Below are 137,020 nucleotides of genomic sequence, written 5' to 3' on the forward strand. Positions count from 1 at the left end.
GAGAACCACTGCATTAAACCTTTGACAGTCGAGTGGTCATCACATCAATGTCCACTACGACTGGTCCAGATTCGATTCGATATTTATCTAATTATCTCCTTATCTTTAAATCCATGTCTTGGTTCTACTGGTGTAAACGTTTATATCAGGGGCGTAGCCACAAATTTCGTTCGGGGGGGGGGGACCAAAGTGATTGAACAATAGATTTGGCCGTCTTTTTTCCCTTTTTTCGGTCATTTTCTCACATTTCGGGGGGGGGGGGGGACCAGACCCCCAAGTCGCCCCCTCGCTATGCCCTTGCGTTGATTTGATCATTTTTGCCACAATTGAACTCTCGTATTGCTGTAGAAAGATAGGTAAATATCTTGTCAATTATACAGGGTGCACCAAAATGAACTGACGGTTACAAGAAGCAAACAGTTGTGATGATTAGAGCTATTTTAGAGCTAATTTTTTGTTAGTACGCTTCCTTTTTGTCATTATGTCTCTGACAGATGGCGCTGCAACACCGTGGCACTGTATGCGTGGCAAGGGTATGGAATTTGGCTTCCTTTTCGGCTCCGTTGCAGAAAATATATTCTAATTTCGTATTTCTCCTAGGCATATGATTGGAGGGATGGTGGGCATTTCTATAATTGCAGTATGATTTCTCAAGTTTTCAAACGATTGAAACGCTTCAGAAGCCGAAACACCGCCTGTTGGTGGCATTTGGTAATTACGCTAGGAAGCGTACTAACAAAAATTCATGATATCACTCATTAATTTATTTTGCTGGAATAACTTATATATATATATATCTATCGCCGTTTGCTTGTAACTCAATCTTAAAAATCATCAGCCATTTGTGAAACACCCTGTAGTTAGTGTAGAGATATGTTCTAGCCCTGTTTTCGCAATCTCAAAACTTTCACAATAATACACCGCCAACAACGGACAAGAACCTTAGATGAGGAATAAAGGAAATCTATGTACCTCCTCTAAGGTCTGAGTGGCCTAATAAGTTCCAAGATTGATCATGGGCAAGTAGTGTGGCCGCTCCAACATTGACAATGATCGTGAAATGATGGAGGCTGGAAAGTATTAGAAGGTTGGTAGAAGATAACGACCAGGACCTTCCAGCCCCAAACCCAAGTCAAAGAATCCGCCTTAGTTCCCGACCTTCTAATCCATCTAGCCACACCAAAGCCGCATTCAGAGTTAAACTTTCAAGCTGCTTTGGCCATATATTGATCGAAGAACGTTAACAGAGTCACAACACGCATTGGCGTATTAAATTGTTCTGAAAATATTCGCCAAGAACATTGGGCTAACATGAAATGAGCCAGTGTGTCGCCGGCTTATGTTGCTGCTGCTTTTTGCATCGGGGGAAGGAAATATTATAAACAAATATTTGCGAATGACTATTGGGCCAGGCTTGACACGAGTGTGGCCCTGGCTAGAGAAAAACCAAGCAAAGTGATCGTAAATATAGAGCAGTGGTTCTCTTATTGTCCTGGAGCTGCCGCGGAGTCCCGTGGAAAAGCACACGGAGCACCTGTTGAGAACCCCTGACCTAGAGAGTTTGCAAGCATGAGAGCGACAAAAAATTTGTGCAAGCATGAGGATAATTAAAAGAGTGACCCAGAGAGCGAGAGACCAGTTCGATGAGTGGCCAAAAGATTGACGTTACTAAGATAGTGTGCAAATATGTGGCAGATTAAAAAGAGTGACCAAGAAAGTGTGCAAGACGGAAAACGAAAAAAATGTCACTGACGGAAAACGCGTGCAAGCATGTGACTGAAAAAACGTGTGCAAGCAAGTGACTGACCAAAAAAGTGTGCAAGCATGTGACTGACCAAGAAAGTGTGCAAGCATGTGACTGACTAAGAAAGTGTGCAAGCATGTGACTGACCAAGAAAGTGTGCAAGCATGTGACTGACCAAGAAAGTGTGCAAGCATGTGACTGACCAAGAAAGTGTGCAATCATGTGACTGACCAAGAAAGTGTGCAAGCACGTGACTGATCAAAAACGTCAAAAACGTGTGCAAGCATGTGACTGACCGAGAAAGTGTGTAAGCATGTGACTGACCAAAAGAGGAATCTATAAAATATGTGAGCATGGGAGTGACCTAAAGAGCAAAGGAGTGGTTTATCGAGAGGCCAAAGGAGTGACCAAGAAACCGTGCAAGCATATAAGTAACCAAAACCACAGCGGTTCTCAACGTTTATTGACTCGCGGAGCCCTTTTTAGCATATAAATTTCTATGGAGGAGCCCCGTAGGCCTATTTTAAAAAAATCAAACTTGCTGACTCATTTTATTTTCTTTGAGCGGCCACGTAGCCTCTGGGAATAGCACACGGAGCACCGGTTGATATAGAGGTTTAAAAACCAGTTTTGTGTTAGAAGTTCAAAGCCTCAAGTTATTTCTGTGCGATACCATCTGTCTTCCCCGAAAGTAAGTAGAAGTGCTGCAGCAACAAAAAGGGAAACATATTTTTCTTTGCTTAAATCTTAGAATATTTATGCAGTCTAACCCCTTCGCTTACAAGCAACTGGCAACAAATTCGGATAATCTCTATTTGAAGAATCAGCGATAAATATGGTAACCTTGTCCTAACCTAACTGCACGTTAGAAAAAAAGTAGAAGAAAGGGTAAGAAAAAAAAACAAACGATAGCGAAACAGTATAATATAAAAAAAGATAATAGAGTATAGACACAAAGTACATTTCTCTTTTCACCTTCACCCTACCTGTTCTCTTTCACTCTTATATGTATATAATAGAAAGGGTAGGGGCAGGAACCTAGGGGCTGAGGCAATTTGAGCCACCCCCAATAAATTTTGTAAGAGAGCTGAGCCCCCCCCCCCCCACAATAATTTCTGAAAAAAAATGCATTGAACCCTCCCTCTCCTGCGTAAGCGCTTGAGTCCTGTATATACGGGATGGCCAGCTACTTTCAGCCCACTCCAATGTTTTCTTCATGTTGGCACCTCTGGTAGAAAGATACATCATATGTGGAAATAAAATCAGTATCAAGGTATAGAAAAACGAAGAGGGGGCGAAAATATAGGGTTGCAATAAAGCTTCGCGATGATAAGGAGAGAGGGAAAAAAATCAAGAGAACTTGTTTGAATTTATTCCACTGGCATTTGGATGCAATATTACGTCCTTGACCGTAAAGTGGTTAAGCACTAAAGCCGAATCAAAACGGTCCCTTCCCACTTACCCCTCGCGGTGTGGGGAAAAAAAAACCAACTTCCTGAAAAAGACTGAGCAGGCTTCGAGCTCAAACCTATAAATTTCTTACGATCTATTGAATCGCATCTTCAACCTGTTTCTCGCTTCCTTGAAGCACCCAGAGTGCTAGCTGCTCGTGTTCGATTTCGTGCTCGTGAGCATTTGATAAGCGTTCCAATTGGAAACCTTATACTAATTGCATTCAAGGACCGAAATCATCCTGATTTCATGCATTCGTATGTCAAACTTACCACTTCTTTTGATTTTGGTTACGGGCAGTGCTCGCGACTGGAAAAATGTTGAAGATCTCTGTATCAGATGAACGTCCTATCAACCTGGGGTACCGTACCGTGTGGAATTTTAATGGAATCGGTTTCATTATGATCGATTTTTAGAGTATTTCGAGTTAGAAATGGATATCCGGTCACTATAAAATAGTATTTCTCGAAAAATACTTCTTAAAAGTCTTAGAAAATGTTTCCCGATTTTCTTTTTATTTCCTTTCTAGGCTTTCAAAAGCCTAGCTAGCTTTCACATACTTAGGTTTTTCTCTCGGTTATGTGTGTCCATATCTTTATTTTATTTTATTTCATCCGGTTCCAGTTGAAGAGCCTCACATTTCAGTGAAGAGCAATGGCAGTTTCTTTATATTGAAACGCCCTTCTTAAAAATCTTAAAGATTTCCACCAATGAAAGAAGAAGAAAGTGAACAGGAGGGAATTCGTTCGAAAATGGTTCGGAAATTTCTAGAGCAATTCCACACGATTTTGGGGAGAGAGACTGAATCCGCATTCTGTTGATCATCGTTTCCTGCAACTACTGGGTGAGCATAAAATAAGTTGTGCATTCTGTAGTTGCAACCAATAACCGGATCGATACCAAAATTGGTGCACGTACTACAATCGAGCCCGTTTGTAACGAAATCGGATATTACGAAGTATTTGTTATAACAATTTTTTTCCCGTCCTAGTGAATCTGAAATACCAGATAGTGCTAAAAATATCGCTTATAACGAATTGCCATATTTATGAATATCGGATTTTACGAAGTTTTTTTGCAAGAATGGAAATGAATGAGATCAAGTCCCATAAAATCAGAATTTCTCTTTAACATACAAAATGAGATTATGAAGTACTACCGCATTATTCCGAGAAAGGCACTAGGGAGGCTGTGTTCTTTCTCTGAGTGTATCTGGGTACAGATAGCGCTTGTTCCGTTAAGTCCCAGAACCACCCGAATTAAGAGAGATCGGCATAACCACAGTTTTGTTTATGTCAACGTTTCTGATTTTGTGTAAACATTAGGATCATTAAAATGTCTAACAGTTCGATGGATCCTTTACAGCAGTAGTTCTTTAACATTCTGTCACCCACGGCTCCCTTGCTTTGGTTAACTTTTGTGGCGGCTCCCCTGAATGGTCTAATAGTCTCACACAACTCCAATGGTTGGAAATTGTCGTATGACGACATGACCGGCGTTGGTGTGTGGTGAAGTAGTAGAATTTTTTCTAATGAGAATACAAATATATATACAAGGCCACAACAGGCAAAATGCCCAACGATATTGCTGAGAAAAAGATGCCCATAACAAATATGGATGTCATATATTTCTAAAATACAGCATCCCAATTAAAAATTCAATCACAAAAACTAGAAATAATATATATACATGATAAAATAGATTATACAATGCCCATAAAATATATTTATGGTTGTCTTATTCTAAGTATGGATAGCTTCTTGATTTACGCCCAAATGTATCGTATTTCTTTGTAAACGTGAGTAGTATACGCGGCGGTATACCGCGCTTTTTTTGGCACGCTCCATCTCCGGGGACCCTCCGTCTCTAGGTATTTACTGAGATATAGTATGATATGGACTCCGAGGACCCTCCGTCTCGGTGTTTATCCCCACTTTCGGTATCACGAACGAAATCTCTCTCTTATCTCGAGTTTTTGTCTATTCATAGTTATTTTATTATTTATGTTTCAACTATTACTTTTTATTTAATCCACTTGAATTTTTTATATATTTCTATTAAAAGTTTTTAAAAGTTTAAAAAAGTTTTAAAAATATGTTTTAACGTACTTAATTTTTTACACATTTATTTTTGTTATATTAGATTCAAAATTATTTTATCGACTTTTTTTTTTATGTTTTTTATTTGAAATTTTACACTTTAATACATTTTTTCAATTTTCTATACAAAGTTTTTATGTTAATACTTTCTCTATTTATTTTATTTTCCTTGACATTTTTTATATTTCATTTTTCAAGTTATAAATTTATTTCTACATTTACGTTTTTCTACCCCTAGTTTTTCTCTTCAAATTAATTTTACTTTTTCGCTTTTTTTCAATTTATTTCATTAAATTGAATTTTCCTGAAGTTTTTCATGCATTTATTCAATATTTGCTTCATTAACATGAAATTTTTTTTCTATTTGAAGTAATTTTATTTTTTACTTCATTACTTTTTTTTTTCATTTCAATAATTCAAAATTTCTTTACTTTTTCAACTTCTTTTATTGTTTTAAAAACTTTTTTTCTATTCAAAGTTTTCCACTTTAATACATTTTCCAATTCCTATACAAAGTTTTACAATTCAACTCTTTAAACAAATACTTTTAAACTGATTCTTTTTCTATATATTTATAATATATTAATTCAATATTGTTATTTACTTAATGTTTTCTTCATTTCTTTAATACTTCTTATATTCCATTTATGAAATTATATGATACATATAAAAAATAAGAGAATGCATACAAAAAACCCCACAAGACAGGAAACAAATCTATAGCAAAAATAATTTATTCATGAAATAGGGGCGTATATACACATGGGAGATAGGGGATTTTCCCCTATTGTGGAAACATTATCAATATCCGTAGGGTAACGTGGAGAAGTCATCATTCAATATTCTTTTGTCGTAGACAAGGCCATACTTCTTCTCTTCAACTCTAGTGAGAATTCGTCTTCTTTTAACCTCTCTGGTTATCTTATATTCGTCTCGAATGACGACTTTTGCGGTGAAGTCCAGGGATTGAACCAGGGCATTCATCGTGTCGTAATTGAGGATTTTTGAATTCCTATAGTTCAGTGTGAAACCGCGAATCTTACAAAACACTCGTCCATCCGACCTTCTATATGCATAGTTTTTTGCCCCACCTATAAAATTGACGAAAATATAATAAAAACGTTGACAAATATCAGTTTTTCCCTATGGAAAAAAATATTAATGACACTTCATTCAAATGAGAACCTTTTCTTATGGATTAAATATTAAATTTTTTTTAAAAGTGCATTACCTGATACAAAATCAGTAATCGTATGTCCATCAAGTTCATCTGTAAACTGTCCAAGAAAATCACCAAGTGGCGGGTCGTTGGCCCCGTTACTGGCATAGATTATTCTGAAATTTAAAAAATAAAAATCAATAAGTAAATGATTGCTAATAAAATTAAACAGTTTCATCAAAATTTTTATAAAAACTTACGAGTCTGTATCAAAATACAACAAGGCATCTCCTAGCTTCTCCATCTCCGAGTATAACTTTAGCCGAGCCCACGCTGTTGTGAATGTAGCGAGAAAAATATTTGTCCTATCTGTTTGGGGTGTGCAATCAGTCTTGTACTGCCAATGAACAGCTGCTATGTTTTCGGTTGGTAGATACAAGTCCTTAACCTGCAAAAGTTTTTGGTTTAATGAATGAGTATTTGAATTTTTTAACTAGTTAAAATTATAACTCTGAATGTTTTATAAAACTATGAAGAATAATCTAAAAACATATTTACCTCTATCGCAGTATCATTCATCATCTTATAAAAATCGGATGTTTTGGTTACATACGTCAATTGGGTCTTGTTTTCTTGCATTCCCCAGCGACCCCAGAAGCTAAGAAAAAAAACCGTTAGTTTACCAGTGATTCTATATGATCATGAAAAAAAGAGAAAAACATCATGATTTTTATCAAACTATGCATGATAAAGTTAAAAGTTACCTATTTAGACATAACTTTGCCACCTGGCGTCGACCTGGATTAACCTGGATGTTTTTGGGATCTAGTTATATGTCCTCGACTTGCTTATACTGGTTAATGTATGCGGTTTTCTCCTCGTTTGTCACACAGTTAGTCGGCCAACCAGAGGATTCCTGTTTGATCTTGAGGAAAGCATTGATGTAGGGGGCGAATAGACCCTCCTGCGATTGCTCAAAATGGTAAACCTGGAAAAAACAATTTACGGATTGAAAACAATATCAAATTATATGGATTAACGTTAAAAACTACAAAAAAAGTGATGAATAAAACAATTACCTCGTATATCTTCTTCACAATGTAGCCTTTTTCAATGGCCTTCTTGAGCTCTTCAGAAACCCATGTACCTGTGAGACTCCTCTCTTCATCATTGTGCTGACATTCTTTAGATAATGTTTCAGCACACGAACGACATAGGGGAAAAGTCAGTTTTCCATTAGACCTAGAAAAAAACATTTTTTAATAAATGAGTAAATAAATATTTAGAAAAAACACTCAAATAATAATTTAGAGGGGAAAAAAACACGCTCTATTTACCTGTATGGGAGAACGGGTAGGTATAAACCTCTGGGTGCTAAAACCTTGCACTTTACTATACCGAAATATGATGATAGGTCATCGAAATCTTCTGTGACAATCCGGGGATGTCCGACCGGATATCTGGAATGGAAAAAAAACCATCGATAATCTTTTTTTTTAATCAATACATTAAAATTTATTTATAAAAAATAATAATAATTAAAGTACTCACTTGCAGTATTTATTGACCCACGGGTACAAAGACGTGAAGTCAATATATTTTGCAGTGCCTTGATAGAAGAGCTTGGTAGCATTGGTCCTTCCACCATAGAATGCGTCTCTGGGTTCTAACCTACCAACAAAGTTGAAGTCCACCAGGAAGCATTTGAGAGCTTGATCCGTTTTCTTCAGGGCGTTAAAGTCATGCTCCCATATAATTTCAAGATTGAAACCCCCTTGACGGATTTTCTGCTCTTGTTCTAAGGTCTTTTTGTGGAGTTCCCACATATAATTTTGTGTGGTAGGATTCATCATGTCTTTCTCGAAACATTGAGGACACCCATGCCAATAGCAACCTTAAAAGATATAAAAAACAATAATTAGTGAAAATAGTTCAGAAAATAAACTAAGAAATGCAGTAAAACAAAAAGTAACTTAAATATCGCTTACCATGAAACAAAAATACGGTGTTTGTGTCCTCACAAAACCCGTCCACGCTGAGTCCGAGAATTCGTTTTTCTCCTGTTCCGTTTCTTGAATGATTTATTTTCATGCCATTTTTGTGATTGAGATATGATAACCATTCAACGCCTAGTCTGCTGCTGTTCGTTTGGTTGACATAGCCTGATACAGGCACCATTCCAATTGACCCCTCATCGATGTATTTAGACCTATAGGTCGCCATACAGGCCGAGGCAATGGTCAGATATTGGAAGGGGTCAACACCCGTTAATTCCAAGAACTCATCTCGAAACTTCAAACAACATCGTCGAAGAATATCAACGTCCGACCTAAAAGAAATTAGAAAAATAAAAATATTCATTATAGCGTTGGAAAACGATAAAGAAATAAATCATATACAGCAAAAAAAGAAAAAAAACTTACTTGCAGTATTCGTACATTTCGTCTCGGAAGACGAATTTTTCACATTTTCTCTTTTCATACCAGATGTCAAATTTTGCTTTGATGTCGACAGCGAAACCTTCAGGATTATAGAACCTTTTGTCTGGAAGCGCTTCATCATAATCCTGATTTTCTGGTCGGTTGAAGAGATGGGGGAAGAACCCTTTCTTCAACTCTTCAAAACCAAAAGTCTTTGGAAATTTGGATAAGGCCATGGGGAGAAAGTTGAGACTGTCTATAATTCGAATATTTAGACTGTCCAGACGCAAAGCCATGATCTTGGAGCCGCAAGGTACAACAGATGGCTTGACTCCTTGCTCCAAGAGATATCTATAAAAAAAAGCATGTAAAGAAAATGTTACATTAAAAAACCACATAAAATGCATGCATGTATATAAACATTGAATTAAATATACACACATATATATATATATATGTGTGTGTGTGTGTATATATATATATATATGAGAATGATATATCTAAAAATTAGAGGTTTGACGAAAAAACTTACTTGAGCAAAAATTGACCATCGAACCCCTTCATGTTGTGTGCGATGGCTGTAAATCCCTTATGTTCCTTGCAAAAGAGCCAGATGCAGAAATCAACGATGGCGTTGTAGCCACGAAAAACGAACTCCGTTCCATCTGAATATTGTGCCATAGCAAAGTTGATAATATGTTCGCCGGAAGATTGGTCTGTTTCAAAATCGAAGAAGATGAGTTTTTTCGATGGAGACTTTGGATTCTTCTGCTTCAGTGAGCACAGATGACTTTCATCAAGGTGGAAAACTTGACAATTATTGCAATATTTTTCCCCACAGACGTGCTCACCACGGGGTCGCTCTTTTTCTACGAGAAATTTTTTGCAAGATTGACATTCATAAAATTGCTGACAGTAACTGGCATTCTTACCCCCAAGGTTCTTATGCCTAGCAAAACAACCATCTGATCTACAAATTCTATGGCAGTCTTTGCAGTGTTGAGCGTGAGTGGTGATGCAAGACTCGTCGAAGCAGGTGTTACATCTCGTAGCACACTTATGAAACTGCACGTGATCGTAAGCTTTGTCACAATCTGAACAGTAGTAACTCGAGCCGTGGAAACCCTTGGGAGATGTAATCAGATCATAATGTCCATTGTGAAGCAACAAAAATATTTTTTTGTCCTTCCTGGATGTCTTGAATACAACCTGTAAAAAATATATAATATTATCGATATATTAGCTTTACTTAGTTTTGGCTTAAACATAAGTAAAAAAATTATAGTCATTTGATAGTTAAAACCAATACCTTATGAAATTCCTCCAAGGACTTGACAATTATCTGAACGTCTAGAACTGTGGCAAACTTTTTGATTGCATCAAACCCACAGGGACCTATAGGAACGTCGGCTTTTTGATACAGGTCCAGGGCCATCTTTTTCTGTATGTTTCTTCTTGCGTCTTTTATGCTAGAAAGTTTAGGATGTTTCTCAACTATGGCGTTTCCTACGATGATCGCGCGTGCGCAGCACAACCCATCTTCAGGAATACATATAACTGATTTCTTTGCTAATCTATCTGTTGTGATGTTAGTGATCTTTCTTCTTGGAATTCCACCTCCTCGCGGTAACCGCACAGTGATGACGTCAAATCTCAGGGAAGGATCATTTAGTGGGATGGAATTCTTGCTTTGCAACACTTTCATTATAACTGCCAGAAATGATTCTATCGTGAGCGAGGCCTTAGGAACAAGACCTGTTGATATAGGCTTTTCAAAATTATCGGAAAGCATTATAATTCTGGAAAAAAATATATTCAAATCAAAAATAATAAATTTTTCATAAATAAAATCAACTATTGAAATAAAAAATAATTCATCAAATTATTCTGAATACTTTAATAAATATTTACCGAATTCTGTCATCTGAATGTAGTCCACGTGTTGTTTCGTCTATCAGCTGCGATAATAAGGCTCGCAAAAAATCCACTGCTACTATTATCAGGGTTGATGGATCTGTCAAATGTTCGGTCTTTATTCGAGCAGTAAACGTAACCTGGTCCGCGTTGAACCGAAGATTTGTCTTACGGGACTGTTCATGCAATTCGTATGGTTTTTTGACCTACAGAACAAAGCGAAAATATGATATCAAAGCAACAAATAGAATAAAATCACAACACACAAGAAAATGCAATAATTCAAAAAAAAAAATCTTATGTAATCATCTTTGAATGTCCCTTCTAATCCAATCTGATTTATAGCTTCCTATAACACAGACACAAATATTAAATAAATGACTTTTTTTTTAAACAATTCGTTTTTCTTCATTCGGAGTAACAACATCTTTTGAAATCTTTAGACTCTGACTACGATGGAAGATCAATATGCAAGTTCATATCTATGTTTTTAGCTAGTCTGTCGATGAAAAGGTTTTTTTTAAAAAAAAATGCCTTAAGGGGGACATCCATTTTAAATTTGTATTTTTCTTCCTACAGGACAATTTTGATATTGAATCTGTGATTGATCCATTTCCTGATGATATCGATATGGAGCATGTAGAAAAGGTATTGCAGTACAATATTATTTTTAAAAATTCAATGCTGTTGTTTTCGATAATATTGTTTAAAAAAAAAGTCATTTATTTAATATTTGTGTCTGTGTTATAGGAAGCTATAAATCAGATTGGATTAGAAGGGACATTCAAAGATGATTACATAAGATTTTTTTTTTTGAATTATTGCATTTTCTTGTGTGTTGTGATTTTATTCTATTTGTTGCTTTGATATCATATTTTCGCTTTGTTCTGTAGGTCAAAAAACCATACGAATTGCATGAACAGTCCCGTAAGACAAATCTTCGGTTCAACGCGGACCAGGTTACGTTTACTGCTCGAATAAAGACCGAACATTTGACAGATCCATCAACCCTGATAATAGTAGCAGTGGATTTTTTGCGAGCCTTATTATCGCAGCTGATAGACGAAACAACACGTGGACTACATTCAGATGACAGAATTCGGTAAATATTTATTAAAGTATTCAGAATAATTTGATGAATTATTTTTTATTTCAATAGTTGATTTTATTTATGAAAAATTTATTATTTTTGATTTGAATATATTTTTTTCCAGAATTATAATGCTTTCCGATAATTTTGAAAAGCCTATATCAACAGGTCTTGTTCCTAAGGCCTCGCTCACGATAGAATCATTTCTGGCAGTTATAATGAAAGTGTTGCAAAGCAAGAATTCCATCCCACTAAATGATCCTTCCCTGAGATTTGACGTCATCACTGTGCGGTTACCGCGAGGAGGTGGAATTCCAAGAAGAAAGATCACTAACATCACAACAGATAGATTAGCAAAGAAATCAGTTATATGTATTCCTGAAGATGGGTTGTGCTGCGCACGCGCGATCATCGTAGGAAACGCCATAGTTGAGAAACATCCTAAACTTTCTAGCATAAAAGACGCAAGAAGAAACATACAGAAAAAGATGGCCCTGGACCTGTATCAAAAAGCCGACGTTCCTATAGGTCCCTGTGGGTTTGATGCAATCAAAAAGTTTGCCACAGTTCTAGACGTTCAGATAATTGTCAAGTCCTTGGAGGAATTTTATAAGGTATTGGTTTTAACTATCAAATGACTATAATTTTTTTACTTATGTTTAAGCCAAAACTAAGTAAAGCTAATATATCGATAATATTATATATTTTTTACAGGTTGTATTCAAGACATCCAGGAAGGACAAAAAAATATTTTTGTTGCTTCACAATGGACATTATGATCTGATTACATCTCCCAAGGGTTTCCACGGCTCGAGTTACTACTGTTCAGATTGTGACAAAGCTTACGATCACGTGCAGTTTCATAAGTGTGCTACGAGATGTAACACCTGCTTCGACGAGTCTTGCATCACCACTCACGCTCAACACTGCAAAGACTGCCATAGAATTTGTAGATCAGATGGTTGTTTTGCTAGGCATAAGAACCTTGGGGGTAAGAATGCCAGTTACTGTCAGCAATTTTATGAATGTCAATCTTGCAAAAAATTTCTCGTAGAAAAAGAGCGACCCCGTGGTGAGCACGTCTGTGGGGAAAAATATTGCAATAATTGTCAAGTTTTCCACCTTGATGAAAGTCATCTGTGCTCACTGAAGCAGAAGAATCCAAAGTCTCCATCGAAAAAACTCATCTTCTTCGATTTTGAAACAGACCAATCTTCCGGCGAACATATTATCAACTTTGCTATGGCACAATATTCAGATGGAACGGAGTTCGTTTTTCGTGGCTACAACGCCATCGTTGATTTCTGCATCTGGCTCTTTTGCAAGGAACATAAGGGATTTACAGCCATCGCACACAACATGAAGGGGTTCGATGGTCAATTTTTGCTCAAGTAAGTTTTTTCGTCAAACCTCTAATTTTTAGATATATCATTCTCATATATATATATATATACACACACACACACATATATATATATATATGTGTGTATATTTAATTCAATGTTTATATACATGCATGCATTTTATGTGGTTTTTTAATGTAACATTTTCTTTACATGCTTTTTTTTATAGATATCTCTTGGAGCAAGGAGTCAAGCCATCTGTTGTACCTTGCGGCTCCAAGATCATGGCTTTGCGTCTGGACAGTCTAAATATTCGAATTATAGACAGTCTCAACTTTCTCCCCATGGCCTTATCCAAATTTCCAAAGACTTTTGGTTTTGAAGAGTTGAAGAAAGGGTTCTTCCCCCATCTCTTCAACCGACCAGAAAATCAGGATTATGATGAAGCGCTTCCAGACAAAAGGTTCTATAATCCTGAAGGTTTCGCTGTCGACATCAAAGCAAAATTTGACATCTGGTATGAAAAGAGAAAATGTGAAAAATTCGTCTTCCGAGACGAAATGTACGAATACTGCAAGTAAGTTTTTTTTCTTTTTTTGCTGTATATGATTTATTTCTTTATCGTTTTCCAACGCTATAATGAATATTTTTATTTTTCTAATTTCTTTTAGGTCGGACGTTGATATTCTTCGACGATGTTGTTTGAAGTTTCGAGATGAGTTCTTGGAATTAACGGGTGTTGACCCCTTCCAATATCTGACCATTGCCTCGGCCTGTATGGCGACCTATAGGTCTAAATACATCGATGAGGGGTCAATTGGAATGGTGCCTGTATCAGGCTATGTCAACCAAACGAACAGCAGCAGACTAGGCGTTGAATGGTTATCATATCTCAATCACAAAAATGGCATGAAAATAAATCATTCAAGAAACGGAACAGGAGAAAAACGAATTCTCGGACTCAGCGTGGACGGGTTTTGTGAGGACACAAACACCGTATTTTTGTTTCATGGTAAGCGATATTTAAGTTACTTTTTGTTTTACTGCATTTCTTAGTTTATTTTCTGAACTATTTTCACTAATTATTGTTTTTTATATCTTTTAAGGTTGCTATTGGCATGGGTGTCCTCAATGTTTCGAGAAAGACATGATGAATCCTACCACACAAAATTATATGTGGGAACTCCACAAAAAGACCTTAGAACAAGAGCAGAAAATCCGTCAAGGGGGTTTCAATCTTGAAATTATATGGGAGCATGACTTTAACGCCCTGAAGAAAACGGATCAAGCTCTCAAATGCTTCCTGGTGGACTTCAACTTTGTTGGTAGGTTAGAACCCAGAGACGCATTCTATGGTGGAAGGACCAATGCTACCAAGCTCTTCTATCAAGGCACTGCAAAATATATTGACTTCACGTCTTTGTACCCGTGGGTCAATAAATACTGCAAGTGAGTACTTTAATTATTATTATTTTTTATAAATAAATTTTAATGTATTGATTAAAAAAAAAGATTATCGATGGTTTTTTTTCCATTCCAGATATCCGGTCGGACATCCCCGGATTGTCACAGAAGATTTCGATGACCTATCATCATATTTCGGTATAGTAAAGTGCAAGGTTTTAGCACCCAGAGGTTTATACCTACCCGTTCTCCCATACAGGTAAATAGAGCGTGTTTTTTTCCCCTCTAAATTATTATTTGAGTGTTTTTTCTAAATATTTATTTACTCATTTATTAAAAAATGTTTTTTTCTAGGTCTAATGGAAAACTGACTTTTCCCCTATGTCGTTCGTGTGCTGAAACATTATCTAAAGAATGTCAGCACAATGATGAAGAGAGGAGTCTCACAGGTACATGGGTTTCTGAAGAGCTCAAGAAGGCCATTGAAAAAGGCTACATTGTGAAGAAGATATACGAGGTAATTGTTTTATTCATCACTTTTTTGTAGTTTTTAACGTTAATCCATATAATTTGATATTGTTTTCAATCCGTAAATTGTTTTTTCCAGGTTTACCATTTTGAGCAATCGCAGGAGGGTCTATTCGCCCCCTACATCAATGCTTTCCTCAAGATCAAACAGGAATCCTCTGGTTGGCCGACTAACTGTGTGACAAACGAGGAGAAAACCGCATACATTAACCAGTATAAGCAAGTCGAGGACATAGAACTAGATCCCAAAAACATCCAGGTTAATCCAGGTCGACGCCAGGTGGCAAAGTTATGTCTAAATAGGTAACTTTTAACTTTATCATACATAGTTTGATAAAAATCATGATGTTTTTCTCTTTTTTTTCATGATCATATAGAATCACTGGTAAACTAACGGTTTTTTTTCTTAGCTTCTGGGGTCGCTGGGGAATGCAAGAAAACAAGACCCAATTGACGTATGTAACCAAAACATCCGATTTTTATAAGATGATGAATGATACTGCGATAGAGGTAAATATGTTTTTAGATTATTCTTCATAGTTTTATAAAACATTCAGAGTTATCATTTTAACTAGTTAAAAAATTCAAATACTCATTCATTAAACCAAAAACTTTTGCAGGTTAAGGACTTGTATCTACCAACCGAAAACATAGCAGCTGTTCATTGGCAGTACAAGACTGATTGCACACCCCAAACAGATAGGACAAATATTTTTCTCGCTACATTCACAACAGCGTGGGCTCGGCTAAAGTTATACTCGGAGATGGAGAAGCTAGGAGATGCCTTGTTGTATTTTGATACAGACTCGTAAGTTTTTATAAAAATTTTGATGAAACTGTTTAATTTTATTAGCAATCATTTACTTATTGATTTTTATTTTTTAAATTTCAGAATAATCTATGCCAGTAACGGGGCCAACGACCCGCCACTTGGTGATTTTCTTGGACAGTTTACAGATGAACTTGATGGACATACGATTACTGATTTTGTATCAGGTAATGCACTTTTAAAAAAAATTTAATATTTAATCCATAAGAAAAGGTTCTCATTTGAATGAAGTGTCATTAATATTTTTTTCCATAGGGAAAAACTGATATTTGTCAACGTTTTTATTATATTTTCGTCAATTTTATAGGTGGGGCAAAAAACTATGCATATAGAAGGTCGGATGGACGAGTGTTTTGTAAGATTCGCGGTTTCACACTGAACTATAGGAATTCAAAAATCCTCAATTACGACACGATGAATGCCCTGGTTCAATCCCTGGACTTCACCGCAAAAGTCGTCATTCGAGACGAATATAAGATAACCAGAGAGGTTAAAAGAAGACGAATTCTCACTAGAGTTGAAGAGAAGAAGTATGGCCTTGTCTACGACAAAAGAATATTGAATGATGACTTCTCCACGTTACCCTACGGATATTGATAATGTTTCCACAATAGGGGAAAATCCCCTATCTCCCATGTGTATATACGCCCCTATTTCATGAATAAATTATTTTTGCTATAGATTTGTTTCCTGTCTTGTGGGGTTTTTTGTATGCATTCTCTTATTTTTTATATGTATCATATAATTTCATAAATGGAATATAAGAAGTATTAAAGAAATGAAGAAAACATTAAGTAAATAACAATATTGAATTAATATATTATAAATATATAGAAAAAGAATCAGTTTAAAAGTATTTGTTTAAAGAGTTGAATTGTAAAACTTTGTATAGGAATTGGAAAATGTATTAAAGTGGAAAACTTTGAATAGAAAAAAAGTTTTTAAAACAATAAAAGAAGTTGAAAAAGTAAAGAAATTTTGAATTATTGAAATGAAAAAAAAAAGTAATGAAGTAAAAAATAAAATTACTTCAAATAGAAAAAAAATTTCATGTTAATGAAACAAATATTGAATAAATGCATGAAAAACTTCAGGAAAATTCAATTTAATGAAATAAATTGAAAAAAAGCGAAAAAGTAAAATTAATTTGAAGAGAAAAACTAGGGGTAGAAAAACGTAAATGTAGAAATAAATTTATAACTTGAAAAATGAAATATAAAAAATGTCAAGGAAAATAAAATAAATAGAGAAAGTATTAACATAAAAACTTTGTATAGAAAATTGAAAAAATGTATTAAAGTGTAAAATTTCAAATAAAAAACATAAAAAAAAAAGTCGATAAAATAATTTTGAATCTAATATAACAAAAATAAATGTGTAAAAAATTAAATACGTTAAAACATATTTTTAAAACTTTTTTAAACTTTTAAAAACTTTTAATAGAAATATATAAAAATTTCAAGTGGATTAAATAAAAAGTAATAGTTGAAACATAAATAATAAAATAACTATGAATAGACAAAAACTCGAGATAAGAGAGAGATTTCGTTCGTGATACCGAAAGTGGGGATAAACACCGAGACGGAGGGTCCTCGGAGTCCATATCATACTATATCTCAGTAAATACCTAGAGACGGAGGGTCCCCGGAGATGGAGCGTGCCAAAAAAAGCGCGGTATACCGCCGCGTATACTACTAACGTGTCAATTGTGTTAGCATTTACTACCCCCGGGGATAAGCTATTCCTTTTATTAACAATAATCCTATTAGAGGGAAATTCTTTGCGACACCACGACCTAGAACTGTTTCTGTCAAATCGATATTGGTGTCCCATTGTAAAAGCAGTTGATTCACGGAGTATTCATAATTCATAGTCATCCTATCTATCCCGTTGAAAATTTTGAACACTTCGACACCGGCACATTCATCTAATATGTAAACATATTCAAAAAATAAAGTCTCTTCATAACTCAAGCAGCGTGTGCCAACGAGGACACGCAGCTCTTCTCTGCATCCCTTCAATGAGTCTATGTCCCTTCCTAGGTATGGTCTCCAAAACCTTACAGCATATTCCTGGTTAGGACGAAGTAATCCTCAGAAAAGCAGAAGAATGACTTTAGGAGAACACGAAGACACCTTTTTGAAAATGAAACCGAGCATGCTATTTGTTTTTTGACTACCGCTGAACAATGTTCGGAAAACCTAATCCGCTCGTCAATGCGAATTCCCAAATCGGTGACCCTAGTGGCATCCGGGATAGTGGCACCATTCAACTCGCAAGAGAACCGTGAGTTGTTGGAACAAAAATGAGCGACCATGCACTTTTCAACGCTAAACGTCATGCTCCATTCATTTGCTCATGCTCCAATGCTGTTTAAGCTGGTCTGGGGCAACTCCCTATCACTTTGATTCCTGACTAACCCCATTAGCTTCATGTCATCTGCGAATTTGCTAGAAATCTCAACGGTACCCTGATCGAGTTTATCGATAAAAAGTTAAAAAAGTATGAGGGCCAAGGACACTTCCTTGAGGAACTCCACTTGTGAAACCTGTCCGATCTGATAAAAGCTTCCTCCAGCAAGAAAACAAAAAATTGACTCCGCCCATCGCTTTTACTTCCCTCACTATGATACAAAGACAGCTGCGGTGAAGTATGTGGGTTTCTAGGAAGACAAATGATTTAGAAAAAAAATCGTTTTGTATTATTTATATATGTTATTGTCAAAGCCCGAAGTTGGCCGCTGACCTGGTTAATGACCGAAATTCGGGCTTTTACCGAGATTTAACCGGCTCCTATACATCGATCCCTATGATTCGGAGTCATCGCCACGTTGGCGTATTTTTTGTGATAATTATGGTCATTTATAATTATATAGCCATAGGTAACCATAATAATTATGGTTAGCTATGGCAAACCGAATGATCAAAGGAATCTGAATATTGATATCTTAGTGATCTATCGTTATCTCGATGACTTCGATCTTTTTTTTATCCATTATCTTCCCTATATATAACTTCTATATATAAAAGGATCGACATATAAGGGCCGGCCAAAGCCTGGCGAAAGCCTGAATTTCGGACATTGGCCGGGTTAAACTACTTCGGAAGTGCCCGACTTCGGGCTTTGGCAGTAACATATATACTGAGCGTATATTTCTTTGTTGTGCTGAAAGAAAACGGGGGAGGGGGGTCAGTCTCTCGCGCACTTTCTCTCTCCTTCTGTTATATAACTTTGAGAAAAAGCCGACTCCTCCCACTGGCAGTTGTTCGATTGGAGGAAGAGGAGATGGAAAACATGACTGTAAACACAACTTTAATGCTTATTTGGGCTCGTCGATGCCGAAATAAAAGCGTTTTAAGAACCCGAGATATTTCAGGGTGACCGAAATAAAGCAGATCAAGTTTCACGAGATATCTCGGATTGCCATTGTAAGGGTTTTAAAAGAAATAAAACAGGTATACACACACGCCCTTCACAACTAATTTTTCCTGCGAAGGGGGTAAACTTTAGCAAATTTCCCACTATGGCGATAGACAGGTGTTGCGCTAAGTTTAGAAGATGAACCAGATAGTAGACATCATCCATTTGTGATGAAAATCCCTCAAACAACATCCACGATTTTTTATTTTTTCATCAAAAATTCCATCGCTAACAGTTTCAGTTCGATAAAACAGGTGAAAATGGAGTTCAGCAACACTTTTCGCCGCCAATATTGGAACAAATAGTTAACACCGTTTAGTTTCTTTCTTCGATCCACTAACGTAGTATTGCACAAAGAGAAAAATCTTCCTTTCGAACCGGAAAGTCCTAAAAATAGTGAAGTAATGGAACGTGTAACCCTTTCTCTTTCGACCATTTAAAGTATCCGATTACATTGAAAAAAAACGTCAGTTTGGAAGAAAATACCGTTTTTTTTTGTCGTTTTAATTTTTTATGAAAGCCTTATTTTTTGTAACTCCAAAATAGGCCTTGTTTTGTTATAGTATAATGCTTAGAACCGAAGTTAAGTCACTCTAGTGTGTTGCGTTTTTACATACAAGTAATCTGTGAATAAAAACTTTAAACGTGTTTTGCGAAGAATGTTATTTTTTGACGTTTTACTTGAGTTTGAAACATAATTTCGAAAAATCTATTGATCATATTTTACCGTATATTTTTAAAGTTATGAACCTTTATGTCTCTCTCTCTCTCTTAGTTCTATCAAATGTATTCGTCTAATTAGTGTTTTAAACACGATATGTAGAATGAAATTTCAAAAAATTCACACGCACATCAACAGATTTGGGTGTAACTTATGAGCATATCATTCACTCCTTTAAATTTTAATCCATAACCTGCATCATTATTAGATAAATGTACTGTGAAAATAGCAAAACATTTCTTTCATGGGATGTTTTGCAATCGTGTTTCGAATATTACACGAATTTTGCTTAAAATCTGACAAAAAAAAGACTTTTTCATAGAAAATGACATAAGTAGTCCAGAATTTATTGTTGTTTCCACCATTTTGAGACACTTCCTAACAAAAAAATGTTATTAAACTCTACTTCAGTACCATTTTATAGGAAAAGTGTCAAGAAAGGTAGTCGGGTACCTCAACGCAAAAAGATAGAACATTTTTAATTAAATATCGCTCTAGGTAGTATCAATTATTTAATGATTTCTTGAGGAAACCAAATCTAATAACTCTTATAATAGGATCAAAATTCCACATTAACTTTTTGTAATTGGAATACGGTATGCTAAATTAAAAGATTCTTTGAAATAATTTAAGATATTACGAAGAGAAAAGTAATATCTGGAAAATAACAGATTAACACGTGAGAGAATCATTTCTTGGTAATTGAGGTTCAAAATAACAAACAAAATGTCGTGGACAAAGATTCTCAAATTCTTTGGTGAACTATTTAAAATGGCTTTGGGATTTCTCCTTTGTCAAGTTAATCATTCGGGATCGATCCTTAGATTATTTTGCCATTGAAATCATGGAGATTGCTTCTAAGAAAATCCAAACTCGGCCTTTGAAATGAGAAACTCGATAGGAAAATGAAAATGATAATCGGTAACATGTTGTCCTTTTCTTGTTGTAGTAACAAAAAGTATATAACAATTTTGTCGTCGGCGATGATTGTGAGAGATTGTCGTCTTTTCTCTCCACCGCAATCGGCCAGATATTGCTCAAGGGAAATAACGATTACTTTAATGAAAAAGTGTCGATTTTGAGAAATTGTCTCTCTCTCTGTAATAGGAGCACTGTGTTGTAAGTTTTGAAGATGTTTAAGCTGTTATATATAAATTAATAGAGATGTCTTCTTTCGAACTGGAAAACTAAAATACGGGACGATCCTGTATGCATGGGACCAGTTTTGGCCATAATCACGACAGACAGACAGACATAACCGCTTACCGCCCGAGTGACCATCTTGGGATGGTTTGCGCTCTTTCCCAAAGGGATTGACGGTTTCGGAGAGCCATAATCATGACAGTCGAAATTCTGACAAGCTCAAATTTCAGAACAAATTCAATTAAAAACTTAAGTAATTGACTCATTGATTTTTTTTATTTTTTCGATCTAATTCATATATTTATTCTTAATTTTTTTATACATTTTACTTTCATTTACTTATTTCATTTTTAAGCTGGTTCCGCACCCACAACGCTACTCCGCTTCGAATCACGGAAATACCAGTTTTTGACGGCAAAGTCAGTTAAAATCACCTCAGCTACACCTCAAAAACCGGTTTTTGAGTGGTTCGAAGCTGTTTAGCGCTGTGGGTGTAGATCCGGCTTTACATATTCATTTTATATTTGTACAAGGTGTCCTGTAAGTGCTAATACGGTTTTTATCTCCTCAACCATCCGTCGTAAAGGTACAGTTTCAATTTAAAAAATGCTCAAAAATTCGTTCAAAAATTACCCTCTAACAGTTTTGAGGGGCGCGGTAGCCCAGGTCGATAAGATGCTCGCCTAAAGTACCAAAGGGTGTTTAGAGGTGTCACGAGTTCGATATCCGGTCCGTCCTTGTCAGAAACTTTCCTGACGCAGGGTACAACAGAAACGCCGACATGACCACAAAAAAGATTGTTACCGCAGGGAGTCCCACACTGAGGGGTAGGCGCACCAACCTCTCGGTGAGTGTAAAAAAAACTGCCGTTCGGAATTGGCAATAAATTATATGTCCCGGTCTAATTAGCCCTCATGTGCAGAAATTGACCGTGATGTGGAAAAATAATCAATGATCAACAGTTTTGAGCGTGAAAATACAGTGTGTCACGAAATAAAAAATCTAAAATTTTATACGGTCCTATTGCCCTCTAACTTTCAATCAAAAAGTTGTTGCCCTGTATCTTCCTGAGGCCAACAGAAAAAAATTCCATGTTTTTAAGTCCAATATTTGCTAAGATATTGAATTCAAAAATTAGAGGAAAATTATGAAAGAACAGAAAAAACTAACGGAAAACGCTCCTTTTTCCTCATTTATGCTGTCTTCCTCAAGTTTTCTCCAATTTTTGAATTGGAATATCTCAGCGAATATTGCACTCAGGAGAAACAGGGAAACAACTCTCTAATTGGAAGTTGGAAAACAGGAGGACCACATAAAAATTTAGGTTCTTCATTTTGTTTGTTGCACACTGTACTGTCACTCTCAAAACTGTTAAAGGACAATTTCGAACTCCTTTTGAGCATTTTTTAACTTGAAACTATACCTCTACGACGGATGTGGTTGATGAGATAAAGGCCGCATTAGCACTTAAAGGTCACCCTGTATATTTATTTTACTTTTTACATTTATATTTTATTCATTTGTATTTTATTTATTTATAATTTATTTTTTACAAATTTAATTTCCTACAGATAAGCTATACTTTTCGCGAAATCTTAAAAGGTACCCGACTACCTTTCTTGTCATTTTTCCTATAAAATGATACTGGAGTAGAGTTTAATAACATATTTTGGTAGAAAGTGTCCCAAAATAGTGAAAACAATAAGAAATTTTGACTATCTATGCCATTTTCTATGGAAAACGTTATTTTTATGTCAAATTTCAAGCAAAAATTGTTATATTCGAAACACGATTGCCAAAAATTCTACGAACGAAATACAATAAAACCTCTCTTTTGCGGTCACCATTGGGGCAAAAAAAAAAAAAAAATTCGTCCGTAAAAGAGGGAGTGACAGTTAATCAGGGGTTTTAAATGCATATTTTTATTATACAACGGGAAATAATTATTTGTCCGTAAAAGAAGGGCCACATTATTTTTCGTGGCTTTTACTCCGTAATCGGGTCGTTCCCCAACCACTAACGTGGCGAGACGTAGGACGCGATCGCAGGAAGCGGCCACACCTCTTCCTATAGTGATTATCCTGTGAGGTTCGTGTCAGAAAAAGATTATTACCTTTCCCTAACCCCCGTGACGCCACAATCCCCTGGTCACAAGAGAGTATACGAAGGTTTTAACAACTGGCTGTTGCGAAGATATACTTCGGAAAGAGTAAAAATTCAACTTTCCCTGCGGGGAATCGAACCCACGTCCTTTCACTTTCCGGGTGAACGCACTAGACTACAGAGGCACAGAATCTCTCAATCCTTCCTTGGAGCTCGTGTACACTGAAAGGGACCGTACATGGACGGCCGGACCAGACTCAGGCAAAGCTCACAACTTCTGACGCTGCCACCAGATGGCGACTTGCGTTCACCCGGAAAGTGAAAGGACGTGGGTTCGATTCCCCGCAGGGGCAGTTGAATTTTCTCTCTTTCCGAAACATATCTTCGCAACAGAACAGCCAGTTGTTAAATCCTTCGTATGGTAGCGGAGAGTGACATCATCCTTGTATAAGTCGCCATCTGGTGGCAGAGTCAGCAGTTGTGAGCTTGGCCTGAGTCTGGTCCGGCCGTCCATGTACGGTCCCTTTCAGTGTACACGAGCTCCAAGGAAAGATTGAGAGATTCTGTGCCTCTGTAGTCTAGGGCGTTCACCCGGAAGGACGTGGGTTCGATTCCCCGCAGGGGCAGTTGAATTTTCTCTCTTTCCGAAACATATCTTCGCAACAGAACAGCCAGTTGTTAAATCCTTCGTATGGTAGCCGAGAGTGACGTCATCCTTGTACAAGAGAGTATATCGCGAACGCAAGTTTTGTGACGTCACAGTGCCAGCTTCTGATTGGCTGCGCTGTCATAACGCAGAATACATCCAAAGCGCTTTTCACTTTTTTTTCTGTTTTCTTACTCTTTACTCCTGTAGTAGAGTTGCACCACTGTGTAGTTGACTGTTTTTAGGAAATATGTAATATAAATATCATTTCAATGGATGGAAAAGCAGTTGTAGCATGCGTAGGAAAGATTTTAAGAGATCACTTTAATGATTACTTTTACTCTTCTCTGTGCCTTGGCAAAACCATTGTATCAACGACAACAACCGAATAAAGTCATGCCATTTGATATTTGTTTATTAAGCTATTTTGGTGCCTGTGTAATCAAAAATTTCACTTTTCTTTGCGTGTAACATTCTTTTGTGTAGACGTTTTTTTATCATACAACAATTACAGTCTCGATAAAACGTTCCTACCCCCTCTGATCGAGAAGCTATCCATACTTAGAATAAGACAACCATAAGTATTCTTTATGGGCATTGTATAATTTTTATCACGTGTATATATTGTTTATAATTTTTATTAATTGCATTTTTAATTGGGTTGCTGTATTTTTGAAATATATGACATCCATATTTTTATGGGCATCTTTTTCTCAGCCACCTCGTTGGGCATTTTGCCTGTTGTGGCATTGTATTTGTATTTGATTTAGAGCCAACCCCGATTATCGCCAGAAATTTTTAGTGAGCAAATCTGCCTCACATGGGCAGATTGTGAGCGGAATACAGCGGGTTCAATTATGATTCCATATGACGCCACACTCGTTATAATTCTACGGGGCGGATGGTGTCTTGGGGTTTAAGGGGTCAATCAGATCAAGAGAGTCAAGTTTAAGAGGAGGGGGAAGCTAAAACAATAAGGGGTCAACAAGATCAATCTTATGGTTTTCAATGTTTTCTTACTCTTTACTCCTGTAGTAGAGTTGCACCACTGTGTAGTTGACTGTTTTTAGGAAATTAAATTAAAAATTTCTAAATTCAATTTTAATTAATTAAAATTAAATTTGAGGTGAATCTAGTCATGCCAAACTTAGATGTTTCACTTCTATCGCGCGAGATTTTCACGTAGATTTTTTTTGTTTTTAAAATAAAAAATAGCAAAATTACGTGGATATGCAGACGACCGAACAGCTGATGTGCCACGATAGGAAAACACAAACGCGCAGCGTGATAAAGTTACACGTTGCTGCCGACGCAAAGGGGCCTATTTTCCTTACGCTGTCCAGAAAAACCTGCTCCTAGGAAAACCCGTCTTTAGAGACCGTGAATTTACTCAGAAATCAATCTAAAAATGTGCGTTCAAAGCATTTTTTTCTCTTTTTTTTTTGGCACGAGGCCTAAAAGTTTCTAGAGGTCCCTTTGAAATTCTATCAGAAAAACGTCTTTCGGATGTTAAACACTGCACCAAAGTGAGGATATCAAAATTAAATGAAATATTGAATTGAGGAAAATAATTCAAAATCAATAACATTTTCCAATAATTTAGGTGCTCCGGACCCGGGCTCCATTTGGTCACCCATTAAGACACCCCTGCGTTGTTTTTGAGCTGCTCGGATCAGTGGGGTTCTCATGTATAAATAATGTGGTACCTTCTCGGCACTCGAGAGTTTATCTCGAATAAATACCTGTTCATTCTTATAAGGTTTGATGGTAGAATTATAGCTAGGGTTGCGCCATTCTCATTGATAAATTGAGGTGCTTATGAAAAGTGTCCATAGCCATCTTATTCGTATGTGACACATTCCTTTTTTAACCTAAGATTATGGTATGAAGAGATGATGGGGCTATTCAGCTTGAATGATGACAATTTCTGTAGCTGATCAATTCAACGCTTCCTAGTCATTTTTATTTTTATATAAAGCTGGAAAAATACTTTCAATTTTTATTACTGGATCATTTCTCATTTTTTATATCTTTTTGACTGTTTTATTTGCCGTTTTTATTGGCTTTTTTTTTCCTCCCTCGCCGTTTCCGCCATTCCGTAAGTCGATTCTGAACTGTTTACCGCCTACAGGAATGACACCTAATTCTTTCCGGATGACTCGATATGAGCAGAATTTGTGTAAGGTCTAGAAAAGAAGTCAATATACTATTATTGTCGAAGATGATGGAGTATTTGTCCACATTGTGGACGTTACTTTTAGCGAACGGAAAATTGTAACCTACGACCAATTCGTAACGCCTATGAACTATTGAAGCAGATTATTATATCGGGGCTCTACCATCTAGGGATGTTTAGTGGTTTCGAGTACTAGGCTTTATCGATTCGTAGGACACACCTCCTCCTCCTAATCAGATCATGGTCCACCTAACGTGAAATCTGTTTCTGTGTAATGCTTGTTATGTGTAGTGCTGCCATCTGCCGTCAATTTTTCTAAATATGAGTGAAGTGTAATCGTTGAATAATTGTATCGTTGTAGGCCTTTTTCTCTCTGTGGCGCGAAACTTTTCAACGGGGAGATCGGCTCGCATTCGCGTCTCGAAGTTGGAAACCACGGAAAACCAACTTCAGCCGACCACGACCGTGTCGTCGGTGGGGTTCGAGCCGGGTCCTCGCGATGCATTATGACCACTCGACCATCAAAGCGGTAGATCTTTGACTTCAAATATCCCCGCAGCGAAAAGTCACAGGTTGTCAGGTCGGGAGATCTGGGCGACCATGAATGCGGGAAGGATCGACTGAGCACGATCTTTCCCAAATGTTCAGCGTAGTAGTCATTTCACAAGCGTAGCAATATGCGTGGTGCTCCATCTTGCGTAAAGGTTACTGTATGCAGCGCTTGTAAACATGGAGTAATGTTGTTTCTCGTAACGTTGCTTCATATCTCTCACCATTGAAGGAAACTGTTTTTACAACAGCGTCCCGTTGACTTCTTCGAACATGGGCCGATTAAAAATTAAACAGCGCCATCTGTAAGTCAAAACACGAACTAATGTCGCATTATTTTTTTCACTTTTTGACAATAAATCCGGCTTCATAGCCGCTATTTTTGTGCAAACAGGATCTCATTGGATCGCGTATTATTGAATTTTAAAGTTTCTCCTCACTTTTGGATCACCCGGTACTTATCTAGTTGTCTGATTGGTGGTTTTGAAGAGGTAGGGAAGATAAGCCGGACGGGTAATGGTATTATGCGGGGGAAGAAGAAATTGTTTTCCCCCCTTTCATTCCGGGTTTCTTTAGGATCTTTTTCTCATTTTTAGTGCCAGTAGCTTAAATTGTATGTTAACATGCGATAAAAAAATTTCATTTGCGACCCTAGGTTCCATAGAAATTTTTTTTGCCTTGACCCGAACTACATTCCTCTCACCCTGGGATTTTCTGGGACAGTTCTGGAACACCCTGTGTATCATGCTTACCCATCTTATTATATCTTTATTCAACTATTATAAACATGGGATACCTCCATAACCTCATTCGGTTCGACAATGTGGGTAAGAAGATCGTTCCGAGGGATTTTTTGGTAGGCCTACTCTCTTTGTAGATGAATCCTGGGGAATCAAACACCTCCCCAGAGAAACCAACCAGTCGTTAAGCATTTTTAGTCCTTATAAAAGGAGAAAAAAATTTTAAATTTACTTCCAAATCGGACTAAATGCTCTGTAAGGATGAAAAAGTGGTACACACCTTATTTAGAAGAACCGGCGCAAGAAAATATGGAGCCTATAGCCCCGTTCACATGTGCAAATATTGCAGTAGCATTGGGAGTTCTAGTACCCGCTTGACGACTTTTTCCCTTCGTAAGGGAAAGAAATGGAGGGCAGTCATTGGTGAAAATTCTTGAAGCGGGTTTTAAACCCGCTTTTCCTATTTCCCACGTGAACGGGGCTTATGGCTCCTTTCCGGCCACCGTGCGATCGATAATAAAAAAAAGAACTCGGTAAAGAAAAATAATACATATGTTCCGCCAACATTAACTCTAGAATTAAAGGTCTACACATCGAATGATGTTCATCGTTGCAGTATCTTTCCATGCATAAATATTCCATTTCAACGAATCAGGAAAAATAATTATTAAATTATAATTATTCCTTTTTTTTTCCCTTGAATTGCTAAATAAACCATTCAGCGAATATTTTTGCAAATTAAAAAACTGTCGGCGGTAATGATTTCGAATTAAAGTGGGGGAATCCGTTTCAACTAACTTTTAAACTATCCGTTATTGCTGCAAAAAAAACATCTCTCAATTAGCTTTATGTATTCAAAAAAAAAAAAAAAAAGACGTTCATTTTTTTAATAATGAAATTTAAGAGGAAAAACACATTCATCGATTTATTCTGCTTGAGTTATACGATATTAAGAATCGATAGAAACATTTTTGAAGTTTGGTGGAATGCAAATTGAATGGTTTCAGGGTACTGAAGACAGGCGTGGATCCGGGATGATGTGTCGGAGGAGCGATTGTGTAAGTTCTTTAGGTCATCCGAATTTTTTTACAAGACAGCAAATTTTCCAATACTATTTAGCTCTTGTGTGGGCGAAAGAAACGATCACTGCACCCTCCCCCCACCCCAGATCCGTTCCTGAGCGAAGGCAGACATCCATTGCGGATGGAGCAGAGGCAGGGCTGCGAATGAAGTCGAGGCAAGCATCTTGAGTTGTGAATGGAGTGGGGGCCGACATCTTCAGCTGCGAATGGAGTGTACGCAGGCATCTTCAGTTGCGAATGGAGTGTATGCAGGCATCTTCAGCTGCGAATGGAGTGTACGCAGGCATCTTCAGCTGCGAATGGAGTGTACGCAGGCATCTTCAGCTGTGAATGGCGTGTGGGCAAACGGATACAGGGCGATGTATCCGAGAAGCGACTTATTGTGTAGATGCATTGGATCATCCCATATTTACGGGACAAATTTCTCTCATATTATTCTGCTCTTGGGAAAGGTGATCCCCCCCCCATCGCCCCCCTCTGGATCCGCGCTTTACTGAAAAATGTCTGCGTGCTGCATCGATATTGCCACCAGATATTGCTTATCAATATCTGGTTTTACTACACTCATGTCCATAAATTAAGGTTAATGCCAGCTCCGGCAAATAAAGGTTCAGAAACAAAACAAACGTTACTTATTCATAAAGCCCATTTATTAAACAAAAGATAAAGAACAAAAACGATGGTGTATGTATGATACCATTCATAAAAACTACGATTTTTGCTCCCTGGAGCAATTGTAAAAAATATCTCCTTTACAAAAACTTACTATTACATGGTTGGTATGATGGTTAATACATTGTATGTCTCCCATGCGATGAAATACAGTCCGTACAACGCCTAGGCATGCTGAGTATCAAATTATCGATCTGATCTTGGGGAAGATCACTCCACTCAGCAAGCAATGCTCTCCGAAGTTCCGGTACACATGTAGGAGGTGGTTGACGGCCTGCAACTCGTCGGCCAAGCATGTCCCACACATGATCTATCGGATTCAAGTCAGGTGAGAATGCTGGCCATTCCATACGGGTTATATCCTCAGATTCAAGGCATTCGTTTACGATGTTTGCTCGGTGAGGACGGGCGTTGTCATTCATAAACACAAATTCTGCGCCCATGGCACCCCTAAACAAACGTACATGTTGTTCCAGAATGATGTCCCGATAAATTTGGGCTTTCATGGTTCCGGTTTGAACATGCAGATCTGTTCTGGAACCCAGTATAATTCCACCCCAAACGAGCAATGCTGCACCACCATAACAGTGTCGTCCATGATGTTGTCTTGGTGGTAACTGGTACCTGGCGTTCTCCATATGAAAGTCCGACGTGCATCAGACTGTGACGATGTCCACATTGCATGTTTTCTACTCCAGGCTAATCGCTGCCGACAGTGAGTTGCCGTGAGCGGAACACATCTGACAAGCCTGCGAGCATATAGACCAATATCTCCCAAACGTCTGTGCACGGTTTGCCTTGAAACTGTGGTACCCGTGGCTGCAGATAGCTGACGAGACAGGTCGGATGCTGTGCTCCGTCTGCTTCTTTTGGCAGTTACTGCCAAATGCCGGTCTTCATTCGGCGTTGTAACTCGGGGGCTACCTGTACTGTAACGTCTATTGACATTTCCGTTATCTTGGAATCGTTGCCAAAGCCTAGAGATGACACTTTGGGCAATTCCAAGTTCCTCTGATACTTCCATCTGAGTACGCCCACATTCCAGGCGGCCGATAATTCTACCACGTAAAAAATCATCCACATGCGTCCTCTGTGTCATAACTATTCGCTTATGGCACTGAGCGCCTTACAGAAAGAACTCTTGTGAACAATTTCACTTCTTTGCCACCATTCCTTATATAACCCCCTCTTACACTCTCGTCATTGTGACGTACTATCGGCATCATCTGGTGGCTTCCTGAAATTTGCATATCATTCTTGCAGATGTGTGTGATAATTCTACAGGTTAAATTTTTACTTTAGATTTCGATTTCCGTGTGATTCTGAATTATCCTTAATTTATGGACAGGAGTGTAGTTCGGATTTCGGAAACTTTTTTGTAAGCCCTAACTGCAATAGTCTCCAAACTGTGGTCACGGTCTGTCCATGCCATCTCGTGCTATGTTCGTTGGTGAAACGAACTGACACTCGACCACACTACTCGCCCATGACCAACTTTTGAAAGTATTGAGCCAGTCTGGACACGAGTGTGGCCCTAGCTTGAAAGAAGGGTCCATAGCTTGCATGTTTGCGGGTGGCTATGTTTCTTTTTTCTATCCAAATGTTATCCAGTAGGATATTCAGCAGACCCTGGGCATTGGATCATATACATTGCAAACTAATTTGCATCAACACTTTGGAGTGGAAAAAGTTGAAAGTCGTTAAGTTCCTCATCTACTGGTGAAAGCGGAGGATCACAGCGTGATTTGAATGTTGTGAATTTATGTTAAAGAAATTCCAAGGAGCAAGTCAGAAATATCTCTCTCATGTCACCAGAAGTTTTAACACCTAATTCATGTATACGATTCAGGAAACCAAACAGCAAATCTGAAATCTGAGTCTATGAAGATAAACTACCTACTACTAATCCTACCAGATCTCAAAGTGTTGCAAATGAGTGTTTGGCTTTTTCATTCAAAATTCTTCAGAAATGTTAGCAGTCCCACTCCATGAACAATTTACTGTCATCCCAGAATAGTACTGTGAAGTTTCAACTACTTGTGTGCAACAGACTTCGGGCTCAACGAGTAAATTCAGATTTGTTTACATTAAGACAATGCCAGGTCAACAATACTCTTAGAACTTCAGATTTTTCTGCAAGTTCAAATATTCAGTTGTTGCCTCAGAGTCTATACAGTGTGACCCGGTCCTTTGTTATATATTTTTTTCTCTCCAATAAAGAGAAACCTACATGGCATCTGATGAGATGAACGACGTTTCAACCTGTCACTTGAGGCGTTCTAAAATTCTTTCATGAAAATGTTTAACCCCTTCACTTCTGGGTTTGTGGCAACAAATACTCAACACGTATAGTTGAAATACCAGCGATATATTTGTGAAAATGATATCTTTGTGACCACCCTTCTACTATAAATACTGCATACACACTTATTTTTTACTCGTCGAACTATTTCCTCTGACCCAACATGATCTTTACTCGCAACGCAAATAGACAACATTAATATTGTCTGTTAGCTATTCCAAAGACAAAATCCGATGATACTAATTTCATTCTGTGAGTATCTACCACGCAGATGGCAGCATTGAAAACAAACACCACTATATACGCATTCAAACTGTTAGGTACACATGAACACTTCCGGCACAACAAAAATTAATCGGCAGTAAATTGCCCTTGGCGATAGACCAGAATTGTGATTGGTTTGAAAGAAAGTACTTGCCACGCAAAGGTAAGCACAAAGAACGTATTCACGTCAAAATTTGAGGCCGTGTCTATGACGCGCACAGCCTATCCCAATTTTTTTCCAAAGTGCTTTTAGGTGGTTTCATGCGTAAACTCATACTCAAAGCTAAGAAGTATGACATTTTCTTGTTAGGAATAAAACCAAGAACCAATCCGTGAGGATTATTATCGGCGCGGTGTAAGAAGTCATCTCGGACATCGTTTTCTAAGATACAACCCATATAATCAATAAATAAACAAAAATCTACAGATACTCCATAAAAACTAAAACCAATAACATATATATATATATATATAAATTCTTTCATTCATCCATTAAATTCACATCTACAGTCATTTTTTTGTGGTCCTTATCTTCCCGCAATCCATATTTCTCGAACGTCATTTGTCACGTTTATGAAATCACTGTAAAATACCTTGAAGAGATTGTCTTATATCTTATAGCATTGATAAATTTTTATCAACTAATTAACTACCCAGAGTTTGTTTCTGTCCTTGTTTGTTCTGTCCAAAGATTGCTACGAAGCTGGGCTGAAAAAGATCTCGGCAACGGGGTAAGTCCGGTGGCAGAGAGCTCTGGCGTTCATTCATAATCTTGTATAAAGACGGTTGAGGTTGCCTAGAACAATGTTTCTCAACCGCTGGGCACTGACATCCGTCATACTGGGCCATGGGTGATCACCGTTCAATTTTTCTTATTTATTTCCTATAAATCGAGTGTATGACCGGGCAGGGCTGTAACTAGATACTGTGCCAGTCGGGGCAAGCACTCATTTTAGCGCCCCGTATAATGTAGAAGGATCAGTTGAAGCAGGGATTCAAGATTGGGTCAGGACCCAATCTTGGATCGCAGGGGCTTCATAGATGAGTCGTATGAATCTACTTACAGCCAGGGATTCTTGAGCTATTGGTCGTGATCCAAACTTTATTCACAGCTGCTTCCCACATGGGTCGCACAAAACCACTTACAGCCAGGAGCTATGGGTCACGACCAAAACTTGATTCCCATGGATCTCCGAGATAGGTCGTACGAATATACTTACAACCAATGATTCTTGAGCTATATGTCACGACCCAAACTTGATTCATAGGGACTTCGAGATGTCTCGTACAAATCCACGTACAGCCAGGGATTCTTGAGCTGTGGGTCACAACCCAAACTTTATTCGCAGGGGCTTCCTAGATGAGACGTAAGAATCCCCTTACGGCCAGGGATTCTTGAGCTATGGGTTAGGATCCAAGCTTGATTCGCAGGGATTCCTAGACGAATCGTGCGAATTCAATCCACTTACAGTCTGTTATAAATATACTTGCTGAGTCACTAGTTTCACTAGTTTCGAAGAATAAACAGTCCCATGGGTCTTAAAGCTGATCTTGTTGATTTTGGGTCGCGGCTGGAAAAGACTAAGAACCCCCTGAGTTAAAGTATGCAAAGGTGCACTATGAAGCTATTGGGGGAAATAGTTTGAAAAATGCTTATTTCTTTTCTGCCCTATAACTACTGAAATGGCTTCACAGATAAAAACTTTTGGAGAGTGGCCACGCACATTGAAATGGCCGCGGCATTATTTATTACTCCTTTTTATGAATATTTGCCTAATAAAGCCAGAGTCGTTTTTCAAGATGTCTCACCTCGTCTTCTATGGCTTCCATTGCTAACGAAATTAACAATAAAAGAGGACGAATATAAATTTGTTCTCTCAGCATCGCCACAGTCGAGAGAGAATCGATATTCTCGCATGTGCCGGAGGAATCATACGAATTATAATTCTCCAAAAAGCACTTTATTAACCCGATTTATAATTAATTTTCGTTATGTCTTTGAAAATAACTCGCGAATATTGAGTCACGAACCTTAAAAGTTTGCCATGAATGAAGATTTTTCATTAATTTTCGAACTTATATCCATCTCTCTTCGATGAAAATAACGATGCGAAAATCTATTTGACGTTTGTGATGCGCTTTGCTCCAAGCTAATTAGCATAATGGTGACATTATTTTTCCTCAATTTTAAAATATTACCTTATCATTAAAGATTCTCCTCGTCTTTATTACTTCAAAGGGTCTTATATTATCAAATTATGACTCCCTCCCTCTGAGATGCGTTCATAATTATTGATCCATCAATCACATTCGATTAATGGGGGTATTTGCATACGAGAGATAGAGATTTTTATCCTAAATGGATTAACTATTTAGGCTCGATTAAATGGATCAGATATCGTTTCGGTGATGATGAGGTATCTGGAATGGATAGATAGGGTGTCAAGTCACGCACACAACGCTTACAGGAGTTGATTCCGTTACTCCGGTTCTTTGAGGATCCGTCTGATCTCCTGAAAATATTTAGTCCAAAGTTTGTACCAGTTGGGGCCGTATTCACCGACATGGTTTAAACTTTAATATTAATGTTGGGCAAGCTGTAAGCTCTTTTCCTATTTTCTTGTGCAGCTGGCGGGCTTTTAGCGTCTTTTCCCTTTTCACCGTGTTGTATAAGCTCATGGCTCTCGGTCTCTGTTGTTGTTTATGTCGTGTAGGCTTGTCAACTCTTTCATTGGGCTAACTGGTGGGCACTGTGCCTCTTTTCCCTGCGGTCCAGTTAGTGGGTCTTTGTCTCTTTTCCCATTTTCGAGATTTTCTATTCACGTGGGTTATTAGCTTCGGGTTCGCTGGTCCGGCGGCAGATGGTTCATTATCTTCTGACTCCGACGAGGTAGATATCTCCGTGTATCGGTGTCTGGTGGATAGTCTCGTCGATCACCTTAGCGGTGTCGGTTGTTGTTGTATCTGCTTGGTTTCCTGTCTCTCTGGGCCCATATACCTGGCTTTTTCTGGGTCGTTCGTTCCCCAGGAATGCAACAAGAACTGCCAATTTTCTCGTCAGCTCAAGTCTGTCCAGGATTTTCTTTGTCTAAGCTGCGATCCACCTCCCGGCTGGTGCGTTAAAATGCAGGTGTGCCGTGTGCGGGCAGGCTGTTGCGTAGTGCATTTTCGTGCCCATCTGGCCACCCCGCACCTGTCTGACGGTACCACCTCAAACCTTCGCAAGTTGGTGGTGAAGGGGCCATCCTGTAACGAGCATGATGCTCTCTCTTCTTCATTTATTCATCTTGTTTCTGACCCTCGGTAGTATTGACCTCCCTGGTTTGTCGACGGTATCTTATGCTTGCTGCCACTATCGCATCATATCTCTCCATAGGGTCGCTTTGGCTGCTGAGTGGGGAAGGAGTAAATTGTCTAAAGTCGTCCCATTCTTAAGGGCTAGATAGATTCCCTGTAAAGACGAGGAGGTGGTACAACCACTGTACTGGATTTCATTACAGTGAAGAACGAAAGGCGAGAAAGCGACACGGTGAAACATTCATTTGAATGGATTTCCTTCAAGGACAAGGAAGTGGTACATCCACTGGAATAGAGGTAAATTCCACTAATTCACGTTAAGACAAGATACACTCCTGGACTGGATTCTTATTAACGACGAGGAGATGATACATCCCAAGGATCTCTTTCTGCCTAAATTTAGCAGAGCCAGATCGAAGAGAGAGAATACTGGATTATATATATATATAGGAACCTTGCTGATATCTGCTACAAGAGTGTTGATGGTTGAAAGTAAGGATGGCTTGTTTTGTGAAATGTTGGTGCAATTATTGTTCCAGACTTGTCCAATCAGCAATCGCAGGGGAATGAGATAGATTAAGGAATCTCAATCTGTGCTCCGCGGAGCCTTTACGACTCCGTATACACTCCCCAGGGAAACCACGGCCACTTCAGGACTAAAATAAATCAGTGAATTTAAAAAAGAGGCCTATGGAGGTTCCACCATACAAAATTATAGACTAAAATTTTTTCCGCGAGTCTAAAAAGGTTGAGAACCGGTGGGCTAGATCAATAGATCGGGCATGTATGACCGGTTGTTATCGTATACAGAGATGCTAACTGATACTCTCCTCCTCAACAGAGCTCTATGTTTGAGTCTGATTCTATAATTACGAAGATATAAATCGGCAATTTAATTAAATACTTGAAGTTTAAATCGGGATTAATCACTATACTGATTTGACTTTGAGCATATACCAGAATTGCCATACTGGTGCTCTTTCTTTTTATGATGGGCATAGACGGTGCTCACAGGTCAAAAAATGTGTGAAGACTCCTTGGATAGACGATCGTTACGATGAAGTGAAATTCAGACTCGCAACTACTGCCATCTATGACCAATCGTCGATGGTTCAACTCCGAAAGAAGGCGGTCAGCAGTGATACCGCAGATGCTCATGAAAGGTGATTTTCAATGACGTAAACCACGAGCCTATACGCGGCTATGTTCATTGAAAGCCTATCGTTCACGGGTATATTTGTTTCGGTAGAAATGAAAATTTTCAGACTATTCTGAAATATAAATATAGTACATATTATGTGTTTCTGGCGTATATGAGTATTAGTAGGTGCTGCTGTCTTTGTTTCAAATAACTAGTAAAATAATATAATGTATTAATGGAATATTGGTGAGTCAGCCGCTCAATTGGCAAGACAAGTAAAAATTGCTTCCAAAGTCAATTATATCGAGGTCGGGAAGCTTCTGATTGAATACACAATTCATGCAATATCCATGACATCAACATGGTTACGAAAAAAATTCAAAATAATGCATCCACGCATACATTAGATAACCAGGGTGGGCAAAAAGTCCGTAGAAACTTTAAAAATGAATAAAAACCGGAAAAATAACCGAAATAAAAAACGGTTTGCGGGATAGCATCGCTAGGTCACAGGAATGTTTTTCAAACAGGAAAATATAACTAAAAACACAGCCGATAGGTGGCGCTGATGTACACAAGTTAAAGAAAAGATACGCAAATAACGAACAAAATGCCTCCAAATCGTTCATTACAGCAGTTTGTGTTCCACATGACCATTACCACATGGGATAACACATTGCAGGCGAGTCACAAATACAGCAACGTTTTGTTTGCGCAATGCACTTTCTACAGTCACGTTTATGCAAGATGGAGCAACTAGTCACACTGCTACTCCGGTCAAGGCATTCGTGATACAGACGTTCGAGAAAGACGAAATCATTAGCAGACGTTGCAGGTTCCCATGGCCTCCTCGGTATCCAGATTTGACACCGGTGGACTTCTCGCTATGGGGACATTTGAAATCCCGGGTGTATCAATCCGGTCCATCCAATCTGTTGAACTGAAAGATGCCATCCGCCGAGAGGTGTCCTGTATACATCCGGACCTGCTGAACTCTGCCGTTGCTGGATTTATGACTCGCCTACAATGTGTTATCCCCTGTGGTGGTGTGGTCATGTGGAACACATACTGCTGTAATAAACGATTTGTAGGCATTCTGTTCGTTATTTGCGTATCTTTTCTTTGACTTGGGTACGTCAGTGCCACCTATCGGCTGTTTTTTGTTATTTTTCTCCCAGTCTAAAAAAAATTCCAGTGGCCTAGCGATGCTAATCCTGAAAACCGTTTTTTATTTCGGTTATTTTTCCGGTTTTTATGAATTTTTAAAGTTTCTGCGGACTTTCTTTTTGCCCACCCTGTATAGGTATATGTAAACCTGAACATTAAGATTGATCGATCGAGACGATTGCTTGAACATGATGAAAAGATTACTTCGAACAAAGATTTACTTAAAACCAAAAAAAAAAAAAAAACATTTATTTAAGTGAAATCATATAATACGAGAAACGATTATATATAGATTTAGATACGATATTAAAATACTTTACATAAAAATATCGTATTTTGAAATTCCATTTCATTGAAAAGATTTTTAAAAATTCGAGACGATTTATTTAAACTAAATATCGATTACTTTCGATAAAGCGAAACGATCGTTTTCAACCAAAAAATCAGTTATTTTTATGTTATTTATGGAAATCGTAAAGAATAGTCGGTATTTTAAAACGGAATCGTGGTGAGATACGCTTCTTGATGATGCAATAGCGAAAGATATAATTTAAGTGGAAACTTTACTTTAAGCCCCCCCAAGCATTGTTAAATACTCGTTTGCAGGCGGTTCGTTCTTTATACCCGAGGGAATTCAAATAACTCTGAATAAAGATTGTATCTTTGCTTGAAACTCAATTACGTGAAACAGCCATTACTGTATTTTCTTTTGTATGTATTTGTATGCCAGCCATTTTCAACTGTATCTATTGATTGGGATTGTATTTTTTACGGTGGCAACGATTCTTTCTTACGATAATCGTTTTCCATTCGGTACCTTTTTTATTTGGGGGAATGAAAGCAACAGCAAAGAGCGTGTAGTTTCAATGCTTTCGATTGCACACAAATACCGTTGTAGATATGAGTATAGTAAATATTCTAAATAATAATTGATTTAATAGATTTGCAGTATACAGGCTGTCCTAAATTGTTCACACACACACTTTTAATCACAAAACGTTTTCAAATGGCATGCAGTTACTTAAAATCCCAAAATTTGTTTGAAGGGTCTTATAAAAAAATGGGGTAGGCTGTGCCATTAACACTGACGAAAGTTTTGACGTGAATACGTTCTTTGGGCCTACCTTTGCGTGATATTGTAGGTACTGACATAATGTAATTGGTATCATCGGATTTGTCTTTGGGATAGCTAACAGATGATATCTATTTTGTCTGTTTACGTTGCGAACTTCTCGAGATATAGCGTAAAACAATTTCGTTGCGAATGCGGACCGCGTGTCTGGTGTCCAGACCGAAAGACGTATTAAAATCAGTAGGGTATCATCGGATTCATCTTTAGAATATCTAACAGACGATACCATTGTCTTTTATTTGCGTTGCAAAGCTCCTGAGATATAGCGTAAAACAATTTCATTACAAAGCGGGCCGCGAGCCTGGTGCCCAGATCGGAAAAGTTATTACAAGCAATGGGCGTTTAAACTATTTCGTTATGCAGCTTTTTACGAATGCAAAAAGTATCGTCAGATAATTTAAAAGACATATTCACGTCAAAATAAATTAAGTTTTCATACAGTCCCTGTGCACTAAAACTTCCAATTATTTACATTTGCACAAAAAATTTCATATTTTTAAATATAGTAAATCTCCATGTTTTCGCCACTTATCACTGTGTTGCAAATTTGCATTGGCTCAAAAAGTTGCTATTTTTAGGGCTGTACACGAATAGAATGAACTCAATCATTTAATTTTTATATTCACAATAAATAGTAATTACATTTTTTGTCAATTATTTTGGAAATTAAAATTTTCAGTACATATATTGCCCCTAGTAAAATAAACAGTGTAACCTCCAACTTTTAACGGAACCAAGCAAATGTGACCGTCGCTGGGAAGATTATTGTTCGTAGGAGGTTCAGTATTTTTGAAACATGATGTTTTTCAATTAAAAAGTTTAATAAATTATATTAAACTTTTTGATTGCCTGTAGAGTTGAAGCGCTTATTTTAGAAACTCCATAACTGACAAAAAATTCGAAATTGAGTTAATACTGGTTTCATGTAGTTGATTGATTGACGCTTCTTTTGGTGCAGAAACCCAAAAAAACTGAAAAAAACGTTTTGCATACCCCGATTTTTTAAGCCCCACAAGCGACATCAATTATGGAATTTGCGCTCTAAAAACTTGTAACAGTTCGCAGTACTGACGTCATTGGTGGTTGTATGAGACCTAAAATGGATAAAACAGGTCGTTTCTGATTATTCTCCGTTTCGAAAGTTTGTTTTGAGGGTTCTAGTGATTATTTTCCGTTCTCTGTTTTCAAAGTTTGAAAAAAGTGTCTAGTGAATCGCAATCAGACCTGGAAACTCTGAAGAAAAAGAGAAAAGGTTTCGTTAATCCAGGCACGTATAAACGTAATATAATATACAAATCACGAGTTTAGGACATAGAATATGCCACTTAAAAAGTAAGATAATCATTCAGAAAACTCTTCCTGACAAAATAAATTGCAAATGTTCCACCAAGTGTTTAAAACTTGACACCAAAGAAGTTCTGAGTGAAATTCGGAATAATTTATACTCAATGTGTGGAAAGCAAAAACATATAGGATAAGTATCATTGAAAAGTGGTGGCCACGCTCATACAAGAAAACCGTCAACTCTGACGAAACGGCAGGAAGGAGCATTTGAAAGAAGAAAAGAATCCCATTTAAAATATCTACGTGCGAACACTTTGTCTTCAGCCATGGTTTACCTGGAAAAAGTGTAAGCCAAGAGACATTCATTGATGGTTTGATTACGTCAACATTTTCTTTGAGAAAGACCACTCGCCCTCTTGAACCACCAACCACGCATGCCTATCCTGCTGGAAAAATCCAAATCAACAAGAAAAAATTGATAATCTGCAAAAGCTTGGTGAATACACTACAGACTATGCTGAATTCTACAACATTTAGGCCGACATCTGAGGTTAAAATAAGAGAAGATTTTCACTGCAAAATAGTGAATATGATATCACATATGATTATTTTATTTTTACAAAATATCTGTAATATTCATCAAAATAAAATTCAATGTTATTAAAAAGTCGGCTTTATTGATATTTACCCCTAACTGGACTTTTGTGTCATAAAAATTGTAAAACAAGTGTTGTAAATTTATTTCATTGCAAAAACCTCATAATTACAAAAGGCTGGAATTTTTTTTTACCTCTCTTCCCTGAACCTTAATGAATATATCACGTTTCCATTTCATGTGTAGAACCGTCCTTCACATTCAGGATTTTTTCCGTTAAAAAATATCTGCTTTTAGTTAAGTTAGAAGGTTTTTCTTGAATATTTCAAAAAATTTGAAATTCTGCACGTATGGGGTTTCTGAAATAACCGCTTCAATTATAAAAACTCGTGTTATATAATTAATTAGAAGAAGCTGTTTTGTATCACATGACATTTGTTTCGCATTAAAAAGATGTGAATTTTTTCATGAAGAACTTTATTTGTGATTTTTTCTATTGTTAGTTTCATTCAAAAATTTCATGAAGAAAAACTAGAACAGCTGCTGAGTAATCCTTGTATTGTTGGACATGCATTCTTCATATTAGATTCATCCTCCGATGTAGTCAGCTATTTTTGTTTTTTTTATCTAGGACAGTATTTTCAATTAGTGCTCATTCGGGCACCCTTGGTCAAAACAGAATGGATAACAAGGACTCTCTAGTGCCACTTGCCAAACTCTAACCCTAAATTCTGTTTTGTTCTTTCTGGAACGCGTCTAGTGTACCCGTTAGCATCTACTTGAGGAACCTTCGGGGTCCGCGGACCACATTTTGTAAACCACTGACATAGAAAAGTCACCGTAGTTATTTTTATGTTCGAAGGACTTGAGAAAGGAAAAAGCCTTCAAAGAAAATCTTAAGAGTGGTTTTTCTTACGTGTGATTTTTCTTTCATTTCAATTTCCAAAAGAGACCGTCATTCGGAAACCGTTGTGTTCGGAAGTTAATCTTCATGTTAATCCAATGGGACGCGTTCCGTTCCAAGAAAATGTGGCCGTTGTTCAGAGGTTACCGTATATAATGGGAGGTTTACTGTATCTAAAATGAACGAATTAATTTGGGCACTTTTTCTAATTTAAAGTATATCCTATAAACACAACGGTTGGGGAAAAAATACCCGGAAAAGACATTCTGGGCACGGTGTATACAGGGTGTCCTGTAAATCATAATTCAGCCTTCATCTTATCAACCGTTCGTCGTCGAGGTATCATTCTCCGAAATTTGAATCCAAAAATATCTCGGTGAATATTGCACTTGGAAACTTGGAATTTTTTTTGTTCGCCTCAGGAGAGGCATGACAACAACTTTCTAATTGGAAGTTAGAGGACAAGGGGGACCTTATAAAAATTTTAGATTTTTTTTATTTTATGACACTATTATCACTTTCGAAACCACATATAGCGATTCTTCAACACATTTAGAGCATTTTTAAATTAGAACCATATTATTAGAACCATACCTCTACTTCATTAGATTATTATCAAGCGAAATTAGGACTTGCAGGATACCCTGTATATTTCTATCAGTATTAAAATTTCCATGTATATCGCGTGTCCCATGCGTCAATTACACAGAGCATTCCAACATAGTTTGCAGCCACTAATTTTTGCCGTCGCATTTTTACTCTTTAAATTTTTGTAATTTATTTTCATATTTTATTCAATATATTATTACATTTGTATCATGATCAGACACACCGATGGTCTTTATCTATTGATATTAAGATTATTATTTGCTTTACTTTCTGTGATTTGTAGAACCCGGAAATTCAGGCAAATGCCATAAAAATACCTTTTTTTGCCTATTTTCAAGATTTTCTGTAAAAATGCATTTTTGAAATTTTTTCTGCCATCATAGGTCATAATATGCAAAACGTGGATATTTTGGGTATTAATAACAAAAGAATGCTTTTTAAAAAAAAATTCCAACTCGGTATTAATTTTCATCAGAAAGCCCCCCAACCCTTCCAGCTCCATTTAAAAACGAATAAATGATCTTAAAGGTGGGGGGGCCTGGTTTTGCCATGAGTTAACTCTGCTTTGACCGGATGGTTATAGCATGTCCCCCCACATCCTGCAGCAAGGCCTCTAGGCTGGGATCTTTGGCAGGCCCCCTTGTCATATGTTTCACGGGCCCTAAAGTAGGGAATTTATTGCATGAAAAATATAAGAATCTCCCTGGACTCCCAGGCTGGAGCTCTGTCAGCCCCGCCCTTGTGGGGGGGGGCACAGGTGTTAGACGTCGTGTTTCAGATGAACGCAGCCCATGTTAGAAAGAAAAGCAGAGGAAAATTAGAAATTTTTGCTTCTCCACATGCTTCACATTATGTCTCGCTTAATGGGATTGTATTGTATATGTATAGAGATGACCAATGACTGTCCCAAGAGGTAATCAGTTGACGTCCTGACTCACCCAAGGTGGGGTAGAAGAAGACAGAGCTCTGGGGGGTCCCATGTTGTTTCGATTTTGTTTTTTACACAATACATGCATTGCAAACAACCATGGCTATTTTTTTTACATAAATATTTTTGGTATTCGATTAAATTGACCAGTCTTACTCAGGGGTGATGCGGCCACACAGAGTACCGCATATGTGGGAATATAAAAAAGTATTTTTTTTACAACAATGGAACAAGGTAGCTATGTTTAAACTATAGAAACGATAGTGATCGTTCCAAATAATACATCGAATAAACGAGAGTTATTCCCAACTCGGAGGCCCCCCTACAGATAATTTTCCCTTCGGGCTCCGCGTCTGGTAATGGTGGCTTTGGAATTAACCTGAGGGACCTCGAATACTTTATTTTGGGGCTTGAAATCAATTTAACTTGGATAATAATGCAGTTATTGTATAAACTATAATTAAAAAAATAGGCGGATTAAGTGCAACAATTTTTTTCAGCTAGTTTCTGGACCCCTTTAATACCTAGTTTTTAGTTGTATTTCCTTCCTTCCATAACTTATAAATGCCTTTTTTTATAGCACCTATTTCAGGTATTTTCAGAGTCTTTTTGTGCTTGCCTATTTCGACCATTTTTAGTGCCTAAACTTCCGGGCTCTAGTGATTTGTACGCTGCTAATATATTGCCCCCCATTGGGATTTTACTTTCATTTTATCTCAAAAACTGGAGCCGATCTGACAAAACTAATGCCAGATTCGGAATTAGCGGCCCAAAGTTACCCTAAAATCACTGAAATATCTTTGCCGATGTTATTGCATTTATTTATAACGCGCACTTCGAATGCGATCTGTATGCTGTTCGTGTATATTATCGTAATTGCCATTAGAATTTCACTTTCATTTTATCTCAAAAACTAGATTTGATCCGACAAAACCAGTGCCCCATTAAGAATCAGACGCCCGAATAGCGTGGTGGTAAGATGCTCGACTACCACTGTGAAGGTTTCCGTTAGGTCCCAGGTTCGAACCGGAGGAAGATTATAGATAACAAGATATTTTTTCTCCAACGAGTCTAAGGTGACCACCAAGAGATGGCAACTTCATTTCCAACTCGTTAACGGCAGTAAACTGCAGTATAGCGATAGGGCCTTAGTTTGTATATGGTGAAGTAGATTAGGAATACTGAAAACTTTTTGAGAACAAAATCAGTTTGGAGCAGTGTTATCAGCGCCGCTACATTAAATCGCATGCGGATATTCAGACAGAATTCGTCTTGGAATAATCCGGTAACAACAGCCAAATGATGGAACGAAACATTTTTATTGTCATCGCATTACAAATAAGACAACAACACACAGCAGGAGAACAGATGATATCTGTCGATGATGGGAAAAAGTTTTCGAGGAAGAGCTCACGTTGAAATCGCAACCACTTGAACCTCTCGTGAAAAGAGCGCAATGTTCGTTTATCAGAGAACCAGACATCCTGTCCATGTGACTTTGAAAGAATTCACTAACGTGTGCACCACAATCTCGTGTCAGATGCTCGTGTTGGCACTGAACAAACTCTGTGAAGACACTGCAATAAGACCAGAAGAATACAATGTACAGAATATGAATCACAATTACTTACAGTATAGACGCTGCTTATCATCGTTCCCAGTTAACAAGGAGTGTCTCACGAGGCACTGGATTCGGTACCAGCTGACGTCACGCGTGATGTCATTCCCCTGCAGAACGGAGTGCTCCTGCTTTGCTACCTTGTTGATTACAGTAGTTTGCGCAATCGCCGTACTGTATTTTTATACTGAATTCGTTCCAAAATTATCTTTTCAATTACAGTAGGCTCTCGCTAATTCGATTACTGGAAGTCAATCGAAAAGTCTATTTAAATGATATAAACTTCTGCGCTCAGACGTAGAGAGTTACATGTTTTCCTTTTCTATTCTCGAAGAAAATCCACCAAAAAAACTGCATAGGCCGGATTAACGCACGGTCGGATTATCGAGAGTCTACTGTATCTGTTTATTTATTAGTTTCCTTCGTTCAACCATTCGAACATTTAAAATAAGAAGTTTTGAATTTGCTCTTATGAGTTAACTTACACTAAGAATATTTTTCTCATATTCAATTCTGTTGAATCAAGTACGTTAGTTATCTTTTACTGGGTTGATTGAAAGCCAACTCGGAGACAGTTCCAATTATCTTCTGAACTTTCTAATAATTTTTAATTACCTTTTTGTTTTTGAGTCAGCTGTAGCTTTTAAACGACTTTGACTTCGTTATTATCAAGGCTCTCCGCTGTTGTTGACCTAAAGAATCCTGAAAAATGACCATAAAAAATGGCCCAAAAACTGGAAAAAAATGCCCTTAAAAGTTCGAAATAGTGCCTTAAAATCTAAAATTAAAATTCCTCAAAAATGACAAAAATGCTATTAAAACAACAAAACGTCATTATATTGATTGGGGTACTACTATAAATAGTTTCAACTAATATAAGCATTCTGCTTCAAAAAGAATTTGAGCAACGCATCGCAGAGACACGTTGGGGGAAGGGGTGGGAGGTTCCAAGAAATTTGAAAGAACATACATAACGACAATGCAAAATGGGATGTCCCTGTCAATACTTCCAAATAAAATAGAGGTATTTTAGATAGCTTAAACGTAGTATCTATATATAGGAGGTATTGCCCCTGCTTAGAAAAATCCACTGGAGATAAAGAGGGAGATACAGGGTGATCAGCGAATAAGCCCTTATTTCAAAATTAAATATCTCTACAACAAAGATCAATAGAATTATGCGGTAAACGGTACGTTTATTAGCAAAACTGTAAGAATATTGTACAGAAATTTCGAAAATTTTTTTTTTTTTTAAATTTTTTAAAATTAAAAAAAAACTGGAGATTTTGGGGTTCCGAAAATCCTCATTTGTGTGAAGAGAAACCACTGCATTCGCCCAAAGTTACTGCATGGGCTGCGGTATGCGCCATGTGTGCTGACAAATGGTTCCAAAATTGTAACGTAACGTTCAGTAGTAATCGTTTCTCGCACGAAGAAGGGACCGATAATGCCTCTGGCGCATACCGCAGCCCATGCAGTAACTTTAGGCGAATGCAGTGGTTTCTCTTCACACAAATGAGGATTTTCGGAACCCCAAAATCTCCAGTTTTTTTTTAATTTTAAAAAATTAAATACTAAATTTTCGAAATTTCTGTACAACATTCTTACAGTTTTGCTAATAAACGTACCGTTTACCGCATAATTCTATTGATCTTTGTTATAGATATATTTAATTTTGAAATAAGGGCTTATTCGCTGATCACCCTGTAAGTAGAAACTGGCCGTATTTGAATAGAAAAATGGTGGGAAGATCTGCATTGATAAACTCATGTCTTTTGGGAGGCAGGTATAGTAGCCAAACGTAGCGGCTTTTTACTTTTGTTAGTACGTTTTCAGGGGTGAATCTAATGCGAAATAAATTAGGATAAATATTTAGAATTAAAAAAAAAAATCTAGTCATATTTAGAAAAACACTTTAAATTAGAAATTATCCATTGGCTAAATTTGAATGGTGTTGCTGAGCAATACCATTCGAGTGATTGGTATTGCTCGAGCAACACGAGCACATATGTTCCGGCGCACAGTGGTCCAAATCGGGAAATTAGCTGGAAAAAAATAAAAAATGAAGTTTTTGCTTCGGAGAAAAAAACCATATGGGTGTGTAGAGAAATGTCTGGTGCATCTTGAGGTGATATTTGTTTTGTGATATTTGTTTACATCGGGGGCTTCCGGGGGGTCAAAGAAGGGTAATGACTGACTCAGATGGGGCTCTCGCCGAAATGGGATGAAAAGCTCAACTTCCCTAGGTTGCCATTCGGTTGCATTTGAGTGGAACTATGAAATTCTTTTTGCTATTCATTTTTAGTTTTTTGTCCTTTTCGGTTCGATATTTTCCAAGCTCCGAGTAGAGGAAAAAATTTTCGTAATTCGTTCTTGAAGTTTGGCTTATTTTTGAGTAGTTTTGAGCACAAAAAGTGAGTTATAAAAAAAAACTCTGTTCAATCGTGAAATGTTTTTTCGGATGTTCTACATGTTGTTGGTGAACGTTTTGCATTATGCGTAGCCGCCCCCAGCCGCCCCTTTTTACGTAAGAAATTTTTGAAATGACCTTACGTTTGACTCGTCTAGAGTTGTTTTTGCGCTAATGGTGGGTTGAGCTCGCCTTTTAAAATGTCTGCAGACCTGTTAATCCAATATATTGATGAAAAGTCAAAATTTGAAGATAGCCTGGAAGTCAAGACTAGTAAGTTTCGTTTGAAAATCAAATGTTTCATCAGTTTCTTATCAAAAAAGTGGAGATCTAGTAACAAGACCTTGACACGTTTCCTCGACAAAAATCCAGCATGGTTACAAGGGAAAATAGCTATTCCATCCAAAATAGTCCAGAAAGATCGGAGCAGACCTCAAAAGAATTTCGAAGATAGGGGCCCGAGGACCAAGAAGGCAAAAATAAAAAAAATCTCTTGGAAGAACACAGAACCAGCGAGTTGTGCTGTGCAGCACAAGCCAGTCTTACATCATCCGGCCAACGTACGGCCTCTAACATGAAATAGATGTCGAAAAATTTAGAGAGTTTGCAAACACTACTGCAAAGCTTTATGTGCAACTTCACAGTTGGTTTTACGTGCCAGTTACTGTTCACAAAGTTTTGGTTCATGGTGCAGATGTTGTACAACATTTGCTACTTCCCGTTGGTCAGTTGACGGAGGAAGCACAAGAAGCCAGACATAAAGACTATAAGCAAGCCAGAGAATATAGATCAAGAAAAATTTCACGTCAAACAACTAATGAAGATTTGACTGTTAGGTACACACACTTTCACTTCCGGCACAACTCACTAGGTAGAAAATTGCCTATGGCGATAGACCTGAGTTGTGCTCGGTTATAAAAAAAAAAAAAAAGTATCTTCTATAAGAGAACTGCCCACAAAAAAACTGCCCCAAAAAAGGGTGCATTGCCAAAAGAGGTTTCGACTTGGCTGAAATTTAGCGAGACAAGAAAAGGGAGAAAAAAGCACATCCTCAGAGTCTTACAGTGATTGACACTACGCATAAGGTGGGTGCGTTTTAGGTAAGTTTTTAATTTATATGCAAAATTACTGTACATAAACGTAAATTAATTCCGAGAATGAAATAATATATATTTTTAAGTGTTTGTAGAATTGCGAGTATAAATTTGTAAGTATTTAATAATAATCAGCGGAGTTTGGTTGTTTTTTTTTATGAAAAATTTCATTCCGATTTGAAATGTTCAATCGGTGATCAAGCCCCCAAATCATAGATTTTGTTTATTTGCACTGTTTATTTCTAATGTTTTGTGTTATAAAAGAATAATTTATTATTTTTTGAGCGAAAATCTTGATTTTTTTACATATTAAACTTCAATTAAGTGTTCCCCCCAGTTTTCACGGCAATATTTTGTTTAGAATGTGCTTTGGTATTACTATTATTTTTTAAATATTATTCGGGATAAATATGAGTGATGCATTATTACTTTGGAGACAGTCAATCAGAAAAGTAGGAAACATCAGTAAAAGATGAAAAGATTAATTAGAAATGCGTAATTATTTCATTGAAATGGAAAGAATTGCAAAAATGTAGAAAACGTAGTAATCATGCCAAAGTCGTTTTAAAATTACCAAACGTTATTATTATTAAATTATACTTCTCGGCCTGTGTGGATGCCTATTTTTGGTGTGAAGCAAAAAGAATTTTTCAAAAACATTCATTAGTTTTCGAGAAAACATTTTTTTCCTCCTAAATTCGCTATATTGACCACTGTGCGGTGTCCCTGATATGTATAGATGATTTCAATACTAAATTCTGCGTGTGTGTGTGTGTGGGGGGGGGGGGGGTAGTTCAGCGGTGGAACGTTCGCTTCACCTATGAAAAGTCCCGGGTTCAGTTCCCGGCATCTCCATATCTGCCCACTTTGAAGTTCATGCAAGTGACCATTCTTATAGAAAGAAATCTGTTGAATGATGTTATACTCACAGGATATCCACTCACAATGCATGGGAATGTGGTGCAGTGGTAGAGCGTTCACTTCACAAGTGTAAGGCCCTCAGGTTCAATCCCCAGCATGTCTAGGCCACTTTGATATTCATGCAAGTATGTGACTATTCTTACAGGAACAAGTCCACTGAATGATGTTACTTACTCACAGAATATCCACTTGCAATGCAAGGGAATGTAGCTCAGTGGTAGAGCGTTCTCTTCTCATGTGAAATGGTCCGGGTTCAATCTCCGGCATTTCCATAACCTGTACAATCTATTTTGGCGGTTGTGTACTTTCATTTTATGATAAGTTTGTTTTAAAAAATCCGTTTATCAGTATTTGCTAAGTGCAGAATTTTGGAAATGAAAGCAATGGGATGTAGCTCAGTAGTAGAGCGTTCACTTTGCATGTAAAAGGCCCGCGGGTTGCATCTCCCATACCTGTATACTCCATTGTCTTGAACGACACAGCAAGAACAAAATACAGGAAGGAGAGAAAACCACTTTTTTTCGGTGGAACTTGACAATTGCCGAAATTTTTCTAAGATATCGGGAGTTTTTCACGGATATTAGCAGCGTAAGAGTTGATTGTTGTGACAAGGTCCATTTCAGAAGCAACGAGCGTTTCGTACACATCGGTCTTGAAGGTATGTAGTGCATTTCAAATCGGCCATGAGCACTAGCATACAGCTCCAACTATCCGTTTCTGATAATGCTTCCCTAAGCGAACATGGTTGATATCTACATCTCTTTAAAGTTTATTCGTGAAATTTTGAGATACGTTGTATGTTTTTTGTTAATAGACGTATTTTCGATACGGGTATCATCATTCATTTTTAAGTGGGAAATATATTCCTATAAAATATTTTATTCCTCGAAGGGGACTTGAATTTTGACAACGTAGTAATATAAAAGTCTTATCTACACAAAGCTTTGTAAGATTTCCTGTCAAAACAATATCGCAGCAATCCATCAGTTCCTTTTTCATAACCTCTCTAGTACTCGGACGAAACAAATTGGTCTCGTCATCAATGGTCAAATCCCGAATTATGTGTATGTCTGTTTTTTACCCTGTACATTCGATGAATATGAATTACAGTCAAACCACTCTTTCTTGAAAAACTCTATATCTCGAAAAAGAAAAAACATCTTTTTGCCATACTTGTTCAGCATGGCAAAAATGCATCCAGTAGAAAATTCAAAATTGCATCAAGAAAGCTGGGTCATCAAATTAGTCATCTCAGTGATGAAGAATCAAATCTGGTAGTTCAATCGAATTTCAATGATTCTCAAAACAATGGCTGAAGATGAAATTTTAGAACACTGGGGCATTACCAAAAAACACTTGAATCTAGAAATATCATTTTAGATTTTGTGTAAATGGATAATGTGCTCACTACAAACTTATACAAATACAAAGGCCACAACAGGCAAATTGGCCAACGAGGTGGCTGAAAAAAAAATGTCCATAAAAAATATGGATGTCAAATATACAACCAAAATACAGCAACCCAATATAAAAACATTTATATCACGAAAAAAAGAACTAATAACTAATACTATACAATGCCCAAAAAAAATATTATAGTTTTGTTAATCCGGGTATAGATAGCTCCTCGATTTATCCCACTATGCTTATCGTATTTGTTTTTAAGCGTGCCAATTATGTTAGATTTCACGACCCCCGGAAGCAAGCTATTCCATTTATTGACAACCCTATTAGAGAAAAACTCCCTGCGATCCCACAACCTGGAATTGTCCCTTTGCCGAAGCAGTCGATTGACGGTGTATAAATAAGTCGTAGTCCATCCTATCCATCCCGTTGAAAATTTTAAAGACTTCGATCCTTTCTCCCCGGCAACTGCATTCCCCTCAACGTAAACATATTCAAGGGAGGTAAAGTATTTCTTCATAGCTCAAGCCAAACGTATAACTTTTTTAAACTGAACAATGATATAACCAGGGCCTTCGCGAAGGTAAATACAATTTGAATTCAACAAAAAAATTTCGAACGAATTTTAGTGTATTTACGTATAGTGTAATTGAACATGGATTGAATTGGAGTGATGAATGTCTCACTGTTGACTTCAGTAACAGAAAACAGATCATTTCTAGATGGACCCCGATGGCTGTATTTACTATTAGTATGACTTCAGACCCTAATCTCGCACTTTGTACAACCGTCAGCAAGGAGAAAAATTTGTCATGGGATAGGGAGCATTCGGATTCAATGGAACGATTGATATTGGTTTTTTTTGTGAGATCGACAGAAGTCCAAAGACTATCGGATCATTCTTGGATCCTCTCTACTTCCAATCAGGAGCTTTATAGAGGGTCATTGTTAGTTGTTTCAACAGGGGTCAACGCTCTGTATTCTCACATCTAAATCCACCAATGCAAGGTTTACTGATAATAAATGACGTGAGTTGGAATGGTCAGCTATAAGCGCAAACCTAGATCCTTTGGGGTGTTTATTAGCACTTTATGCTTATTCCCGATGTCGTCAGTTTTCAAGTATTACAATTATTGAAGTAGTAGTACAAGTAGCGAATTATGCGAAGCTAGTTTTCTCTGGATTCCGTTCTTCTTATACGTCCAGGGTACGCCAAAGTTCAAATTACCACAAACTCTGAAGTCGCAAATAATTTTTCAGCATGCCCGATCAAGTATTTCAAACGATTCATGGCAATGGCGCAACTGTGAAACTAAATACTAAAATTAAGCTGATGTCTATATAGGTTTGAGACACTGTTTTTAATTTTGTTAATTTATTTCTTTGGAAAAACTCCGTTCAACTATAGTTAAATGACTTTATTGGCATAGGGGTTCATATATAAAAAAATTGAGAACGGAATGTGAGACGGTTGATTTATTATTGAAGAAAAACGATCAAAATATAATGCTCAAAATTACTAAAATCGCTTAAATTTTTGTGTAAATAAGATATTTTCATTACACATTCTACCATTATAACACGTTACATACCATTTTTTTTTTGATGTGACACACACACAGTAGCCAGTCGCGAATACTTCGTTCATAGCAATTGATTGCAATATCCGCCTCGAAGCCGTACTTTTAGCACCTACCTGAACTTTCCGCTTATCAGACTTGGCGAAGGTTTTCAACAACTGGCTGATGCGAAGATGAATTTAGGAAAGAGAGAAAATTCAATAGCCCTTGCGAGGAATCGAACCTACTACGTTCCCTCACTTGCCGGGGGAGCACTCTAAACCACTAGACTACAAAGGCAACGAATTTCACGTGTGCTCTCTTTCCTAAATTCATCTTCGCATCAGGCAGCTGTTGAAAACATTCGTATGAATAGCGAAGTGTGACATCATCCTTGGGTTTGAATCCCAGCTGAAGCATGAGTTTCCTTTGTCCAGCCGTTTGGAAATAGGCTCGAAACTAAATCTCGATGAAATAGAGCCTGGCAGCGTGAAATGAGCATGGCGTACGGATCTTTTCAAACGCGATATTGTAGATATAGGATATGTTAATACTCACCAACAGTACATCCGAAGACGCTCGTTAGTGTTGACCGAATCATCGTCTTCGTTTTCTTCGATATGATTGCCCGTCAATCGCCGGTATTGGTTGGCGCATTTTTTTTCGTCTGTCGAAACATTTTTCAGACATGGAGCATATTTCAAATATTCTGCAATATACGAATATATATAACCGATATTATAAAATCTAGCCAACCTCACCAAAAATGTTTTGTAAATCTTTACACTCGCGAAAGAGAGAAAATTTCCCTTTTTGTTTGCCTAGTGCAGAGTTTCTCACCCTATGGTCCCCGAACCAGAGGTAATCCGTAACGATGACTAATTCTAACTGAATGAAAAATTATTCAATTGTTATAATTGATATTAGCAATATCCATATGGGTTCAAATAAAAATTGTACCTTCACTCGGGTTCATCATACCCTATTAACGAAAATGCAGGAAATTTCGATCCTAAATACGGGGTATCGCGAATTTTCTAGCCAGAAAAATGCAATTTACGACAGATTTGCTAATTATTGCTAAAATGGGTGAAGAGCTTTCGCTTAAATAAAGGGCTGCTACAAACCTCAGTAAACAGAAATGTATTTGACGAAAAAACGTTCATATGACTAGATATATTCCATTCAGAAAAATAAGAACTGGGATCTTAAATACGGTGAAATATACGGGACGGTCACCAATTGTTATCAAAGCCATTGCCATAAGTCGAAAAAATCCCCAATTGTACTTAAAATCTCTGAAAAATTGAGGAAAAAACGTTGAGCCTGACAAATATGTAAGATGGATATTTGTATTTGTGTAAAGATATAATTATCATAATAAGTTATACGAAAACGCTGTTTATTCACGATTTTAGTAAACATTACCAATTCAAATAAACATTGTTGAAAAAACGGGACAACTAAAAATACAGGAATGTGCCCATAATGCAGGCCATCGATTTTTTTCATAGATTTACTGGTGCTTGGGTTCAGAAATGTTGAGAAACGCTTTTCTAGGGTTTATGTATTATGTAATTATCACAATGACTAATTTTTGACGTCATTACATTTTCAAGATGTGATGCTAGATAAGGTGAGGCTTGAGAGGCGGGGGATCGTTTTCCATCTCAGAGTTAGTGTTCCTTGAAAAACCCCCAGGATGACTTATCTACCATCTTTAAATACATGGTGTGACGTCAGTATCATCACTGTATTTTTAATCGGTGTTTTCTATCCTGTTCTAACGATTAGACATCACTTTGAACAAAAAAAAATGGTTTTGCCACTTCAAAATGGAGGATGATGAGTCCACCCGCCTTTCTAGGCACCTTACTTGGAGCGGCAAAAATCAGTATTTTGCCGCTAACCGTTGTTAAAAAAAAGGAGGAGACGGAAGGGCGATTGGCTAAAGCGATAATACACGCCACTCAAAGATGGGGGATAAGTCTGCCTGGAGTTTCAAGGAGCTTTAATGTAAGACCACAGGCTGCTGCATTCTCGTAAATTTGACCGTAACATAACGAGATAAGGTCACAATTTAATGCTCAATAACTTAGGAACTACATTTTGCAGGTAGAAAAAAATCAGTGGTCTTTCCAAAGGCAAATCGAATGACACCATATTGATAGTAATGCACACATTTTTTTATGGGTAAGATGACACTATAAAAGTTTGATAAAAGTTATTTTATAAAACTTACAAATGTAGCCAATAATCACATCGGTTACATTTGTTCGAATGTAAGTGTTATTAGTTGTTTTTCGTTTTATAAAAGATCTCTTATAAAACTTTTACAGTGTAATCCCGGTCTAAAACAGTAATGAATTTCTCTGTAGCGGTAGACCATTAGATCATAAGCGAATACAGATTCTTCGAACGGGAAAGGGCTAATCACTGAGGACTTTTAGAAAACTTTTATAGTGTAATACCGGCCTAAGGGCGTGAACAAGAAACTTTGAGCATGTTTTCGGTTTCACATCATATAAAACATGTTTCACATCATAAGGCTTCTACAAAGACTCGTCGCCCATTTTGGTCGCTAACTTATAGTATCAATACGTCAATGCTACTGACACTAATCTTAAATCCCACGACGTAAACTTTTCAATATTTCATGGTAAATACTTGAAAGGTTACGCTGAGAAAGGATACTGACTTGAAAAGATACGCTAGGTGATTTACTGTGGTCTCCGGTATTTTTACAAATTCGTAAATTGAAAGATAGTTTGATAATTACCTTCTTGTAGTTTTCCTGGGATGCACAAATCATCGATCACTACCCGGGATTCGGATACCACGGAATTGAAGATCCTGTTCTGAACTGACGTAAAACATCGGAAGCTATGATCATGGACGCATTTCACTCCTTGTTGGAGTTTTCTGAAAGTTGAAACATGTTGTTGTCAGTGTAATTACCAAAATTGAAATATTACAGTTTTCGATACAGCGAGTTTTCACAACACTCTCGATCGATCTCTCTACTGAACTCTTGACGCGTTGCTGCTCGTTTCTGCCATTACAATGAATCTTACAAACAACTAATCCATGTGCATATCGGTTAATTTGGGCTGAAAAGGTACATTAAACACAGAAAGTTTCAACCGATTCAATCAATGACAGTTCGTGACACCAAGGACGATTGTCATGGGGTTGATTGATAGAATGTATACAGTGCCACATGACGTTGCATCTTGTTCGATCAATTAAGTACGTCGCGTGTAGATGCATCTTAAGTGAGTAAAAAAGAAACAAACGCGCGTCGTAATAAGCATTGTCTCATTACAGTAATCTGTAATAAGTCCATGAAATTTTACGCTCGAAAAATTCGGTTTCGAAATAAACGCACCAAATTATTGATCGCTATTATTGATCTTTTTTTTTGTTTCTGCACCGCTTTTAGTTTTGTTTTTTGCTATTGCTTCAATGAAACTGTCCTTAAACACATTTCCAATTTCCAATATATGCTACAAGAACAAAGATAAACGTTTTGCAACGGAAAAATGTTTCGAGTGATTAACGGCCACTATTGAGCAATTAGGAAAAAGACTAAAAGGACAAAAACAAGTCTCGTTTTGATATCGGAAAAACAAGACTAGTATTTTAACATATTGGCTTACCAGCCATTTATCATCGATGGGGGGACGGTTCATTTAGTCACTCTAGAGGGGTGGATATACGCAATCATAGAGCGTTTTCTTTCGATAGACTGAATCAGCAATGAATCAATCAATGGACTGGACATCACGGAAATCAAAATAATATATTATGGCTTGTATTGTCTTTATACAGGATGATTCCATTATTTCCCTTGCCTCGTTTTACTGGCAAACCGTTGATCCTAGAGGCATACTTCCAATTAGAAAAGTATTCCAATAACGTGTAGACCTCAGATATACGTCATTCATATTGTAATGGGCTGTATAGTTACTAAAATATAAAAATTTATCTTTTATACGGACATCCTGTCGTCAAAAACCTAATTAGAAAGTTGTTACCCTGTCTCTCTTGAGACAAACAAAAAAAAAACATGTTGGTGCTATATTCGCAGAGATATTTGAATTCAAATATGTCCTCGAATGATGCACTTGAAAACGTGGAATTTTTTTTGTTGGGCTCAGGAAAAAGACATAAGGCAACAACTTTCTAATTGGGGTTTTGAAGATATTGTGTCCGTATAAAAAAATTAATTTTTATATTTTAATAACTGCCTATTACAACATGAATGGCGTATATGAGTTCTACACGTTATTTGAATACATTCTCCAATTGAAAGTATGCGTTTCGGATCAATGGGAACCACAGAAAACCAACTTCAGCCGACCACCACTGTGGCGACGGTGGGGTACGAACTGCAACGTTAACTGGTACTTCTGACCAGGAGAAACTTTTTTTTTATCAGCAAATCCGTTTTATTACGTCGGCGCACGTGCTGCACGGACGAGTCGAAGTTTGAGTGAAGGGTGTTCCTAATATTTTGGCCACTGAGTATATATAATTCCCAGCAGAGGACCTCGGTATCTTTATTGAACCGAAAAGGCACATATTGTGCGGCAGAGAAGAGTACAAGGTGACCAAAAGTGGAAGAGGTGCCGTAAAGCACAATGGAGGTGTCGTGAAAGCAGTTTCCTGTAATTACTTTTAATTAATCATAGAATTACAAAATTAAACTCTTTTTCTTTGATCTCATTTGCCGATCCACGGCCTGTCTTTATTTCTTACCTTCGGCGAAAGCCTTTTGAAGTTCCATGTATTAAGCTGTTGGGTTTTCACTCAAAACCCAATAACGGCATGTTTATGCTGTCATCAAATTATAAACATGTTTTCTTTTGTCCGGTCCACATAATTCTACAGAATTCCATAAGCCTTACATGACCACATTTGATGACATGATCTCCTCAGTTTTCACCCACAACAAAAGACCACCTTAGAATGTGCGAGACCTGTACACTGCACTGCGTAGAAGGAGTAATGAAAAAGTTTCGTTCGGGCGTTCCGAACAGAACGTGCATTAAAGTTCTGGAAAGCCTATTCGTCCTTTTCCCTGTTATAAGAACACAGAAGTCCTCTTCCAATTATGTACATTTCAGTCTTTTGAACAGTGTCTACTATAATTTACCGCCATGGACCCCACATCCTGGAGTAGATCCCCTAGGCTGGGATATTGGCGGGCACCCAAGCCAGACTTTTCACGGGCCCTTCCATAGTGAAGTTATAGCTTGAAAAAAAAAATAATGATAATTGTCTCTCCCAAGCTCTGCGCCCGAGTCGCGTGGTGGTAACATGTTCGTCTACCACCGTGAAAGATGCCGTCAGGTCCCAGGTTCAAACCGGGGGAAGAATAACAAGATTTTTTTTCCTAACGAGCTTCAGGAGACCACCAATAGATGGCGTCTTTATTTCCAACCCAACTCGTAAACGGCAGTACATTGCAGTATACCGATATGGCCAGAGTTGGTGTGTGGTGAAGTAGTAGGGCTAGAGCCCTGTCAGCTCTACCGTTGGAAGGGGGCATGTATACAGCACAGATTCTCGCAGTTTCTTATTATTAACAGGCCTATACGTTCATGTTAGTTGTCCTTCACGATGCGAAGCCACTATGACACCCACACGACCGTACGTTTCTTCAATCGCTCGTTTCAAGTGGCATACAACGAAAATGCCAAGGAAAAATGATTTTAAATATTCACTTTCAGGCCAATAGACACACACAGAAAGAAAGAGACAATAATGTTTTTTTTCAAGAAGATAACAAAGAAGTTGTTATTATTATTTTTTTTTGAAGAAAGAATCCATAGAAAGAAATTGTCTCTTTTTTTGAAAAAGAAGCTCAAAAGAAGATTCGAGAGCCATTGGCTTTTCTCCGTATTCCTTTGGAGGACTTGAAAATCTTTCAGTCGGATTTTCACGGAAAACTTTTAAATCACCAAAAAACAACTGCTAGCTTCAGCCTATTGCCAACTCCTCAAGTATCTTTTTGTACGATGCAAAAAGCAGCACACAGGCAAACACACAAATTCAACTTGTCTTAGCCCAACCGATTTTCTTGGATCAAGTCTTATTCGTCGCAAATTGGAGAGGCTTATTCACGGTAACATAAAGAATCCAGCAAACGAGCAGAAATCTTTTAAGAAATAAGGAAATAAGCATTAAAAAAAAACAAAAGATTTCTTTTTTTTTTTGTTGAAAAATGTCTTAAAAAGACAAGATTCTGGGAAAAGAAAATCTTCGTCTCCAGTTTTTGTCCAAAAGAAACAATCAATAGCAGCGAATATTTTTCTGTTCAAAAGAGAAGTTTTCTAAAGTTTTATGTGTTCGTAATAAATGTCCATTTGTGTGTGTGTTTGTCAGATTCTTTACCATCAGTCTTGTCGCTTAGATCAATGTCTTTTCGGACATTTCCATCAGCGTCTTGGATTCATCTGAAGAAGTACAATGCATTGTATTATGTTAATCTGAATACCAATGCGTTGTTGCTCTCTGGTGGACTGAATAGTTATGTAGAAAGAATTTCTCCCGTATTTGGGATATTCGATTTATCTGAACGTTCTCGTTGTTTCTCCTTGATATTGAAAATCTTTTCTCTAATAGGATTGTTAATAAATGGAATAGCTTACCCCCGGGTGTGGTAAATTCTAACACAATTGGCACGTTTAAAAAGAAATACGATAAACATGTTGGGGTAAATCGAGAAGCTATCCATACTTAGAATATAAGACAACCATAAATATTTTTTATGGACATTGTATAATATTTTATCGTTTTATATATATACAGTTTTTAGTTTTTATAATTGCATTTTTAATTGCGGGTTGGTGTATTTTAGAAATACAGCAACATAACAAATACATATTTGTTATGGGCATTTTTTTCTCAGCCACATCGTTGGGCATTTTGTCTTTTGTGGCCTTGTATTTGTATCTTACAATGCTTATAAAATTACGTAATAACGTCAAACAAGTCGCTTTGCAGCCGACTGTGTTCGAATTTCTGCTGTGGCATGGATGACTTTGTCTAGTTATTCGGAATCGGCTTTAAACTGTTAGGATACGAACATAATGCACGCTGGTTTTCGATTCTGCTAGTCGGCGCCGTTGCTGATTAGCTAAAAACCTGAATTTCAAGTTTTTTAACCAATCCGTAACGTCGTCGACTCGGAAACCAGCATGCACTATGTTTGTATCCTTGGTCCGGTCTAATGCGGCCTGATAGCGAAAGATTACCATGGTATGACAGTCCTATGAAACAAACTTTAAGAGGTGATATAAGACACCTAAACAAACATTTTTAATTACAGAACGTGCAGTCGTATCGCATTAGCAAAGACGGTAGAGGATGTTTTTAGAGAGTGCTCAACAGCACTTCACAAAAAACAAATATCATATTTTTCCGACGGATTTGCTACAATATGTGCTATCAACCATTCCAAAGTGAATATACACCTTCGGATTGGATTAGAGTTTGTTTTTTATTGGTGCAAGGACCATAAAGGTTATGCGGCGTCAAACAATAATCGACGCGGTAGAATTTGCGTTACCCAGGTTGCACCATGAGAAAGCCTACCACATTACAATACCCTGCACCTTCGAATAATTGATTGCACTTATTGCAGTAAATCTGTTGGAAAAATATGATATTTGCTTTCGGTGTGTGAAGTGCTATTGTGCCCTCTCTAAAAACACCTTCTGCCGCTTTTGTTATTTCGATTCGTCCCCACACTCTATGACCAAAAATGCTTGTGTAGGAGTCTTATGTGATATAAGACTCTTAAAGTTTGTCCCATGAATTCAGAATCAAATTGTATACAGTTTTTAAACGCTTATCTTTGTCTAATAGCTGCTGCTTCCTAAACCGTCTGGGCTCAAAAAACTTCCAGTTACAAATAAAATGGTTCAAATGTGTTATCTCACACGTTATATTTTTCATCATGGAAATTTCCATTCTTTTAACGACCAAAACTGACCTAGTTATGAAAAACTGAATGTTACGATTTTCAGACAAATTCCCGAAAATGCATCATTCTGGAATTTTTGCACAAAAATAGGCGAAATGATTTGGATCGGTTCTGTTCTTACTCCACCATACAGATCCCACAATAAACTTCAATGAGAGGTTATATCCTAAAATAAAATGTCACATGTCCTATCGTTTGTGAGTGTATCTTGAAATAAATTTCAAACAGCATTCTCTAAAGAGAGGTTGAAAGATATAAAAATAGAGTTGTACAATTTTTTTCAATCTCAAAAAGTGTTCTACGACGTTATATGGTTGAGCCTGTTCGTTTTTTAAAGCTGTTGATGCTTTTAAATCACTTCACTGCGAAGTCACAACAGGCAAAATGCCCAACGAGGTGGCTGGAAAAAAGATACCCACAACAAATACGGATGTCATATATTTCTAAAATAACAATGAATCAATACATTATTTTTCTTATCTTTCAGTCAATATCATATTTGCAAATAGGATATTCCCCGATGCCATTAAAGTATATTTACATTCTGATGGACTTGACTTTATTGCGATATACAAGCTTAACCCGCTGTAGATTCATTAATGGTCTCAAAAACTAATATGACATAAAGCTAAAAATTTAGAAATTGTTGACATCCTCATATCTAGAAGCTGGTACGTACTGTATCTACCACTTTGAATTCACAATACTGTTAAAATGCATCTGCGTATGCATGGTATACCTAAATTCGTTGAGAGTTGGATGTTGAGCAATTAGTATGCTATGGGCCGTTAGTCGGTGTAGATGCGCATTGCATGAAAATCTGCGGCTTTTGTATTAGAATTCTCAGATGAAGGCAAACGGGGTTGTGGTATGTTGTACAATTTATATAATGAGCTGTATTATTATTCCTTTCTGGATGACGCCGCACATGCATTGTCTGTGAATGCTGACCACTAATATGATAAGTTGCCGAATTTTCTTACCTCAGAGTTTTAGGCAAGAGCGCCATTGGATATATATATTTGATTCTAATAGGACAACTACTACAGATTTTTCCAAATCCTCTGGTTTCCCGCTTTGGCGATTTGGCTTGGAAATTCCAATCTCATTAAAAAATAAAAAAAGTTTCTCTGGGTGAAGGGCCGTTGTTTTTATACAAGTTAATTTTCTACTGAACGTTTCCCCAACGCTAGTGGTTGGAATCATCAAAAGAGATGTCTTAAGTTAAATTATCGACAAATACAAAATTAGAAGATTTTTTTTTTGCCAGCTACAAATCTATGAATTTCCAATAGCTGACTAAACCAGATTTGTTAATTCCAGTTTAAAATTTCATTCAAATTTAAGGATTTTCAGCTGCGGATTATTTCCTCAGGGATCACTTAAATGATCACCGAGAGACTCCTGGAGACGATTGACGAGTTGAAGTATGTTATAAGCTGAAAACATACGTTATTTCGCAGGACATCATTGCGTCGAATCCAAGCAGAACGTGAACATTTAAAGAACTTCATTTTCATGGTGTACTGACGTTGCCCACATTATTACAATGCATAAATTGTCAATATTACGTGAATTAGACAAAGATACTACAAGCACTCATCGTCTTTCCATTTTGATTTAAATTTACGTACAATACGCACCACCCTGTAAAAGAATGATATTTTCTATAACAAAATGTTGAGTCTTATGTCTGTGACTGGACAGCTTCATAACAATTATGATAATTATAAGATTATTCCGATTATTCCTACCTCATATAATATGCTTAATGTTTGTCTTTACAGATGCAATAAACTACATTGGCAGGCAGGAATATGGACTCGTCATCATATTAAAAACGCGGTCCAAACGTCAACTCTTCATCGTCTCCGGAATCGGATTGATATATTTGCGTTTAATTTACTGCGATGAAATGCATTCGGCATTAAGATGAAGATGAACTAAAGCGAGTTTTGACTACGCGTGATTATCCCGAAGACTGAATTTTGAGAGGGAAAAGATTTTGCCGAAAAATATATATCTCTCTCACACGTAAAGATGCCCGTCTTTGATCAGAGCTCGAATCCGATGCTCATTTTAGATGGGAGAAAAGAGAGATGGTGAAACTAATGTTCCTTTTCTAGGATGAAACAGTATTAGAGGAGTACCATCAAGTCTGATCCCCCGGAGGGGAGCTACTTAAGGAGGATCATTAGAGGCCCCCGAGAAGAAACTTCGGCGTAGATTTGATGGGCTCGAGATCTTTTTGGGGTAGCGCACGCGTCAAGCCGCTTCGGGCTCATGCATTTATTATCTGCGATGCGTGAATGATGCATAGTATAAAGGTTGTTCGAACTTTTTACTCACTTCGCTCTCTTTATACATACCTGCATACCTGACTTAGTTGCTCTGAAGTAGTTGCCAAAGCTAGATCGTCCCGTTGTGCGATGGCTTCTAATACAGTCAAGCATTCGATGAATTCCTGTGTTGTGCAATTTTCATCTTTCGCTAATACACCTATAGTATGACGAAAACATATCTATCATGATAAAAGTTTGAGTACTTTGAAAGTTAATAATGTTCGGATAACCATATAAAACTTTTACCACACACATATCTGAAGTTATATCTCGAAAATATAAATTTTCCTGAAATGGATTGATGATTTTTAAAAGGAAATATCAAGAAAACGTTTTTTGACGTTATGAAAGCAATTCTGATAGAAAATGTGCAGGATAGGGTACAAAATTTGTTTGTACTATTTATGGCTATGGTTCTCAAACTTTTGTCGCTCGCGACTCCCTTGCCCAATTCATACTACATGAACTGCGGCTTCCCAGAATATTTTAGAAGATATTTTCAATTATAAAAGCACCACTTAAAAGCATAAATAGACACATAAACTAATTTCTTCAGCTCGCCGCACGCGTAGAAGCCGCAACGTACACTTTCAGAAACATTGATCTATGAGCATTAAATGAAAATCATACCACAATACTTTTAAAACTTTTCGCCTTAGGCCACAGTAGTCGTAGAATGAAATTAGCCGACATTTTTTGTAAACTGACTGTCTCAGAATTGATTATTTTTCAAGTTTTCGAGTAATTGGAGAGATTTCTGGTACACAGTATCCTTCAAGTTGTCGCGAAAAAATAAATCAAGGGATGCAAATTTGGCTAATTCCAATACCGTGGCCGCTTCAATCACTCTGGTCGAAAAGATCTCATAGTTTACAGCAAAAGTGTGAATATCGAAATGCTCCTCCTTGAAATTGAAAATTTCAGCAGTTCGAAGAAGTTTTGCATCATCTTGAACAAACCAGGATATCTCGTTTGATTCGTTCAAGACATCACGGACGACTAGCAGTCATCACACAGCACCAACATAAGATTTTAAACAATCAAAAAGTTTCTAAATAAATTTTGTGGCTTGTTCCACAAATCTGCTGCGAGAATTATTTTTCTAAGTGTTTTCTTGACATTGCTTCTAAAAACCATTAGTCTATTTTAGGGCATCCTATATGTTTTCAATCACTTTGTCAATAATTAGTGCATGAAGGCAGATCATGCATTGAGACTTGATAGCATTGACTTGTATACCATTTATACCTATAGTTGACTTCGGTGCAGTTCATTAAAGCGTTTTCAGACAGCAAACGACCAAGATAACCAAGTCCATACAACCGTCAACTAATGTATTCGAATTTAAATGATGGACGTTGCCAATTCATCAGGAAAAAGCCTAGTGCAAAGCACCATCAAAATCAAAAAAGACTAGATTCCGTTGTAGATGATGTCAAGCTGTCAAGCTGTTGGTTCTGATCTCTTGATAATGGACCATAATAACCACACATCCGAGTAGTGAACTCCTTCAAATAGGTATAAATATTAGAAGAATGTTTTCTGCAGATATTCAAAGAATGGACTTTCTGGACAACTTGATCTCTGGACTTGAACTCCAAGTAGGAATACATAGTAAACGGTTTGTTGGACAGAAGCCAACACAAATAAGTTACGACCGGCCCATAAACAGACCTAAATGTAGGTACTATGTCATGAGCGTCTTCTTTCGTCTTTAGCGTCAGAATGGTAATGGCCGAGAATTGGTCTTGAAGGTTCTTTCAGCAATAAAATTGCAAATGCAATAAGCAACCGCATAGTTCTCAAAAAATCAGGAATAGATTTATATATGAATATATCACGGAACATACCACGAAACTAAGGCGCTTATAAAGGAAACGGACTCGTCGTCCATCTTTAGGTAAAGAATAAAGCGGGGTAAGGAACAGCGGTTGGCTATAGCAATAATACTGGCGCAACACTTTCACTCAAAGGTGAGTTAGTCAGCCTAGTATTTCGCCGCTGTGGTGGTCGAGTGGTCATAGTGACGGACTCGCGTCGCGAGGTCCCGGGTTCGAACGCCACAGTGGTGGTCGGCTGAAGTTGGTTTTCTGTGGTTCCCAACTTCAAGGCGCGAATGCGAGCCGATCTCCCCTTTAAAAAGTCTCGCAGACGTACAAACAGTACAAATGTATTTCAATCAAAACACATCACTCACTTCACTTCTGAAATATAGATGGCAGCACTGAAAAATCAAACAACACTTCATACGCACTCAGACTGTTAGGTACACACACACACAGTTACACTTCCGGCACAACTCACTAGGTAGTAAATCGCCCATAGATGGTGATAGACCTGAGTTGTGCTCGGTTAGAAAGAAAGCCTAGTATTTTAGAGCTCTAGACGGTTCTAAACATTCTTTACAGGTAAAGCTAGGTCTCTTTGAAACCCCAGACTGACTCATCCACCTTTTTTTAGCGAAAGTGTGACGTCAGTATTATCGCTATAGCCATAATATAACCTCTAACCAGCTTTTTTTTCTACGATTGTGGCCATTTTTAGAGTGGCAAAACCAGTTTTTTGTTCTAAGATGGGGGACGATGAGCCCACCCTACTTTCCTGACGCCTTAGGTAAAGTGGACCCAAAAACCGGTCTAATGACTACAAATCAAATTTTTCTATTTTGGCGCTTATTTAGGCATCCTATAAAATTGACTCCTGTTGCCGAGGCAGAGAAATACTCAGCATATGGACGGTGAAAACGACTCGGTGACAAAACTCATTTTTGAGGGGGGGGGGGGCTCATTAGAATGAGACCCGGTCAAAATTTTCGAGAGTAAGCTTGTAAAATGGTAGGGACAAGCATTTATAGCCAGGTAGGGCCTCAAAAATATCACTTTGCCCAGGGATTCTTGATGCTCTTAAGACGGCCCTGCTGCGAGGCACTGACATCGGCGGAGGTAGACTTGAAAGTTTGGGGGACGGACGGTCATTATTACCTAGAACGCGTTCAAGCATGTGAATGAGCAAAAGAATGCTTTAGGCATGTATAAACATGTAAATGATCAAAAGAGTGACGTATAAAGCAAGGGAATCCCGTCATTGAGCGATCAAAAAAGTGACCTAGAGCCAGGGCCGAAACTAGATGCTTGGTCAGCTGGGGCAAGCACATAATCCCCTTGGCGTCCCCTTGTAATATTGAAAGAGAGGTTTGAAGTGTGAAATTTGCGCCCTCTATCACTGATCCGGCGCCTGGAGCACCGGACTCTCCTGCTCCGCCCGCTTGCGGCCTTATCTAGAGCGTGTGCAAGTATGTGAGTGACCAAAACAGTGTGCAACCATGAGAGCAACCAAAACCACGTGCAGGCATGAGAGTGACCAAAACAGTGCGCAAGCATGCGAGTGACCAAAACGGCGACTTAGAGACACAGGTGTACTTTCAGGAGCGGGGAGACACCAAGCGGGTTATAGCACAGGGTGGCGAATTCGAGCAAAGAATAGTCAAGAAAATTTGACGAAAATGGGAAAAGGACTGCAAAATTCGCGTAGCCCACGGGGGCCGCAAAATCATAAATACGCCTCTGGGCTCGTATGTCAATCACATCAACACTTATCTCTCAAAAAAAAAATACACTCAAAGTCCACCAATAACGTGCCGTATAATCACGCAACCTCATATAACCGAAACATTTTGAAGGTAATTTACTCGGAACGCGCGCGCGCCTCACCTCAAAAACGCAAATTGCTACACAAGAGGCGTATATACGACTAACACATTTATAATTTCCATATATACGCACCCACCAAAAAAAATATATATATTCAGGGAGGCTTTAAATTCGATGCCATTTCTTATGAGATAATCTACATTACGAGAGGAGGCAAAAAACGAGAAGCTTCCTCTCGCTCTGAGAAAAAAGGCCATAAAGCAAAAATGGTAACGAGGCCAAGAAAATGATCCTAAAAGTACCAACACGCACTGCCTTGAATAATAATAAAGGGGGGAGTTCCCCTTTGCGCGCACACATTCCGGGGTCTTACTCCAGTGATTTCAGGGGATAGGCCTCTTATTTTTATTTTATAAAATCCACGAAAATATATATACACACACACACATACAGTATAAGAGAGGAATCTCTTATATATTGATTTATCAGTGAAAAATTTCCTTCAAAGTTTACTTTGCATCTGAATTTAAAACAGGGCCATTTTAGGATAAGGAGATTCTTATTTCGTGGCGAAGAACAACTTTTATATTGAATATAAAATAATCGAAAATCATTGCACAATAATATAAAGCTCATTTCCATTTTTTCCGTAATTTTTCTTTTTCTTCTCCTCCGGGAAATGCATGGGCGATGGCGTTTTATTGTTCGGGAATAATCACTAAGGGTTCTGTGAAAATATTATTTAGTTTGACAAATATTTGTGTTTTAATTCCGTAGGAAATATTGGTTATGTGTTTACTATTATTATATTTTATTAGAATATAATTTATAAATTTTGTTTTGTGTGTGTTTATATTTTTATTTTATTATAATATAATTAATAAATATTTTTGTTGGTCACGTTCCATTGTTATTTTATTATAATAATGGAAGTACAAAGCTTTGAAGTATTAACCATCTGTGATCCCGTGTATATTTGGATATACATGGTCAAAAAAACCCTTATACCAATTTCTTTCCTCAATTTTTTTTTTTTTTTGGTATTTTAGAAAGTATGTCTTTTAAGCCGGGATTACACTATAAAAGTTTTGTAAACGTGCTTTTATAAAACTTGAAAAATACAACCAATAAACAGATCGGTTGCATTTTTTCGAATGTAATCGATTAGCTTATTGGTTGTGTTTTTCAAGTTTTAAAAGCACTTTTACAAAACTTTTACAGTGTAACCCCGGCCTTAAACCGGTATTACACTATAAAAGTTTGATAAAAATTATTTTATAAAAGGTGAAAAATTTAACCAATAAACACATCTGTTACATGCGAGCAAACTTAACTGATCCGCCTATTGGTAGCATTTTTATAAACGAACTTTTATAGTGTAATGCCGGCCTAAGGCTGGTATTACACTTTAAAAGTTTTGTAAAAGCGCTTTGATAAAACTTTAAAAATACAACCAATAAACTGATCGGTTGGATTAACTTGAATGTAACCGATCAGCTTATTCATGGTATTTTTATACAAGCGCTTTTACAAAACTTTTATAGTGCAATCCCGGCCTTAGTCTCATTTCAACACAAAAAATACGGCTATGTAAATACAATACTTTTTTTATCTAGAAAGAATTGATTCATTGTTGGTGTCATTTTTGAGAGCTGCTGAAATTTTACACGTTTTTAGAGATTTATAAAATCGTACAAAATTGGAGGAGTCGAAAACAAAATTCAAGCTAAAAACTATTAAACTTTGCTAAGCAAGATTTTATCTGTTTTATAAATGACATTAAAATCAAGGTAAGCTGTATTTTTTATCCTTAATTAATCATTTCCGCCAATTTAAAAATCCATTCTAATTAATTAAATTGCTGGGCTGATATGCATTGTTTCAATTAAAAATACGTTAACAGCACCCAGTTGCATCCGTGTTTTCTGAAAAAAAAATTCAGTACGTTTTTATGGGGTTGAACCGTAGAGGGTTAATTACAGACTTTTTTAAAAGTTCACAAAAAGGGGTGACTAAACTTTATTTAAAAGTTCATAAAAATTGACAAAATTTTCTTACGGGGAAAGGTGGTGGATGTGGTTGATAACGAAGGGGAGATGTATGTTACGCATGTTTTTTTTCTCGTTTTGTCCCAAATGTTTGCTTAGGCACTAGTTTTTGAAAATTAATCGCTGGTACTTCAATTATGCATCGTCCAAATTTACTGTCAAAAATTCATATGTATAGAGGAGGTGAATGTAATTTCATTTGCATACCGAAAAAAGAAAGACTCATATAGGCAAAATTTTGAAATATTTTGTCGAATGAAACCCTGAATTTTTGCTTTAGACCACATACTCGTACGACACTTTATTCGATTTTTGTTCTATTTTCAAAAAGTCAAGTGAGTTTTGGTTCACTCTGGTTCAGAAACGGATTTATGATTTTGCTGCCAGTGAGCATATAAAAATTCCCTTATTCAATTCTAGTTCAATTTTCTTCACCACTCATCACTTAGTTTTAGTTTGCTGCCCTGGGCTATAGCTCGCTTAATCCCCTCCCCTGTAAGTATATCTCTGTCTCTAAGTTAGTTTTGGTCAATCTCATGCTTTTACACTCTCTAGGCCACTCTTTTGATCAGTCACATACTTGTAAACTCTGTAAATCACTTTTGGTTACTCTTTTGACTGTTTACTGTCCTGGTCCCTTGCTTACTAGGCCACTCTGTCGGTCGGCGTGTTTGCACACTATTTTGATCAGTAACGTGCATGCACACCCTAGATCACTCTTTTAATCTCGCTGATATGGTCCCTCGATCTCTAGATGAGAGCGCTGTTTGGTCGCTTCCATGCTCGCAAACTCTCTAATTAGTCACTCTTTTTGTCGCTCATTGAACTGGTTACTCGCTCTCAAGAAGGTGAATTTATGGTTTTGCCTGACTAATTTCTGGACCACTTATTCCCCAAATTTGCCGTGCGCCGAAACATGCCGCCCTGGGCTGTAGCCCACTTAGCCCCCCTGTAAATACACTTCTGCCCTGGTTCTCTTCCAAACACCAGTCCGTAGTTGAATTATTCTTAATTACTAGATGATTATTAGTCTAGCTCTGTGACCACTGAGGGCTTCGAGATCAGATGTGGTTGCCATGAGGAATTGCGATCGAAATAGTTAAACAAACTTCAGCGGTTCAGTGCAGCCTAGCGATTAGATGCGGTCAAAAAATGCCTTTAAAATCATGTCCTAGAATGTGGTGTCCACACTGCGACTATACTTACAATAAAGCACATGGCTTTATGAATTATTGTCTCACTCAATCTCCAACGAAAAAGACATCTATTGAATTTTCAGTAAAAATAAATCGCCATGTCCATAAGCAATGTGTTAATACTAAATATACAGTAAGATGGAAGGAATTCTAAATTGAATCGCATTGTTTTAAAAATGTTATGTTTTAAATGAATCCCAGAGCATTTGGATGGGTGAAAGACAAATTCCATTTGGTGCATGTTGTTCCAGAAAACAGCAAAAATGCGTTAGTTTCGAGCTTTTGTTCCCTAGAAACTGTCATTTTAATCCTATTTGAATTTCTTTTAATCCGCATCTCGTGAGAATGCAAAATCTATCATAAGACTTTCCCTCATTCTGTAGTTCTAATTCCATTTCTTTTGTTTTATGTAAAACCATCGGTTGTTTTCGCGTTTCTCTACGAAAATATTCTCGAAGTTTGCCCCGTTTTCATTGTTTTTTGTGGCTTTTGAACTTTTTCTCAGTAAATAATAAATGTTAAAAAAAGGATCTAAGTTAAGTCCGACCGTCCATGTACGGTCCCGTTCAGTGAACATGAGCTCTAGAGCTCCAAGGAAAGATTGAGATATTCGTTGCTTCTGTAGTCTAGTGCGTTCACCCGGAAAGTGAAAGGACGTGGGTTCGATTCCCCGCAGGGGCAGTTGAATTTTCTTTCTTTCCAAAATATATCTTCGCATCAACCAGATGTTAAAAACCTATGTATAATATTTCTATAAATCTACGTGGCATTAAACCGGAGAATGGCCAGCTTTTCCCATGTGGTGAGATGACCTGGAAAATAACATCTTTTTTAGCCACAGCAAAATTCGAAGAGCACGCGAAAGATTTTTCCAGGTGTGATAAGCAGATGAACTACCATTGGGTCAGCATATCAGTCTTAACAACATCATGTCCCCCCCCCCCCAACAGCACTAAAGTACCAGACTGATTTAAAATCTTGTTGTATAATTAACGTGAGGCTTCCTTTGCATTTGGAGACCACAGGCGTTGCTTGGCTGGCCCCATGCGTTAAGATGGTTCCGTATTAGCCTTACCAATATCATGAAGGCAATTAATCGATTATTATCGATTTTTTGGTCATTTTATATAAATATACTAACGCGACCGGGATGTAAGTTCCATAATAACTTCTCCGAACAAATTTTCTGCCATATTCTCTCTCGAGTTTGTTATGCTAACTACTAGACTGGTGAATTTCGGCGGTAAAACCAAGCTTGTGTGGCCATCTTTCTTTCTTTAAATGGAAGTACGAAAGATCCTGACAATGATTGGGCTGGTTTTGACCTCATGAAACCTCGGAATGTCTTTTCGTGGGTGTTTATTTTCCTATTTTACCACGTTCTACATCAATGTAGGGAAAATGTAGCGATTGGACAAAAAAGTTTGGGAAACTCAATTGATTAATGTGAGCCTAAAAATCCCAATTCATTCATCCATTGTATTAAGATTCACGAACATCTTTTGATAATGCTAACCACTAGAGTTGGACAAACATAGACTAGAAATGATATATTTTTTGAGCAAATTCATAGTCAACAAAATTTTCATGAGCAAAGTCAACCCCTGATACAGTGAGGGTTCATGTAAGGGTTCTATGCAGTGCCGTCTCAACACCATGGGATCCTCTTGAAAAATGACGTTCTGGGGCTCCATACTTAGCTGAAAGTAACGGATTACATATTTACTTAATCTCGCAATTCATGGTATGCCCCCTCTACTGACATCACGCTCAGAGCCATGCTTGGAGGGGGGCCATGGCCGACATAATTCATTAACATCGAGTCGGTCGTGAATGGACATGTGTTAAGATTGCTTTGGTTCTATGCAGGGTTATTTCAGCAGCATCAGGCGTTCCCTACCTGATTGAGAGTACTTGTACATTAATTTCCATACTTATTCTTGGAAAAAAAAACCCATCAGATCTCATTATCATGGGAATCTCCTATGCATTGGAGTTCCCCAGGGATGGGCTCCATTCATTTAGAGGGCCCTGCTTCTATGTACAGTTCTGCTTCGTTCTGAAAGAAGCCACACTTTTTCTCGTCATATTTCATTTGAAAGCCTCATTTCTCCTTACTGTATAAAAATCTGAATTCTTTTCCCCACTACTCTCTTCTTCTTAGAAACCTCTCACTCTCTCTGTCGTAGCTCCCCTTCAACTTGATTTTGAACCGTGGCCAACTTGGAATATCTAAGGACCCCAAAGGGGCCCTGTGGCGCCCAGGTTGAAAACCACTGAACTAGCTAATCGACTACACGGTTTTTTTAGTCGGAAAAAGATTATTCTTAAGAAACTGAAGTTTTTTTGATCTAATATTTTATCATTTTGGAGCTTAGACTGGGCCTTTTTCCCTAATAAAAGTTTCTCAACGAGCTTTAAAAATGATATTACTCCGTTGCTGCCAGCATCGATGACTACACGTAGAGCGGATAATATTAAAAATATAAAATAGTATTTGATATAATTTACTCAAGGAGAAACTTCTGAAGTCAAATGGGAATAATATATATATATATATATATATATATATATATCCTTTAATGTAAGAGATTTATACTTGTGAATGTCTCGAACTCGAGAAACCTTTCAAAAGACAGTGACAAAGAGCCGTAGGCAGTTATTTCGACTACTTATTAAATGAATAGATTTACCGAGCAATATTATGATTAGGTGAAGCGAACTTTGTTTCAAGGCAAATCTTCATTCACAAAATATTATCCGGTATTTTCCGAGAGGGCAAACGGAACGTGTGTCAAAGAGACGAGACATTTTAACTCTCGTAGAGAATTCGGCAAAACTTGCAGGAACGAAACGAAAAGTGTGCGAAAAGATCTCGAATATCGGCTCCGAATGTCGTATTTAATGGGTAAATTTCATTTCCTCTCGCGGAAACTTAATCCGACTGTCATTAACAAGTTCGAAACCAGTTAAGGTTACATTAGCTCGTGAAAACCATTAACTATCGAAATGAGCAATTCGAAGAGACCGACCAAATCGATCAACGAAGCAAACTTTCTTATAAGGAATCTGTACCTGCGCGTTTTACATACAAATGAGCCTAAAAATGGCTATTTATTTTCCCCCTTTCGAAATCTCTATTTTTTTTTATTGTTATTTACCCACTACCTCTATAAATTCCTACAGTGTTATTCGAGAACGCATTCGAGTTTGTAATCACTTGGTGCGAGATTAATACGAGCTATTCGTGATTAACATTCTAGAGGACTTATCTCTTTTTGTGTTATACTTACATCGCCGTCTTGATATTTATTACACGTTTTAATTTAACGACGAAAAAGAATACAAGGATACAACGTTAATTTACCTCGAGCACATCGATGTATTCTGAAAGTATTTCGAAGTAAATAGGATTTTGAAAAGCCATTATTCAAGATTTTTTTGTGTGTGATAAATCTCGTCTTTGTTGATTTTCTAATTAACTTACCATAACCATAGACGTTTCTCGTATTCGTCTATAATGTTGATGTATGTTGCTTGATGAATACTATGGCTGATTTCTATTCAGTATCTGATAATGACAAGTTTTCTGAGAAAAATAATTCGATACACAGTAGATGGATGTATAACAATGGTACCAATTCAATTATCAACGCAATATTGAATGAGTTTTCCTCTTCCATTCACAACATTTGAAATAGTTCATTTAAATAATGTTCCTTTCATTTTCACGCGTTTATCCTATTGATGAGTACGTGGTTGCGCACGATATTAATTATGCATCCGATTATGCAAACACCATTTCTCATTTCCATTCAGATAAAAGACCGAATGCGACATTTGTTGGAATCAAATTCGGAGGCATATTTCGACTGAGTCGTTGACGTTACTGTGATCATGTGTGCGTAATCATTTTCATCTTGTAATCATCTTTATTTTCATTGGATATTTTTTGGTATGAATTTGCCATACAATGCGCGCAGACACGATGCATAATAAGCGCGTAGTTGTATAGGCACGGGATTATAAGCAAGCGATGTAAACCACCTTTTTCGATTCAGATAATTTATACAATATTGTAAAATAAACACTTCGAGCAATAGTTATGTATGAATATTGTTGATGGGATCATTTTAATTAATTAATTACACCGAAAAGTTTTCATTATTGGAAGTGAGTGATACAGTCCGACCGCTTGATGTGATCACATCGGGGGACTCGGGGTTTCTTATAACAATAACGGAAGGATGATTATATCCAAAAAAGTTATGTTTGCAAGTAGCGTGACCATACATCCTGTTTGGTCGAACGGTACGTATGGTAAACGGGTATTGGTAGAACGGGACAACTCTGTTCTTCTTTCCCACATAATTAATTGCAAAAAATTTTCAATCTTTCCATTTATTTTAACTCTAAAACGGGACTTCATGTAAGTCCTGCATTTTTTTTTTGTATTCAGCCATTGTAATGCGTCAGAATAGAACTGTCTAACTAACTGTATATATCACGAATTATAATATTTTTAATGTAAAATGCATTTCATAGATAACTTGAAAGTCTCTTGGGAAAACAAATTTGAATCTGGTCAGCTGGAAGAAACTGATCGAAAAATAATGGAAAAGAATTGGTAATATTTATCCGAAGGGAGAGTCCCGATAACTACAAATGAATTTTTTCCCATGTAATGATATTTGTCCGTTCCATTTTCTGCAAAAGTGATAACAATGCCCGAATGATAACATTATCCGTGATTTTAATAAGTGATGTCGACTGTATATCATATTCTCCGAATGGGACATTGCAAAACTTTCACCGTATAAAATTATTCTAGTGGTGGTTTTCATCTTGCAAGGGAATGTACGATTTAAAAACCTATCGGGCATTTGTTCTGCAACAAGGCAATATTCCTCATTCTTAATTGAATAAATGATTGATAATGCTTTCATTATTTCAAGAGACACAAACATGTTTCTTTCAAACCGAACAAAATTCCGCTATCGCCCCGTGGGTAATTTACTACAAAATGAGTTGTGCCGGAAGTGTTAGTGTGTGTAACAGTCTAAGCATGTATCTAATGTTTGTGTTTGAATTCAAGCCGATCTCCCCATTAAAAAGTCTCGCCGCAGAGAGCAACAGACCTACAACGGTAAAATCTTCAAACATAACACTTCACTCATAGTTCGAAAAATACGTCGTAGATGGCAGCACTATAACAAGCGTTACACAGAAGCAAGCTTCACGTTGGGTTCACAACACGGACACGCACATTCTAACATGTACCAATTCGTTAGAAGTTCCGCAGAAGAATATGGGCGAGGTACATGTGCGGTTTAGTAGTAGTGTTTGTGTCTGATCTCTCAGTGCCGCTATCTATGTTTGAAATTGTCAGCGAAACGTAATGATTGAATATTTGTACCGTAGTAGGCCCGTAGCTCTCTGTGGATGATAGCATTCATTAGTGATTTTTGCCCCATTAGACCCCGGCCTCGGGGATTTAATGGAACAAAAGAGTTTAATTTATATAATTCATTATATTATTTCATATTAACACAACCATAAGTATTCTTTATGGGCATTGTATAATATTTTATCATGTATAGGCCTATATATTGTTAGTAGTTGCATTTTTAAAATTGGGTTGCTGTATTTTTGAAATACATGACATCCATATTTGTTATGGGCATCTTTTTCTCAGCCACCTTGTTGGGCATTTTGCCTGTTGTGGCCTTGTATTTGTATTTTGATCACTGCAAAAGCAACTGGAATTATTTGTTTTGAATATTTTTGTCGTATAAAAAATGTATATGTTTATCAATAAACCAAAAAGAAATTAAATTTGTTCATTTCACTACAAAAAAAAATCAAAAACTAAAATTTGTCCCATTAGCCCCCCTTTTCCCTCATAAATATCGGTTTACTGATTTCAACTGATGATAACGAACTACAGTAGAATTTGATTAATTCGAACTTTGGATAATTCGAACTTCTACGAACTTCCCTTGAGTTTTTAATCTAATTTAATGTTGAAATTTCTTGGTTTATTTCGAACTTCTTTCGAATTTTTTGGATACCGTCAACTGGGATGAGTTTGTCAAGTTTTAAAATTGGAATTAAAAAATTTCATTGAACCCGTTGGTTAAGAGTCGAAATGAAAACTTCTGTGTTTAGTACATTGTGTTTGCAGATATGATTTATGTAGTTTTTATTTTAATAGGTCAGTCCCTCCTTTTTAAGACAAAATAAAAACAGGGTCGGCAAAGTCACCTGACACATAATGGGGTGACATTGCCCACCACCTGATTTGTGTATATAACAAGGATGTGATTGGATTTAGGGCAATGTGACCATTACGGAAAGTTCAGAAAAACGCAACGACAACAAAAATGATGCAAAACAATGCAATTTATTTGTTTTTATTTTTAAAACGTGGGACTCAATTATGACTCTTCCAAACATTACGACACCAATATAATTACACATTGTCGTAATGTAGATCCACCAAACATTACGACAAAATTAAAAAAACTGCACATTAATGTTGAAATTAGGTAAATTATATGCATTAAAAATTCATTCGTTATCATAAGGATGTGAGCTTTCTAGAAAAAAGGGAATTTAAAATTCGAATTTCTAAGAAAAAAAAATGCACCGAGCTGGTGGTTTCACTGCAATATAAGTTACTATACACGAAAAACAACTTAAAATGGTTCAAAGCTACACACGCGCCTATTATTTTTGGAAAATACCTAACTCTAATATTGGAAGAGTTAAAAAAAATCCGGAATCGAAAAGGAAACATATGACTTAAAGCAGTACAAGTTACAGGTTGAATGGTTGTCACAGAAATTTCGTGAGTCCGCCCTGAAACAAATCATGAATAAAGTCAGGCTATTTTCTGTTTATATTTGTTTTTATGAGCGTATTTCGTGTTTAAAATAAACTTCTGTTTTTCTCAAGCTGTTCAATAGTAATTTCAATTCATATTTACGTTATAAGATTTCATCCATTTATAACTTTTGAGCTGGTACTCTGAGACAACAAAATGGCAATTAGAAAGTGTGCAAAGTAACCCTAAATTTTCTATGGAAACTGGGGTGACATTGCCCACTTCAAAACTGGGACAAGTCAACCCCAGTTGACGATAATTTGAAATTAGGGGAAAAAAATCATAATTTTCGTATAAGCAAATTTAGTTTGGAGAAATTCTACGAGAAACCAGATTTCGCTTTTCTCGATCAAGTTGTTAAACAACAAATTTTTAAATGCTAATAAAAGTTGGAACATTCTCTTTTTCTCTACTCTGAAGTAATAAAATATCTTGCTACATCTATGCATAAAAATTTGAAATGGAAGGCCCTGACGATCAGCAATATACAAAATCACATAAATATTCGAATTTTCGGTCTAAAAAATGTAGTTTCTCATGGGTTTCCTTCTGAAAATTTATTTTCTTCTGATTCAGTATGCCTCTGTGCGTCTGGGGAGGAGATTATGAATCAAACTTTTAAATCCGATTAATATTTCTCTAAATAAAATATTACGTACATTGTTCCGATCAAATAGAGCTCGTTAACAAAATGATTTTTGCTATAATCTCAGCAAATTACATATGGTTGAAATATTAATGTTTATACATAGAAATCCCTCATGGTTTGAAATCAAAACTGGATCAAAACCGGAAAACAGACGGGGAATTTTCCTATCACATTCACAAACCCAAGAAAACAATTTTCCAAAAGCAGTTTTGTCTCGCTCCAAGAAACTACAATAACTTAAACCGTGATTTAAAAATGATAAAAAATTTAAACTCTTTTAGGAAATCCATTATCAACTATACAAATAACCAATAACGTAAAATTTCTGTACTTTAAATGAAAAATAATTCGATTCGGAAGCCATTTTAAAATTGTAATGAAATTGGAATTGGTTTGTGATTAGATTCGTTGGGAAAACTATGCTCAAGGCTATGTTATTCACTCTGCTCTATATGTGTGTTTGCCACCAACATAGACATTCTATATAGTTTGCCTTGGACGGATCGCACTGTTCCCTTAGGCACAAGAGAAGTGGACCACGCATGTTGTACGAGTATGTTCGTATATGTGTCGTGTTGTAATTTACTTTGTGCATTTATGTATTGTATATATATATGTGCGTTAATAAATTTCAGTTTCAGTTTCCTTCTTTGACAATAATTTATTGCCCATTTTAACATCGTTCACCTGGAGTGCATCGAGAATGTGTACCACTTAATACCGATTATGGCTTTTGAACCTATAGATCAAGGTGTAACATTCAAATGTAAATCTTTTTGTCGACATTGAGAGCTTGGAAAATATCGGAAAGTTGAGATTTTGTGTGAAAAACGTAATAAAAGTATATTTTTTTCATAGCATAAGAATGATAAGCAAAATTTGGAAAACAGTTTTGCAATGGATGATCATGAACTCTTTACGTAAATAAGGCTTTGAACATGGTCAAGAAATTGTGCAGTGATGCTGATTCCAGAACAGTGTAATAATGTAGCAGCTAAGATCAGTTATTGTAATTATAAGTTATTAAAATTTGGGAAAAGTTCCGTAACTGATGACAAAATTTTAATAATTATTATCCTATGTCAATGCTGATGATTAAGTTTCAATTTTACAGATCCACGATAGATTAATTTGATAATTCGCATTTTTTCTAGTGCGACTTTGGACTTCGAATTAACCAAGTTCGACTTCATACATGGTATTTCCTTTTATGCATAAGAAAAGCTTGCTCAATTAGTAGACTTTTAAATCACTATTAAACTCATTCAACAGAATGAATGCTCCATGCAACTAATCATCCGATACAACGACCAAAATAACAAATTTCAAGAAGAATGACTCCTAAAAAAATATTAAACCATCAACCAAACTAAGAATCGTATATCAAATGCCAAAAACAAAGTTATAGTTACATTGCTCCAAAAATATTGAATCTATATCAAGCTATAATCGTACTAATATGAGGTTGAATAATGATATTTTTAGTTTCGCAAGGACTATTCGAGAAACACTAATACAATAAAAGTATTTGCATCAAAAAGGATTTTGTTTTCATTCAACAATGTACAAGTATAATTTTCAAGGATATGAATAATTTTCAAAAATGTGCATATTTAAAAATAATTTGTATATTTGCCAATTGTCAAAATGTGAAGAAATCATACTATGAACAGTATATAATTGTATTAATTTGTCATATTTAGTGGCATATTTTTGTGACACATTATAAAATTTATTGCATGTGCATACGTGTGTAAATATATACTGTAAATGTAAATATAATTTTATAACAGGTTGCTTTATCAGAAATAGAAATTTTTTGTTATAAATTATTATTGACCTCCTGGAAGGACGAGAACTTCCTTGAAGGTCCCAAAGTGGGTGCATGTATATGTCCATTTTTGTTTATTTTTTATGCATTTTTGTCTTGTTATCTATCTTCCTCATGTATTTTGTTACGTGTTTTGTTCTAAGTTATCATATTTTCAAAAATGTTATAAATTAATACCTCTTTAAAAAAAACTGAGCCCAATTCTTTCCAAAAGTGACTTCTCATCTCTTAACTATCTCTCCCACAGAAGGTTTAAGATATTTCGCTAAAGCTTTACACTTACTTTAACAACGCAGGGTAATGATGAATTTCTGGACCATCCTTCTCATGTGGTAGAGATGATTAATAACAATGACACCGTACTAAGAATCAACGCAAAGAAGTACAAAAAAATAATAATAATAAATAAACTATTTCCACTTACTTCCTTGGTTTACCCATCCGTACACGAGAAAAACGGGGACGAGTTCCGCGTAAAGATGACCTCCTGGATGTTAGAGAACTTGTTGGCCATCGTCCAAATGCGAGCTTCAAGTTCCGACTTTTTCGAAAAATCCGAGAGCAACCTTGTATATACTCACACTGTACAATTTATTTATTTATTACTATTATTACTTTTTTTTCTTTCATTGCGTTAGAGGATCGAGTGTAGTTTGAGTTATACGTTGCAATTTCTTGCAATTGTCACGCTACATCTCTCGTGGGAAGATTTACGCCCACCGTTCTATCGTTCGTTCTCCAACCACGAGAATTATTCATGACAATCAGTTTTCTCAACTTCAAGATACTATGCTCTGTATATGTATGTATAGCCCTGTGGAGAAATATTTCCTTCGTGACTCCAAGTCGGTTATTTTTCCTTTGGCCCTACCCTGTTTGCTTCAAGACGTCAAGCCAAACGGGCTATATCTCCACCGCTATCGAACCATCTCGACTTATGAATATATAGATTTGATTAGACCCTAGGTGGAATGTAGTAGACTGGACTGGTGACGGCACGCCACTGCAGTAAAAAAAAAAGGAAAATAGACAGCGATGTGAACTGCTGCCAGACACACGCAGTGGATTTTGTATGGATGAATTTACTGGTCAAGGGGGGAACGCAAGAAGGTGGTAGAATATTTATTACGTTTATTTGAAGACAGTTTAAAATGAAGATAATACATATATATATATATAGATAGATAGAGAGAGAGAGAGAGAAGAGAGATCGTTCGTGCCAAGATGATATACAATCAAAAACTGTCATTTGATTCTGATAAAACTCGGCAATCAGCCAGGATTGAAATTCCAAAATCTGAGAATTATGAAAAATAATTGATGGTCTTGACGGATACTAACTCCACCTAAACTTAGGGGTGTTTTTTATAAACAAACTGGACATTAAATTATATTTCATCTTATCCCCTTCATCGAGATCAGTGATTGCCTCGCAATTCGGCACTAATTCAGAACCGAATTGCGGAAAACTTTCTCATTCAAATCTATAAAAAAAACAAATTTGTTATCGGTTATATCTCTCTCTATAAGTTTATATTTTACTCTCTTTCGGAAAATGTCGGGCAGCTAAAATTGATTACATCTCCAAAGCAAAAAACGCAATAAGCTCAATTTGGCCGATACTTATTCAGTCTAGAATTTCATCTATCAATATTGCTTTAAGGCTCTTCTCTTCTTTAGTTGTATCAAGTATGTCATACGGTGCATCGACCTCGAGCCCTGAATATATAGACGATTACTTGCACTTCCCGCGAGACACGCCAAGTTATACAGAGTGTCCTGTAAGTGCTAATATGGCCTTTATCTCAACAACCGTCCGTCGTAGAGGTATGAATCTAATTTAAAAAATGCTCAAAAGGCGTTAAAAAATTACCTTGTACCAGTTTTGGGAGTGAAAATACAGTGTCTCACAAAATTAAAAAATCTAAATTTTTATACGGTCCCCTTATCCTCTAACTTCCAATCAAAAGTTGTTGCACTGTATCTCCTGTGAAGCCAACAAAAAGATGCAAAGTTTCTAAGTGCAATATTCGCTGAGATATTCGAATTCAAATATTGGAAAAAAAGTTATAGAATAATTTTTGACAAGACACTCTATATAATCAGACGCGAACTTGGTGAATCGAGAATATTCATATTATTCAAAAAGTTTATCCTTTGTTTTTTGTTAGAATCTTAAAAATGCCAAACTACAGACTCCGAAGATTGTGTCTTGATCAATTGTTTAAAAGGGCGAAGCACTCACTTTCTTATAGACATAATTGGGCTTCTCTCTGTGTGGAGAATATACGGGCGGACTTATCAAACGTATATAATATTCTACAACATTCCCTCAATCTAGACTGTTAACAGCTTACTTTGGAATAGAACAATTTCTTTTGAATAATAGTGAGAGTTACAACTTGGAAAAGAAAGTATTTATGTGAATGGAAAGGTGCTCCTCATTATAACCCACTCGAAAACTGTACAGTTTGTAATAAAAATTCTCTTGAAACCTGGTGGCATGTTTTCTTTTACTGCAATGCTTACAGATATTATAGAACGAACTGTTCCTGAACAAAAACGTGCCACATTAATCAAGTTCTGAATTTTTGAAACATTATGAGACTATCATTTCTAAAATATATTGGATTTTGTTTGACATTGAAAAATTTAGAAATTTCTTTGAATTGGATGATATTGATTTGATCACGAACAAATGCTTTTTCTTCACCTTCATGTTTTTGTCTTTTTATTTGTATCGATATCGTTTATATCGTTTTTGTTATCAATAATTGTTATATTTTGAACCCGGAACATCATGTATGTTCACGATTATATTTATGTATAATTTTCTTTCTATTCTGATTTTTCTTTTCTTTTTCCAGCATTTAATTTTTGTACTTTTGTATTTTGGATTCAATGTTTCCAGTATCATTAACCGATGTCTGTTTTGTGTTGCTACATTTTGCCAATACCAATGTAAATAAATATTATCATTACTATTAATTTTAATGGGGAATTTCGTCCCAAAATTTTCTGCACTCTGTTCATCTGCGCGCTCCAGTAGATTTTTTTTTAACTTTCCGAAAACACCATGGATGCTTTTCTTGTCTTTGAATCAATGAAACCAGCCTCGACAAGATTTGAATCTTTTGTACTGTTCTGAGTTTAATCTCTCCGGTACACTTTGCAGTTTTCTTCTGCAGTCTTCCAAATTCAACCTAGCTTTGTCACAGACGATTACCCAACTGATTGGATCTCTCTTGATCAGTATTTTTCGAATTCGGAAGATGAAATGTTTTTCCAACGCTTAATTACAGATTCGTGCAAATCAGAAATCTTCATTGCTCCAGCGGATATATATCTTAGTTCGTTAGTTTGTTCCAGAATCTCCACAAAGCCGAGCTGAAAGAGATCTCAGCAACGGGATAAATCCGGTGGAAGAGTTCTAGCGTTTTTGCCATATTGGAAGAAAGTTGTCGTAAATGACTCAAGAAAGCCACACTCGTATGCCTCATGACTTCTGTAACTTTGCAGCACTTTAGTTTCACGATTTTTTTCCCTTCTCTTCTATATCACCCATGTGGACATCTTTCCTTATTAATTCTGTGGTGTTTGGCCACATGATACTTCCAAAAATGGCTTTGTGATCTAAAAGTAAGTCTTGCTAATTATAACTAATTGTGAGATAAATGCACAAGTACGTGCGTACGGCTAAATAACATGCTGATATATGGTATTTGTGCTTGTATTTATGTATATTTATATTATGTGATTTTTTTTTAAATGACAATGAAAATGCTTATATCTCAAAAATGTGATTTTGGAGTTATGATGGCCACAAACCACAGAATTCTTTGTTCACGTCTTTTCAGACCCTTTCTTAAATTTTACTAAAAAAAATCATTTTGGATTCATTTTGATATTTGATTCCGTAAAAATTCAGAATTAAAATTATCACGAGCATGAAAAAAGTCAAACGCTGCCTGATAAGAAATGACGTACGACATTTTTATGCATGAGGAATTTCAATTTGGAATTTCAAGGCACCAGTGTATTGATTTTGATATAAAAGTATACGATCCGACTACCACCGATCGACTCGTGGGCTTATATCGAAACTTTCTCGTAGATTCCGGAGTATCGTGTTTTTCCGGACAGGACAAAACCAGGCTGCAACGTGTAACCCCTGAAGTGAGTCTAAGAAGATGGACCAGTCTCGATTTGTAACTGCAGTGAACAATAACTATTCAAGTTTTCGCGGCTGTCGTCAATGAGAAAGTTTCTTGGGCTGAAGAGCCATCGTCGGTATGAATTCGTCTTCAACGTTAGTGGTTGGCGTCGTCAGGAAATGTTAATATTAGTGATCCCAACGTGTATTTTTGGCTCGGCAAGAGTTGTTTCGTTTTGACTGGTGCCAATTACCTGATGACTGCCCAAAAACTCTCCTGGCATTGGGAAAAATGTTACAGTTATAGATATCGGAGAGTTAAGAAAATCGCACAAGAAACTAATCTATCCACGAAGGTCTAAATCTAGTTTACATTTTTCGTTCTTATAATATGGTTGGTGAGTAAGCTAAAAATCAAAATGTGTTAATGCTTTCTTGCGCGGTATCAAGCTTCATTGTTATGCATTGACGATAGACTCTCCATGGCTGACAACGAATTGGATTGGGGCTACGACAGATCTGAATTTCGAACCAGATGCAAAATGTAATGGATCCTACCAGGGTTCTAACTGGCTTTTTATTAACCCCTTTACGATCACGGGCGTAATATTACGTCCACACACCAGTGAAATAAATTCAAACAAGTTCTCTGTGTTTTCTTTCCTCTCTCTTCACCATCGCGAAGCTTTATAGTAATCATATCAACTCTGAAGTTGCTTTTTCTTTCTATACTCCTGTTTATGATTTTTTCCCACACATTTAATGCACATTTGTACTATATACATATAAGAGTGAAAGGGAACACGTAGTATGGGCGCAGTAGCCCAGGTTGATAAGATACTCGCCTAAAGTACCAAAGGATGATTAGAGGTGTCGCGAGTTCAATACCCGGTTCGTTCTTGTCAGAAAACTTTCCTGACACAGGGGTACAACAGAAACGGCGACATGACCACAGAAAAAAAATACTACCGCAGGGAGTCTCCCATCAAGGGGTTAGCGCACCAACCTCTCGATGAGTATAAAAACACGCCTGCCGTTCGGAATCGTCAATAAATTGTAGGTCCCGGTCTAATTAGCCCCTCGTATGCAGAAAATGACCGTGGTGCGACACAAATGATCAATGAGAACACATGGGGTGAGGGTGAAGAGAGGATTTCAAAAAAACTCTCTTTTATCTATTAAGCTTTTTTTCTTTTATATATATATATATATATATATATACATTTTTTCTTTCACCCATTTTCCTTTTTTCTAATGGGCAGTTAGGTTAGGACAAGATTTACCACCGATTCGTCAAATATAGATAATCAAAATTTGTTGCCAAAAGTTTGTAAGTGGTTAATTGTAGCTATTTGGCTAATCAAGACAAAAAAAAAAGCCAAAAGAGCGCTAGTCAAATTGACGCGAGATTTTCTGGTGGCATTGTTGAACGAACCATTGCTATTTGGTGAATTAAATCTTTAGTTCGAAACCCTCGATCCCACAAATCAGGTTAGAACGGAACAGGGTAATGTGTTGGTACGCATTCAATGCCCTCAGCAGAGAGTGGCGGGTTTTATTCTGTCTCACATGAAGAAATGGAATGATAATCTTTGGCTATACCTTAACTCTCCCAGCGTAACCTGCAATTGTTAGTAGATGAGATAATGAAGGATATACTAGATAGATTTTGGCGTTAGATTTCGAGTCCTTTCCGGTAGCCAAAATCTTGTACAGTAGCCGATCTTGTGTGATCATCTTAGCGCCCTCTCTCTTCCATAACTGGTAGTAGTACTTCTGTGCAAAGAAAAGCTCTGCAAAAAAAACTGAGCGGATCACGAGCTAACAGAAAATCGGCGGCTATTGGTACGCAGGGCGGATGTCTTATCGACCTGATTACCCCGCTTGCTTTCTACACATTTTACAGGATACATTCTACTTTGTCGATACCCAATAATAGCACAGAATAACTCCAAAAACAACATTAGCTTCGATTGAATGTGAGCGACTAACAAGGTAATTGAACAAAGTGCAGCCTACAATAACAAACTTCACTCGATGTGTTTATACACGAGAAAGCGGATATTTTCGGGTAAATTTATTTTGTCGCTTTCCATGAATAATTCAATTAGATTTTACCAAGGCATCCATCTTAAGATGCCTGCGTGGGAATTTATTCTTGACTCAATTGTAATGGCGAAGAGAAGAAAGGCATTTATAATTTATTTTGTAAATTGCTTCGCATCGGAGATTAACTAGAATCGTTCGTTTCCGCAGGATCACTAGAGGGATTTAAGGGGATTTACCCTCTATTTATACGAGGCTTGCGCGCTGTTTACAACAACAGCTAAGGCAATGGAAATCAAATTTAGGTATTCTCTACTACGAGTACGAGTTGTTAGCATACTTCGTCGCTCTCGTACCTTAATTCAACAATCCACCTAATATCAAGGTAATAATCTAGTTACGTTCACTAAGGTATGTACGTATATCTAAACGCTTTCTCGTACCTGTTGTTTCCCTAAAGGCTGTTTTCTCTGCATCTGGTGAGTGTACAGGGTGTCCTGTAAGTCATGATTCAGCCTTTATTTCATCAGCCGTTCATCGTAGAGGTCTCAAATTCTCAAAATATGTTCAGGAATCACTCTGTACCCGTTTCAAGAGTGAAAATGCAGTGTGTCATAAAATAAAAGAATCTAAATTTTTATACGTTCCCCCTACCCTCTAGCTTTTAATTAGAAAGCTATTGCCCTTTCTTTCCTGAGGCCCACAAAGAAACTCCATGTTTCTAAGAGCAATATTCGCTGAGGTATTTGAATTCAAAAATCGGAGAAAAGTTGGGAAGAAGCATAAACTAAGACGCAACGCTTCTTTTCCTCGTTTATGCTGTTCTTTTCCAACTTTACTCCGAGATTTGAATCCAAATATTTCGGTGGATATTGCACTTATAAACATGGAAAGTTTTTGTTAGCCTCAGGAGAGGCAGGGCAATAATTTCTTGATTGTGTGTGGAAGGTAGAGGACAGGGAGACCGTATAAAAATTTAGATTTTTATTTGATGACACATTGTATTTTCACTCTTGAAACTCGTACAGATTGATTTCTTAACATATTTCGATCAGTTTTTAATTAGAATCATACCTCTACGATGAACGGTTGATGAGATAAAGGCCGAACCCGGACTTACAGGACACCCTGTATATCCGAGGATTGATGGCTATTCTCTAAACTGGTACAAAACTTTATTGATTAAAGAGTTAATGATAATTTATTGTTAAATTTAAATTTGATTCAAATCAATATAAGTACAGTGAAATCTCAGAATCCAAATACAGTGCCCGCCGCTTATTGAAATCACTTTTATTCGGACGATTTTTCATTTTATTAAGTGGTTGATTTTATAGTCACTGAACCAAAAATTGAAATTTCAAAAAATTTGTATTTCCGGAGGAAAATTCTATAAAGTTAAAATACGATGCATTCTGCACTTATGGTTTACTCTTGTGTTAATAAATAGCTTATTACGAATTAATTAATTAAAGTAGCACCTACTGTACATCAGGGGTGCACAATCTTTGCCCTCAAACCAGATTTTCGGTACGTATTTCTGCCACTCGCGGACCAGAGACTTGTATATAAAGACTGACCATATGATCCGCATCTTAAGGGATTTTTCCGTAATTTTAGTTGTCACCCTACTTTTCTGTAAAATATCCCGTTTTCCCTCCCTGTTTCCAACAAGGTTTACTTAAATTTTTAAAATCAAGAGAATTTTTAAAAAATTATTTTCTTGACTTCTAAATTACATTATGATAATTTTGACTGATTATAGTCGAATAAATATATTCATCTCACACGCATATTTGTCAAACATATGCGTTTATTCGTTAAATTCGATTTTGACACGCATCATTTTCCCTGATTAGCAGTTTTTCAGTATTCTTTGCGATAGGTGGCAATTTTACTTGTCTTTGATCGTTTTTGGCTATAATTGACAACTTTACTTGCGTTTGACAATTTTTAGACGTTAAATGTGAATTTTACTTGTTTCTGACAATTTTTCAGACTTTAAATGAAAACTTTACTTGCCTATGACAATGTTTTAGACTTTAAATGGAAATTTTACTTGTCTCTCTGACAATTTATTTGGCCATAACTGGCAATTTTACTTGGCTTTGACAATTTATTTGGACATAACTGGCAATTTTACTTGGCTTTGACAATTTATTTGGCCATAACTGGCAATTTTAGTTGGCTTTGACAATTTATTTGGCCATAACTGGCAATTTTAGTTGGCTTTGACAATTTATTTGGCCATAACTGACAATTTTACTTGGCTTTGACAATTTATGTGGCCATAACTGGCAATTTTACTTGGCTTTGACAATTTATTTGGCCATAACTGGCAATTTTACTTGACTTTGACAATTTATTTGGCCATAACTGGCAATTTTACTTGGCTTTGACAATTTTTTCTTCTTTAACTGGCAACTTCATTTGCCTTTGATACTTTTTTTTGCCTGTATTTGACGCCTTTACTTGCCTTTCACAAATTTTTGGCTACAACTGACAACTGTAGTTGGCTTTGACAATTTTTGGCTACAACTGACAACTGTAGTTGGCTTTGACAATTTTTGGGTTGTAAATGGCAACTTTACCTGAGTTGACAACTTTTGGGGCGATGCACCGTATTTTTATGAATGAAATAAGGTCAGCCTAGGTATTATTTACCGTGTTGTGAGTATTGATACTTTTCTACCGGAATAAACTTTCGCGGACCATATGGAACCCGTTGGTGGGCCGCATTTGACCCGCGGGCAGGAGATGGGCACCCCTGCTGTACACAGTGCATAAATGGTTCTATAGAGAAAAGGTTCTCTCAGGGAAATTATTCTTACATTTTCTTGAAGACTATGGCAGAGTGCAAACTGGACCGATACAGAAAGTAGCGATACCGACTACTTTATCAACATTTTCGGTTATCAGATGGTGTATACCCATGTAATCGGATGCCCCGGGATGGACCAAAACTAGTGACAATTTTAAAAAATATTGTTGTAGCGGTTTGAAAAAAATTTCAAAAAAGTTTTAGAGGGATTTATCGTAGCATAAACGGTGTGTCAAGAAGAGTTCAACAGTATAAACCAACGTTCTCTTCCATCGCTGGGCCGTGGGAATTTCCTACCAGTCCGCGGAACATTCCACCCAATTCCTGTAGCGGTTACGGTAAATGTGATAAATCGGTTATTATACATAATAACCAGTTGTTATGTATACTTACCAATCGCTTTGGTAAGTTTGATAAATTTATCACTTTTACCGGCGAATATGCATAAGAACCAAGTGTCGTTGGTAAATTTGATAAACACTTGAAATGTACCGTCTTTATCTGTGATTATACATAGTACCCTAGTGTGATCGGTGAACTTGATAAGTATAAATATGAAAAAATTACAAATGAGTCTAGTATGTGTGATGAATATAGTCGGATCCCGATATAATGATGCATTTTACGATCGTACCCCGATATATACAAATACAAATACAACGCCACAACAGGCAAATTGCCCAACGAGGTGGCTGACTTAAGAACATCATGGATCCCCGAGCCCCTACCTACTACTGCTACACCACACATGCACCCCCCCCCCCCGCGGAACCCCCCAACGAATCGGTAAATGCGGGAATGTGCGTGTACGTGTAGTGCAACCTGACGTATAGTTTGTTTCTGTGTAATGCTTGTTATGTGTAGTGCTGTCATCTGCCCCCAGTTTTACCAACTATGAGTGAAGTGTTATGGTTGAATGATTTACCGTTGTAGGACTGTTGCTCTCTGTGGCGAGACTTTTTAACGGGGAGATCGGCTCGCATTCGCGCCTTGAAGTTGGGAACCACAGAAAACCAACTTCAGCCGACCACCACTGTGGGGTTCGAACCCGGATCCTCGCATCACGAGTCCGGCACTATAACCACTCGACCACCACAGCGCCAATATTATTATATCGATACAATGCATGTATGCATTATTATGTATAGTACAGTATATCATATGGTACAATTTATCATGTTTACCAACGACGCGATGATTGGTTATTATGCATAATCACCGGTAAAAGTGATATTTTTTTAGTAATTATTAAATTTACCAAAGACACTTCGATACTACGCATAATCACCGGTAAAAGTGATAAATTTAGGAAAATTTATCAAATTCACCAAAATTCTTGGTAAGTATGTATATATAGTAACCGGTTGTTATGTATAATAACCGTATTTATGACATTCACCGTAACATAGCTACTACGTAACTTTAGATTTGATTTTTTAAATCATGTACCGTATCTATATTGGTTTTTGTTTCTGTCTTATCCGTTACAGGTTTGCAGATTCATTTTCAAATGTTTTTCTCTGTCCGCAAACCATTTCTCGTACTTATTTATTTTTTGCAGGTCCACAAATTACTACACACACTTCTGTATTTATTTATTTATTTATTCATTTTCCCTACTCATTTTTCGTCGAATTTTCTGCAAATTATTTCTCCTATTTCTGCTGGTCAGCGAATTTGTTCAACTATTTTCACCGGTCCACAGTTGTAAAATAATTGACGAACACTGGTGTAAACAACTCAAAAGAAAATTTTCAAAACATCCCTGTAAACAGCTTTGTTGTTGTATCCATTGCAGTGGAATTTTTTTGTTATATAGAGAATCGTTGTATCGAATTTCACTGTATTTCATGAATGTAAAAAATATTTAGTAACATTGATTTCGATTCAAATTGAGGTTTAGATTTGTTTCGGACATAATCCAAAAATTTTAAAATTAATTTTCATTAAAAAAAATTAATTAACAAGATGTTACGGTGATATATTATCATTAAAAAAAACACAAATTACATTAATTTTGACAACAAGAAACTTAGTCTCCAAGAAAGATCTCAAAAAGTGCAGCATATTTGCTGAAAATTAATGTAGTTTCGAATTTTTTGATAGTAAATTAACACTTTATTTTGTAACGCAACATCCCGTGGTTCGCAAGTTCGAGAAATTAATTTTTCGAGATTAAAAAAGCAAAAAGTTCGGCTTATCTGCTCAGAAATGACATAATTTTCAAAAATTTTTTTGCGCAATTAAGGTATCCGGACTACATCGAAAACGTCATTTTAGAAGAAAATATCGATTTCTATTTTTATTTTTTACTTTTTATTTTGTTTATATGGTGCTTAGAACTGAAACTATTTCCACTTCAGTGCTGCGTTTTTACATGCAAGTAAACAGCGAATAAAAACTTTGAACGCGTAGTGAGAAGAATACTATTTTTAACATTTTACCTGAGTTTGAAACATGATTTCTAAAAATCTATCCATTGTATAATTACGAGATTTTAATATAAAATGCTGCAATATGTTACTAAGATTATGTACCAAAATCTAAGGTCTGGCTTATGTATGGGTCTAATGACCTTGTTTTATACATGATGTGTTGGATGAAATTTCAAAAAATTCACGCATGCATTAACAGATTTGAGTGTAACTTATGAGCATTGAATACAATTCTTTTAATTTTGGTTCATAACCTGCACCATTACTAGTTGAATGTACTGTAAAAATACCTAAACATTCCATTCATAGAATGTTTTGTAATCGTTTTTGGGGGATATGACAAATTTTGATTAAAATTTAACATAAAAATGACTTTTTCATGGAAAATGACGTGGGTAGTCCTAAATTAATCTTTTTTTTTCACCATTTTGGGACACTTTCTATCAAAAAATATTATTAAAGTTCACTCCAGTATCATTTTATAGAAAAGTACTCTCGAACGTATTCGGATACCTTAAAAAAAGCAAAAAAGTGAGGTTTATCCGCTAAAAAAATGATGTAATTTTGCATTTTTTTTCCCCTCTCAATTAATTTATTAACTGTTTCTGTCCTGGAAACGTCATGTTAATAAATTAAAACTCCAACGCAGAACAGGACTAAAACTATGAAATTCGAAATAACCAAGATACCTTGAATGATTTGTCATCAGATAATCAACTCGAAGAGAAATCGGAGACGTCCAAATGGTAAATTTTCTTGATCATTAAGAAATGTATGTGAACCATTTTAAAAGAAACGGCTCGTCTTTAAAACGAGCACCGTTCAGAGAAACGAAGCCATTTAAGTCAAGTGACAAGTCGAAAGTAATCGGATCCTCAATTCCATCGAGTTCTTTCATTTCTTTCAACTGTATCACACTGATGAACTGTCTATTTTAATGAGTTCTAAATAAAGCTTAGAAATAATGATCGAAATATTACATCGATGAATATTGCCACGAATAATACTAAACGTAGCAATATAATCAACCATTAGCGTCCATTAGAGAACTTTTTGATTTCAAGCGTTTCTCAACCTATGGTCCGCGGATCAGAGGTGGTCCACAGGTAGACTTGATAAAATTATTCATCCGATGTAATTGATATTTGTAATAATTATATGGGTTCAAATAAAATTATACATTCATACTTAAGTTCACCATACGTCATCGAGCTTGATGCTGGAAATTGTTATCCTAAATACGGGATATCACTAAATTTTGTTAAAAATTGCAATTTATGGCTTTGAATGCAATTTGCTAATTACTGCTAAAATTGATGAAGGGTGTGGAAATGAGGGACTGCTACAAATCGCAGTAAACGGAAATGTGTTTTACGAAAAAATTATTCAAATTATATGATGACCACATTTCATTGAGGAAAATAAAATTCTGTTAAAACTGGGATCTTAAATAATAATCTGTAACATACAGGACATTGCCAATTGTCGTCGAAAACATTGTCAGAAGTAGGCACGATCATCGATCGCAATGAAAATTTGAAAAAAATTGAGGACAAAACGTCAAACCTTGACAAATATGTAGGATGAATATTACAATTTTTTCTAATTATTATGAAATAATTTATATTATGACAACGCTGTGTGTATTCACGACTTTAGTAAATATTACAAATTCGAATAAATATCGTTGAAGAAATGGGACAAATGTATAAAAGAAGTCGGAACAACGAAAATTGCAGTAATGTCCCGTATTACGGGACATTAGTGGTCCGTCAAATTGTTTCCGACATTCTATTGGTCTCTGTTTTCTGAAAGGTTGAGAAACACTCCAATATAGCATTCATCCATTAAATATCGATTAAACTGATTACATCTATAATCTCATTGTATTAAATTTACTTTTTAATAATTACTGAAATTTTTTAATTTTATATCTCGCTGATTATTGATTATTAATTATTTTAATTATTATTTTTCTCGCTGTACACTTTTGAACGATCTCGTAGATGACACTGTAAATTGTCATGACACACACTTTGGGAATCATAACCACACATTCCTATTATAACTTTTAATGTAATTTTATTCTCCAAGTATCTCACAGCACCCTGAGTTGCCACGGCATACAGTTTAGGAACCACTGCACTATAAAATTTTGAATTGAAAAACTTAAACGTTATAAAAACAGCTGAATAAACAAAAATTATGCAAATTCTTTCAACTCCGTAAATATTATGTGATGAAATTTAACAATTTTATCAAAAAACTGATTTCCAATCAAATCTTACGGAATTTTTAACCCTCTGGTCTTATATACAGTGTGTCCTGTAAGTCCGAATGTGATCAATCGTTCATCGTGGAGGCATTGTTCTAATTAAAGAAGTACTCAAAATTGTGTTCAGAAATCCCACTGTACCAATATCGAGAGTGAAAATACAGTGTCATGAAATAAAATATCTACATTTTTTTACGGTCCCCCTCCTCTAACTTTCAATTAGAAAGTTGTTGCCTTGTCATTCCTGAGGCCAACAAAAAAAATCCGTTTCCAAGCGCAATATTCGCTGAAATATTTGAATTCAAAAATCGGAAAAAAGTTGGAAAAGAACAGCATAAACTAACGGACAGCGCTTCTTTCCCTTATTTATGTTGTTCTTTCCCAACTTCTCTCCGATTTTTTTTGATTCAAAAATATCTTTGCGAATATTACACATAATTTTTTTTGGTTGGGCGCAGGAGAGACAGGGCAACAACTTTCTAATTGGAAGTTAGAGGACGGGGGGGACCGTATAAAAATTTAGATTATTTTACTTTATGACACACTGTATTTTCCCTTCTCAAAACTGGTACAGAGTGGATCCTAAACATATTTTCAGCATTTTTTAAGCTACTGGAACCATACCTCTACGAAGAACGGTTGATGACATAAAAGCTTCATTAGGACTTAGAGGACACCCTGTATATTTGAATATGCATGGCAAATACATAGTCAAAAAAAAACTATTATATCTCTTTTCTCAATTTTTTTGGCATTTTAGAAAAAATACATTTTTTAGTCTCACTTCAGAACAAAATACGGCTATGCAAATACAAGAAACTCATTTTCATCTAGAAAAAGTTGACTCCTTGTCTCGGTATCATTTTTCGAGAGTTGATGAAATTTTATGTGTTCTGTGAGATTTATTAAATCTCTCGAACTAAATTGAGGGGATTCAAAAGAAAATTTCAAGGTAAAAACTATTTGACTTTGCTAAGCAAAAGATATTATCTTGACATTAAAATTAATGCAAACTTCATATTTAACCGCAATTCATTATTTTAAATAATTAAAAAAATTCACTCTAATTAATTAAATTTCAGTGCTGATGATCAAATTTCGAGTAAAACTATGCTAACAGCACCTTTTTGTATCAGTATTTTCTAAAAAAGAAATTTTTCAATACGTTTTCATGGGAGTGAATCATAAAGGGTTAATAATAATTTTAGTTTTAATAAATCTTTATATATTTATTAAAAATAGTTTTTATATATTTATTACAACTATTTTTTGTATGATTATTACAAATATTTTTAAATATTTATTATAATTAATTTTTATAAATTTATTCAATTAATTTATGTATATACATTTATTATAATATATTTATTTTCAATTATTTATACTTAATTTTTCGAAAATATCTCCAATAATCACAAAAAACTTACATCTATACACCACATCAGTTTACTTTTCGTAATTAAATGAATCTGTTATTGAGTAATTAAAATTAATGTGATTCATTATAAAATAATTCCAGTAATATCATCAGTAAAACAAATAAAATAGATACATACAATAGTGTCATGAAAAATGAGAATAATGATTTATATAATTAATTTTATTATATTTATTATAATTTTTTCATATATTTATTATAAATATTTTTTATTCTTTTAATAAAATTAATTTTCTGAATATATATCCAGGAATAATAAAACTGACATTTCTATTGTCTTTCGTAGTTCATAAAAATTTATTATTTTGATCATTAAAATTACTGTCAGAACCAATTTTATAAATTATTTTTGTAATATATTTAAATTTAAAGATTAAATATTATTCCATTTATCAGGTAGTGAAATTTTGTATTTAACAGTATAAGGATTAACCATTATGAAACTATATTAAGTATTTCATTAGTCGGATCAACTCAATACAGTCGAATCCTGTTATAACGAACTCCAAGAGACCAGAGAAATCACTTCGTTATAACGAAATTTCATTATAAAGGAATTCCAGGTTTTTGCATTGTTCCTATGTAAACTTATTTGAGGGATTAGAAAAGTGTTCGTTAAAACTAGATTTTTGCTATAACGGTATTCGTTAAAACGGGATTCGACCGTATGTACAAATAGTGTCAAAGAAGTGATAACTTCTACCTATGATTTTTTAAAAAGGGTAAAAATTTTGCGTTTTCCTTATCCATGCAGCATAATAATGATTGATAACAATCCGAGATTTATAAAAAAATATTTAATTATATTAATTATAATTTATTTAATTATATTAATTATTAATATATTATAATTCAGTAATTAACTTCTCAAGTACAAATAATTAATTTTTTTCGAATTTAGCTCTATTTATTTTTTTATTGATAAACCCACAACAGGTGAGTTTCATTTACAGTGATGAACAAAAAATTACGTCAATAATAAGTAAATACAAAATCAAGTTGGTAATTAATTTTTTATGCATTTACTGCAATTAATTTTTTATTTATTTATTATAGTTAATTTACTGTAGTTACATTTTCCGAAAATATATCGGGAATCACAAATTTACATCTCTATCCGTAATCAATACAAATATATTATTTGAATCATTAAAATTACTGTCGAAATTTATTTTAAAAATTATTTATTATAATACATTTAAATGTAAAACATTATTTCATTTATCAGAGAGGGAGGAGGTTATCAAATTTTGGAATTTATATAATATAAGAATCTAAGGATTTAATTAATACCAGTCATTTTAAAACAACATTAGTTATTTCATTAGTAAAACAAATATATGCAATAGTGTCATAAAAAATAATAATAACTTACCTGTTATAGTATAAGGAAGGAAAAACAAAATGTGTGTGTGTTGCGTGATTCTTATTCATGCAGCATAACAATGATTGATAACAACCCGAGATTTATTTATTTATTTATACAATATTGCTGCCCCTGGGGCCTATACAAGAGGATGCGATTGAAAATGACAAAGGTATTGTTTGATATTGGACAAAAAACTAGTGATAGTGGGGATTCGACAGTAGAGAGATAATTATTATTTCTTTTTTTTAATTTATATATTGTAATTCTGTAATTACAACTTTAAGTATAAGTAACTAAGTTTTATCCAATTCAGATTTATTTAGTTATTTTTTTACCGATAAACTCTCAACAGGTACCAGCCCAATTACAGTGATGAACAAAAAATTAAGTTAATAATAAGTAAACGTGAAATCAAGTTAATACAAAATAAAGTTAAATCATGTTAATATAAAATAAAGTTAAATCAAGTTAATATAAAATAAAGTTAATATAAAATAAAGTTAATATAAAATAAAGTTAATATAAAATTAAATACAAAATCAAATTAAATACAAAATCAAATTAAATACAAAATCAAATTAAATACAAAATCAAATTAAATCAAGTTAATACAAAATCAAGTTAAAACAAGTTAATACAAAATCAACTTGGTAATCACTTTTTATGCATTTATTATAGTTAAATTTTCCGAAAATATCTCGGAAATCACAAAATTTACATCTCTATCCGTAATCAGCATAAATAAAAATATATTATTTGAATCATTAAAATTACTTTCAAAATTTATTTTTTTATTATAATATATTTAAATATAAAATATTATTTCATTTATCAGAGGTAATGAAATTTTGAATTTAAATAATGTAAGGATCTAATAATGATCTAAGAAATGAATTAATGACATTCATTTTAAAGCAGTATTAGTTATTTCATTAGTAAAACAAATATATACAATAGTGTCATAAGAAATGATAGAAATAACTAACTTACCTATGATTGTATAAAAAAGGAAAAACAATGTTGCGTGATTCTTATCCATGCAGCATAATAATGATTGATAACAACGCGAGATAATTAATTTCTTCTTTTTTTTTAAATTAATATATTTCGTGATGAATATTTTTGTCCGAATACCGGAGTGTTTTATTATACTGTCTGAATACTGGAGTACGGGACGGGAAAAACGACCGGGAGAGAAGTTGTTGCAACTCACGTGGTTAGTTGCAAGTCTCAGAAAAGTGCTCCGGAATTGTCCTGAAATAGTTTTGAACGGGATCTTTGTGAAAGATCCGCTAGACGGCGTCCGGTCCAAACAAAATCATCCGTCCCGGATAGAAGAAAGACAACTTAAAATCACATCGATTCTTCTACAAAAAAAAGATTTATTCCCTTGCCTTTTCTTCGTAATGTCCGTAATCCGACTTCGATGATCCTTCCTTTCCATTCCGCGTAATCCCTTTCTTTTATCATTAAGACGTGATAAATTTAATTGTATTCAAAATTTTAATTTATCATCGAAATAAATCGTAGAACTTCTTTTATTTTCTTGATGATTGATAATTATGGTATATCGGTTATTTATTGCGATAATAAATTCGACTGAATTAATAACCCACTGCTAATTGTTCTAATAAATTTTCTTTTAAAGCTAGATAAATTTTTGTTTGAGATTATGTAAATTACGTTTGTTATTTTCCACTAAAATATTGATCGCCGTGTTTACCTGTCATGAAATCGAAACTTTTTTGTAATATTATTTCAATTTTGTTTAATTATTTAAAACGCTTGATTTTTTATTTTATAATTGTTTTATAAAAAATTGTTTTATAAATTTTTATTCAAAATCATGGAAATTAAACTTCTTTTCTTATCGGGTTTTGAATTTAAAATTTTCTATTAGTATGCATCTAAGAACTAAAAAACACAAGAAAATATATATTTTTTAAATTATTGTCAATTAAACCGAAATAATTATCTACTAAAGCTTATCAATTACACGATGATTTGGAGGATTAATTTATTTTCCAATTTATTACTATTGTATATAATGATGTGTCTTTTACTGAAAAAGTTTGAGAGCATCTTTTTTATACGTACAAAAATGTACGTGGATTACGAAATAAATCGTGAAATTTTTTTTATTTTCTTGATGATTGGTAATTATGGTATATCGGTTATTTACTAAAATTATAAATTCGACTGAACTAATAACCCATTGATAATTGTTCTATAAATTTCTTTAAACCTAGAAAAATTTTCGTTTGATATTATGTAAATTACGTTTGTCATTTTCTACTAAAATATCGATCGTCGTAAAATCGAAACTTTTTCGTAATATTATTTCAATTTGATTTAATTATTTAAAGCGCGCGAATTTTCATTTTATAATATAAAATTAACACGTTTAACCATTTTTTTGTTAATTTTAATTCAATCATGGAAATTAAATATCTTGTTTTTAACGTGTTTTTTTTTAATTTAAAATTTTATATTAGGTATATAAATAAGAAAATAAAATAAATAATTTTATTTTATTAATTTTAAATTAACATGTTTAACTATTTTTTTTGTAAATTTTTATATACCATGGGAATTAAACATCTTTTTTTTTATCGTGTTTTAAATTTAAAATTTTCTATTAGTGGGTATCTAAGAACTATAAAGCATCAGAAAATAATTTGAAAAAAATTTTAAAGTCAAATGAACGGAATAATTATTTATTCATATACATTTCCTTTTCCCCCTTTTTTCTTCTTCAACATAATAGGCATATTGTACATATTTTATTAGTTTATTTCATGATACTCTTTGTACTACTAATTAACTCGAGTTTTTATTATGATTATATTTGTGTGATTTGAATTTTAATTTTCTTTCATCAAACGTTTGTATCAGTTTTTAATTTTCTTATGATTATAACCCCAGTATTAGCAGGCATTTGCCTCTTCGGTAATGATATTTTTGAATATGTAATTATTATGTAATAAAATAGAAATAAAATTGAAATCGAAAGAAAGAAAAATTGAATAATAAATTATTCCGTTCATATTTGATCTATTATCTATCGTTATCTATCGAAGCTTATCAGTTACACGACGAATTAAAAAAGTTAATTTCCTTTTCAATTTAACAATTTATTTTTGTATAAAAGCATGTCTATTGAACGTCTATTGAAAATGTTTCAAGGAACTTTTTTATAATTATAAAGATGTACGTGGATTACGAATTCAATCGCACAAAACTCCTTTTATTTCCTTGATGATTCATAATTTTGTGTGTGTGTGCGCGTGTTATCGGTTATTTATTATGATAATAAATTCGATTGAATTAATAACCCATTGCTAATTGGTCTAATAATTTTTTTTAAAGCTAGATAAATTTGCGTGTGAGATAAGGTAAATTACGTTTTCCGTTCTCTACAAAAATATCGATCGATATATTTACCTGTTGCGAAATCGAAACTTTTTTCGAAATATTATGTCAATTTTGTTCAATTATTTAAAATGAATGAATTGCCATTTTATAATTAAAAATTTACCATGTTAAAAAAAAAAACTCAATTCAAAATTTTCTGTTAGCGTACATCTAAGAACTAGAAATAAAAATGAAATTTTTGAATAAAATCACAATTTTTTTTTATTTAATGTCAATTAAAAACGCAATAATTATCTACTGAGGCTTATCAGTTACACAATGAATTGGAGGATTAATTTATTTTTCAATTTATCAATATTGTATTATTTGCAGATAAGGATGTTTTACTGAAAAAGTATCAGGGCATCTTTTTATAAGTACAAAAATGTACGTGGATTATACGAAATGAGTCGTAAAACTTTCTTTATTATCTTGATGATTGATGAGTATAGTATCGATTATTTATTGCGATAATAAATTAGACAAAACTAATAACTCATTGCTAATTTTTCTAATAATTTCTTTTTTAAGCGATAAATTTTCGTTCGAGATTGTGTAAATTATACGTTTGTCTCTCATTTCCTACTAAAATATCAATTATTTTATTTATTTATTTATACAATATTGTTGGCCCAAGGCCTATACAAGAGAATGCAGTTGAGTGGGACATAGATATTGTTTGATACGGAAGAGTAGATGACTTTGCCTAATAACAAAATCGTCAACGAATAAGGCAAATTCCAGGAAATATTAAAAATTCCTAATGTATTTCGACACGCTATGGGTGTCGTCTTCAGAGGAGAAGAGTATCACGCTGACCGAGTTTCCCACTTGGATTGAGTACTAAATCTTCAATCTCGGTGGCTCAGCGGAGCAAAAAAAAAAGTCTGTTCAAGTCAAACGTCGTGACTATAGTCGTGGCAAGAATGAAGCGAAGCGCCTGCGTGGAAGTCTTTGGCAACAACCTGATTGGCTGCTTGCGAAATGGAGCTATCCGATTGGTCTATTCGAATTTTCTTTGAATTCCCGCTAGTAATGAATTTAAGTCATGACGATGCGATCGGTGGTGTTGATTTATTGTCGTTTAATAATTTATTTTTGTTTGGCCCAGATGTATGTGCCATCGTAGAAGTCTAAATCGGCCGTGGATTTCACTTTGTGAAAAAACTCGCTTCCTGAAATTTGAATCTATTGCCCTCTTGCTAGTAGTGAGCGATGATGGTCGATTTTTCACATTCCTAATTAATACAGCGAGCATGTTCGTTTAATCTAGTTTTTATGGGTCTCCGTGTTTGTCTAAATCTCCTCAATCTAAGTGGGAAACTTGTTCAGCGTGATACTCTTATCCTCTGAAGACGACACCCATAGCGTGTCGAAATGCATTAGGAATTTTTTAGTATTTCCTGGTATTTGCCTTATTCGTTGAAGATCTTCTGAATATTGTTTGATATTGTGCAAAAAACTAGTGACAGTGGGGGAGTTGACAATAGCACTGGGGAGTTTGTTCCATTCACCAGTGGTATGAGGAAAGAAGCTGTATTTAGAACAGTCAGTGGAAGCAAAAATTGGTTTTATTTTAAGGGGATGGCCGTCGAGTCTTCTGGAGATGTAGGATGGATTGGCTAGAATATTGGAAGTATCAAAGTTAAGATGACCATGATAGATCTTATAAAACTGGGTTAATCGAGAAATAAGATTAAGATATATAAGAAATAAGATAAATAATTTTTAAGTTCAGAAACGGAGACAAAGGATGATCAGCGGAGTAGGGGAGTACGAGCGAGATGTAAATTTGGTAGCAGAGCAATCTGATATCCCGAGTGGAATGTTTGAGGTTTCGGCGGAGGAAGAAACGTTTGTGTTGAGACATTTCTGAAAGACGTAATCAACATGTTTGTTCCAGCGTAGGTCATCTGAGATCCTGACGCCAAGGTATTTAATTTCAGAAACTTGAGATATGGTTAAATTATCGATTGAGTAAAAGTATTCAAGAGGAAGTAATTTACGGGTAACTCTCATGAAAACTGCTTTTGAAATATTAATAGGCATCTGCCATAGTGAAAACGGAATACGTGTCGTAGATAGAAGCCGGATTATTTTGGAGAAGTTCTTGATCAGACTGTTGGTGAATGATGCGGTAGATAATTCAGTCATCAGCAAAGAATCTAGTGGTGAAGTTGAGTGTTTGAGGGAGATCATTAATGTGAATTAAGAAGAATGGTACAGGGTACCATTAATCACTATGTGATCACTTGTGAAATCGAATTTTTTTATTGTAATATTATTTCAATTTGGTTTAATTTTTGTAAATGCATGAACTTCTGTTCTGTAATTTAAGATTTCTCATGTTTTTACCATTTTTATTAATTCTATTGAACACATCTTTTTACCGGGTTTTCAATTTAAAATTTTCTGTCTGTGTGCACCTGAGAGCTAAATCGTAAGAAAATAATTAAAAATAGTTTTTAATGTCAATTAAATGGAATAATTGACTATCTATCGAAGCCTATCAGTTACACGATGCTTTGGAGAGGATAAATTTATTTTTGTATACAGGGTGTCCTATAAGTGCTAATGCGGCCTCTATCTCATCAACCGTCTGTCGTAAAATGTTCAAAAGGCGTTCAAGAATTACCATGTACCAGCTTTAAAAGTGACAATACAGTGTGTCACAAAATAAAAAAAAACCTAAATTTTTATACGGTATCCTTGTTCTCTAACTTCCAATTAGAAAGTTGTTGCCCTGTCTTTACTGAGCTCAACAAAGAAATCCCATGTTTTTAACTGCAATCTTCACTTAGATAATTTAATTCAAAAATCGGAAAAAAGTTGGGAAATAACAGCGAACTTTAAGACTCGCAACGCCCCTTTCCCTCATTTATGCTGTCCTTTTCCAACTTTTCTCCGATTTTTGAATTTCAATATTTCTGCGAAGATTGCAGTTAAAAACATAAGATCTCTTCTGTTGGACTCAAAAAAGACAGGGCAGCAGCTTTCTGATTGAAAGTTAGAGAACAGGGGAGACCGTATAAAAATATAGATTTTTTTATTTTGTGACACACTCAAAACTTGGACAGAGTAATTTTCAAACGCCAATTTGAGCATTTTATAAATTGAAAACATACCTCTACTACAAACGGTTGATGAGTTAAAGGCCGCATTAACTCTTACAGGACACCCTGTATATCAATAAGTTCGGCCGTCCCGCCTTTACAGGCATACGGCAAGGTGGGTTCGACGCAGCGATCACAATTTCACAGCGATAAAAGCAAACAACTCTCTCGACAATATACTGATGGGCCCCGGCCCTTACGTCTGCTAATGGCTCGAAATAGAGCCAGTCACGGGCTTTAAACATCTGATTCTGGACAATATACTGAGCTTAAAAAAGAAGTTAACAACAAAAATATATAAAACTTCAAAGCAAACATATTAGAACAGAAAGATTAGAAGATTAGAAAAAAGAAATTAGAACAGAAAAACATTAGAACTTGTATAGAAAGTTTTCATTTCAATTTCTAACACCCTGTATAGGGATGCTTATTGAAAAGTTTCAGAGCATGTTTTTATTAGTATAAAAATGTACGTGGATTGTTTGAAATGTGTTCAAAAAGGATGGCAAATAATTAAGTAAATCAAGTGTCATGTTGAATTCTTTCCAGATAATGGCAACGAATAAAGAAGTGAATGAATATTTCATGTCTAGAATTCGCTAGAACTATAAGAAATGCAAATCTCAGGTAATATACGTGATCTGCATGAAATCCGTTTAAAAATGCTCTGTAAGGGTTTCATTTCTTTGTCTGCGAATCGAATTGTTAAAAAATTGATGTGTGTGTTAAAGAATGAGAGAGAGATAGTGATGGATTAGCCCAGTGTTTCCCAAAGTGGGCAATATCGCCATCTGGGTGGCGATTGGAGGGCGCAGGGGGACGGTAAAAGATTTTTGCTTAGTATAGGATCCTGTGCAAGAGATACGGAAAACTGGCTCAATGAAGAGATATCGGTGTTTCAGGGAAGGAAAGTTCATCTCTGCCCTCACGGGGAACTTGAATCCCGGTCTCTCGTTTCCTGGACGAGTGCTCTACCAACTCAGCTAAGAAGACAGATGGAACTCACTCCCCTCTTGAAGCGTATGTATATTCTAAATGCCTTCGTGCAATGGACGGCGGCAGCATTTTGCAAATAGTTCGCAAATGACATCAGGGCCACCAGATCTCTGCCCTCACGGGGACTCGAATTAAAATTAAAAAAAATTAACATTTTATACGGGCACCCTGTGAAAAAGTTTCCCTGTCGTTCATAATAAACGTCTAAGTGCAATATTCACCGGGATATTTTTCAATTCAAAAAACAGAGCAAAGTTGGGTAAAAATAAACCATAAAAGTTTTTTCGAGCAACAAGAAATGCAAAAACTACAAAAATCTGCTTTTTTTCATTTTTTTTTTAAATTTAATTATGTTTACTCATTTTTTAGCACTTCTGTTTTTTAACTTTTAGTTATTTTAGCATTTTTTATTGATTTTTATTTTCAGTAATTTTATTGATTTTTATTTTTAGTATTCTATACTAATTTCTATTTTTAGTACAAATACAACAACAGGCGAATTGCCCAACGAGAGGGCTGAAACAATTTGCCCATAAAAATATGGATGTCAAATATAACCAGAATACCCAATATAAATTAATATATAATTATATAATGTGTTTGTGTCTAGCTTGTATTTTTTTGTGTACTTTACCATGCCCAGTGTAAGTACTTTTTTTTAACTATTCAGAAATGATTCTGTGTATTTGTAAGCATTTTTTAACAAGTATTTTTTTTAAATACACGTAAACCGTACTTAAATGAAAATTAAATTTTATCCTGGTAAAATATGCGGCACTTCCGTTCAGCTTATAAATACATTTGAATATTTTTTTGCTCACTGCTGCGCTTAAACCCAGAAATACGGTAATTACGAGTGTACATATGAAAAGTGCGGCTGGTTCTTAACCCTTTCAGCCGCGTCCCAAAATCAACAACAAGATCAGCTTTGCGACCCGTGGGACTGTTTGTTATCCGAAAGTAGTAAAACCGTTTTGACAGATTTATAAAACAAGACTGTAAGTGAATTTGTACGACACATGTAGGGAGGACCTGCGAACCAAGTTTGACTCGTGACCATAGCTCAAGAATTTTACCAACTATCTCGGAAGGCCATGCGAATCACGTTTGGGGCCATTGTAGTATTACGTCATCATCGATGGAGAGGGAGTTTCCGATTTGCTGACCTTTGATGACAAGGCGGAGGGGGGGGGGGTGTGGAAAATGTTTACGTCATCAACCACCCTTTATGAAAATATTAAATATTCTTTATGTATCTTACTCGGTGTCCCAAAAAACGAGAAAAACCTTTCGATAGTTTGTGGGTACTTGAAGTAACATTCCCCCTATTAATAAGTGCCCTGTAGTATCCACTTTAGCGGATCCAAGTGATTTGGAAATGTGTCCGGGCCACTTAAGTGCTCTGAAACTATGCCCCGCATCACTCAAGTGATCCGTAATTATATGCCGCGGATCACTTAAATAATCTGAGAATGTGCCGCGGGTAACTTGAGTGATGTAGAACCGCCGCACTGAGGGCCACTTAAGTGCTCTAAAACTACGTCACATGTCACTCAAGTCATCTCTAAATGCGTCACGGATCGCTTAAGTGTTCTGGAACTGTGTCCCGGGTCATTTAAGTAATCTGAAAATGTGCCACGGGCCGCTTAAATGCTCTGGAATTGTACCACGGGACACTTAAGCGATCTGTAAATGTGCCGCTTAGTTCGTTGTAACAAAATGTTTTCAACATTTTCAACAAAATTAGGTTTGAGGAGGGCAGGCCGCATTAGATAACCCCCAGGGCCATATTTGGTGCGCGGGCCAAGGGTGTTTATGCGATTTATCATTATATGGCTTAGAGGGTGGGTAGCAATGAGTTTATTAAAGATAAATTTTGAATTCATAGCCTTCAAATTACATTGAAATTAACAGAAATTTATTATAATAACATATAAAGGTATTTTCTTCCGAAATTTCAATTAAAGATATTTCTTTGCATGGAAAAATAAATTTTTGATTGTCGGGGGCAGCTGTTAAAAACCTTTGAATCAAGTTTGGGTCGTGACCAACTCAAGAATCTCTGGCTGTAAGTGGATATGTACGACCCATCGCGGAAGCCCCTGCGAATCAAGTTTAGGTAGTGACCCATAGGTTAAGAACCCCTGCGATAAAGTGCCTTTTCTTTCAGAAATATTAATAACTAAAAATGTAGACAGCATCCAACACACACATGCTGAACCGATTACCTGCGGGTCAAATGTGGCCCTCAAAGTCATCTAAAGTGGCCAACGACCTCAAACTTAATTTTTTAAAAATGAATTTTTACGGTCAATTTCCAGTATCATTTAAGTGACCCACGATGCAGTTCCACATCAATTGTGTGGCCCGTGACATATTCCGAAATCACTCCTCTGCAGATGTTTTAGTGACCCTAGGCGTATTTACAGGCCATTTGAGTAACCCGTGACACATTTACAAATCATTCAAGTGACTCGCGGCATATTCGCAGGTCACTGAAGTGACTTGTGGAACAGTTCCAGAGCACCCGAGCGGCCCACAGTGCAGTTCCAGATCACCTAAGTGACCCGTGGCACAGTTCCAGGTCACCTAAGTGTCCCACGGCACGTTTACAGATCACTTAATTAAGTGGCCCGAAGCAGATTTTTCAAATCAGTGAAGTGGCCCGCACTCTCCTAGAGGTTGAACAACCATGATCTAACAATAAAAATTTACGACAAACATAATTCTAGAAATCAATAAACCATCAAAAACGCGTATATTAAGTACAATTTGTATAAATCGTGAGCTCGCGGCTTTTTGACGTATACGTACGAATTACGAATTCCAAGTTTAATCCGAATTCTATAAAAAAAAATATATCGGGTCTCTTAAATATATAAGAAGTTATTTTATGACTGTACAGGGTGTCCTGTAAGTACTAATGCGGCCTCCATCTCATCAGCCGTCTGTCGTAAAATGCTGAAAAGGCGTTCAAAAATTACCCTGTACCAGTTTTCAAAGAGGGAATACAATGTGTCACCAAATAAACAAATCTAAATTTTTATACGAACCCCTTGTATTCTAACTTCCAATTAGAAAGTAGTTGTCATGTCTTTTCTTAGCCCAACAAAAGGAATCCCATGTTTTTAATTGCAATATTCAGTGAGATATTTCAATTAATAACAGCAGAATAACGCTTTCCAACAATCAATCCAACAATCCTTTCCCTCCTTTATAGCTGTTCTTTTTGCCAACATTTCTCCGATTTTTGAATTCGAATATTTCATCGAATGTTGCAAAAAATATAAATAAAATTAAATATATAGTTAAAAACATAGGATCTCTTTTGTTGGACTCAGAAAAGACAGGACAACCACTTTCTAACTGGAAATTAGAGGACGGGGGGGGGGCAGTATAAAAATTTAGATTTTTTTGTTATTTTTTGACACACTGTACACACTCTCAAAACTTAAAGTAATTTCTGAACAAATTTTGAGTATTTTTCAAATTGAAACCATAACTCTACGACAAACGGTTGATGAGATAAAGGCCGCACATTAGCACTTACGGGACACCCTGTATATATGCAGAAGTAATCTAATAGATGCTAAAAATTATATCTCGGAAATAAATATACATTTTTTTTAAGCAATACGAGGCTGACAGTTCATTTGAAATGCAAAATCCTGTAGAGTTTTGAGCTCGAAATAAACTAAAAGCATTAATCTTGTTAAAAATCTGACACGACTCGAGTTAATCTCGAGATACGGAGTTCTTAATAAAATTATTCGAAAGATTCCTACACGTCAAAATATTTTAAAATTGAACGGCTTTTTATGAGAAGATGTGTGATTTCCCCTCTATTTTCTAATTTCATATTTAACATTCGAGACTTTTCTGCAATTTATATCAATTTCTATCACTTCCGGAATTTATGTTTTCGAAAATTTTTGTTATATATAAAATGAGCGATGAATGTAGCTGGAAAAATTAGGGAAAGGCATCCTGTGTGATTTTCATTATGTATGTCATACTTGCTCGTCCTATGACCCTCGTAGCCATCTGATGTGGCCCGCGACCTCAAACATCGTTTTGGAACATTTTCTATCAAAAAATGTTATTAAAGTTCACTTCAGTATCATTTTAAAGAAAAGTGACAAGAAAAGTAGTCGGATACCTCAATTAACCATTTTGCCGCATTAACCATTATTGTTTCCATCAGAAATATGCTAAAAAGCATCAATTTACATCCGTTTTTGTAAAAAAATTTATTTTAATACGTTTTTATAGGGATGGACCACAGAGGGTTAAGCGTAAAGGTCTATTATTTGAACTCATATGGATATCATCAACATCAATTACAGCACGTGAATAACATTCCATTCAATTAGAAATAAATTATTAAGCCTGCCTGCGGACACTTTATGCCATCGTTATGGACCACCTCCGGTCTGCGGACTATAGTTTGAGAAACGCTACTACACGAGATCGAACACCAAGAAAATAATCTGTTCCTTATAGTTTGACAAGACAGCGATATTAAGGCCGTTTCTTGTATCGATACCATGTCCAGCGTAGCATTGGCTCTCTTTCATACTCCACGGGGATTTTTAGCCAGACACCTCTATGTTGGGACACTCATCAATCACTGTTTTGCTTTTCCTTTCTTCTGCAGGCCTTACCGATTTACGCAACATTGCCCATAAAAAATATACCTCATATATATATATACTGGGAGAGGCTGAAGCTTCACCGAAGATAGGCTATTTTACAATTCTGATCTATGGTATGTGGGAAAAGATACAGAAAAAAATTCAGTTTTATTTTTTTGAGGGAAAACTCTCTTTTTATTATCTTATTTTTTTTCTCTCTGATATAGAATATTTCTAACGGAGTTTTCGTGGCTGACCATTCATCTTTGGTGTTTATGACCCTGATTTCATAAATTTCAATAGCCTGTTTAAAATTTTGAGGGGAGAGGGAATTGTAATTCGTTGGAAACGTCGAAAACTTCCGTCCAAGTTTTTCTGGCAGTTGCATATATTTATATCGTATATGACGCATGTGCTCGATTTTAGGTTCGATTCACTTATTCGAATAGGAGACATTAACTAAACGTTCTGTTACCAAGTTATTGCCTCCGGAAAATTTTCTATTCTATTGTCTGGAATCTGTCTGCGGGACCAGAGTTGGATTTGTTGTTTAAATTCGAATCACGATATGTTCGAAAATAACAAAGGCTACTTGCGTTCCTTTCAAAAATCGAGGCTCCATTATATTCACGAGAAACTTTAAATGTCTTTTTCATGATACGTGAAACATATCTACACTGCTCAAAACAATTAGGGGAGCACATGGTTTTAACAAAATTACGCAAAGATGTATACCGATAAGTAACATAAAATGAATGATCCATAATTTAAAGAATAGCAGGAAACGGAAGAAGAAAACTTCATATGCAAATCAAAGTTCATGACGTCAAAAACCAGAAAAAGGAGATAAGGGCAGAAATCGGGATGTTGCAGAAACGTCTGTTTTACTGCCGTAACTGTGAAATTCGATTGCGCAGTATTGTTTTTTGAGACAAGGTGACTTGAGGATGTCTCAACAACGTGATTTACCGGAATCCATGGCATGGCGTGTTATAGGCAGACTGGAATCCGGGCAAACACAACGTAGTGTCGCGGACGCTGTTGGAGTCGCCAGAAGTGTTGTTGCAAGGCTGTGGAATCGATTCCAAGAAACAGGAAATGTTAGACGTCGACCAGGGCAAGGTCGGCCACGCGCCACTACAGCAACTGATGACCGGTATATACGGTTAACAGCCCGTCGAAACAGAACAGAGAATGCTACGCAGCTGCAAAGACGGTTGCTCTTGGCAACAGGATGAAGGGTATCCAGCCAAACAGTACGTAATCGGCTTCATGAGGGAGGGCTCTATGCACGTAGGCCAATGGTCTGCATTCCGTTGACCCCACGCCACCGTGCGGCCCGAAGAAGATGGGCTGCTGAACATCGAGATTGGGAGCAACATGATTGGAGCCAAGTGCTGTTTACTGACGAGTCCCGATCCAGTCTGGAGTGTGACACCTGACGTGTTCTGGTATGGAGGGACAGGGGCACTCGAAATAACCCCGCATTCGTTCGTGAAAGGTCACAATACAGACGAACTGGTTGGATGGTATGGGGTGGAATCAGCATAGGCGGACGTACGGACCTGCATATCATTCGGAATGGCACTTTGACGGCCCGAAGGTATGCAGACGAGATACTGCGACCTCATGTCATCCCTTACGCTGGAGCCATTGGAGATTCCTTTGTTTTCCAGGATGATAATGCCCGACCGCATAGAGCTCGTCTGGTGGAGAACATGCTTGAAGCTGAAACAATACAGCGTATGAAATGGCCAGCGTGCTCTCCTGACCTGAATCCAAAGACATGCTCGGACGACGCATTGCTGCGCGACCAAGGTCGCCTGTTACTGTCCGAGACTTGCAGATTGCACTTCTTGAGGAGTGGAACAGTATTCCCCAAAGTCTGATCGATAACCTCATCGCATCCATGGCAAACAGGTGTGCAGCAGTCTTAGCTGTTCGAGGAGACCACACGCCCTATTAAAACTCATGCATCATGTCTATTTTTTATCGTTTACATGTAACCAAATTGTTGCCCTAAATCATCTTTTCATGTTTTTTCCATATTTTCAGAGAATTAAAGCTTAATTCCAAATTTTTTTGCGTCTTTTTTCTGTATTGCGCATTGATACGCGTGTACTATCCATTGTTTGCCAATACTTGGCTGTCTCGCACGGTTTTCTTCACTTTTTTGCTTGCTAATTATTTTGAGCAGTGTATTTAGTTGGGATTTTTTTGGATCATCATCAATCGATGGAAATTATTTGTGATAGTAATTTACACGTTTACTTCATGCTGGTGTTCACAATTAGACAATATAGACACTTTTTTTTAAAAAAAATACCTGGCAGAATTCGATGTGGTAAGGACCAAAGAATAAGAACGCAATTTATATACCATACAACAGTTAACCCTTACAAAGGCAATCCCGAGTTATCTCGGGTTTTTAGAACCCTAACATATAGGTGATCCAGAAATATCTCGGGTTCTTAAAACTATCTCAAAACGGCAACCCCGAGCCCCGATACCGTTGTAAGTTTTTTTCTCCATAAACATGTTTTCCTCCCCCTTCCTGTCAATCAACTGCCAGTGGGCGGAGTCAGCTTCTGTTCAAAGTCTGAGAACAGAAGGGGAGAGAAAGGGTGTTTTTCCTTTCCCTTCTAGGAGCATAATTATTATGTATGGGGATTTACAACTTCGCATTTATCAAATTACGAGATCGGAAAAATATTCTTCTTGAAGGTAGGTTGCAATTTCTAGAAGGTTTTGTTATTTCCAACTGTGGCAGTTATAAGGAGGATGAGGAAATTTTTAATAACCAAAAAACTTAAAGGGTTATGGTACTTATCCGTGATCATAAGCACTGCTCATGAGAGCAGGAATGTCCTTAAAAAATGTATGTCAAATACATCTTAAATACAGCAACCCAAAATAAAAGCAATTTTCACGAAAAAACGAAAAACTATGAGAAAAATGTAATACTATCCACACATATAAAGACTACGGTTGTCTTCATCTAAGTATGGATAGCGCCTCATCTCAACATGAATATCGTATTTCTTTTTAAATGTGCCAATAGTGGTGTAATTCACAACAACAACAAATGGTAACCGATTCCATTTATTGACATTTTTGACTGTATATACGTATATACTGTATAAGGAAAAAACTCCCTCTGCAACAATACAACCTGGAGTTGTTCCTAAAGCCGTAGCTACATGGGCAAGTAGTGTGGTCGCGCCGCTATTGGTAATCATCGTGAAATGTTGGTGGCTGGAAGGTATTGGAAGGCTGGTCGAGTACCTTCCAGCTGGGTCAAAGGTGTGGCCTTCCTTCCCAGTCTTCCAATCCGCCTGGCCACACATTGGTCGAAGAACGCCAGCAGTCACAATACGAAGAGTGTTCTGGAAAAACCATTTTATTTCTATGCCTATTGAATTACTATTAAATTTCAACATCAGAAAACAGTCGAAAAATCACATTTGTTTCCTAGAACATTTTTGGTGAATTTCCAAAAATATTTAAATATCTGGCAGCTATTCAATGTTGAAATGATTGTAATAATTTATGGCTTGCCCACTTTACATATACATATTTATTGAGACCTACTTTGATCTCCGAACATCATTCATACTATAATTTCTTTATGTTGAATTTTTACGAGCTTCAATATTTCTCTGGGGAAAATATTTGTGAATTTAGATAAGAAATTGACATAAAAACCTGGTGGAGGTGCATGTTTGGTTTTGCCGATTGTGGGCTACATGAATTTTGTCGCCCTTCGCCCATTCCAGTCTAATTTTCTTGACTACTCTTTCCTCGAATTCGTCACCCTACGCTATAACCCAATGCTAAAACCCGCTTGTCATTCCCCCTCCACTCCTGCAAGTACACCTGTGTCTCTAAGTCACTTTTTTGGTCACTCACATGCTCACACTATTTCGGTCACTCGCACGCTTGTGCACTGTATTCGTCACTCGCACGCTTGTGCACTGTATTCGTCACTCGCACGCTTGCGCACTGTATTGGTCACTCACATACTTGAAAATGCTCTAGGTTACCCTTTTGGTTGCTCACTGACATGGTTCCTTGATTTATGGGCCACTCTTTTGATCATTTACACGTTTACACATGCTCTGGGTAGGTCATTATTTTGGTCACTCACGTGCTTGCAAACTCTCTACGTCACTTTTTTGGTCACTCACTGACCTAGTCTCTTGTTGTCTGGGCAGAGGCGGATTTATTGAGGGTTGTACAAGTTTTGTCACCCTTCTCCCATTCTTCTCATTTTCTTGGCCACTCATTACTCAAATTTGCCACCGCTCTGAACTTGCTACCTTGGGCTACAGCCTGCTAAGCCCCCCTCCTCGCCCCTCCCTCTTAAATATGCCACTAGAACCTGGTAATATTGGATTGGGTTCATAGAAAAACGTAGATAATCTGTAATCCCTATTCTAGTCCAAATCGTGTGAACTAGGCTTCTAAGAGCTTAATCTATACATACCTATGAGGTTTAAATCACTTGAAAGACGGTTAATATACAGGGGGTTAATAAAAAGTATGTATCATATCTTTTTATTTGGTAATTACAACATTTCTTCGACATCTGTACAACAGTTGAGTCCATTTTCAGAAAAAAAGACGTGTTCAATCTATTCAAACCAACTGCAGTGAACCTAGTGGCGAGATTCGGAAGTTAGATACGTAACTACGTTCCAATGCAGTTGCACTACAGCAGGCATCTTCAACCCGTTGCTCGCGAGTACCACGGTGCTCCCTGAAGCACCTAGAGTGCTCGATGCTCATGTTCGATTTCGCGCTCGCGAGCACTTGATCAACGTTCCAATTAAACCAACTTGTACAAATTATATTCAAGGATTAAAATCATCCTCTGATTTCGAGCATTTTTATGCTAAACTTGCTGTAAGGGTGCTCTTCTTTTGATGATGGGTACAGGCAGTGCTCGTGAAGACCTCTGCACTACAGTGAACGAAACAAACATTCCCCATAGATATGGTCGTATTTATAGGAGGGTGTTGACGAAACTCATATTACGCTAATACGATATAAAAGTATCAGTGGTATATTGCTAAGCTTCGACCTAATGTTTTGCGTTATGCAGGCTTACACAATGATGACGTCACTCTCCGCTATCATACGAAGGTATCATACAACTGGATGTTGCGAAGATATATTTTGGAAAGAGAGAAAATTCAACTGCCCCTGCGGGGAATCGAACCCACGTCCTTTCACTTTCCGGGTGAACGCCCTAGACCACTAGACTACAGAGGCACCGAATTTCTCAATCTTTCCTTGGAGCTCGTGTACACTGAAAGGGACCGTACATGGACGGCCGGACCAGACTCAGGCCAAGCTCACAACTGCTGACGTTGCCACCAGATGGCGACTTACACAATGATGACGTCACTCTCCGCTATCATACTATCATACGCTATCATATTATGCAGGCTGTTTCGAATTGTTAGACCAGGGGATTATCTTTGTACAAGTTGACGTTAGAAACATACTTTCATGCGTAATGTTTTCAAATGACGTATTGTTACTTAACGTATCCGTTGAAAACGTCATTTCGGAAGAAAATATATTTGAATGATATATTATATTTATATTATTTGATATATTTGAATTCAAAAAACGGAGGAAAGTTGGGAAAAACAGTTATTTAATACGGGTAAACCGTTTAACTCCCATTTAACGTTGTTTTTTTTCCAACTTTCCTCCGTTTTTCGAATTTGAATATCTCAGTGAAAATTTCACTTAGAAACGTGAAAGATATTATTTTTTTTTTTTGGCATCAAGAGAGACAGGGCAACAACTTTGTAACAAGGTTCTTGAGCACAGGGTGTCCATATAAAAAGTTAATTTTTTTTATTTTAATAACTATACAACCCCTTCAAAACAAGGATGACATATCTGAGTACTACACGTTATTTGGATACTTTTCCTAATTGGAAGTATGCTTCAAGGATCACCGGTTCGCCAGTATAACGGCATACGCCCTGTTACCTATGCACTCTGTTTTAAATATCGATTGCAATATTCTGAACTGTTTTTTTTGGCTGAACATATAAGATGTCATGAACAATCTGATTTTTCAACGAAGTCATTTCATCTACCATACTGCGTTCTTAATGTGACATCAGCTGCTGTACCGACATTCAATGCTGAACATTTCAAAATTTGATGAATAAATAGGGCCCATTCTCAATGAAATTTCCAAAGAATTTTACTCGTAATTTCGATGCCCATATTTCTTAAATGTAAATTTCTACAGATAAATTTGATACGTAACTTCACATCATAAGCAGATACACGCTCTTCGAACGGGAAGGGTGGCGAATTTTTCACCGCCCGTGTATGCTAATGATACAAATTTTTGGGGGAGGGGGGGGGGGGTGGTCGTCCCCTCCAGCCCCATACCCACCTATGCTTCACATTCGGGAATACTAGTAGAATTTACAACGATTGAAGTTTTGTACCGTTTACGATATTGTATGTGTAGCGCGATTGAAGTACTGCTTCCGTTGAGGGGAAAATCAAGTAGAGATTGCGCATTCTTATGTTTTCAATATATATACCATGATTCGTGTGTAAAACACTCGTGGTAGCATTTATAAAGGAAGGAAGTTTTTTGCATCCTCTTGATTAAAAGAACATGAAACTGTACTGCACTGGTGAAATAAATCTATTGTCTCTCTTGATGCCAAAAAAAAAATAAATCCCGGTTCGGGCATGGATGTTCACTAACACTAACAAATTCCCTAGACGGATCATGCTGATCCCTTGGGAATACGTGTGGATCACGTTGCTTTTATTAATTAATTATTATTATTATTATTAATTTGCATATTTTATCGAATTTCATGAAAAGAACTGAACTGAATGTAAAACCACTGCTTCTAGACAAAAATGCAAATCTTGTACGTCAAATACGTAAGCGTACATGTGTGTGTAGGAGGAGCCAGTAGAGAAACAGACTTTATAAACGCGCGTAAGTTAAGACGCATTTCGTTCGCTAGCACATTTCATTTCATTCAGTTCATTTTAATGGACGATAACGCGAGGCCACATAGAGCTCTTCTGTTCGACGATTTTCTAGAGAGGGAGGATATTCGCCGGATGGATTGGCCAGCCAGATCTCCAGACCTTAACCCTATAGAGCGAGCATGTCTGGGACGCTCTGGGGAGGGCAATTGCACAACTCGCAGCCCCCCCCCCTCCGGGAACCTTCCAGGGAATGAAAACAGCGTTGCTGAACGAGTGGGACCAATTGCCACAGGAAATGATAAACTGCCTTATTTCAAGTATGAAATCACGCTGCGAGACCTGTATATCTGTAAGAGGGGACCATATTTCCTATTAACCCATCTATTAACCCATTTTTTTGTTTATTCTGCAACCCTGTTTCATACCTTCCGACTCCAACGAGTGTTACGCACGATCATGCGTGTTTATTACACACAATTATTGAATGGTTATTTGTTTTGTATTGTATCAATGTATGTACATATCAAATTTCATTAAAATCGGTACAGTAGTTCTAGAGATAATCGACCAAGTCTGCAAATTCTCTGAATTTCTTACACCAGTGTAGTTAAGAATGTTAATGATATCTCTCAAGCACATAATGACCATAAAAGATGATCGTTAAGCCTGAAACATTAACCTTCTAGGCTAGGGTCCAGTGTATATTTGAATTTACATGACAAATACATGGTAAAAAAAAAAATTATACCTATTTCTTTTCTTTTTTTTGGTATTTTAGAAAGAGAGAGTATATCGCTAAACGCTATTTCAATACAAAATACGGCTATATAAATGGCATATACGGCTATATACGTCAAAAAATAAGTACAGCATTTTTTTTTATCTAGAAAGAGTTGATTTCTTGTTGATGTCATTTTGAGTGAGAGTTGCTGAAGAGTTTTACTGTTCAGAGATTTATAAAGTCTAACAAAATTAAGAAAATCGGAAATAAAATTCAAAAACAACTATTCAACTTTCATAATCAAGATTTGATAAGATATAGATAACATTAAAATCAAGGCAAACGGAATATTTTACCCTCAATTAATCGTTTTAGATAATTAGAAAATTCACTCTAATTAATTAAATTGCTGTGTTGATGATCGTTTCAATTAAAAATATGCTAACAGCACCAATTTACATCCGTTTTTATATTTTAAAAAATTCCAATACGTTTTTATGGGGTAAACCATATAGAGGGTCAACACCATTATCTTTGAATCTCGAATATAAGCGCATTGAATTTCAATTTAAGCGTTCGGGATCGATGCTAATTATTTAGCAAATATTTTTAACTAATATTTTTGTAAAATGAAAAAAAGGGGACATTTATATATTCGGAAATATATATTTAAAAAAAAGCGTTTGACAGTTTTGTTCAGAAATACGATAAATAGCCTATGCTCGAAAAAAGTTTCCAGTTGTAAATGGAGGGAGTTTATGGATATTAATAGTTATATGAAATGATTATATAAATTTGTCTAAAATGCTTTAACGTTCTGTTAAATATTCCACATCAATGGAATTCGATTATAATATATTTCAATGATACGAGCAGTCTAAATAGTTATACAAACTCGTTAATTCAGAATTGGAATGTCATACTCAGTTTCGTTGTTGGATAGTGTAAGAAAATTAGCTTAAACTTGAGGACGAGATCGGTGTCTTTCGCGAAGTTCATTTCCATAAAACGTTTCTAACTAGTTTAATTGTCGACTTGGAAATCGACTAATGGATGATTTACGGGCTATAGCTCGAAGGGCCGCCGTTAACTTCAATGCAACCGGGCCATTGCTTAATATGAAACATACTCTATGATAATACGCCTATCTGATACACATGATAAATTATATGTTTATGACTCAGCGTCAACCGCTTCACATTAATTCTCCAACAAAGAGTAAAAGTTTTAAAAGTCGATAAAGGTTGAATTCTTCCCCAAGCTGTCGCTGGCGTTTATCTGATAAAAGTACAATAACAAGATTATGTACGTCGAAGCGTAAATTCTGTGTATAACAATAGGAAAAAAAAGTCTTTATGTATTATTTCCGGAAAAGTTATAAATTACAATTTTCTTTGTCGGAGCTTCGGGGGTGATCCACAAGTTATATCACTTGTAAAATGTATCTGATGTGTTCAGATAATTGAGAGGAACTTATTTTCAGAAGGGAATATTTCCACTTTTTGCTAAATTTACAGTAGAAGTAAAAAAGTATTCCACCCCGGAATACGTTTGCTTTACAAAAGTCGAAAACAGCCCAACAGGTAGCATATAGGAATGATAGAAGAATATTTAAATACTGTATGTTTCTTGATCAACATTTAAGGTAACTTTCTACATTTAAATTTCAGAAATGGTCCGTTTTGAAAGAAACTTAGTGGAAATTTTACCTTCTGATTAAAATTAGAGCTGATCAAGTCTGAAAAATTGTAAATTTCTGATTCCTCGGTTGATTCCAGGAGGTTTTATCTAGCCCAGCATGATACCCTTACTGCCCTCTCGTCATTAACATAAGAAACACGATCATTCTACAGTGGACACTCTCGTTAGCGGACACCTACACTAACGGACACTTCTTTTGAATTACGTCGATGGGGCTCATTGTATTTTATTATCCATTAGCGGACTCTCCTCGTCAGCAAGAAAATTTTGTCTCATGGGTAACCGTTATCGAGAAGTTCCGCCAAAAAAATACCGAAGTGAATGAACAAAGTGGATACCTTTTGGTAGAAACGACCAACTTTACATTGTAATTTTTGCTAAAAATATTTCCATTGGAATAAATCCTGTTGCATAATCCGATAAAGCTCATCCCAAGGATTCAGAAACCGTTGAAAAATGAATTTCGAAAAAAAAGTAAGGCTTTAGAACATCCTCAAACCCTGAAGCTAGAAATCACACTAAACATGAATTACATGTACATTGCTATTTTACTTATCATTCCCGTACATGTTTAAAAGAGGATCACGTCTTTTCAAGAACAGGGCACATACAAAACTACATAAGAAATCACATTAAAAGGGTGTCATTCTCTCGAAATAACAAACATGGTTTAAAACTCACTACTCAAAGTAGGAGACTAAACTAGTGAAATGGTGAGATTAATCACTTGTTCCACCTACATGAGTTATTTGCTCTAAAAATTTCTCATATTTCAGGTGGTTCCGGACCCTAAGATCTCTCCTGCGCTACCGACTTGTTTAAACTTATTACCATAAAAGCCATTTTCAACTCTTAAATACACAAAGCACGAGAGAAATTCGTGCCAATTATTGTAGAAGTTGAAACTACAAGAGGTACATTTTCAACAAAATTTCTTAATGGCAAAGAAGGTTTAAATATCCCTTTATCTATGTTCCTCTACGGTAATTCTTAAGATGTTAGTTTCGGTAATAGAGTAACTTTCCTGAATTAGCTACACAATGGCTAAATTTTCTCTAATTTTTATTTCTAGACCCAGCATCAGAGTTATAGTTTCTGTAATATAACTATATTTGAGATATATTTTCGCCGCTTTTTCGATGGCTGAACCATAAGCTCCCAACATGGGAATTACTCGTATTAATGAAAAACGAAAAAAATAATGGAATTTTTTTTCTTCCGTCAATTCTGAATTTTCATCAATTCTGGAATTTTTTTTATTCCGTTAATTCTGAATTTACTTCAATTCTGGAATGTTTTCCTCCCATTAATTCTGAATTTCCTTCAATTCTGGAATGTTTTTCCCGTTAATTCTGAATTTTCATCTCAATTCTGGAATTTTTTTCTCCGTTAACTCTGAATTTTCAGGATTTCTTTTTTCTTTCATTAATTCTGAATTTTTACTAGCAGCACTTATTTCTGCTAGAATTATTTCTCTCTGTCAATTATTTTAAATCACGTAAGTCTAAAATTTTTATTAAGTTCGGGAATTGTTTCTCCCCATTAGTTTAAAATTACCTTCGGTGCTGAATTTTCATAAATTTTTATGTTAACTTATATTTAATTGTGTGTTTAAAGTTTTTTGAATGGACATATTTCTCAGCATTCCTGCATTTTCTGAAATAATAGATGCCGATTCTCCGCCCCCACAAAATATATCAATTTGGGATAAAGAAGAGTGGGGGGGAATCCTAAATATTTTTGGCGCCCCGGAATTGTTGAGACGCACCCGGCCCCGCTATTATTTTCGCACCGAGCTCCGCGTCTGGTAAGGGTGACCCTGTCAGCACCTCTTGAATAATCTCTGATATTATATTGGCAGCTGTTTCTGTTTTTCTCCAAACGGTTGTACGACAAGAATCAGTCTACAAGATCAATCTATACTCGTCACTGAATATTATGGTGCTCCGCTGACCATAATTGCGATTGTTTAAACTCCACCAACACTATGCTAATACATCAGGGGTAGATAAATTGTCGGATGCATGGCGTGTACTAGTCTTCGGTACGGTACACACTTTGCTTGGAAACCCTTGAAGCGCGTCTACATATTCTATTCGCTCAATTTAACCGTGGGGTAATTAATTACTACTCTTTATTTATTTTTTCCTCTTCTTTCTCCGCCCACGCACAAACCGTTTGGGATCGCAGTGCCACATGTCTCCTTGATGAACCCACCGTCGGCTGGTCATCCCAAGTTTGACGTTCGTTTAGTAAGTATTGCTTTTCTCGCAATATTTCGTGACAGCCGTACAAATCGATGAAAATTTCTGCAAACCACTCAAGGACAACGTTTAGCAAGCGCATGTAGACACGACTTAACAAACCACCGACTAGTCTGGTACGTTGCTTGTCATCACATACCCGCAAGTTCAACAAGTCACATGTGCAGTGTGCACGCGCCCTTACCCCTGTAGCAGTGACTTCCTCCAGGGAGCTCTCTTTTTTTTCCTTTCAAACAGAGCACAATTCTGGTCTACCAGCATGGGCAATTCATTACCTAATGAGTTGTGCCGTAAGTGTGAATGTGTATCTAACAGTCTGAGTGCGTATTTAGTGTTGCACATTAAAAATTTTAGACCTGCCATCTATTTAATTTTTTCAAAGTATGGGTAAAATGTGATGATTGAATATTAGTAGTGTTGTAGATCTGTTGTTCTATGTGGCGAAATATTTTTTAACGGGAGATAGGCTCACATTCATGGCTTGAAGTCAACCTTTTCAGACCCGAGCTTAATTTTTTTGAATTTTTAAAATGTTTTTGCACATTTGATACTCAAAAAATACATTAAAAATATAAATGTCAGCAAATATTTTATTTTCCAATTTTTTTTCATTTCTTTATTCATTTTTGTTGTGAAGAAATAATTCACCTCATTCAAATTTTTTTCAGCCAAAATGATGAAGAGTATATTTATCTTCACATACAATGTTTTCCAGAATTTTATTGCTAAATTTTATGCAATGAATCACACTTTTTTCGGAGGCACTTTCTCCTAGGAGCCATCTTAAGAACCCCCTGAAAGTTCAACTTCAAGTATTTCCCTCTGATGAAAGCCCCCACAAAGTTCATATCAGTCATATTCATCACATTTCTAACTCAAAACTTATACCATCCTTCAAGTCAGGGCTTAATCTCCTGAGATAAAAAAAAGAAAGATAAACTTCTATAGTGAGAAGAAGCAACCAACACACATTTGTGGCACCAGGGTCTGAAAGGGTTATAACCACAGAAAGACGCGTCCCTTTCATGCCACGCTGACAATTATTGCCACATAACCACCCTACACGGCAGTCCTATCACCGTCCTATCGTGGGGTGGCAATCCACGAATGACCTGCCACTAGTTTTGGACTTACGTCACCCGCAGTGTTTTGTCACCTTCGCCACAGCCTGGAAATGACACGTTGAAGTACAATCATAGTTCTTGACTGCTTCCAAAGAGAAATTTAATCTCTCCATAAACAAATTCTTTGTATTTATGGGAGGCAAAATACAACACAGTAATTATTTATAGATGTATCAAATTACATCAAATTATTATAAACGCAGAAACGTCTCGACAACATTTCAATTGAAATACGAGCTTTCACGTTTTATAAAAATTTAAAGCTAAGAGAAAACTTTCCCCTCTCTTTCCACATACATAATCGGTACAAGATAACTTTCTTTTCTCCTGTCATTATCTCGTAATTACCTGGAATTTGCTCATCTCTCTCTCACCTTCTACTCCATGTCTTGTGATATTCTTCATCCGTAATTTCACATGTAACCTTGAAGTCCGCCATTTATGTTCTTTCTTTCTAATCTCATACAGTGGAACCTCGTTTATACGACGTTCAAGAGGCCGTAAAGTGTCGTATAAATGAGAAAGTCGCATAGCTGAGACTTCCTTAAAAAAATGAATATCCGTGTCCGATTCTGTTACAAAAAAAAATTCATTTCAATCTTACTTATGGGGAAAAAATCCAAAAAAAAAATTGAATTTTGAATCCGCATTCAAATTGCTTTAAGGAATAAAATTAGCAAAACATTACCTTTGCTTAAGACATTTACCCGTCTTGCACTCTCACCTTTTTAGCAGCAGATGATCTGCAACCAGCAGCTTGGTTTTTGATTTTATTTCTCTGCTTTTTTAAACGTTTTCAAAGTTGACACAAGGATATTCAATTGTTTTACACAAGATTGTCATTCATTAATTTAAAATCCTTTCGCCATTAATTTAACATTTCTTTATACCATTAATTTAACATTTTTTTTATACCGTTAATTTAAAATTCCTTGTCAAATTCTTCCAAAATTTCCAGTTAATCTTCTAGAGAAAGCGGCTTTTGTTTTCTCGACATTACGAACGGCATAGCAAACAAAGCACCACAACAAAAGAAAATTCCACTGGAAATGTTCGAAACAACTGATACAGTATTGTGTGTGTACCTTATATGTCTCTCATTGGCAGACCTGTACCCTCCAAACGCTTACAATGGACTTTCTCATCCTCTGGGAATAACACTAAAGACATTGGGAGAAAAAATTCTGAGAGGATACATGGCCCTCTTTCAAACAATCAAAACTTGTTTCTTTGGGGCTCGCCACATCTACGTTTTCTCAGAAAGAAGCATTAGACAAATCACTTAAGTGTCCATTCTAAATGGTCATCAGCCAGCTATTTTCGTATGCGCTAACAATCTTCCTAAAGTAGAGGTCTTCAGCCATTCAGACACGGCGGGACAAATCGAAACTTCCAACGAAGCCCGCAGGCCACCAACTCATGTAATTTAGTATTATCTTAATAAAAGGAGCCAATGCGGGGGGACGAGTTAGACAGGGACTAATCAAATATTTTTATTCATTCTGAAATTATTTTTTATTAATTATCAATTTTGGTTAGTTCTGAAATAATTTTTTTCACTAATTCTGAAAAAGTGTTTGATTAATTACTGATTAAACTAATTTTTCTGAGATAATTTTAATCTGAAATCACTTTAAATTTTTTTTTTTTATTTATGTATAATTCTGAAATTATTTTACTTTTCAATATACAGTCAAACCTCGTTAATAAGTCACTCTTGGGAGAGCAAAAATATGACTTGATATGCGGAGCGACTCATTAAACTGAGTAAGCCATAGCTGTGCCATTTCCTACCTGAAGATAATAGGGACTTCCAAAAAGTGATCCGGTAAGCGGAGTGACGTGTTAACCGGGTGACGCACTAACGAGGTTTGACTGTATCTCTTGAAATAATTTCCTTCAATAATTATGCAATTATTCTTTTATTGATTGTGGAATCATTTCTGTCAGAAATTACGAAATTATTTCTCTCATTGGTTTATAGGTTGTTTTTTTGTGACTAGTTCTGAAATTATTTGTTTCAAAAATTCTTAAATTACAGTATTTCTAGAATTAATCGTTTTTTTAATGTTTTCAATCATTTTCCAAAAATGAACGGTGGGCCACGACAAAAACCTCCGAGGGGCAAATGTGGCCCGCAGGCCATGCGTTGAAAACCCCTGCCCTAAATTTTATAGCTTTTGCAGTGATAATATGCTGTTTCAGCGACGCGTTTTCCACTGTCTACAGAGATTGCGTGCATTTGATGGGTATAAACAAAATTTAAAAAAAAAAAAAGAGTTGGAGTTGAAGTGAACACATCGAGTAATTGAAGTTTTGAGTAGAATAAATATATTATTTTCACATTAAAATGTATAGAAACCGATTGCGACCGAAGCCGAACGTCGTATAAATGTGAAAGTCGTATAACTGAGCGACGTATAAACGAGGCTCCACCGTGTTTCTTTCTCGTTGATTCTTACGCGAAAAATCTCAATTGTTCAATTGAACCATTAATTTTTTTTTATTCTTATAAGAGGTATTCTCTTCGTTTTACTCATCACAACCGCGTTTCTTTGCTTCTGTGGGTAATTCGATTTATGCGAAGCGATGTTTAATCAATGTTCCTATCTTTTTCCTCTCCTCTGAAATTTTGTCGAAAACCTTTTCAAGAGAGAGAAACGCACAAGCCGTGTATTCTTCCAAAATCATTAGCATGAGAATTGTGTTTATTTATTTATTTTTATTACTGTTGTTTTTGTTTTTAATTATTATTACATTGAAAGAAGTGTTAATTATTAACTCATGGTTTTAATTACCGCATAATTATCGAGGATTTTCAATGATAATAACAGACACTGTTCCGGAAAAGCATCATTTTTGAGTCGCTTCAAAGGAACTGTCTTGTAGTTAGGGAAGTGGACCATTAGAAATGTCTTGATGATACATTTTCTGTAGATTTAGGGTTGTTTTACTTTGAGACCTAAACGAGGTGAATTTCAGAAATAATGGACCGGCTTTTGTACTTAGAATAACGAGTTGAAATTATTCTTGTTTTCCACGACTCGTGTTTCCGAATAAGGAGAGCAATTCTTTTTCTTAGAGAAAACAATTTAAACTTTTATTGTTGTTATTATTTATTTGGATACATTTTTGTTCATTAATTTTCTGTCCATTCATCGTCTGATTTGAATATATTTCTTACAAAACTCTGATTGCAACATCAACTCCCCTTACGGGAAGGAATCAAATAAAAATGAAATAAAATGAATAATATATGATTTATTTTTCAGCCCCCACACATATGAAGGAAAGATCTTTTTCTGGATATTATGCCGAAAGAAAAGTCTACGGGTATCCGGCAGGATTTAAACCAAGTCCTCTTGCAAAACGGTTACTGCGCTTGCTCGGTTTGCAAGAGGACTGGGTTCGATTGCCAGCGGAGACCAGTAGACTTTTCTTTCTGAGTTTACTGCAGCATAATATTCAGAAAAAAGTCTTTCCTTCAAAAAATTAAATAAGTTCGTCTATCATCTAATTAATGAGCTCGTTATCATGGTTAAAATATTAAACTACACAAATCTTGGTTAAGGTCACTATAGATATAATCATTATGTAGGGGTAATCATTCCTTTGGTTGGAACTGTACTACAGCGAAACCTCGATATAACGATATTCTGCGGGGCAAGAAAAAATATCGTTGTAAAGGGATTATCGCGTTATATCGAGAGGCAACATTGCCATCACGTGCCACCAAATTTATGCTGTTGTTGGCATCTTTTCTAAATCTGCGTTGTTAGTACCATCAGAAAATGCACTTTAAAGCACTTAGTCGTCGCGAAAAACTGTAATTAATCATACGTTCATCATAAATTCGTTCAGAACATGAAAATGAAGCCCCTGTAAAGAAGTTTACCGCATTATTGCACATTAGTGCCTTACAGAGAAAGTGGCTATACCAAAAATTTTATCAACATTTTCATTGATTATGTTATGCAAAACACTGATGTTATTTGACGCTCTTGGAAGATTGAAAACAAGAAGTTAAAATTAAATTCAAGATGTTTTTGAGCGAAATATAAAAAAATATCGTTATATATATATATATATATATATATATTCTTGAAATAGATATATATATATACGGGGTGATTATAAAAAAACTATCCCGACATATGGGCCCCTAACTATCATACCATTCACAGAAACTGAATTAAATTTTGGCATAAGGTATTTTGAGGTATGCGCTCAAGAATGATATGGAAAACAACAGTGTCACTCTAACAGTTACGGTTACAGTGAGAAAATTTCGAAAATATCAAATGGCAACACCAAGTTTTTTGTATTGGAGATCTCCATACTGAAAAACACTAAATAGCGTTGGAATGGCACCTGTAGCACGAAAATCCACGGAGCTAGGCAAGGAAAAAGTAAAAAGGACTTTGCCGTGCACCAGAGCATTAATGTTCGTTTCATTCGTCACACCGTTTCTTCGGCTGAGATCCCAGCCTGATTAGTCCTCCACAAGGTGATGTGGAAAATTTGTGAAACACAATAAAATGCTTTATTTTATGCTGCTTCTCTGTCCTTATTGGTTGTCCTCACTTTTAGCCTATCTACCGCCGGTGATTTTCATGCTACAGTTGCCGTTCGAACGCTATTTAGGGTTTTTCACAATGGAGATCACATTCCAATACAAAAAACTTGGTGTTGCCATTTGATATTTTCGAAATTTTCTCACTGTAACCGTAACTGTTAGAGTGACACTGTTGTTTTCCATATCATTCTTGAGCGCATACATCAAAATACCTTATGCCAAAATTTCATTCAGTTTCTGTGAATGGTATGATAGTTAGGGGCCCATATGTCGGGATAGTTTTTTTATAATCACCCTGTATATAGCTATTTCAAGAATCTCTTAAAAAAATAAATTGTTATAGATAGATTTATCGTATTAGAGGATATATCGTTGTATCGAGCGGTGTATAACATTAGACCATAGGCAATTTCAAACAAGATTTGAAAAATATCGATGTACAGGTATTTATAGTTATACCGAATATCGTTGTAGCAGGATTTCACTGTGCATCAATATACAAACTATATACTCGGAGCCAATTTTTTTCCTAAAATGTGTTACATTTTTTCTGATAATTATTATGAAAAAACTGCCACTTATTTTTGTGCATTTCTATGAAAACCACGTCCGCCTATGGTAATTATATTGTGAATTATTAATTTTTAATTTGTTTTCGTAATTTTAGGATTACCTGATAGTTGGTACTTATGGACGTCATACCAGGTACTAAATAACGTTATTTAGTAATAACGTAATACGTTTAGTAATAGGATAAGTGTTTAAATACTTCACGGGGCCATTGTTTTTGCCATTTTATACTCAGTTGTGTTTATTTACATACATTCAAATTTAATACGTACATTTTCCATACGGTCTTTCTACAACATTTTTCTTCATAGCTAATTGAAATATTAGTTAGATTATGTAGTTGATCGTTTTTGTCGTATCGCGGTTATTTTACATTAACATGGTTGTTTGGACCGGATCCACGGTTTAAAGCAGGGTTCTTAATCTATTGGTCACGGCCCAAACTTGGGTCGCAGGAGCTTCCGAAACGGGTCGTTGTCTGAATCCAAACAGTCATAACCTCGAAAGTCATAAGGCTCGAAAACGCGTCGAGGGTCACTTAAGTTATAGGTAGATATCTGAAGATGATGTCACTCTCCGCTATTACTACGAAAGTAGCAGTAGTAGTAACACGGGGAGAGTGACATCGTCTTCGGATAAGTCGCCATCTGGTGGCAGTGTCAGAAATTGTCGATATGGTTGCCTCGGGGGAACCCGGGGCGTCCAGGTCGATCACTAAGGACTAGCGAATCGGCCCAGGGCGGAAACGCAGCAGGTGCAGCCGCATCGTGCAGTAGCGGGATAGCGTCCGTGAATAGGTTCCTGGAATCAGCCCATTCAACATAGTGTCAGAAATTGTGAGCTTTGTCTTGTGAGATAGGGGCCATTCAAGTATTACGTCAGCAGATTTTTTGCCATTTTTGACCCCCCCCCCCCCCTCCCTGTCAGCAAAATTTCGTCAGCAGCTTAGAATATTTCATATCTTGAAAAAAAGGGTGGCTGATGATGTAAGCAACCTTCAAACCCTCCCCAGTCATCAAACGTCAGCAAATCCAAACTCCCCCCCCCCCCGATGCTGACTCCACTAACAGCCGGGGGCTCTGACCTATGTGTCCCGACCGATACTAGATTCGCAGGTTGTTCCGAGAAGTTTCGTACGAATGTACTGACAGCCAGGGATTCTTGAGCTATGGATCACGACCTAAACTTCATTAGCGAGGGCTTCCGTGATGGGTCGTAAAAATCCACTAACAGTCAGGGATTCTTGAGTCATACAGATTCGCATATAGCCAGGAATTCTTGAGGTATGAGCCCCAAAGCAGAATATGCCAAAATATCTGGCGTATGTTGCAGAGCAATTAGTACTCCTTTATAACAATCTGTAAGAATTTCAAGAAAAGTGTAGAAAACCATACTACTTCACCAAACACGGCCATATCGCAATTTACTGCCATTAGTGAGATGGGTTGGAAGTGAAGGCGTTGTCTATCGGTGGTCGCCTCGAGTTCGTTAGGGAAAATATCTTATCAATAACCTCTCTTGGGTTCGAACCCGGGACCCTGACAACAACCTTCACGATGGTAGACGAGCATCTTACCACCATGCCACTCGGGCACAAGAAAACCATACTGTCGGAATTTTTACCACAGAACATTTTCAGTCAGCTGAGGGCTCGTTACAGAACAATGCAAAACATTCTGCTTTAGAGGCAAGAGTCGCGACCCAGTATTTATTCGCAGTGGCTTCCTAGATGGATCGTAAAAATCGTTTATGAAGCTAGAGTTTTGCGAATGCCAGTAATGATTTTCGCAAGAGTAATTACAGAAACTATAGAAAATCACCTCAAGCAACATGATTCTTTGTTTTAGTAATTTATAAAAAATTATAATGTTTTGGAATTTTTCACTTTTTTTTCTATCATTTACGTATTTTTATTCAAGAAAAAAAAATTATAAATGGGCCTATAATAGTATGTGAGTATGAGCTTTATTGTTAACAGTGTCTTCACAAGAGAGAGAAAATTTCACATTTACGATATTATATTTTCCATTTCGGCCAATTCAAGTTGTAAATGGAAACATCAAAGCCTGGTTTACCCATGGTAATTTGCATATACTGTACATGGTATCAACAAAAGAAATAGCTCATTTTTATCGTATATATTCTAGAAACCTTGGTACTAAGGTCATTTTAGCCCACGAGACCTACACATGGTCGATTACAAAAAGAGGGGGGGGGTAGAAGCAACAACCCCGTTCCCCAAAAAATTTGTATTATTACATAGGCAGGGCCTATGTACATATTCTAGAAACCTTGGGCAGGGCGTAGAAGAGAATCTCCCCCCACCCCACCAGTTCGAAGACCCTGTATCAGCTTATGGACCTACAGGCAATAAAAACTGCAACGTTCATATATCTCTCGACGCGTATTGAACTCAAATATGTCAAACCGAAGTTAGCTGTCACACACTATCAACATAAATTGACAGATGCCATCTTGATAGCACGAGTGAGCAATGCGTTAGGAAGCCTTAATATACTGTAGTGCCAGAAAAAAATCAATTACTATGCGATGTTATCTGAACCCCTAATCTTCTAAGAGTCGCTCGGACCATGCCCATACGTTAAGAATGTCCTAGTTCTTCATCATTTGTGAAAGAATGAACAACACAGTGGCGTATTTACAGGGGGGGGGGAGCTTATTGGGCTATTAGCGCAGGCCGGTAAGTTCAGAGGGGTGGCAAATTTCAGAAATGAGGGGCCAAGAAAATTAGTAGAATGGGACAAGGGTAACGAAATTTGTATAGCCTTCAATAAATCCACCTCTGTCCAGACAGCAACGGGCTAGGTCGGTGAGTGACCCAGAGAGTTTGCAAGCACGTGAGTGAGTAAAAGAGTGACTTAGAGCGTGAATAAGTATGCGAATGACCAAACGACTGACTTACAGAGCGAGGGAGCAGATCAGTGAGTGGCCTAGAGCCAGGGCCGTCTTAAGAGCATCGTGGACCCTCGGGCAAAGTGATTTTTCTGAGGCCCCTACCTGGCGAGACATGTTCACTTTCAAAAATTTTAACCAGATCTCATTTTCACGAGGCCCTTCTCTTCACTTAAGGTCCCCCCCGTGCCGTGCCCGGGTGGACCCATGCATTAGGACGGCACTGCATAGAGCGTGTGCAAGCATGTGCATGACTAAAAGAGTGACTTCAACACAGCTGTATTTGCAGGTGTCGGGGAGGGCTAAGCGGGTTATAGCACAGGGTGGCGAATTCGAGGAAAGAGTAGTCAAGAAAATTAGACTAGAATGGAAGAAGGTCCGGCAAAATTCGTGTAGCCCGTAAGCGGTAAAACCGTAAATGCACCTCTGGAGCAAAATTGATTATTCCTTCAACTTCAAAAATATTTGGTGTATTTTCGAAAAGAAATATCGTATTCATTTCGAAAAAGCAGTGATCTTTTGGAATGTGGAAAGAGAAGTTGACATTCTTTACTATTTTAAGAAAAAAAGTATCTCAAGTGATCAGGTAAAAAATATCACAGAAATTCCAAAATCACCCGTGTGATTTTTTTTCTATCCCCCCCTCCCCCCACGTGGGAAATCTTCACGCCTCGCCATTACAAAAGAAATCTTCAGTAAAAACAATAGTTTCGAAATACAGTCGAACTAGGAGGTTAATTCGTTAATTAAAATTTCCAAAGTCACTGGAAAAAAGTTCGAATTATCCAATTAATCTATCCTAGATCTGTAAAATGACTACAAATTGCAACTTAATCCTCAACATTCACATAGGATAATAATTATTAAAATTTTATTATCTGTTACGAAACTGTTTCTCAAATTTTAATAATATATAATTATAATAATTGTTCTTAGCTGCTACATTATTCCACTGTGCTGGAATCAGCATCACTACAGAATTTCTTGACCCTTTTCAAAGCCTGGTTTACGGAAACAGTTCATGATCATCCGTTATGAAACTGTTTTCCAAATTTTGCTTATCATTCTTATGCTATCAAGAAAATATACTTTCATCAACGTATTACAATCTGAACTTTTGGATACTTTCCATACTCTTTAATGACTATAACAAAATTCAGATTTTGAATGGTACACCTTGATCCATAGGTCGAAGAACATAATCGGTATCAAGTGGTGTATATTCTCTATCACTCCAGCTAAACAATGTTAAAATAGACATTAAATTATCAAAAAAAAGTGTTGAGGAAAAACAAAATTTTCAAACTTTTATAAAACAAAAAAAATTGTTGTTTAACAACTTGATCGAGAAAAGCGAAGTCTGGCTTCTTGTAGAATTTTTTCAAACTAAATTTGCTCATACAAAAATCATGACTTTTGTACTCCCACTTCGAATTATCCAAAAAAATTCAAAGAAGGTTCGAATTAAACAAGAAATTCTAACATTAAATTAGATAGAAAACTTAAGGGGGGACTTCATAAAATTTCAAATTATCCAAAATTCAAATTAACGAAGTTCTATTGTATTTGCTGGCATAGGGTACCAAAGTTGTCGTGGTTTTCACCATTATTTCGATTTTTTTTAAATTCCAAATCCAGCGATATCATTAGATTTTTAAAGTAATAATAAAATTTATATCCTACGAATTAGATTGTCTTACATTTTTAAATATTAGGGAGAAAATAATTAACTCCAAAAATTTTGGTTTCGACATACTCGCTCATAAATTATTACTGTTATACCACGGGTATGATTTCTTTTTCTTTTTAAATAGTGATATATGACTGCAGGTCATTTTTCATTGATATTGACAGTATTAAGAGCTCGAGTTACTTAATAATCATCCTCTTGAGATATAATTAATCTCGTGAGATAAAAGAAAAATTATACTGGTTTTTTTTTAATGGGTGGGTTATCTCATGTAAATTGTGATCGAACGTTGAAATAACATGTACGTGAAATCCTAGCGTAAAATATCGATCGGATGACATCGGTTGCTAAATTGATATGCCTACATGTGGAGGGTAAAATACTCAAAACACTCTAAAATCTAGCATTTAAAAAAATATATAGAAGAATGTTTTTTTCCTTCAAGAATGTTATGATCCCAGTATATGCAGAATATTTACGCCAAAAAATTTCTCTCAAAACATAACTAAATAATACTCGGGAAAGATGCTTAAACTTGCAAATAAATGACTTATATGGCCCGGGGACCGTATAAAAATTTAAATTTTGTAACGTTTTTATAAATATACTGATACCTCGGTTAACGAAGATTTTTTGGGGTTTTTTTAACTGATTCGGCTAACGAAGATTTTTTGGGTTTTTTTTAACTGATTCGGCTAACGAAGATTTTTGTCACGGATTATCTAAATTCGTTTCAGTGGAGAAGCGCAAACAGAAATTTTCGCGGTCGAATTCATTCAAATTCATTTCACACTCACGTCTCAATTTATGTCTGACTGAAAATCATTTTAAAAAGCACATATATTTTGACGTGAATACGTCTTATAAATCATCTGGCAATACTGGATGCATCTTCAAAAAATTACGTAACGGAATGCTTTTTAACCGCTCGTATGTCAAGAACCATTCAAAATATATTCGTGTTTCTGATGTCTGGGGATAGATCTCGTTAAGACAAATCCAATGATATTATCCTGATTTTAATTTCTTTCCCGGAAATTGGGTAGCTGAAAATGTTGACATTGTAGATAAGATAGTCTCCTTGGGCAAAGCTTTACATTTGGAGGTAAATGAAGAGGATAAATACAAACAAATACAAATACAAAGGCCACAACAGACAAAATCCCCAACGAGATGGCTGAAACAGATGCCCATAAAAAATATGGATATCGAATACATATCAAAATCTGTTCATTCTAACTTGGGTCCTAATATTTACGCCAAAAAATTTCTCTCAAAACATAACTAAATAATACTCGGGAAAGATGCTTAAACTTGCAAATAAATGACTTATATGGCCAATTAAGTAAATAAAAGCACGTGTGCGATGCCCAAAATGATTGGTTGAACAACATTTCACCTTTTCTTACAGTACAACACCGCCAAAATATAGTCCTTTGACATTTGCCCCTCACATATCATAAAATACTTCATATATTTTTTTCAATATTTATTCCCTATTATTTCAAAGTTATCTGGAAGACGGGAATAAACAATATTTTTTAAAGATCGGCCAAATCATTTTTGCTGCTGTCTTCAGTGCAAAAGGGTGGGTGTTGACAGGATAAGCCTTTCACACTCAAACATTTCCGTCCCTTTTTTAACGGAAGTTTCATTTTTTTTATTATTATTATTCCTATTCGCAAACAGATTTGGTATTATACACTTGTATACGCTTCTTCAAGAGTTCTTGCAAGAAAAAGAGCTTTCTTCTTTATCGTTTGATGACATAAATGAAATATGCGTGTCTATCTTGTTTGGCAGAGCCATTTGAAAATTCATTTCTTTGCCTCTGGACTCCTATAAACAAAGTTTCTGGCAACAAGATTTTTTTTTCTCACCCACACACTTTGACGTACACTGGATACGGGTGAGGTGGGGAGGGGGGGTCACTTAATCGTGGTGAATATATGCATTTCTAAAGAATTCGCACTTCTGCTTGAGCAGCTTGTTGGGATGAAGTAATATTGGTTTCGTCGAAGGCGGCGAGCCGAAAAAGTCTGAGATTATCACGAAGACATAAAGGTAAAGTTTTGAAAATCTGGTTCGAAAGAGTACTGCTCATTTTTGATTCAGTTAGCCTCATTGTGACAGACACTATAGATCCCGTGAGACAGCCTGGCCTGGGGGTCCATTAAAGATCCCAGTTCAGGGGCTGCTGCTGCTGGATGTTGGGGTCATAGCTCGCAACCTAGGCACGGATAAGAAACCGATATTGTCTTGACAAAAAACAGGATATAAACAACAGGTTGAAGTAAAGAAACGAAATAATGTGGATGACTTTCTCGTCAAATTGGAACTGCTACAGCCCGTGGATAATTACGAAATATTTAATTATACAGACCCGCAAGAAAAATAAAAAGCGGCAACACAACGGTAAGTTCAAGGAAGCAGTTATTTTCCGGATATTATGCTGAGGTGAGCTCGGAAAGAAAAGTCATCACGTCTCCGCCGGGACACGAACCCAGGCCCTCTTGCATACCGGGCAAGCATGCTACCATCTACACCACTAGAGACACATGAATCTGCCTTCCTTATTTCACGCTTGCCCGGTATGCAAGAGGGCCTGGGTTCGGGTCCCGGCGGAGACGTGATGACTTTTCTTTCCGAGCTCACCTCAGCATAATATCCGGAAAATAACTGTTTCCTTGATATCTCTGGCTGAGAAAAAAGCCATCTATATCTCTCTACAACGGTAAGTTGTTCATAATTTGTTTCACGTTATAATTGGTAGCATATCCGGCCCACGAAAATCATACGGCGTAAAATTAGCTCGGAAATAAAATTGTAAAATTTTGAAGAAAAAAAAGTAATAAGAAAAAATGAAGATTTCTCACTATATCTGCCGTAAAATAATAAACAACTCGCATAATCTTTTATAACGACCATGGCCCCCACATCCTGCCGCAAGACCCCCAGGCTGTGATCTTTGACGGGCCATCAGACCAACCTTTCAGCAGCCCTTCTTTATAGTAAACTTTTAGCGTAAAAAAATGACAAGAATTGTCGCAGGCACCCGGGCTGGAGCAACACCTCCTAGAGATAGAAGGCCTCCGCACTCTGCTTGTGAAGTCAAGTAAGTAGTCCATTTTCCCTCAGAATATTCAGGGGAAAAAAATTCCCTACTCGTGCCAGTGTCATCGTTGTGAGGAAAAGAAATGATCGGGCTCAGAATTGGCGATTTCTATGCCCCACATCCAATCACTATGCGGTATTTGTGCGCCAATCAGGAAGATTCTACGCCAAAATAAGAAGAAACGAAATAGGATGCTGTGTTGCAAAATGTAGCAAACTTGCTAGGTAGTCTGAATGACGTTTATGGCAAACAGTGCAGAGGCCTTCTATATCTAGGCTAGGAGGTATTGGCTGGAGCCCTGTCATCCCAACTCTTGTGGAGTGTGCCATGACAACGACAGAATACACTATCGAATTTTTTTTTTTTTTGGGAGATATATACCTCTTTCTATTTTAATTAGTGTTATCAACAGTTTTTATTTCAACAAAATTTGGAGAACAGCGAAAAAAAATTTTCTAGGAAAATTCCTCATAACGAATTTACAATCTCACGTTTGAAGAAAAAACGCACGTGTTCGGAACACGTAATGAAGGGGCGGTTAAAATTACAACCAATAGAGATAAAGGATGCGGAGTGATATCAAAAATTGGTACAGTGGTTTATTTACATCAGGACCCAAGTTAGAATGAACAGAGTTTATACTCTGTTCGATAAGGTATTCTGTCAACTACATTCGTGTGTAAAATTAAAAGAATTTGCACATTGTGTCTATTTTCATAAAAAGTACTGAACCAAAGGTACTAATAATGCCACCGAAGAAGGCGTACCATAATTGTGCGTGCGCGCAATTATGGTTGCCTCATCTAAGTATGGATAGCTTCTTGATTTATCCCAATTTTTTTTTTTATCGTATTTCTTTTTAAACGTGTCAATCGTGTTAGAATTCACGACCACCGGAGAAAGCTATTCCATTTATTCACAACCCTATTAAAGAAAAACTCCCTGCGAAACCACAACCTAGAATTATCCCTTACCAATCGATACTGGTGTTTCCTTGTCGAAGCAGTTGACTGACGATGTATTAGTAGCTCGTGGTCCATTTTATCCACCCCGTTGAAAATTTTAAACACTTGAATCATATCCCCGACATCTACACTCTTCCAATATAAACATTTTCTCAGAAAATCAAGTCTCTCTTCATAGCTTAAGCCCCGTGTGCAACCAAGAGCACGCGTGGCTCTTCTCTGCACTCCCTCGACCAAGTCAATGTCCTTCAGTAAGTATGGTCTCCAAAACCTAACAGCATACTCCAATCCAGGATGAACTAAGCCCCAGATATAGAAGAGAATTACTTAAAGAACACTCAAAAGACCCAACGATCAAAAAGTGCTTTTTCTAAAAAGCACTGAATAAAAACTTAAGTAGCATAGGCACCGGAACCTGGAGGTTGATACTGTTTGCCCCCCCCCCCCAATAATTAATGAATATGCAATATATGCATTTCACCACTCCCTCTCCTGCATAAATTATGTAAAAATTATGTAACAGCTTAATCAAAAAAAATATGGAGAAGAAAAATAGGCATGAATTTTTTTCTAATTTTATGGAAAAGAATGTTCTTAGAAGAAGCTTTAGAAATTACCTTTCTACAATCTCCTTCTAATGTTCAGAAGAGACTGAATTCTACCATCCTGAATCTTCACCCATGCAACAAATACTTTCATCACACTTATTTAAATATTAATTCCTCAATAATTAAAATATGCACTGTGCCATCTCCTATTTACTAGAAAGCATCACACAAGTTATCTTTTTAAAAAATCATGCAACTTAAATAAATCAAGACACCTTGGTTCATGTGATGGTTGGTTCCATTCACCTGGATACATCAAGACACCTTGGTTCATGTGATGGTTGGTTCCATTCACCTGGATACATCAAGACACCTTGGTTACATTCACATTGGCTGATCAGTCTGATATGCAGTCAAAAAAGGTTGAAGAGCTGTTGCAACAAATAAAAAAGCTTGCAGTTTCGCAGGCAACAATTTGTCTTTAATGTGCCTCCTAAAAATATCATAAGACTTGCACTGTGGCCTGGTCCCCTTTTTCCCTACGGCAGAAGCATACACTTCCAAACATGGAAGCAATTGCAGAGCGTGCTCTGCAACAGGCACATTCTCTAACCAGCGGTGGCACACAAATTTCTTTGGAAAAGTAGCAGCTTCAGCTATTTTGCTGACATCCTCACGCCTTGCAGGGAAATCTTTAAAGAGATTGTAGATACTGAACAGGAAATCAATTTCCCATCCATTTGCCGAACACCCACTTTTGAATGCATTGTGCACACAATGCAAGCTGCACGTTCCTATATCTATGATTTGTTTTTGAAATTCCTTGGATACTTCATCTTGAAGTGATCTAAAGAACTTCAAATTGACATTTGGTCCATCCATAGACACTTGTATCACCTTCGGCAACTTCAATAGAGAAATGGCATTCTTGAATGCTTCCAACATGTCATTTGATATAGTATCCCTCAAAAAAAACTGATGTCAAAAACATGGTTTTACCATATTCTTAGTCCAAAACCAGACATGCAAATCGAGCTGCTTTTTTGTAACCATTTGGTTCAATGTTTTATCAAACAATACTAAATAAGTCTTGTTTAACAAGTTTTTCGAATAACACATTCTTGAAATATGGTGCAAGACCAAATGCAGTGTAATAGGCTGTTTTTCCCCACATGTAAAACATTGATGCACACTGGCTATCTGGAAACATTTTTTTGAAAATCTCAGCAATTTTTTGGTTTGATTTGTAAGAGTGGTGATTTTTTATGGTGTGCAATGTCCAGAGAATCTCTGCATCAATCACTTCTGTTTTCACCAAATGTTCTTGAATCAAACTATTGGCTAGAATAGGATTGCTGGCGTTGCACTCACCTTCTGGTTTGCAGAGTCATTTGTAGCAGCAGTAAGTCTCATCTGAAATGGATTTGTTGTTGTCTGCTTGATTTTCAGAAAATCAGTGTTTTTTACTCTTCATGTGGAACTTCAAAGTGGATTCACCCATGGAAGCAATGCTAGTGACTTTATGACGCACTGTACATTTAGCAGCATGCTTATCGGGTTGACTTTGAAGCCAAGTCTGGTAGGCAGGATCACTGAGCCACAAATTACTAAATACGCACTTTCTACTCATTTTTTTATCTCGTGCAAGGTAATAAAGAAAGTAATGAAAAAAGAGCCTACATGTTTCATCAGAAAAGGTTCCAAAGTGGATTATAAGAGGGGGAAAACTAAATGGAAACAACGTAACCACGAAAATAAAAAAAAGGAACAAAAAGAAAATGACCATAAGAAAGGCCTTTTTACTATAACGTTAAAATAATCTATTAAATTAAGACAAAGCACATCGAAAAAAACTAGAATGACGAGCCAACAAAGGAAGAAATTTGATCAACACAGCGTTATCGACTATCAGGCAGTGTTTTGCTGCCAGATTTTAGGCAGCAAGCACTTAAAGGAAAAATGCCTCAGGTTTACGTGGCCAAATTTCCTGCAACTCATTGTTATTGCTTGGCTCTTTTTTGCATAGATTGAACATTTGAGAGGAAGGGGGAAGACGAGAATCGAAAAAAGAAATTTAAGGCAGAAAAATCTTTTCAATCACTTCAAAATGCTTTCATTTTTTTTCAAGGACTGCTATGATTTTTCAAGCACTTTTGGACTTCAAAATGAACTTTTTTTCAAGTACTTTCAAGGATTTTCAAGAACTGTACGAACCCTGTTTTATGTTTTTACCGAGAAAATATTACTAATATTTCATTTTGTTTTATTCTTCCAACAAATGTGAGTAATTTCATTTTTAAGGTGTGTTTGACCCCATAGTCTGGGGGTCTTTGGTGGAACCCCAAGCCAGAATTGTTCAGGCTCTTCTATAGTCAATTTATAGTGTGAAAAAAAAATTCATATCCTGCCCCAGGAATATGACAGCCACCATCAGCCTCCCTTAAAAGAGGTCATAGGTCTCGGCAGCCCTAATCGTATAATGAATTAACTAATTTAATCTTATTGAATTAACCCTTTAAGACCCTGGTGCTACATATGTGTGGGTTGCTTTTTTGTTATTGTAGAATTTTTTTCTTCTGACCTCAGGAAGTTAAGCCCTGACTCAAAGGATTGTGTGAGTTTTGAGTTAGAAATATGGTGAATGAACTTTGGAGACGTCCATCAGAGGGCAACACCTAAAGTTGCACTTTC

At 36.3% G+C, this 137,020-nt stretch overlaps 5 protein-coding genes and 2 non-coding genes across 7 annotated transcripts; 3 read left to right on the forward strand and 4 right to left on the reverse strand.

The window, feature by feature from the left end:
* Nucleotides 1–6,013: 6,013 nt before the first annotated feature.
* On the reverse strand, nucleotides 6,014–7,269 carry LOC149073466 (uncharacterized). The gene is made up of 5 exons (XM_089246579.1): nucleotides 7,219–7,269; nucleotides 7,013–7,112; nucleotides 6,715–6,902; nucleotides 6,527–6,630; nucleotides 6,014–6,386 (listed from the first exon to the last, which is right to left on the reverse strand). The coding sequence occupies exons 2-5, from the start codon at nucleotides 7,091–7,093 to the stop codon at nucleotides 6,097–6,099; spliced, it is 663 nt and encodes a 220-aa protein (XP_089102705.1). The 5' UTR covers nucleotides 7,094–7,112; nucleotides 7,219–7,269; the 3' UTR covers nucleotides 6,014–6,096.
* A 14-nt stretch (nucleotides 7,270–7,283) lies between these two features.
* Nucleotides 7,284–10,666, reverse strand: LOC149073467 (uncharacterized). The gene is made up of 8 exons (XM_089247266.1): nucleotides 10,184–10,666; nucleotides 9,407–10,083; nucleotides 8,878–9,225; nucleotides 8,443–8,783; nucleotides 8,006–8,348; nucleotides 7,792–7,914; nucleotides 7,534–7,696; nucleotides 7,284–7,442 (listed from the first exon to the last, which is right to left on the reverse strand). The coding sequence occupies exons 1-8, from the start codon at nucleotides 10,664–10,666 to the stop codon at nucleotides 7,284–7,286; spliced, it is 2,637 nt and encodes an 878-aa protein (XP_089103392.1).
* A 1,343-nt stretch (nucleotides 10,667–12,009) lies between these two features.
* LOC149073468 (uncharacterized) lies at nucleotides 12,010–14,674 on the forward strand. The gene is made up of 5 exons (XM_089247267.1): nucleotides 12,010–12,492; nucleotides 12,593–13,269; nucleotides 13,451–13,798; nucleotides 13,893–14,233; nucleotides 14,328–14,674. The coding sequence occupies exons 1-5, from the start codon at nucleotides 12,010–12,012 to the stop codon at nucleotides 14,672–14,674; spliced, it is 2,196 nt and encodes a 731-aa protein (XP_089103393.1).
* Nucleotides 14,675–15,049: 375 nt separating this feature from the next.
* Nucleotides 15,050–16,662, forward strand: LOC149073469 (uncharacterized). Its single transcript, XM_089246578.1, has 6 exons — nucleotides 15,050–15,142; nucleotides 15,233–15,456; nucleotides 15,564–15,663; nucleotides 15,774–15,961; nucleotides 16,046–16,149; nucleotides 16,290–16,662. Exons 3-6 carry the CDS (start codon nucleotides 15,583–15,585, stop codon nucleotides 16,577–16,579), a joined length of 663 nt encoding a protein of 220 aa, XP_089102704.1. The 5' UTR covers nucleotides 15,050–15,142; nucleotides 15,233–15,456; nucleotides 15,564–15,582; the 3' UTR covers nucleotides 16,580–16,662.
* Nucleotides 16,663–44,171: 27,509 nt separating this feature from the next.
* Nucleotides 44,172–96,207, reverse strand: LOC149073470 (uncharacterized). The gene is made up of 5 exons (XM_089246411.1): nucleotides 95,986–96,207; nucleotides 62,226–62,355; nucleotides 54,643–54,785; nucleotides 52,422–52,572; nucleotides 44,172–44,434 (listed from the first exon to the last, which is right to left on the reverse strand). Exons 1-5 carry the CDS (start codon nucleotides 96,032–96,034, stop codon nucleotides 44,182–44,184), a joined length of 726 nt encoding a protein of 241 aa, XP_089102537.1. The 5' UTR covers nucleotides 96,035–96,207; the 3' UTR covers nucleotides 44,172–44,181.
* On the forward strand, nucleotides 49,101–49,172 carry TRNAE-CUC (transfer RNA glutamic acid (anticodon CUC)). The gene has a single exon. It is a non-coding gene; the product is annotated as a tRNA-Glu (tRNA).
* A 16,145-nt stretch (nucleotides 96,208–112,352) lies between the features above and the next one.
* TRNAS-GGA (transfer RNA serine (anticodon GGA)) lies at nucleotides 112,353–112,426 on the reverse strand. Its single transcript has one exon. It is a non-coding gene; the product is annotated as a tRNA-Ser (tRNA).
* Between the last annotated feature and the right edge of the window lie 24,594 nt (nucleotides 112,427–137,020).

This window comes from Pholcus phalangioides, unplaced genomic scaffold (genome assembly GCF_987345545.1).
Source record: "Pholcus phalangioides strain wild (caught in Gottingen) unplaced genomic scaffold, Ppha-v1.0 ptg000017l_1, whole genome shotgun sequence".
Taxonomy (NCBI): domain Eukaryota; kingdom Metazoa; phylum Arthropoda; class Arachnida; order Araneae; family Pholcidae; genus Pholcus; species Pholcus phalangioides.

Coding starts and splice junctions, on each gene's coding strand:
- LOC149073467 (XM_089247266.1), bottom strand. CDS start 10,666: ATGCTTTCCGATAATTTTGAAAAGCCTATATCAACAGGTCTTGTTCCT. Junction 7,915..8,005: donor TGGGTCAATAAATACTGCAA/GTGAGTACTTTA, acceptor TTTCCATTCCAG/ATATCCGGTCGGACATCCCC. Junction 7,697..7,791: donor CTACCCGTTCTCCCATACAG/GTAAATAGAGCG, acceptor GTTTTTTTCTAG/GTCTAATGGAAAACTGACTT.
- LOC149073470 (XM_089246411.1), bottom strand. CDS start 96,034: ATGGATAAGAATCACGCAACATTGTTTTTCCTTTTTTATACAATCATA. Junction 62,356..95,985: donor CCTTTTTTATACAATCATAG/GTAAGTTAGTTA, acceptor GTCATACTATAG/GTGTATTAGCGAAAGATGAA. Junction 52,573..54,642: donor CCCAGGAAAACTACAAGAAG/GTAATTATCAAA, acceptor CGTATATTGCAG/AATATTTGAAATATGCTCCA.
- LOC149073468 (XM_089247267.1), top strand. CDS start 12,010: ATGCTTTCCGATAATTTTGAAAAGCCTATATCAACAGGTCTTGTTCCT. Junction 12,493..12,592: donor CCTTGGAGGAATTTTATAAG/GTATTGGTTTTA, acceptor TATTTTTTACAG/GTTGTATTCAAGACATCCAG. Junction 13,270..13,450: donor GATGGTCAATTTTTGCTCAA/GTAAGTTTTTTC, acceptor TTTTTTTTATAG/ATATCTCTTGGAGCAAGGAG.
- LOC149073469 (XM_089246578.1), top strand. CDS start 15,583: ATGCAAGAAAACAAGACCCAATTGACGTATGTAACCAAAACATCCGAT. Junction 15,664..15,773: donor TGAATGATACTGCGATAGAG/GTAAATATGTTT, acceptor AAACTTTTGCAG/GTTAAGGACTTGTATCTACC. Junction 15,962..16,045: donor TTGTATTTTGATACAGACTC/GTAAGTTTTTAT, acceptor TTTAAATTTCAG/AATAATCTATGCCAGTAACG.
- LOC149073466 (XM_089246579.1), bottom strand. CDS start 7,093: ATGCAAGAAAACAAGACCCAATTGACGTATGTAACCAAAACATCCGAT. Junction 6,903..7,012: donor TGAATGATACTGCGATAGAG/GTAAATATGTTT, acceptor AAACTTTTGCAG/GTTAAGGACTTGTATCTACC. Junction 6,631..6,714: donor TTGTATTTTGATACAGACTC/GTAAGTTTTTAT, acceptor TTTAAATTTCAG/AATAATCTATGCCAGTAACG.